Source organism: Haliotis cracherodii, unplaced genomic scaffold (assembly GCF_022045235.1).
Source record: "Haliotis cracherodii isolate W230 unplaced genomic scaffold, xgHalCrac1.p SCAF_2, whole genome shotgun sequence".
NCBI lineage: Eukaryota > Metazoa > Mollusca > Gastropoda > Lepetellida > Haliotidae > Haliotis > Haliotis cracherodii.
The window spans coordinates 6377103-6521281 of record NW_027266275.1 but is presented as its reverse complement, the minus strand read 5'-3'; the positions used below and the strand labels follow the sequence as shown (position 1 = coordinate 6521281).

The window sequence follows — 144179 nt, the reverse complement described above, 5'->3', positions numbered from 1 at the left end:
CTGCTGACTAGTATCTGGTTCATTAACTCACTCATTCTCTCCGTGACGGATCGTTGCCGTGGCTGTATCGGCATCACACAGGAGGAACTGTGAGGATACTGTGTCAACTTGTGGAAGCATGATGTATTGTGAGGCTGACATGCTTTTCATTAGGAAAAGTTGTTGATTTTTGCTTTTAATTTAGGATTATTCAGATTTCAGGTAGGTTTCATATTTTTGTTAAAAGTCAAAAAAGATTTGACGAAATTTTACTTTTTTGACTTTATCGTGTTCTTAACATGAATCATATGGTGATAGTCAATGTGTGATTGTACATTCACACTAAACTAATTTTGATTGTTTGTTGTGACCCGTGAAGATACGAAGTAGAATAGGTCTTCAGCAACCCATGCTTACCTTAAAAGTCGACAATACGCTTGTCCTAAGAAGCCCGGCTAACAGGATTGGGTTGTCAGACTTGCTGACTTGGTTGATGCATGTCATTGTATCCCAGTTGTGTGCCTCGATGCTCAAGATGTCAAGCACTGGATCGTCTGGTCCAGACTTGATTATTTACAGACCGCTGTCATATAGCTGGAATATTTCTGACTGCAGTGTTAAACAACAAACAAACAAACAGTATTTGTCTTCATTGCTACTGATTCTGGTTCGGAATCAGGGAAATAAGTGTCAGTTCCTCATGACGGTAAGGGCCTGTTAAGATGTGGATTAGTTGGCTACAATGTCTGACCTGTATGTCACCAGGCCCTGGCTGCATGAGATGTTGTTCATTGGTTTGTGTGGTCCAGATTCAACACCGGACAGATTGCAGTGTTATGGCTGTAACTGTGTGTGAAATCCGCTGACTCCTGCGCTCTGTAAACCTGTCAAGGCTCATAACAAACACATGAACACATGCGTTCACAGCAGTTTGCGTTATATCATAATTATTGATTTTCATGAACAGATTAGGTCCCTCCAATATAGTTTACATGACAAGCAGGTGTCAAGTGAAATGATGAATCTTCATTGCCACTTGGAACATGTGATGAGAATATCTTGGTGATGTGTGCTTCACACAGTTGATGGCATAGGCGTTACCTGTTTCAGATAAACTTGTGGTGCTCTAATGCATTTTTTCCATTTTTGTTGCAGTAACGTAAATGTTAATGAAGTTCAGTAACAAATATAACAGCACATTTTAGATTTTAGTCTTGTTCTGTTACACCCTCATGAAGTTTGGCATCAAGCACTAGCGCAATACACATTGCATAAATTTAACGCCGGCACCATCAGTATCCTTGAAAGGTATCAATATCCATTATAAAGTGTGTAAACTACTCTGAACATATGAAATGTTTATCATGTATTTTATTTCACCAATAAACCTACTTTAAATTATGAATGTAATACATTTGCCCTACGCCTACATCACTACTTAAACTGATGTACATAGCAACATCAATGATGTCAATATCAATCAGTTAGATCTGCATCTGTTTCATTGCAGTGTCAATGGCACTAAGTTCACAGGTAAAATCAGCTGTATTGACCGCACCTCTAGGAAGGGCCTCTGTGGAGTTGTAGGCGGCAGTCAATCATTGTCAGTGCTTGATGATCGGGAGAAGTGTGCAAACAATTCATGTCCGTGAAAATGATGAAATCATTGCCAATTTCGTGTTTGTTGATTGCTTTGGACCATGTGAATCTGCATCATGCGATAAAGCGGAGAGTTATTGATACAACCTGCTCGTCGGTGAAAGAAATAGACAACCTGTGTTCATTTTGGGTGTTGATTACAGCGAAACTGTTATTTATGACCACATCAGCGTCATCTTTCTTGATTGGAAAACTGAATTGCGATTTATTTGTCATTTTCTCTGTTTAGATCATATCCTTCCCATTCAGCTTAAAGTCATTGGCCTTCAGTTTGGTATCAGTAAGACTGTTATGCATTGTCATGTGATGGCATTGGTTGCATGGGGACAAGATTACTCAATCTTTGTGTCATGCTGCTCGGCCCTTTGTTCAGCCCTGGTGTAGCAGGACATGGGGTTCTAACTGTGTCAACTGTTGATATTGGCATCAGCTGATATTTTATTGGATTTCTATACTTTGGCCCTAAACCTTTCTCCCAGTGTACCGATGACCTTTAGATATTAGATTATGATGATGATATATTATTTAGAAACTATAGCTTTAACTTTTTGTGAAGCGAGAGGATCTGATTGTGTTTTGAAATCGAACTGATATTGAGAGAAAGAATAACATGTAGAAGGATCACTGTTTGCATGAAAGAATGAACTGACTTTACCTACATTTACCAGAAATCAGCCTGTTTGTTTGAAGTCATGGTCATGTCATGGCACAAACATTGCTGTGAAAGTGTGATCCAAAATAATAAACTTCCCATCTGTAGGTGTTAACTGGGAGTGTCACGAGCATCACAGGTGGACTTCTGGCAAAACACCCAAGGCATCAGCGCCTTAATTGATTTGACAAGTACCTCATAATGTGTGAGATGAACCATGACATATATCTGTAATATGCTACCACATCTCTGTCAGCATGGGCAACTAAGTGAAATCTAAATTCAGTTATCTTTATTAATCTACATCCCTACTTTGGGCTTAAAAGATTAAAGATTAACAAATCAGATACCTTATACTTGAAATTGATTCTGAGAGACACACATATCACCATATCTTATCTCTCTGTGTTTGTATTTTACAAACATCGCTTGGTTTAGTGTCAGTAGTCTTTCTCGGATTAAATGTCAATTGAAACTGAGTCTTTTTTTGCCTTTCTATGGCTTTTTTCTGTAAATGAACTTGAGATTTCCATTTTTAAAAATTAATATTAATACTTCATAGTATGTCAGTTGAAACTAACGATGTTGGTGTGTGTTGGTGTTGTAGATGTCACCATTAACACAAATGATGTGGTCATGCCCCATGAGCATGCATCACACATGGTAGTTGATAGCGCAATTGACATTTGCTAATAGACTTCACTGTAGGTTAACACCAGTTTTAAGAGGTCATTGGTTAGAGCAAATTGTTTTTGCACATTTAACCGATAAGATGAAAAACAGATCTAATCTCCAGGTGATCTTTTAACAAAAATAATTGTCATGAGTCACTTAAATTAAAAATTGAATTGAGAACATCAGATTTGAGACAGACGTTATTTTTTATGCTTACATTTTGAAATAGACAATTCTATAAGAAACAAATGGTGTGTATAGACACCACTGATGAAAAAAGACATCATTGTCAGAGTATAGACTTACAGTGGCATTCAAAAGGTTGATGCATTCAGACAGACACATTTAAAATCAAGTTTCCATACAGTGTGTGTAAGAGAACCGTAAAAGGTGTTGATTGCAGTGGTTGCATATAGACAGATCAGTGTCAGGTTTTCCCCGTGCCTATGCTGATGTAATGCTGCTGAATACATTTCTATTGTCAATCCCTGACTCTGTGATCTTGGAGTTATACAGTACCCAACCTCAGCTCCTTAGGGCATGGGAAGTATGCCAATTAACTTTCACTTGAATGGATTCGAATAATAAGATCCTCAATGTTGGCAAATCTCATTTGTGCCCATTTCAAACTATAGCCTTCAGCCAAAAGCTGTGTATTGCCAACTAGGAGCCTATCGGATTCATTTAGGGACGTCCATTGTCCATGCAAGATCAGATAGACAATAGAAAGGTTATTACAAGGTACTGGACAGGATGTTTCTAAGGAGGGATCCCTTCAGTTATTGGTATCTGTGGTACTGCACTATATGCACATGTTCAAGAGTACAACTTCCTGGTTTTCAATTTCATGTCAATTTCGTGTTGAAATATCATATGGATGGGATATTATCCAGCTGATTTGAGTAAGTGTTGAATATCGTGTTGTTATGTGTGTAAGATATTTCTTTCATGATTGTCATTAAGTGTGAATTTCAATTCTCTGTGTTTAAGTTGTGTAATGATTTTGAAATTTTATTGACTCAGAACGTGATGATAGATTCTACAGGTGTCAGTTATGCCACTGAAATATGATCAGATGTCATGGTGAGAAATGTATTTCTACTTATGCTGGATGTGAGAAATCAAATACCAGGGATGTCAAAGGAATGAGGAAGATGAAGTTTTCATTTGCTTTCCAATCGTTTTTCTGTCTTGAGGATTTTTAAGTTAGACTTTTATATCAAAAAGCCATTATTATTGTGTACCATGAACTTCGAACGTATAAGAATATCAAAGCTCTGTCAACTAGAAATAAGAAGAAGATATTAATCATTATTCAACCCAAAAGTGTTTGGAAGTTTTTGATCATAAATGCATTAATAAAATCTGCCACTCTTTATCACATTATGTCCAACATTTCATCGAGAATCTCTCGAGACAGTGTGTGCTATATCAACAACTGAGCGTTTGAGTGATGAAGACTTGATGTCTGGCAAGGGCAGCGTTTGAGACCAATTCTGTCGTAACTGCATGAAACGTGTCTCTCAATCATCCTATAAACTCTCCGCACAAAGTCCATGTCAACTGATATTTCAGCCCTCATTACATTCCACAGGCATTATTGTCTGTTTCGAAACGTCTTTGTTCTTCAATATTTGGTAGGCAGCCAATCGATAAGTTCCCATTGGGAACAACATTCAAACATTGAAGTATACAAAATGTAAATTTGCTTTTAAACTCGGCTCTGTGGTTATCAATTTGACAAGATAAGTAATCACATGTGCATCTTTTACATATCTGCTGAAGTGGATGACATAACTGGACATCATTTTTGCTATTGACGACTCTGAATGCTTTTGATACTGATACATTTCATGTTGATAAAATGTGTGACAGGAAATTGATCATCTTAGCGTTAAAGGTCACTGTGACCTGGCTTGTTAAGTTTAAAGGATGTCACCCTGTGCAAATTGGTCATTGGTGGCGAGAATGCTGTCAGTTTCTATTCGAGAGTTGAAAGGGGCGGATCGTCACTACATGGCTGAGATACTGCCGATGTGACGTAAAACTTTAACTCACTCACTCAAAAGGGCGGTGGGGTACCCGTGTGGTTAAAGTGTTTGCTTGTCATGCTGAAGGCCTTTGTTTGATTCCCCGCATGGGTACAATGTGTTAAGCCCATTTCTTGTGTACCCTGCCATAATATTGCTTGAATATTGCTAAAGAACTTTGTAAAATCCAACACACTCACTCGTCAAGTGATCAAAAGACATGCAAAATGGGAAAGAACGTGTTATTGTGATTGTAGCAAAACAGAATACCTTTTCCCATTTTTCAATACATGTTATTAAATCATAATTGTGTTTTGCTTTACATCTAACAATTTTCTGGTCCCACTTGTCTGGGAAATATTATCTGTCTGTGACATAACAGTTATTAGACCCCAAGGAATACTAGCTTCTAAATACCTGTCCAGTCAGTTTATATTCGCTGTGGTTTGATCGTTTTTTGTCCTATTCCCAGCAGCACAACCTTCACCACCTTTTATTTATGCTGTTTTATCATGTGTGTTGATGATGCTGATCGTCTATGAAACTGTCATATGATGGCTTTAAAGTGCCTGAATCACCATATCCACCTGAAAGCACTCTAGTGATAAACACAGAGTATCACTGACAGGGCATCAAATCCAAGCACTTTCTCTAAGAAACCAACATGTGATGGCTGTTGTATTATCTGAAACCATAATACCCTTTTGTAGTTATATCTATATGAAAGTGCTGCTGTAATAAAAATGTAATATTGTTGACAGGCACAGAAAGAACTCAATTTCTCACTCTAGGACTTCCTTTTTTGTGGAAGCCTCGGTGGCTAAGTGGGTTAGATCGCTGACTTTGTGTGCTGGCAATTAGGTGCCTCACTCTGGCAGTGTGGGTTCGAATCCCAGACTGAATAAAATCTGTACTTTACTAAGAAGGTGTTTTCCCAAATATAACATTTGTTACATTTGACCACTTTCTAAATGACATTGTGTGTTCATAGCCCTTGGCCATAATGGAAGCCGTGCCAATTTACACTTGTCAGAGGGGTACTCAAAGTACGTGATCTAGACTATCAGTTGTCGGACTTTCATTTTGTGGAAGCCTCAGTGGTTGGATGGGTTTGATCGCTGACTTTGTGTGCAGGCGATTAGGTGCCTCACTCTGGCAGTGTGGGTTCTAATCCTGAACAAGACTTAACCCCCCAAAAGAATGAGAATCTGTACTGTACTTAGAAAGTGTCATCACATATATAACATTTTTTACATTTGACCACTTTCTAAATGGCATTGTGTGTTCATAACATACGCATATTTGTTTCTTTCACCATCAACTGGTAAATGTCTAATTATAAGAACTATATCACTTCACGTTTAGCTAACAATCTGTGATATAACTAAAATCTGATTGCATATCATCATGCCTAGTGTTTGCCTGAATCATTGGTCATCCTTAAGTCACTGTTCACTGCAGCTGAAATGGGGTTTAAAGTAACTTTCAAGATTATTGCACCTATCTTGGGATGTGTGTAGCTCTAGTTCTTGTCCAGACTTATACCTGATTTATAGAGCTGACCCACTGTGAAGCCATGCCCTTCTTAAACATGTATACTCGACACAGATGCATCTTGCTGACATCTAGCCGATCAATAATTGTTTTATTCCCTTACCGCTGAGCCCCAGGTAGGGTATCAACAAGTACAATCTTTGGCCTCTTTTTGATGAGGAGAGCCCAGGGGGTTGAACCATTGACCTTTCGCTCTCCAGGTAGATGCTGTGTCTACTAGACCAGGGCAGTGGTCTGTTTTACCTGATCCAGACTTGATTCATTACCGGACACAGGGGTAAAGCTGTACTATTTCTGACTGCAGGGTTAAAAAATATCCACTAAATCGCTCACTTGTAGTGTTCTTTCCTTGCCACCAGAGATGCAATGTCAAGTCTTTCAATGATTTTAATATTAAGCCATTTACATTCTGGTAAAGTCATATTCAATACCTAACCATCATATACGTTAGGTCTCATGTCTATTATGTTATTTTGAGAACTGTAACTCATTCTTATTCAAGCTCAACGACCGAGCTTGTTCCATGTGTGAGTCTTGTAGGTGGCTAGAGAAAGTCTCTGAATTCATTCCTTGACAGCCACTCGGGTTATGAGTGAATGACCAATTTTGCTCATATATTTCAGTGTCTTCTCCATGTCTATTTCAAGGGTTCTGTGCATGGTGCTTATTTAAATATCATCAGTGAGGTTCCCCTCAGTGCCAATAACATGTAAATTGCAGTATTGCATGTCAGATAGTAGACGTGGGAGATAAGGACTCCCGTTGTAGGTGCATCATCGATTCATTGAAAAAAGCTCAGCAAGATGCTGAAACGGACAAGATCAAGATCTTGGTAAATGTACAGAGGCTAATGTAATAACGGCAGCCCATTGTGGTACCCAGCATTCCATGGGAGCTCTTCATTGAGAGATTTGCAAGTCTTAGGACTATGTCACTCCTGCCTAAATGGGAGCAATGAAGACCTGTCAGACTCCAGCAATATCTGTGACCTCGTCGATTTCATTTTGTGTAATTGACAAGATGACCATTTGCATTGCACTACCTCTAGACTTTGTGTTCCTGTGTGTTTTTTACAACTGATCATCTATAATAGATGGTGACACTGACATTCTTGGGATGGTAGTGAGACAATCTTGGGAGGATTCCGAAGCTGTGCAAGCAATTGTAACTTCTTGAGATCGTTTGATTAATTCCGGCAGTCCATGGTTCAAACATGCAAATCATTATTGGGATGACTTTTTACGTGGCATCCATCTTGAAAAAACCCATCAGGATCACTTCTGGTTTTTCCATGCTTCTATGAAATGGTATTCAAAACAGAACCACATGCATCCTTTACAAAGAGTTTCAAGAGCAATAAATTTAGTGATTTGAATACCATATTCAGATTTGAATTCCCTGTCGTATGCAAATTTAGATAAAAAAAATGTAGCTAAATTGCTGATGTGGCAGAAGTTTGATGTGATGAAAATTGCATGAATACTCAGATACTACAGCTCAAACGTGAGAGCATTTTCATTACCAGATTCACAATAAATGTAGGTCAGTGTGTCTTCCTGAAGTGTCACAAACTAAAAGCTGTCCTTGGAGTCTTACTTTGTCTGTGAAATATATTATACAAACTATTTGAGAGTATTCTTAGAGAGAGAATTAGTCCATTGGGCACTAAAGGAAAATGGAACCAGATACTTCAAACAGAATCCTGGTATCCCTTGATCAGTCTTGCTATAACTGCTGACATCATTACATTGAGAAAATGTCTTCATTTATACAAGATGTGAATTATGAAATCTGCATATGGACATTGTTCACTGTTCACAGTAGGATCTGAATCGTTTGGATGATGGTGGGTAGGATGCTATTTGAGACTATGGCATCACTGATGAAGGTATACCTATGACATCAATAGTACATTATGAGGATACATAGTGACAGTCTCTTCCAAGTTAATTAAATCTCAAGCTCATTTTGACATGCTGTAAACACAATGGGCCTTTTGATACATAGGTGTCAAGGGCCATGCTTTCTGTTCTTGGAGATTATTCCCTTGTCAATAGTCTTCCGTTAACAAACCTACCATAGCCAATAGATCCATGGTGTTATTGATTACAGTCATATTATGAACCTACCATAGTCAATAGATCCATGCTGTTGTCAATTTCAGTCGTATAACAGTTGTACTACAAACCTACCACAGCCAATAGATCCATGATGTTGTCGATTTCAGTCGTATTACAAACCTACCACAGCCAATAGGTCCATGATGTTGTCGATTACATTCATATTTATCAGAGGATGAGTCGTTAGTTGTAACTGCTCTGGATCTTGTCTCTCCACGGCCAATTACTGAGTCAATAAAGCGTTGATGGTACTCAGACATTATGGAAATGATGAGGCAGGCACTGTGTTGTGGATAGCCTTCATGGTGATGTAATGTTCACTTATGGGTCTCTGTATGCATGCCTTACAAGAGCTGTTGTGTGAATAAAACACTTTCCTTTCCATGTCTGGTGTAGTGATGTGATATGCTGGCTCCCCGGATTGCCTTGTGGGATTTTTGTTGATAAAAACAGAGAACAGTCAATTGATATATTTCAGTATCCAATTGATGGTTGTGGTCCAAGATGCTTTTGCCCAAGATGCTGCAGCTAATGTTCTCTTTGTCCCCAACAAACTGTGTTGTTGTGGTGGATCAGATTCAGTGTGAAACCCAGATGGTGTTGCTCATAATATCAATTGCTGGTTAAAATTAAAGATTTGATTATTTTGATGGTATTGTCACATGGCTGGATATTGCTGTGAACATTTAAACAATAAATAACATACAAGAATGTGGGATTCATAGGTTTGAATCCCACATAGACTCATTTGGATCCTTCATGTGTGTCAGGTAGCCTAGTGGTTAAAGCATTTGCTTGTCGAAGACCCGGGTTCGAATCTTGACATGGGTACAATGTGTGAAGCCCATTTTTGGTGTCTCTCCCCTCTTCTTCCCCCACACACTCATATGTGTATACTTTATCATTTCTGCAGTGGTAAAGGTTGACGAATTCCATCACATTAAAGTTGATCTATTGTTCAAGGTGGTGTGGAACTCACGCAGCTGCATCTGTGCATGCAGTAAGAAGTGTATGCTAACCATTAATCTGTGTAATGACTGTTGACACTGTGCCATTAATTATTAACACAGCAGTACATATATTACTAAGAACTGCTCTTTTAACTACCTTGAAGATAAAGTGTTTGTCATGAAAAAATGATGTGGTACAGGGAAGCACAATCTTTCATTTTTGACATTTAGTGACTTTCAAACTTCCAGATTGTGAGCACACACATTATTGTTAGTCAGAATGACATGGCCTTCAAGAAATAGAGCAATCTTTAAATTCACAGTAAATATATTTTTACACAAATTTAGAATTTGTATTCAATATTCGGAATAACCTCAAACCAATGATCATTTCATCTGACAGGTATCTGAATAGTTTTTCCCAGGGCTATGGTAAACAATTCCCTATCAGACATTTTGTTGCCAACACTGGAGACCTACAGTGGGTGTGCCTGGTAGGGCTGGGATGAGTCCAGATTTACTACCCGGGTACCCACCCCCTTATTACCCGACCTTACCCGGGTACCCACTGTAGGTCTCAAGAGATGGGTTCAAAATGTCAGATTGGGAATTGTTTGACCTTAGCCCTGGCAAAATGTATTTTAGATACACATATTAAATGATTTAGTTATGCATACACTGAAGTTGATGAAGTGTTATCTTGTTGTGACTTGTAATGTAACCATAGACTTCTAGATAATTTTTGTCATCAACAAATAATATATCACGTGACTACCCACGGGTCTGGGTAGTCCTGTGGGTATCCAGCTCTTACTCAGTACCCACCCGACCCGAGTACCAGAGTTACCTGTCCCAGCCCTAGTAGCCAGGTAGGGTTAGGTTAAAGGGGGTCGGGTACCCAGGCAGTAAATCTGCACTCGTCCCAGCACTACAGAGTACAGTTAGACGCAATGAGCCATGTCACAGAGGCAGATGGCTGCACCAGATCCTTATTTTGATCAGTATTTCCCACAAGTATGAGGTACTGGGGACAAATTTTAATATTGATTGTCGATAGGAAAAGAGCCCTCTGAAATTGAATCCTGTGGTTACAGTTTGTGACCTGAGACATAGATTGTTATGTCATCAAACACCGGTTTGTCTTGCCCAAGGGGGACTGCTTTAAGTTTTTATTGGATTTTTACCACTACCGTTGCTTTGATTTTTCTAATGACTAATACACAAAGATTACTGATAAGAAGTACTATTCTTACATGGACTGCTTTCAAATGGACCATTATAATTGTTTTGGCCAAAGGTCAAGGTCACAAGATAAAATGATTCTTCCTGATGTTCTTTGCAACTCAGAATAACTTTTTTGGAGACCAAATATTCTATCAGTCATTGCTTTGAGACATACAATGTTTATTTCTGAAAAACGCAATTTTAGCCAACTGTATTTTGTTTTGAAAACCTGAAGCAATTTGTTTCAGTATTTTTTAACCAAATTATATTTCACAAAAACAACACCTCGCTCTCCTCCTAAAGAATATCAATAATCTGAACTTTCGGTACTATACTTTTTATGATTCATTTTGTTTGTCCATTTCCGATTTAATGTCACTTCTGTTTTTGTATCAACACTATCTTTTCCAAGTAAACTTCTGTTCTTGAAAGATCATCATTGTTGGTCTTTGGCGCTCATGTACTTTAAATTATCTAGATAAGAAATGTGACTTGGAATGAAATAATGATGAATAAATAGGGAAAGGGATTAATGGGACGTTGGACAGTGCCTAATGTTTGGAATGAGTAACTTGTATTTCATGCAGGGGCTGGCCACATCGCATCCAAAGATGCTGAAACGGTGAGATGATTACAACTCTCTCTGTACTCACCTTGTATGACCTCCATCACTCTCGCTGCCCCGTACAGCAGAATCGGTATATCACAGACCAAAGTGTCTGCTCCCATGGTCCTAATGCCAAGTCTATTATATTATGTTATGAATGTGTATGGCATACTCTCATATGTGCTTAAACTGATGGATCTTATTACTATCCTGGTCAATGTGCATGTTCTCAGCTTCCTGGGGAGTATTCAAACCAAGTCAGGCACTTGTAGGTTAATTGTCATCCACCTGATCCTACTGGGTACCCAGGGGCGGTGATGTAGCCTCCTGGTTTAAGTGTTTAAGACCCGGAATATTGTTAAAAGGGCGTAAAACCATACTCACTTACTCACTCACTACCGGGTACCCATTGACTGCTGGATGAATCACTTTCCTAAGGAGACACATATGCTTCAGTGTGTAGGGCAGGACCGTGGTCCTAAGAATTCTCAGGAGTCAAGATGTTACCCATCCACCTTCTCTCCGTGACCCATGTTGCTTAACTTCACCAGATGTGGACACAGGCCAGCATGCCACCTCACTGCATCTGATGAACATTCGTGAAGACATCGCAAACTAAATTTTTATGACCCTTATATATTGACCAATGGGTGGTCACTAAGGAAATACAAATGTTGGGAAGACATGTCTTGTATTATGCTTTAAGCTGTGTTGATCTATGTCGTATTGGACTGTCAGGCAGGCATGAATTAAAAATGCTGTTCTGAGGCATACATAAACGAGAGCAGGTTACTGACATGTACTAGATTGGGTATTATCATGACAATGATCTTTATAAATTGTATGGAGTCTATTTCAAGGTGTATCAGTTTATGTTAAGCTCATCATTTAAATAATTCTTGATTTTAATTCATTAATATCTAATAGTTAAGATTTGCTTTGTAAGCACCTTAATTTGATTCCTATTTATTGCCATGTTGGTAAATGAAATTTTTGCTCAGTTGACATAAATGGTTGTTCTCCATAGACATTATAGGAATAAGAGTTCATTATGAAACCTTCTGTTATAAGTCTTGGTGCCTGTGGGTGATGTGTATTTGATAAGGCATTTTATTTCTTTTTAGTACATACATATATCTATATAGTTTTGTTTGTTGTTTAACGCTGCACTAGCTATATGACGGCGGTCTGTAAGTGTGGACCAGACAATCCAGTGATTGACATCATGATCCACGCAATTGGGATCGATGACATGCATCAACCAAATCAGCGAGCCTGACCACCCTATCCTGTTAGTCGCCTCTTACATCAAGCATAGTCACCTTTTATGGCAAGCATGGGTTGCTGAAGACCTATTCTACCCCGGATCTTCACGGGTCATACGAGGGAAAGACCCAACTAAATCCACCTGTTTGTAAAATTGACTTGTCAGACATTTCCGAAGTTGGATTCTATTGAGGGAGTCATCATTATTAAAATTTGGGTATATATTTTTAAAGCTTGTACATTTTATAAACGACCTGAAAGATGCTGACCATGGTGTTGATATCTCATATAAAAAATATACGTCTTGTGGTCGTTGTTTATTATACATTATATATTATGAGCCCCTCATGGTATATCCTCCTTTAGTCTCGTCAATTATTTCTTAAATATGTATGTACAGATGTTGGGGACTCATGTCCTAGTCACTTTGGTGCAAGGATCATAGGGCCGGCCTTGAGTTTGAATCCCCGATTTTCCCTGATTATGATCCTATACCGTGTGTTTGTTGTTTAACACCACACACAGCAATATCCCAACTGTATGAGAGCAGTACCTCACCAGTACTAAGGAACTACTGGGAGTAGTCCTAATGAGGTAAGCGTCTAAGACTCTGTGTTTTCTTGATACAGCTGAGATGCTGTTGAAATCACAACTCACTCATTCTATAAAATGTTCTTAGCTGGATCTCTACATTTCAGATGTTAACACATGTGATGGTAGGGTATGGAATGACTTTTCATGGCGGGGGAAATGGAGATATTTTTATTCGTGGCAACGCCACTCATGAAAATATCTCCTTTCCCCACGTCACTCGATGAGAGAAAGATGATATTTCACTTGACACATGAAATAGCCTCTATGACATCATCATTCCATCTAACGTTCAAATGTTCGACCAGTTTAAAGAAACTATTTCCCCCAAAACTGATTTGGATGTGCCATTTTGTAATGACAGTAATGAAACATAATGACTGATGTTAGATCACAGGGGAGGTCATTTGCACACTGTCATGACGTCAACACAAAAAGTGTACATTATCGCAGGATTAAGTATACAGATAGCGCATTTGATCATTTAGAGAAGCATCTTAGAATAAGTTATTTGGCATGATTACTCTGTGATTTTGGACAGTGATATCAGCTTATATTAAGTCATGTCTGGATTGACCATCTTAAAGTGGAATCAGTGCAAATGAGGTACTGTTGTTTAAGCAATATCTCACAACTGACAGGTAACAATTTCTAAAAGTTTATATTCACCACCATTATTTCAAAATGAAGATATCTCTCTGAAATAGAGACTGATATATTTTTAACTGCACAGTTTGTGTTTCTAAAAGATAGTTTTATGTCTTGAGGTTATAAATCTAGAACTGAGTGCATTAGGGACTATTACTGATGATATGAAGCCACAATGATTCAGCACAGAGTCTTCTGTGGAGGTTTCTGTGCCCCTGAGAACATGTTGTGGTTGATGTGGTTGGAGCAATGCTAGGGTGACCACACTGACTTGACTGAACAGTGTCCTAAGAAGGAGACACAGACCAGGTTTATGATGTTTACTCTCAAGCAGCAGTGTGACAATAAAAAATGTCAGTGAGTATTTTTTTATAGAGACTGAAAGTTCAAAGTTATATTGTCATTCAAGCTGAGGGTTTTACTGTCCCTCTGGACATTAGCTTGCTTACAGCATGCTCATGGTGTAAGAATAAGGCATTGCTCTCTCACCAGCTTCACGTGGCGTGAGCCATATGGGATTCTAAATATACCTGGTGTTTCACAACCAGCTTACTATGTGGCAACAAGGCTTGGCCCAACCTGTCACATGCTTCGAAACAGAGCATCTCAGCGAACCATGACAACGACATGGAGTGGTTCCAGTACCACCACCATGACAAGGGACATGGTTGGCCCAGTAGTTGAAGGTACACCAAGTAATTATGAGTTCTCTTCCTTAGTTGGGCCAGGATCAGCTGATAATGGTGGAGTTTAAATCCCAGACTCGGCTAATTTCAATCTTTGGTCTGTCCGCACCCTGCTTAGGCTTAAAGTATGAACCTGTACGCCATCTCTGTGGGCTTCTCCACCCTGATATGACTGAAACAGTCTTGAAAGTGGCATTAATCCACACGGTCACTCTAACCATCACATGTGACATTTTGATTGTATTGTCATTTGATAACAAGTACTCCAGTCTCATCATTTCATACTTTTACTGTTTTTTCTTTGTGAGTTTGTAGTGCAGGAGTGTAAAGTCACCAGTTAGAGGCTGCCCTTTGGGACTAAGCAGGCAGTAACTTCCACTGGGGAGGATAAAATGGCCAGGAAATGTTCTGATCATTAAACTGATGCTAGCAGTTTCGCTTTGCATTCCTGTGGGTGCTTCTTGATTGCAGAATTCAACCGGAGATATAAACCTCAATTCTTTGCTGCTGTCTACAGAAATCAAGCAAGTTGATAGCTTCTCAGCCTTGTGTCTTTGAAATGTGTTCCTGGATGTTTATTTCAAGACATTAACAACATTTTATGTCTGATGGAAGGACATACATGTCATCCATGGAAACTAGCTGTCGATGTTTACACTGTGTGGGCCGGCAAGATGTGGGACGTTTCCGTGAACCGGATCTCCAATGGGAAAAGGATGTCATAGAATATTGACAGTATGGACAACAGACTTTAGATTATCATGCTCCCACTATAAAAAAGAATCCATATTTCAATGGCTTTGAGCCAAAGATTATGATGTATTGAATTTTCGAGATGTGGCCTATTTTTGTACTTCCAAATGGGTGGCTGGGTTTACTGCATCTAGTAATGAAATTACCATGTGTAAACAATGGCGAGGATTTCCAAAGACAGGAAATTGAGCAGTGTGTCTCTGCAACACTCTTCAATATGCCAATACAGTTTTTTACATCAGGCTGTAATGAATTAATTATGTGGTTTTCATCACTGTCACCTCATTTGATTTTTAGACAATGACAGCCATTTGTCATTTCTCCTTTCCTTCAGTAACCTATGGGACGGCTTATTTCAGAATGACAAGATCAAGTTCCAGAAAATAAATCTATAAGATATAATGCCTCCTGTTTATTTGAATACAATAATCGGATAGAAATCTCATAAATAATTAATTGTGACCTTGTCTAACCTCTCACACCACCCATTAAATTGATTTGTACAGTAACAAAAGGAGATTGTGCTCAGAAAACCATGTGTTTCTTAAAGTGGACAAAACTTTGCTGAGCTGGTGATTGTATTACATATGGATTTAATGCCTTAGTCCACTCATCTGGTGAAGGGTTGGTGTCACTGGGTCTGCTAATAGTAGGCCCAACTGAAGGGAAGAGAGGGTGGTAGCTAGACTTGCACAAGTCGCTAAGACTAAAATTATTAGTTTAAATAACAATTTTTAGATTTTATGAATAATAAGAACATGTTGTCCCTATAAGAGACTGGCGTCATTACTGTCCACTTATCTCGACTTGCCTATTATGAGGTTAGAATTACTATACACCCATGCCCTATCATTCAGTACAGCCTTGCAGCAAGGCTAGGTGAAGGCATGTGGTAAACAATTACAAATCAGGTGTTCAAAATATGTGTTCACTGTTCACCCAGCAGTGAATGGGTACCCAGCAGGATGAGATGTGATTTTACCTTCTAGCGCCTCAGGCAGGCCGAAAAGGTTGTATACTGCCCAGAGAGCTGATAATGAACATTTAGAGCATGTTGATCCATTGGCTGGGATAGTATTATAGATCTGTCATGGTCTAAGTGCAGTTGAGCAGTTGAACATTGGAAAGTGCACAATACATGTTCAAATGGCTGATTGTGTGTCATATCCCAATAGTGTAGGCTGGTACTTTTGTTACCATTGACTCTTTGGTGAGGATTTGATAATTGACATGGTGCCTGTTGTAGCTGGAATACTGCTGACTTTGGTGCAAGGTATTCCCCTGCTCAAAACGTGAATCCACACTGAATGCTCACACTACACACTGATTCCTAAACTCAGACCACACTGAAGAAATATTTGGTTGACATTTAAAAATTTGTTTTTTGTTTAATGCTGCACTCAGCATGCCCAGCAATATTCCAGCTACATTGTATATGACAATGGTCTGTAAATAATCAAGTCTAGACCAAATTACCCAGTCATTGACATCTTAAGCATCAATCTACGCCATTGAGATACGATGACATGCACCAGCCATGTCATCAAGCCTGACCACGGCCTATCCATCAAGTCGCCTCTTACCACAATCATTAGCCTTGTTGGAGACCAATTCTAACCCGACTCTTTAGGGGATGCAACTTAAGTAAAACAGGAAGAAGATACAGAGCTTTATTGATAACATCTTGACTCTTTCTAACAAAATAACTTCTTACTACTTTGTCATATGAAACATGCCAGGATCAAGACATTGCCGTGTAACTTTGTTAGAAATAACCAAGCGGTTGTTATGCATAAAGTTCCATGTCCTCCTCCAGTCTGAAGCTCCTGTCATATTGTTGAGCTGATGCAGACTGAAGCATAAATCACCACACAACCATCAGAAGACCAGCCATGGGATTACGTTTGCTGTGGTAGTTTATCTGTCTCCCAATTAGTCCCATTGCCCCTGTAATCTGCCCCCTTCATTGTGTTGATGGCCGTGGAACGGAGTTGGATATTACAACAATTTGCATGCACATTGTGTTGCTATGTAATTGATGGGGGATTCAGTTGTGTTGTCATGGCTTCATGTATCATGTGTTCTCTAGATTCTCATCCTGCTATGGGGAGTGGAACCAGCTGGAAGCTGGGTACCGTTATGTCACAACGTGCATCCATCTCTAGGACAAATAGACAATGATTAGTGGAATTTCAGTATTGCCTCGACTGAACTTGATCAAAGTGTTTTCTTTCCAATTTGATGATGGCCAACTTTCCTCGTCCAGGTTGAAGTTATTTGATCTGCTTAGGGTATAGACAAGCTTATTGTAATTAGTGCAGTTGCTAACACAAAGAAGTGCAACATCCGATGGCCCACATGGGTACAATCTGTGAAACTCATTCTTGTGTTGTGAACAGTGATATTGCTGCAATATAGGGAAAAGTTGCATTGAACTTGGTCAATCTGTTTCACTTCAAGAAAGCCTGTAGTTAGACCATGGTATGTGTGATAGGCTTCATCCCGACATGACATTAAATACTCCGCACCATTGATATATCTCACATCAGTGCCTGCCTGCCTGGTTCAGGAGTAAACAGTGTAATGATCACAGCCGTATGTAAAACTGGAATCATGTCATTTACCGGAAGTGGTTATTGCAGGTATTGCAGGGTAGCTTGAGGCACAGGACTAAGTTGACAGTGGTATTCATCAAAGATGAATATATGTAGATAATGGCGGGGTCAGGTGTCACCAGATTTGGTAAGGTAAAAATGCTTCATAATGTGTTTCTGGTGGGAAAGTGTTTTGCTTTTCAGGCAGCACCCGCCACTCACACAATTTGCATAAAAAAGTAAATGTTTCTTTGTTGCCTGATGCCACACACCAGCACTCCTGCCATGAAACCAGTTGATCAGACAATCCAAGGACAGAGAGCATGAATCACACTACCAGTGACACGATAACATGTTTACTGATTTTGGTAAAACTAAGAACAACTTATTAACTTTTTAGTACTTCTGCTGCATAAAATTCACTCACTCACTCACTCCTTCCAGGTTAAGCAGACACACCATTATATGACTGGGAGTACACCCTACAGCAGCATTAATCCAAACTCAATTACTTACTCACTCACTGTTAGTTTTGCTGAAAACAACAGACAAGTTTATCTTCCATTCATCCTTCTGTCTGTCTCCCACAAAAGTTTCAGTTTCACATACGAAAGAGTTTAGAGACCGGGATCTAATTTTGGAGGACATAAGACCGATAATTGTAAAATATTCATCATTGTACATTCATGTTTTCTTCACATATTACCAATTATGTTAAACTTTCCTGGACAATTTCCATGATCAGTGACTTCTTACAAAATGATATTTAGCTGCTTATCGCGCAAATCTTTTAGGAAAATTGCACATTTATTTTAAGTAGAAATAAAACGAAGTCATGCAGTGCAGTAGAGCCTTGGACCAGCAGGAGAGAAAACCTACTAACTAATTCAAGACGAGGAAAGTGAATGATAGATGAGTGATGCAAAGCACATATCCAGATCATTCCCTCCATCGCAGACAGTATCACTTCGGCACTGTCAGTCTGTGGGAATTCCGCGGAAAAACACAAATACCAAATAGTACGGCAGTAGAGAGATGAATCGGCAGGTTTTATTGGGCATATCTTAGTGGTTAACAGTCGTTGATTCCCTACCTCAGTGGTACCGCGAAGATTGTCTGTAATATTAATGATCAAGATATTGATCAGGTGACCAGCAGACTGCACATGAAACTGGCGACATCTCATCATGAAATCAACATCTTCAAATGCCACAAATCAGCACTTTCTGCATCTCTGTCAGCCCTCATAAAAACGGTCAATTTCCAAGATACGCTTGGTTTCAATTACTTTTTTTGGTTTATTTTTTGGTTCAGGATATAGTATTGATTTTAAAAGATGACATCCTCATGACTTTTCTACTATCCTTTCAGCAATGTAGTTGATCTTTCATGTCTCTTTCATTCTATTTGTTGTGTAAAGTCATAAACTTGAATGGCATTTAAACATGTCGGGCTAAGATCGCATGGATAAGTTTACAAATATCTTTTTAATATTCAGACTTACCATTTTGATCTTACTTTCAACCAGAAATGGGGTAAAAAAGTATCAATAATATCAGGATGTTTGAATGCTTTAGGAAGCCTTTCAGTGGGATTCATTAACAGTATAAAACTGAATCAGGAGATGGCTTTGAAACCTTAGAAATGATAAATGGTGAGTTTTTAGGATTGGCCATGAATGTGAGATAACACCATTTCCGATCTGAAGAAAGGCAGCTTCATTATACAGATGAAGGCATATTATGTCTTCAGTGGACTTTTTTGGCAAGATTCCTCCAAGAACTTGAATTCCAAATGTTGAAACAATGTAAGATTGGTAAGCTGTGTTTTGTTATCAGAGCTATGAACAAGATTTGTACTCAGAAACGGCAAGGATAGGTGGTTCTGCTGCCTAATTGTATTTCACTGACACGTGAAATAGACAAGAGCAAATTTCAACTAAGTGTCTGACAATTAAATCCCCATTCAACTGTACAGTGGTTTTAAGATTCTAAGATATTAGATTAGTCTTACAGGGTCCGATGGATTCTATAGTATTACTCACAGCAGTAAAACATGCATTTGTTTAGCTGTTCAATATTAATGAACAGGGTGTACCATGAATATCTTCAAGTGTAATTTTATCAACATGTTCAAATGGTCAGGTAATGAGTATGGCAGGTAGCCTGTGCAAAGTTAAAAAACATTATACTTGAATGCAGTAACAAATGTGACATTTTGATATCATTCCAAAATTCAATCTTTGAATAATCAGTCCGTTTGCACCAGGGAAGGACTTGAAGGGCATGTTGTTATGTCATTGGTTCAAGTTCGTAGCAACTAATTTGGATTTACTACCGCAGACAGGGTGTTTCCGTAGCCCGGTAACTCCCGTAATTGGTCAGGAAAAAATAGCGAGAGGAGGTAATCTTAAAAACTAGTGGTTCGTAGTGCAGGATAGAAATATTGTTAGTCTCAGCTTTAGTGTGTAGTTGGTTCATTTGAAGTCTGATTTAACCATTGCTGCTAGACAGCTTCTGTCGTTAGGCCAAGTAAAGGCGTTGACTTTACAACTGACTTCCTGAAGTAAATACTCCGAAAGTAAAGTATTCAGGGAGGAAGCTCACAACATGGTGACTGGGATATGTTTGTGTCAGGACAACTTGTGTGTCTGTCCTTCAGTCTGTTTGTCGTAAACTTTTACAAGTCGGACATCTCTTCTGAAACCGTAAGGTCAATGAAGCTGTAACTTGGCATGAACAATGCATGAACTCTGATTAAACATGGCATTTGACTTTCAAAACTCCCATTTATCGAGTTTCACTACCATTTTCCTTTGCTCTCAGTTGAATCTGTTTCATGGGACATCCAGACTGGTTATTCTCTGGCGTTATATTTACTGCATTTGCAACTAATATGATTATGAAGATGGAGCTTTGTGTATACGATACCTGTAATGGTGACTCAAAATATGCTTTTCAAAATCTGATCTGGTTTTAAAGATGAAGCCTTGTCTGTCATGTAGAAAATGGGTTGGTTGGTTTGTTGTTTTATGCCGCACTCAGCATATTCCAGCGATATGACAGCGGTCTGTAAATAATCCAGTCTGGACCAGACAATCCAGTGATTGATATCATGAACATCGATCCACACAATTGGGATCGATGACATGCTTCAACCAAGTCAGCGAGCCTGACCACTCGATCCCAGTTAGTCGCCTCTTACGACAAGCATAGTCGCCTTTTATGGCAAGTATGGGTTGCTGATTACAGAAAAGGGTTTTATTCACCACATAGGCACAATGGGTGAAGCCCTGTTCTCCCCATTGTGATATTGCTGGAATAGCATAAACTCTAACTCACTCATGTAACTTAAGTCTGCATGAGTCACAGCACTCTGAGGGGCGGGCAAGTTGTTGTCTCCACTTTGTGGCAGTATCATTTTTATGCCATCTTGCAGAATGCACTCAGCATATGATATAATTTAACACACCTTGCTGAGTTGGGAAAGAGGGTTCCAATGTTTTTCAAAACATTATGAGAGGATTTCACACATAAATGACCTTCAATTACAACCTTGAGACCAGGGACGCTATATGACAATTCAAATTCTAGGTAAAGAAATGTTAAAATAATCATATTCAATCCATCAAGATACAATGTTAAGTTTATGCATGGAGCGTTTCAATTATGTTGGAAATGCAATTGTTACTGTAATTGTATATAAAAAAATTGGTTTGAACCAGTTCGTGTATTGTTCAAATTGAAATATAATTTTCACTTACACTTCCCATCTGGTGTCCTGTGCTAATTATCCCTTGATATTCAATTCCTTCTGTTTTTCCATGTTAAAAGTCTATAGGTCAGTTTTTAGCTGGAACTTGACATTCAGGCTTGTATCGCCTCAAGACAGACACGGCTAATTATACACGCTGCGTCCCTCCAACACCGTGGACACATGCAGTATTTATGAATATTGATGTATATAATCAATTTTTGGTTAGGTTGAAGTAAACAGTCAGCCTCACACTGTCAACATTTGCAGGAAATAATGAGAGCTCTCATTATCATGGTCGTCTTTACAGTCAGTATTTGTACTGGGAGTATGATGTCATCTCAGGATGAGGGTTGTCAGTGTTTTAACTAGTAAATAACTTGTTCTGTCACATTATATTGTTGTAAATTGTAGACTGTAAATACAGTATTTAATATAGGAATATTATCTTTTCAGTCCTTTTCATGTGTAGGTACTGTGTAGTCTCAGTGATAGAGTTACAGGTTCTCATGTTCCTATAAAGCAGTGAATAATGTGTGGATTGGCTGGTCAAAATGGTGGCCTGGCTGCATTGGTGTATCATCATACTCATGTCACATAAGGGGCGATGGGGAAGTCTAGTGGTTAAAACGTTGGCTCATAACATCAAAGACCCGGGTTTTATTCACAGTGACACATGGGTACAATGCTTGAAGCCCATTTTCCGGTATCCCCCGCCGTGGTATTGCTGGAATATTGCTAAAATCGGTGTAAAACCCTACTCTCACTCACTCATGTCACATAAACCTCGGTTCAGCCTTGGTAGTAGCTTTGCTCCTTGGCAGTATTGAATGCTAAGTACATGGATGTATAGTCTTTCTATCTTTATAATAGGCAAGTCTAGTTACGAGGACAGGGCTCAGCTCAGTAACAACTGGAGCACTACAACAGTCGTAAGTCTACGTTAAAATCGATTGATCTGTGCAACAGGGCCCAGTCTTTTATAACAGAGGAACAACCTCTTATCATTTATATAATCTTGAATAATAACTTAAATTTATAATCAATTCGTTAGAGACTTATGCAAGTCTGCCTTGGTAGCTAATTATTCCTGCATGACTCATCCATGTTGTGTATGGACATTCAGGGCAACGCCGTGAAGATCCGGGTAGAGAATGGTCTTCAGCAACCCGTGAAAGGCGAATATGCTTGTCGTAAGAGATGACTAACAAGATCGAGTTGTCAGGCTCGGTGAATTGGTTAATGCATGTAATCGTATCCCAATTACGTGGATTGATGCTCATGATGTCGATCACTGGATTGTCTGATCCAGATTTGATTATTTACAGACCGTCCTATAGCTGAAATAATGCAGAGTGCAGCGTTAAACAACAACAACAACAACATACAGGGCTAAGACAGTTGCTCAGTGTCAGTAACTGACAAGTGTACAGTGCGGATCAGATGGTTACAATGTTACACCTGGCTAACTGAGTATCATCTTACCCATCAATGTAGATCGTTGGTCATTCTATCAACCACTGGTTTGTCGGGTCGTAACTCAAGTATTTACCGGCTAATGTGATGTAGTTTAACTATTGCTTACAGCATTCACTTACTTGTCCCTCAGTGTTCAAGGTTTGCTGAATAGTCCAAATCTTTATCACTTGCATATACTTACTAACAACTTATGGTAATTAGATCTACAGTTTTTGTTTTTGAAAACTTGGTTAAGATGTGTGTGTTTTTTGTTGTGATTGATTAATTATAACCCAGAATCCCCAGTTGGTTAGAAGTTGATTTTAGCAGAATGCAAGTGTTGAACATGTAATGAGGAATTGATAACAGTACCAGCAACCGTTGAAACAGGGTAACCATTCTCACACATCTCAACAAGCTGATGCTATCATCCCACCTGTTAGTGTGCATCCAATGGATTTTCAGGCTGGTTTGCCTCTTCCATGTGATAGGTTCATGACTGATGATATTCTATTCAGCATCACTCTCCCACACACAGCTTCATAACTGATGCTATTTTTGGCAGTAACCATATATTCACATATACACAATTATTTTCATACGTTTTGCTGGTGAAGTTATCTATACTCATGTTTTAGTAATGTGGCACTAATTCAATTACAATAAAATAAATTGAGTTTTTGAGTGAAATATGTTAAATTCTGAAATCCTTTACAATTATGCCATACTTCTCATCAATTACATGATAGGTTGTACTTTCCATTTGACTGATTGCTTTCAACATATGAGTAGCTTTGGGAGGCTCTAAATGATAAACCACTTTTGAAAATGTCCTCAGATGGTCTTTAAGCAATGAAATAGTAATTATCATCACAGTTTCAAATCAAACATTTTAAAACAAAGTACATGAAATGGAAAACTTAATCATCATTTACAACTGTTGATTGAAATGGACGAAGATCACATGTGCTATTTATACCCCTTTAGTAGTTTTGGCTTTTTGATATAAAAAGCTCACAACTTGCATTGGAATTATTGTTTGATAATAGGTCCAAACGAAGCCTGAAATCCCACGGATGAATTATGCTCAGATAACATTTCAGTGCAAAGAAGACGCTGGCTATCAGAACGAAAAAATCAATACCTATTGAAGTGTAATTGACGAAAATCTGTCACTTTTGATTGTAGATCACTTAATGAGCTATAAATTTGTTTGGAGGACCTTTATGTTCTTTTTGTCATAAATGCATTGCTAATTTGCTTAAAAGGGTTTCTAGTGTATCGTGCGATATTCATGAGAGTTACAGAAAAAGTGCCCTTATTTCATTGATTTTTGACGTGAGGAAGAAAAAGTCTTAAAAGACTGCAGAAATAAGACTTTTGTCGCAAGGAGCAACACTTTTCGTTGTTAATTGAAAATGAAATCTACATAAAGATTTTGGCCATCTTTTGTGTGAGGAAGAACTTGGTGGGAAAAGTCATTGACATATCAAACAGCATCTATTCATTAAAACTGACTTGGTTAAAACAAGCAGGTCATGGTGGTTCAAGTGACCTCAGGTTCCGATTGTGAGTCAATTCAAGATCCATTACTCTCAATCTGGGCAGCGCTTTCAGAATATATTTAAACTATGAGGTTATCTTGGGAACAGGCATTATTTGGGACTGTGTATTTCAAGTACATGAGCTGAATATGATATTGAAAGTTAAAAGATGTGATTGATCGGGCTTGGGAATACAGTCTTCTTTGTAGAAATTGGATTTTTGGCCTGAAATGGAGTGATTGCACCAGACTGAAGTGTGGCTGAAATTTGATTCCCTTAGAAATGAATTTATTGACTTCCAATATAGTGATATTGTAGTTTGGGGTGTAAAGTGACATGGCTGGATTCCTGTTTTTGGTAGAGGTAACGTATAGGATGAACTGATGGTAGACTAGTGTTTAAACTTAAAGTGTCATGATTCTATTGCTATCTTTGTAAAATATTCAGGGGGCAGGGGTGGCCCAGTCAACTAAGGCGCCGCGATTCCCCGTGCAGAGTTGCGTCCCTTTGGCACACAAGAAACCTATGATTGTGGGTTCAAATCCAGGTTCGCCCCGATTATGTTTCTAGGTTTGTCAGCACCATTACCTATGCTCGTGGGTTTCACTGAAGTGGTAAACGTCTGAGACCTGCATCACTTCGGGCTTTCCTCCCACATTAAGCTGACATGCCGTGATATGACTGGAATACTCTTAAAAGTGGCGTTAAACCAAACTCACTGTAAAAGTTTCAGAAATCACCTCACATTATATATTCCCACTGTTTTTTAGAACATGGACTAATCACTCTTCAGTTTCAGTATGACTAGGAAAAAATATGTCCCTCCCTCTGTATTTCTCCCTGGCCCATCTTCCCCAATCATACACCTCACACGTGGTGTCTGTTGATACTCTTTTATGTTGTTTATTGGATTAAGATCTTCCATTTCTTTGAGACAATGGTAACCATGGGTTATCTGCCCTTTCATCATCCTCCCCCTCCGATATCGTCTCCTTCCAACTCACTTCCCACTCCGCCTCCTCTCTCCCCCTCCTCTGACAAAACCTAAGCATATTGCCACCAGCTTGAGCTCCTACACTTAACTTTGACCTTTGGCTCAAGCTAACACCTGGGGCACTTTTTAAGCCAAACACAGTAATTGTCTACCAGACTGTTTTTAGCAAAAAATGAGCAATGAAAATAGCATGGCGAGAAAATGGAATTGTAAGTGTTGCGTGTATTGTTGCAGGTGTCTTGTGCTGTGCTGAGACAGGGGACTGACACTATGCTGCATCCCCTAATCCTGGCCGTCGCCTTGGGGCCAACGCTGCAAGGCATTGTGGGTAAGTAGCTGCTCATTCATCAATTGGACGGCAAACTCAATTGGACTGATTCTGCTGATCGGAGGTAGTCTGGCGTTAGTAGGAAGGTCTGATCAGCCTCTCCAAACTCGATACATCGACAGTAGTTACTGTCTTGATTTCTGTTGGTTGAGTGCCGAACAATTTGGACAACTTCACTGTTTGTCAAAGTTTTTGGTTTCTTTCTATCGATCTTTTCACTTTAGTTTGTTGCATGAACTTTTACTTTTACTTTTAGATTGTATTGCATCCTGTGTTCCATACACTTTTAATCGTTGAAACCTCGGTGGCTGAGTGGGTTAGATCGCTGACTTTATGTGCTGGCGATTAGGTGCCTCACTCTGGCAGTGTAAGTTTGAATCCCGGACAGGACTCAAGCCAAAAAAGTTCTAGAATCTGTGCTTTACTAAGAAAGTGTTGTCACAAATATAACCTTTGTTAGACTTTTGGTGTACAAGGTGACTATCTTTCAAACTAATCAAACCTGTGTACTGTGTTCAAAATGACTAATCATTCTTCAGTTTTAGTAGGAGCAGGAAAAAATATGTTCTTTTATCAAATGCATGTCACACATCCTTTATAAAGAGTAGAGTAGCCCAGTGGTTAAAGCATTTGGTTGCCAACTGGTTTGCTTTCCAACACATACCAACTTATGAATCCTTTCAGAGATTGAATCAGGTGTCATGAAGATTTATCCCCTTAGTTAGGTCAATAATAGTATGTCTAGAGGATAAACACATGTTTCGAAAACAGATATGTTTCTAGGATATGTTTTTGTTAACCCTGTGTATTATGAAACCCTGCATTTGTCAAAGAAATTGCCATTTTATCTTGTCTGAAGATGTTTGTCATGAGAAATTAATGTTATCATTTTTTCTAGATGGTTTGAAGCAGATATGAGCCTCTGTGATCTTATTTCAATTACAGCGATTGAGAGTCGTGTGTATTTATCGTGTTTGACATGAGGTAGCTGATTTCGCATCTGTTAGGGCCGAGATACCTTATCTGACATTTTCCTTCTACTTTTACACAGAAAGAGTTAATGATGTTAAACTTTGATAAGAATCATTAAAAAGACAAAGGTTTTGAGAACGCTATCTTTTTCTTTTCGATAACACAAGAAAGATTATTTTCCATGATGTAGTTTATGATACGAATGAGAAACCCCTCAAATATCATTTAGTGACTTTTTGTGGGTAGATACAGTCCAATGCTGATATGAACAATGAAGCATATCAGAAAGCTCTGGAATAAATGTCACCTATCAATAATGATTTGTATAGGATTTTCCAATGTGAAATCAAATCTTGACAATTTTAGATACACATTTCAGGGAAGCTAGAAGGTCTAGCTGAATTAATAATGCTTTTTTGTTATACAACCATGATAATATCATGTCCCTTTGTTATAAGAAGATAATGCCAAGCAACAAGTATGACATCAATGCTCTTGCAATAAATATTCATTAGCCTAGTGCATGCATTGTCAAGTTAGCTTTGATAAATCGATGTCGAACTTGATGAAAACAAATTGAATCAACTTGATTTTAATTCCTACCTTGAGTTATCTAATTCCCATGTCATACTCAGTGAATGTCAACAGTCATTTGGAGTTCGATTTTCAGGCAGGAATATGTGATCAGAAAATATGACCAGATTAATAGATTTTACAGTCTTGTTTGTTGAGATCCTTTAGATTCAACTTGTTAATAATTTACATATAATGGCAGGCTTGAATCATGATCCCTTCGGAAAGGAGTGTTTATCTTTTCCCTTCTCGTAACAGATTTCAATCCCAGAGGCTAGATCGAAATATACATTGTATTTCTGTTGTCGATTTCATTCATCGACAGTTTTGCCATTATTTTGTATATTGGATTATGTCTATTATCAAGAGGAGTATGCTTCATTAAGTTTGTCGATTTGTGGTTTCTTGCTTGGCTGATCAACAAGTCTATTTGTAGTTGATGGCTATTGATTAGAGCATTTATGAAGAAATTTGAAAACTTGCACCTTGGATGTGTAAAGCCATGTAAATAAACTACTTATTAGCAAATTTGTTTCAAACAGTTAAAAAGTGTGTTGTGCCATTGTTTCTAGTAAAATGTTGAATCACATGGAAATTTGTTGTATAGATCATAAATTTGTTCAGGTAATGAGTGTGATCAAATATTTGATATACACAGACATCATTGTGGTAGGTCTTTTTATAATATTAACAGCATAGACCTGTGGTGTCATTATGAATCTCAAATTAATTAACAATGCTCATCCTGTGTCCAGGTCTTGATTAACCTGTTATGTAATTGCAGTGTAGGTTAATATGGTGAAACTGGCAAAAACATTGTCCCAACCCCGTGAGGGCCTCCTTCTCCAACCCGGCACATAGACTGGTTGACTCCTGACTTGCAGCTCTCCCTGTTCCCAGCTCTTGTGTGGGCAGGGTGCCAGGTTTACACAATCTGTATCAGCTTGACTGGTTGCTTACAGATGTTTGTCAACAAACATTCCTGTTGACATCAATTGTTTATTGCTTTGGGCTAACCTCTTTGCATTTCGCAGCTCTCTCTCTTCATTCACTTTTTCTGGAATGATTGTAACATAAGATGCAGTCATTTTTTTCCAGTTTATTTTAATCTCACTTCACTGGACCTGACCCTAGAAACTCCCATCGCCTACTTGACTGATGCCCTTCTCCACCCTGGGGCGTTGCAACCCCTAATTCATTTAATTACGCCACTAACCAATCTATCACTTGTGCTTCCACCCTACTCACCATGGCCATCGCTCACACCCCAACATTTATCTACTTCCTGCTAAGGGCAATATGTGACTCTTTTTTATTATAAAAAACAGCTTGATAAGCACACTGTAACTGCTTACTCCATTGTTCTTCTTGTGTTTTCCTCCCATTTCTGTTTATGCTACACTAAACAACAGGCTCAGTGCTCTCTCCTTCCATCCACAACACCTGGCCCACCACTCCAGTTGTCGGTGAACCCCTACACTCTCTCTCTCCACCCCAAACACCACCCTCACCCCTCCAGGAGTCAACCAATATGCTCTCTCCCTCCAGCCGGGGTGGTCGGGTAGCCTAGTGGTTAAAGCGTTCGCTTGTCACGCCAAAGACCCGGGTTTGATTCTCGACATTGGTACAATGTGTGAAACCAATTCTGGTGTCCCCCGCCATGATATTGCTGGAATATTGCTAAAAGCGGTGTAAAACCATACTCACTCACTCACTCACTCACTCTCCCTCAACCCCAAATACCACCCTCACCCCTCCAGTAGTCAACCCCTACAGTCTCTCCCTCCACCCCAAACACCTGCTTCACCCCTCTAGTAGTCAACCCTACACTCTCTCCCTGCAGCCCAAACACCTGCCTCACCCCTCCAGTAGTCAACCCCTACGCTCTCTCCCTCCATCCCAGACACCTGCCCCACCCCTCCAGTAGTCAACTCTCCACTCTCTCCCTCCATCCCAAACACCTGCCTAACCCCTCCAGTAGTCAACCCTACACTCTCTCCCTCCACCCCAATCACCTCCCATTTCTGTTTATGCTATACTAAACAACAGGCTCAGTGCTCTCTCCTTCCATCCACAACACCTGGCCCACCACTCAAGTTGTCGGTCAAACCCTACACTCTCTCTCTCCACACAACACTCTCTCCCTCCACACTACACTCTCTCCCTCCACACAACGCGCTCTCCCTCCACACTACCCTCTCTCCCTCCACACTACACTCTCTCCTCCCACACTACACTCCCTCCACACTACACTCTCTCCCTCCACACTACACTCTCTCCCTCCACACAACACTCTCTCCTCCCACACTACACTCTCTCCCTCCACACTACACTCTCTCCCTCCACACTACACTCTCTCCCTCCACACTACACTCCTCTCCACACTACACTCTCTCCCTCCACACTACACTCCCTCCCTCCACACAACACTCCCTCCACACAACACTCTCTCCCTCCACACTACACTCCCTCCACACTACACTCTCTCCCTCCACACAACACTCCCTCCACACAACACTCTCTCCTCCCACACTACACTCCCTCCACACTACACTCTCTCCCTCCACACTACACTCTCTCCCTCCACACTACACTCTCTCCCTCCACACAACACTCTCTCCACACTACACTCTCTCCCTCCACACTACACTCTCTCCCTCCACACTACACTCTCTCCCTCCACACTACACTCTCTCCCTCCACACAACACTCTCTCCACACTACACTCTCTCCCTCCACACAACACTCTCTCCCTCCACACTACACTCTCTCCCTCCACACTACACTCTCTCCCTCCACACTACACTCTCTCCCTCCACACAACACTCTCTCCCTCCACACTACCCTCTCTCCCTCCACACTACCCTCTCTCCCTCCACACTACACTCTCTCCCTCCACACTACACTCTCTCCCTCCACACTACCCTCTCTCCCTCCACACTACACTCTCTCCCTCCACACTACTCTCTCCCTCCACACTACACTCTCTCCCTCCACACTACACTCTCTCCCTCCACACTACACTCTCTCCCTCCACACTACCCTCTCTCCCTCCACACTACCCTCTCTCCCTCCACACTACACTCTCTCCCTCCACACTACCCTCTCTCCCTCCACACTACACTCTCTCCCTCCACACTACACTCTCTCCCTCCACACTACCCTCTCTCCCTCCACACTACACTCTCTCCCTCCACACTACACTCTCTCCCTCCACACTACACTCTCTCCCTCCACACTACCCTCTCTCCCTCCACACTACCCCTCTCTCCCTCCACACTACACTCTCTCCCTCCACACTACACTCTCTCCCTCCACACTACACTCTCTCCCTCCACACTACACTCTCTCCCTCCACACTACACTCTCTCCCTCCACACTACACTCTCTCCCTCCACACTACACTCTCTCCCTCCACACTACCCTCTCTCCCTCCACACTACCCTCTCTCCCTCCACACTACACTCTCTCCCTCCACACTACACTCTCTCCCTCCACACTACCCTCTCTCCCTCCACACTACACTCTCTCCCTCCACACTACACTCTCTCCCTCCACACTACACTCTCTCCCTCCACACTACACTCTCCCTCCACACTACCCTCTCTCCCTCCACACTACCCTCTCTCCCTCCACACTACACTCTCTCCCTCCACACTACCCTCTCTCCCTCCACACTACACTCTCTCCCTCCACACTACACTCTCTCCCTCCACACTACCCTCTCTCCCTCCACACTACACTCTCTCCCTCCACACTACACTCTCTCCCTCCAAACTACACTCCCTCCCTCCACACTACACCCTCTCCCTCCACACTACACCCTCTCCCTCCACACAACACTCTCTCCCTTCACACTACACTCTCTCCCTCCACACTACCCTCTCTCCCTCCACACAACACTCTCTCCCTCCACACTACACTCTCTCCCTCCACACAACACTCTCTCCCTCCACACTACCCTCTCTCCCTTCACACTACACTCTCTCCCTCCACACTACCCTCTCTCCCTCCACACAACACTCTCTCCCTCCACACTACACTCTCTCCCTCCATACTACACTCTCTCCACACAACACTCTCTCCCTCCACACTACACTCTCTCCACACAACTCTCTCCCTCCACACTACTCTCTCTCCACACTACACTCTCTCCCTCCACACAACACTCTCTCCACACTACACTCTCTCCCTCCACACTACACTCTCTCCACACTACACTCTCTCCCTCCACACTACTCTCTCTCCACACTACACTCTCTCCCTCCACACAACACTCTCTCCCTCCACACTACACTCTCTCCCTCCACACTACACTCTCTCCCTCCACACTACACTCTCTCCACACTACACTCTCTCCCTCCACACTACTCTCTCTCCACACTACACTCTCTCCCTCCACACAACACTCTCTCCCTCCACACTACACTCTCTCCCTCCACACTACACTCTCTCCCTCCACACTACACTCTCTCCACACAACACTCTTTCCCTCCACACTACACTCTCTCCCTCCACACTACACTCTCTCCACACAACACTCTCTCCCTCCACACTACACTCCCTCCGCACTACACTCTCTCCACACAACACTCTCTCCCTCCACACTACACTCTCTCCACACAACACTCTCTCCCTCCACACTACACTCTCTCCCTCCACACTACACTCTCTCCCTCCACACTACACTCTCTCCACACAACACTCTCTCCCTCCACACTACACTCCCTCCACACAACACTCTCTCCCTCCACACTACACTCTCTCCCTCCACACTACACTCTCTCCCTCCACACTACACTCTCTCCCTCCACACTACCCTCTCTCCTCCACACTACCCTCTCTCCCTCCACACAACACTCTCTCCCTCCACACTACACTCTCTCCACACAACACTCTCTCCCTCCACACTACACTCCCTCCACACAACACTCTCTCCCTCCGCACTACACTCCCCTCCACACTACACTCTCTCCACACAACACTCTCTCCCTCCACACTACACTCTCTCCCTCCACACTACCCTCTCTCCCTCCACACAACACTCTCTCCCTCCACACTACACTCTCTCCACACAACACTCTCTCCCTCCGCACTACACTCCCTCCACACTACACTCTCTCCACACAACACTCTCTCCCTCCACACTACACTCTCTCCCTCCACACCACCCTCTCTCCCTCCACACTACCCTCTCTCCCTCCACACTACACTCTCTCCCTCCACACTACACTCTCTCCACACAACACTCTCTCCCTCCACACAACACTCTCTCCCTCCACACTACACTCTCTCCCTCCACACTACACTCTCTCCCTCCACACTACACTCCCTCCACACTACCACTCTCTCCCTCCACACTACCCTCTCTCCCTCCACACAACACTCTCTCCCTCCACACTACACTCTCTCCCTCCACACTACACTCTCTCCCTCCACACTACACTCTCCTCCCTCCACACTACACTCTCTCCCTCCACACTACACCCTCCACACTACACTCTCTCCCTCCACACTACACTCTCTCCCTCCACACTACACTCTCTCCCTCCACACTACACTCTCTCCCTCCACACTACCCTCTCTCCCTCCACACTACACTCTCTCCCTCCACACAACGCTCTCTCCCTCCACACTACACTCTCTCCACACTACACTCTCTCCCTCCACACTACCCTCTCTCCCTCCACACTACACTCTCTCCCTCCACACTACACTCTCTCCCTCCACACTACACTCTCTCCCTCCACACTACACTCTCTCCCTCCACACTACACTCTCTCCCTCCACACTACACTCTCTCCCTCCACACACACTCTCTCCCTCCACACTACCCTCTCTCCCTCCACACAACACTCTCTCCCTCCACACTACCCTCTCTCCCTCCACACTACACTCTCTCCCCCACACTACACTCTCTCCCTCCACACTACACTCTCTCCCTCCACACTACACTCTCTCCCTCCCACACTCACCCACTCTCTCCCTCCACACTACACTCTCTCCCTCCACACTACCCTCTCTCCCTCCACACACCCTCTCCCCTCCACACTACACTCTCTCCCTCCACACTACACTCTCTCCCCTCCACACTACCTCTCTCCCTCCACACAACACTCCTCTCCCTCCACACTACACTCTCTCCCTCCACACTACCCTCTCTCCTCCCTCCACACTACACTCTCTACCCTCTCTCACCTCCACACTACACTCTCTCCCTCCACACTACACTCTCTCCCTCCACACTACACTCCCTCTCCCTCCACACTACACTCTCTCCCTCCACACTACACTCTCTCCCTCCACACTACACTCTCTCCCTCCACACTACACTCCTCCCACACTACACTCTCTCCTCCACACTACACTCTCTCCCTCCACACTACACTCTCTCCCTCACACTACACTCTCTCCCTCCACACTCTACACTCCTCCACACTACACTCTCCCTCCACACTACCCTCTCTCCCTCCACACTACCCTCTCTCCCTCCACACTACACTCTCTCCCTCCACACTACACCTCTCTCCCTCCACACTACACTCTCTCCACACAACACTCTCTCCCTCCACACTACACTCTCTCCCTCCACACTACCCTCTCTCCCTCCACACTACCCTCTCTCCCTCCACACAACACTCTCTCCCTCCACACTACACTCTCTCCACACAACACTCTCTCCCTCCACACTACACTCCCTCCACACTACACTCTCTCCACACAACACTCTCTCCCTCCACACTACACTCTCTCCCTCCACACTACACTCTCTCCCTCCACACTACCCTCTCTCCCTCCACACTACACTCTCTCCCTCCACACTACACTCTCTCCCTCCACACAACACTCTCTCCCTCCACACTACACTCTCTCCACACTACACTCTCTCCCTCCACACTACACTCTCCCTCCACACAACGCTCTCTCCCTCCACACTACACTCTCTCCCTCCACACTACACTCTCTCCCTCCACACTACACTCTCTCCCTCCACACTACACTCTCTCCACACTACACTCTCTCCCTCCACACTACACTCTCTCCCTCCACACAACGCTCTCTCCCTCCACACTACACTCTCTCCCTCCACACTACACTCTCTCCCTCCACACTACACTCTCTCCCTCCACACTACACTCTCTCCCTCCACACAACACTCTCTCCCTCCACACTACACTCTCTCCCTCCACACAACACTCTCTCCCTCCACACTACACTCTCTCCCTCCACACAACACTCTCTCCCTCCACACTACACTCCCTCCACACTACACTCTCTCCCTCCACACTACACTCTCTCCCTCCACACAACGCTCTCTCCCTCCACACTACACTCTCTCCCTCCACACAACACTCTCTCCCTCCACACTACACTCCCTCCACACAACACTCTCTCCCTCCACACTACACTCTCTCCCTCCACACTACACTCTCTCCACACAACACTCTCTCCCTCCACACTACGCTCTCTCCCTCCACACTACACTCTCTCCCTCCACACTACACTCTCTCCCTCCACACTACACTCTCTCCCTCCACACAACGCTCTCTCCTCCACACTACACTCTCTCCCTCCACACTACACTCTCTCCCTCCACACTACACTCTCTCCACACTACACTCTCTCCCTCCACACTACACTCTCTCCCTCCACACAACGCTCTCTCCCTCCACACTACACTCTCTCCACACTACACTCTCTCCCTCCACACTACTCTCTCTCCACACTACACTCTCTCCCTCCACACAACACTCTCTCCACACTACACTCTCTCCCTCCACACTACACTCTCTCCACACTACACTCTCTCCCTCCACACTACTCTCTCTCCACACTACACTCTCTCCCTCCACACAACACTCTCTCCCTCCACACTACACTCTCTCCCTCCACACTACACTCTCTCCCTCCACACTACACTCTCTCCACACTACACTCTCTCCCTCCACACTACACTCCCTCCGCACTACACTCTCTCCACACAACACTCTCTCCCTCCACACTACACTCTCTCCACACAACACTCTCTCCCTCCACACTACACTCCCTCCACACTACACTCTCTCCCTCCACACTACACTCTCTCCCTCCACACTACACTCTCTCCGTCCACACTACACTCTCTCCACACAACACTCTCTCCCTCCACACTACACTCCCTCCACACAACACTCTCTCCCTCCACACTACACTCTCTCCCTCCACACTACACTCTCTCCCTCCACACTACACTCTCTCCCTCCACACTACCCTCTCTCCCTCCACACTACCCTCTCTCCCTCCACACAACACTCTCTCCCTCCACACTACACTCTCTCCACACAACACTCTCTCCCTCCACACTACACTCCCCACACAACACTCTCTCCCTCCGCACTACACTCCCTCCACACTACACTCTCTCCACACAACACTCTCTCCCTCCACACTACACTCTCTCCCTCCACACTACCCTCTCTCCCTCCACACAACACTCTCTCCCTCCACACTACACTCTCTCCACACAACACTCTCTCCCTCCGCACTACACTCCCTCCACACTACACTCTCTCCACACAACACTCTCTCCCTCCACACTACACTCTCTCCCTCCACACTACCCTCTCTCCCTCCACACTACCCTCTCTCCCTCCACACTACACTCTCTCCCTCCACACTACACTCTCTCCCTCCACACTACACTCTCTCCACACAACACTCTCTCCCTCCACACTACACTCTCTCCCTCCACACTACACTCTCTCCCTCCACACTACACTCTCTCCCTCCACACTACACTCCCTCCACACTACACTCTCTCCCTCCACACTACCCTCTCTCCCTCCACACTACACTCTCTCCCTCCACACTACACTCTCTCCCTCCACACTACACTCTCTCCCTCCACACTACACTCTCTCCCTCCACACTACACTCCCTCCACACTACACTCTCTCCCTCCACACTACACTCTCTCCCTCCACACTACACTCTCTCCCTCCACACTACACTCTCTCCCTCCACACAACGCTCTCTCCTCCACACTACACTCCCTCCACACTACACTCTCTCCACACAACACTCTCTCCCTCCACACTACACTCTCTCCCTCCACACTACCCTCTCTCCCTCCACACTACCCTCTCTCCCTCCACACTACACTCTCTCCCTCCACACTACACTCTCTCCCTCCACACTACACTCTCTCCACACAACACTCTCTCCCTCCACACTACACTCTCTCCCTCCACACTACACTCTCTCCCTCCACACTACACTCTCTCCCTCCACACTACACTCCCTCCACACTACACTCTCTCCTCCACACTACCCTCTCTCCCTCCACACTACCCTCTCTCCCTCCACACTACACTCTCTCCCTCCACACTACACTCTCTCCCTCCACACTACACTCTCTCCCTCCACACTACACTCCCTCCACACTACACTCTCCCCTCCACACTACACTCTCTCCCTCCACACTACACTCTCTCCCTCCACACTACACTCTCTCCTCCACACTACCCTCTCTCCCTCCACACTACACTCTCTCCCTCCACACAACGCTCTCTCCCTCCACACTACACTCTCTCCACACTACACTCTCTCCCTCCACACTACCCTCTCTCCCTCCACACTACACTCTCTCCCTCCACACTACACTCTCTCCCTCCACACTACACCTCCCTCCACACTACACTCTCTCCCTCCACACTACCCTCTCCCCTCCACACTACACTCTCTCCCTCACACTACACTCTCTCCTCCACACTACACTCTCTCCACACAACACTCTCTCCCTCCACACTACACTCTCTCCCTCCACACTACCCTCTCTCCCTCCACACAACACTCTCTCCTCCACACTACCCTCTCTCCTCCACACTACCCTCTCTCCCTCCACACTACACTCTCTCCCTCCACACTACACTCTCTCCCTCCACACTACCCTCTCTCCCTCCACACTACACTCTCTCCCTCCACACAACGCTCTCTCCCTCCACACTACCCTCTCTCCCTCCACACAACACTCTCTCCCTCCACACTACACTCTCTCCCTCCACACTACACTCTCTCCCTCCACACTACACTCTCTCCCTCCACACTACACTCTCTCCCTCCACACTACACTCTCTCCCTCCACACTACCCTCTCTCCCTCCACACTACACTCTCTCCCTCCACACAACACTCTCTCCCTCCGCACTACACTCCCTCCACACTACACTCTCTCCACACAACACTCTCTCCCTCCACACTACACTCTCTCCCTCCACACTACACTCTCTCCCTCCACACTACCCTCTCTCCCTCCACACAACCCTCTCTCCCTCCACACTACACTCTCTCCCTCCACACTACCCTCTCTCCCTCCACACTACCCTCTCTCCCTCCACACAACACTCTCTCCCTCCACACTACACTCTCTCCCTCCACACTACCCTCTCTCCCTCCACACTACACTCTCTCCCTCCACACAACGCTCTCTCCCTCCACACTACACTCTCTCCACACTACACTCTCTCCCTCCACACTACACTCTCTCCCTCCACACTACACTCTCTCCCTCCACACTACCCTCTCTCCCTCCACACTACACTCTCTCCCTCCACACTACACTCTCTCCCTCCACACTACACTCTCTCCCTCCACACTACACTCTCTCCCTCCACACTACACTCTCTCCCTCCACACTACACTCTCTCCCTCCACACTACACTCTCTCCACACAACACTCTCTCCCTCCACACTACACTATCTCCCTCCACACTACCCTCTCTCCCTCCACACTACCCTCTCTCCCTCCACACAACACTCTCTCCCTCCACACTACACTCTCTCCCTCCACACTACACTCTCTCCACACAACACTCTCTCCCTCCACACTACACTCTCTCCCCCCACACTACCCTCTCTCCCTCCACACTACCCTCTCTCCCTCCACACAACACTCTCTCCCTCCACACTACACTCTCTCCACACAACACTCTCTCCCTCCACACTACACTCCCTCCACACTACACTCTCTCCACACAACACTCTCTCCCTCCACACTACACTCTCTCCCTCCACACTACACTCTCTCCCTCCACACTACCCTCTCTCCCTCCACACTACACTCTCTCCCTCCACACTACACTCTCTCCCTCCACACAACACTCTCTCCCTCCACACTACACTCTCTCCACACTACACTCTCTCCCTCCACACTACACTCTCTCCCTCCACACAACGCTCTCTCCCTCCACAGTACACTCTCTCCCTCCACACTACACTCTCTCCCTCCACACTACACTCTCTCCCTCCACACTACACTCTCTCCACACTACACTCTCTCCCTCCACACTACACTCTCTCCCTCCACACAACGCTCTCTCCCTCCACACTACACTCTCTCCCTCCACACTACACTCTCTCCCTCCACACTACACTCTCTCCCTCCACACTACACTCTCTCCCTCCACACAACACTCTCTCCCTCCACACTACACTCTCTCCCTCCACACAACACTCTCTCCCTCCACACTACACTCTCTCCCTCCACACAACACTCTCTCCCTCCACACTACACTCCCTCCACACTACACTCTCTCCCTCCACACTACACTCTCTCCCTCCACACAACGCTCTCTCCCTCCACACTACACTCTCTCCCTCCACACAACACTCTCTCCCTCCACACTACACTCCCTCCACACAACACTCTCTCCCTCCACACTACACTCTCCCTCCACACTACACTCTCTCCACACAACACTCTCTCCCTCCACACTACGCTCTCTCCCTCCACACTACACTCTCTCCCTCCACACTACACTCTCTCCCTCCACACTACACTCTCTCCCTCCACACAACGCTCTCTCCCTCCACACTACACTCTCTCCCTCCACACAACGCTCTCTCCCTCCACACTACACTCTCTCCCTCCACACTACACTCTCTCCCTCCACACTACACTCTCTCCACACTACACTCTCTCCCTCCACACTACACTCTCTCCCTCCACACAACGCTCTCTCCCTCCACACTACACTCTCTCCCTCCACACTACACTCTCTCCCTCCACACTACACTCTCTCCCTCCACACTACACTCTCTCCCTCCACACAACACTCTCTCCCTCCACACTACACTCCCTCCACACTACACTCTCTCCCTCCACACTACACTCTCTCCCTCCACACAACGCTCTCTCCCTCCACACTACACTCTCTCCCTCCACACAACACTCTCTCCCTCCACACTACACTCTCTCCCTCCACACAACACTCTCTCCCTCCACACTACACTCCCTCCACACTACACTCTCTCCCTCCACACTACACTCTCTCCCTCCACACAACGCTCTTTCCCTCCACACTACACTCTCCCCCTCCACACAACACTCTCTCCCTCCACACTACACTCTCTCCCTCCACACTACACCCTCTCCCTCCACACTACACTCTCTCCCTCCACACAACACTCTCTCCCTCCACACTACACTCTCTCCCTCCACACTACACTCTCTCCACACAACACTCTCTCCCTCCACACTACACTCTCTCCCTCCACACTACACTCTCTCCCTCCACACTACACTCTCTCCCTCCACACTACACTCTCTCCACACTACACTCTCTCCCTCCACACTACGCTCTCTCCACACAACACTCTCTCCCTCCACACTACACTCTCTCCACACTACACTCTCTCCCTCCACACTACGCTCTCTCCACACAACACTCTCTCCCTCCACACTACGCTCTCTCCACACTACACTCTCTCCCTCCACACTACACTCTCTCCACACTACACTCTCTCCCTCCGCACTACACTCTCTCCACACAACACTCTCTCCCTCCACACTACACTCTCTCCCTCCACACTACACTCTCTCCCTCCACACTACACTCTCTCCCTCCACACTACACTCTCTCCACACTACACTCTCTCCCTCCGCACTACACTCTCTCCACACAACACTCTCTCCCTCCACTTTACACTCTCTCCCTCCACACTACACTCTCTCCCTCCACACTACCCTCTCTCCCTCCACACTACACTCTCTCCCTCCACACAACACTCTCTCCCTCCACACTACACTCTCTCCCTCCACACAACACTCTCTCCCTCCACACTACACTCTCTCCCTCCACACTACACTCTCTCCCTCCACACTACACTCTCTCCACACTACACTCTCTCCCTCCACACTACACTCTCTCCCTCCACACTACATTCTCTCCCTCCACACTACACTCTCTCCCTCCACACTACACTCTCTCCCTCCACACTACACTCTCTCTCTCCACACAACACTCTCTCCCTCCACACAACACTCTCTCCCTCCACACTACACTCTCTCCCTCCACACTACACTCTCTCCACACTACACTCTCTCCCTCCACACTACACTCTCTCCCTCCACACTACACTCTCTCCCTCCACACTACACTCTCTCCCTCCACACTACACTCTCTCCCTCCACACTACACGGGTCATCTCCCAAACCCCTCCAAAGCACTCATCACATCTTCCACACCAACACCAGTCCTACTGCCCTAAGTTAGTCAAGCAAACATGACCATCTTGTCAGCCCTACAAACATCAACGCACCACTTCAGACAGCAGAACTCCCCAGCCTATTGTGATATAATTGTGCAACGTTTTTTACTGGTAGAGATGACAGTGGAAGTCATTAAAGTATTTGATGTCTTCCGATGTAGCCAACGATAGACAGCGCAGATAATTCTCCCTGGTCTTCTTCGAATATCAGATCATGTGGTTAATTAGCTCAAGCCAGACCAGACTTCACTAATGATTCTACTGTACAAGTGGTGTCTTGTTTTTTTTAAAGGAAAAAAATACCTGGTACATCTATCAGTCAATAGGTCATATGGAAGATGAAGAGGACAAAGATGATCTTGTTTCAGTTATGATTACAACTTTCTTTCTTGTTTTTTGAGTATAGACCGTAAGTTCTGATTAAGAACATCTATTGTAGGGTTTATTGAAGAATCAGTCGTTGGGATCTTTCTTCATAATGCTGGAAGTTAATTGAGTTGAATCGTTTCACTTTGTAACCGTATCAGCATATGTAAGGGAGGCATTGCTCTTGTTTGTGTTACACACCCAAAAAAACCCAACTTGATTACAGTCTTTTGACAAGTGATTTTATTTAGTGATTTGCAAAACTTCCACATGTGAGAGTTCTGTTGCTGTAGCCTTCCAGAGACGTATGTAGATAATGTGTTCTAGTACAACATCTGAACATTTGAATATTGGATATAAACGTAATTGGTTTTGTTGTATTTTTTGGATGTGTCTGTTTAGTCTGAGGCCATATTCAAGATATGATGGAAAAATAGAACATGTGGAACCTCAGCATAACATATTGTGTTGTTAGCAGGGGCATTGAGAGTATTGTAATTATAGGAGATTTGTTGTAGTGTTAGTAGTAGTAGGGGTAGTGATGGTAGGAGACTAGTTGTTGTGTTAGTAGCAGTGGTAGTGATGGTAGGAGAGTAGCTGTTTTGTTAGTAGTTGCAGTAGTAGTGATGGTAGGAGAGTAGCTGTTTTGTTAGTTGCAGTAGTAGTGATGGTAGGAGAGTAGCTGTTTTGTTAGTAGTTGCAGGGGTAGTGATGGTAGGAGAGTAGCTATTGTGTTAGTAGTAGCAGTGGCAGTGATAGTAGGAGAGTAGCTGTTGTGTTAGTAGTTGCAGGGGTAGTGATGGTAGGAGAGTAGCTATTGTGTTAGTAGTAGCAGTGGTAGTGATAGTAGGAGAGTAGCTGTTGTTAGTAGTTGCTGTGGTAGTGATGGTAGGAGAGTAGCTGTTGTGTTAGTAGTAGCAGTGGTAGTGATGGTAGGAGAGTAGCTGTTGTGTTAGTAGTAGCAGTGGTAGTGATGGTAGGAGAGTAGCTGTTTTGTTAGTAGTTGCAGTAGTAGTGATGGTAGGAGAGTAGCTGTTGTGTTAGTAGTTGCAGGGGTAGTTATGGTAGGAGAGTAGCTGTTGTGTTAGTAGTGTCAGGGGTAGTGGTGGTAGGAGAGTAGCTGTTTTGTTAGTAGTTGCAGTAGTAGTGATGGTAGGAGAGTAGCTGTTGTGTTAGTAGTTGCAGGGGTAGTGATGGTAGGAGAGTAGCTGTTGTGTTAGTAGTTGCAGGGGTAGTGATGGTAGGAGAGTAGCTGTTGTGTTAGTAGTTGCAGGGGTAGTGATGGTAGGAGAGTAGCTGTTTTGTTAGTAGTTGCAGGGGTAGTGATGGTAGGAGAGTAGCTGTTTTGTTAGTAGTTGCAGGGGTAGTGATGGTAGGAGAGTAGCTATTGTGTTAGTAGTTGCTGTGGTAGTGATGGTAGGAGAGTAGCTGTTGTGTTAGTAGTAGCAGGGGTAGTGATGGTAGGAGAGTAGCTGTTTTGTTAGTAGTTGCAGGGGTAGTGATGGTAGGAGAGTAGCTGTTTTGTTAGTAGTAGCAGGGGTAGTGATGGTAGGAGAGTAGCTGTTGTGTTAGTAGTTGCAGTAGTAGTGATGGTAGGAGAGTAGCTGTTGTGTTAGTAGTTGCAGGGGTAGTGATGGTAGGAGAGTAGCTATTGTGTTAGTAGTTGCTGTGGTAGTGATGGTAGGAGAGTAGCTGTTGTGTTAGTAGTTGCAGGGGTAGTGATTGTAGGAGAGTAGTTGTTGTGTTAGTAGTTGCAAGGGTAGTGATGGTAGGAGAGTAGCTGTTGTGTTAGTAGTAGCAGTGGTAGTGATGGTAGGAGAGTAGCTGTTTTGTTAGTAGTAGCAGGGGTAGTGATGGTAGGAGAGTAGCTGTTGTGTTAGTAGTAGCAGGGGTAGTGATGGTAGGAGAGTAGCTGTTTTGTTAGTAGTTGCAGGGGTAGTGATGGTAGGAGAGTAGCTGTTGTGTTAGTAGTAGCAGTGGTAGTGATGGTAGGAGAGTAGCTGTTTTGTTAGTAGTAGCAGGGGTAGTGATGGTAGGAGAGTAGCTGTTGTGTTAGTAGTAGCAGGGGTAGTGATGGTAGGAGAGTAGCTGTTTTGTTAGTAGTTGCAGGGGTAGTGATGGTAGGAGAGTAGCTGTTTTGTTAGTAGTAGCAGGGGTAGTGATGGTAGGAGAGTAGCTGTTGTGTTAGTAGTTGCAGTAGTAGTGATGGTAGGAGAGTAGCTGTTGTGTTAGTAGTTGCAGTAGTAGTGATGGTAGGAGAGTAGCTGTAGTGTTATTAGTTGCTGTGGTAGTGATGGTAGGAGAGTAGCTGTTGTGTTAATACTTTTTTGGGGTTATGTTTCTAGGTTTGTCAGTACCATACCTGTGCTCGTGGGTTTCACCGAAGTGGTAAACGTCTGAGACCTGCATCAATTTGGGCTTTCCTCCCACATTAAGCTGACACGCCGCGATATGTGATAATGTTCCAACAACCAATGTATTGTAGTTTATGCTTATTGATTGAGTTATTAGAATTAAAAATTGACTTCAATATTGCTTTCCATTTGTGGAGGTATAATCGAAAAGATGATGTGCTCACATTGCATAAATCCGCCACTCATTAGCTATAACACTACATCATCAGTCCCATCATTCAGTGCAATAAGGGGTGGTCGGGTAGCCTAGTGGTTAAAGCGTTCGCTCGTCATGCCAAAGACCTGAGTTCTATTCCCAACATGGGTACTATATGTGAAGCCCATTCAGGAAACAGTAGTACACTAGTGGATATTGTCTTTGTTTTAGGTTTATGGATCCATGAAAACCATTATAATAGCTTTGTTATATAAATATATGCTATGGAATATATCACTAGCAATTAATTATTATAGAACATCAGGTTTATTTCTTGAGGAAAGATGCTGAAGACAAGATGAGAACGACAAACTATCTCCACAAGTTGATGTGAACCTTATCCATCTTTCATCATATGACCCTTTGGAATCAACTTTGTTACAGTATATGAACATTCTTTGAAAAGAAATCTCTTGAGAAGCAATCATTATCAATGACAACTTATTCAGTCTTCCTTTTCGAAAAAATGTTAACTTTAAAGACAATTATTTGTTAATTTGGCTTTGACAAAACCTTAAATTTAAGTTTCAAAGGATATATTATTTGCACAGCGCCATCTGAGGTGTGGGCTAGGTGTGTCTATTACAAGATGTGAAATGTAGTCATTTAATAACGCAATCGACCTGATCACCACATGTTCGACATGGATGACTGCCCTAGACTACTGCTAGAGGTGTTAGATACTGTGAAATAAATGAGGTGCATCTTGAAGCTGGATGGGCTGTTACTGTTTAAATATTTGATGAAGCGTCCAACCTCACTGACAGACATATGTTAGGTACAATAGCTATTAAAGTTGGATGTGGGATTGCAGGCTGAAATCAACAACATGTGGCGTATGTACTGGAAGGAATTGCATATAAAACACGTTGATTTCACATGTCATCAAATAGTTGGGTTGTAGCCAGATATATGAATATTTGATAGGGTTATAGATGAGGATCTAGTACCTTGTACTAACTTTTGCAGCAATTCATTTAACACTTTTCCTTCCTGAACTGAACCTTTTCATGATCAGTTTGGTCATCATTTTGGGATATTTGGGTTTTTTTGTGGGGGGGAGAGTCATCTTTTGGTTATGATCTCTGTGTATCATCTTGGGGTTATCTTTGTGATATCATTTTTGTGTTATCTTCTTTGGGTCATCTTTTTGGCTTATCATCTCTGGTTATCTTTGGGTTGTAATCCATGGGTTATCATTTTGGGGTTACCTCAATATTATCAGGTGCAGTGGGTTAGCGAAGTGGTTAAGGCATTGACTCATCACGCCAAAGCCCCGGGTTCGCTTGCCCACAATGCACAATGTGCGAAGCCCATTTCTCATGTCCCCCACCGTGACATTGCTTAAAGTGGTGTAAAACCATACTCACTCTCTCACTCACTATATTATCATCTTTGAGTTTGCTCTTTAGGTTTTTTTCTGTAGATTATCTTCTTTGTGTTATAATATCTGGGTTATCATTTTTGAGTTTTCTTCTTCAAGTTATCTTTGGGTTATCCTAATTGGGTTATCCTCATTGGGTTATCATCTTTGGGTTATCCTCATTGGGTTATCATCTCTGGGTTACCCTCATTGGGTTATCATCTCTGGGTTATCCTCATTGGGTTATCATCTTTGGGTTACCCTCATTGGGTTATCATCTCTGGGTTACCCTCATTGGGTTATCATCTCTGGGTTACCCACATTGGGTTATCATCTCTGGGTTATCCTCATTGGGTTATCATCTCTGGGTTACCCTCATTGGGTTATCATCTCTGGGTTATCCTCATTGGGTTATCCTCGTTGGGTTATCATCTCTGGGTAATCCTCGTGGGGTTATCTTCTTTGGGTTATCCTCATTGGGTTATCATCTCTGGGTTATCCTCATTGGGTTATCCTCATTGGGTAATCCTCATTGGGTTATCCTCATTGGGTTATCATCTCTGGGTTATCCCCATTGGGTTATCATCTCTGGGTTATCCTCATTGGGTTATCATCTTTTGGTTATCCTCACTGGGTTATCATCTCTTGGTTATCCTCATTGGGTTACATCTATGGGTTATCCTCATTGGGTTATCATCTTTGGGTCATCCACATGGGGTTATCATCTCTTGGTTATCCTCATTGGGTTACATCTCTTGGTTATCCTCATTGGGTTATCATCTCTGGGTTATCCTCATTGGGTTATCATCTCTGGGTTATCCTCATTGGGTTATCATCTTTTGGTTATCCTCATTGGGTTATCATGTCTTGGTTATCCTCATTGGGTTACATCTTTGGGTTATCCTCATTGGGTTAACATCTTTGGGTTATCCACATTGGGTTATCATCTTTTGGTTATCCTCATTGGGTTATCATGTCTTGGTTATCCTCATTGGGTTATCATCTCTTGGTTATCCTCGTTGGGTTATCCACATTGGGATATCATCTCTTGGTTATCCTTTTTGGGTTATCATCTCTGGGTTATCCTCATTGTGTTATTTTCTTTGGGTTTTAATTTTGTGAGCTATTTTCTTTGGTGTAAACTTTTGTCATGAAACTTCATACACTCTTCATCTTCAAACAAGGTCATGTTTGTCACATGGAAATTGTCACATGCTTCAAGACTTTTGGTTAAGTCATTTTAAGCATTTCAGTTGTACAAGATTACTTCATGGACCAAGTAAGTACTTGGCAAGTGTAATAATGATTGATTGATTGTTCACTGGTTGATTGGTGGATATTGTGAGGCATGACTGAAAGAAAAAATGCAAAACAATTGAAATGCCATAAGACAATATTCCCGTTTGTGATAATCCAGGTGTTCGTTCTACAGAGTTATGTTTTGTGGTTTTCATCTGTCAACTTTACAAGTATTCTTGTCTTTTCCCTCTTACACATGTATTATTAAGCCCAGGCTTAAAAAACTGACAAGAATATAGTTTGTGCAACAAAAAGTAGACTTGCCACCTGACTGATGCAGCTGACTTTCATGATAGACTGACTGGCCTGTTTCATGGATAGGTGAGGCTTGTGAAATATTAATAGCCTGTGTTATCTAAACTGAAGGGAAATGGAAAACAGGATGATGATGATGATGATGATGATGATGATGATGATGATGATCAAAATGTGATTATGATAGATATTGTGATTGTGATGATGATTGAGGTTGTGATGGTGGTGGTATAAGTGAGGTCAGGTGAAATGGGGTTTAACACAGCATCCAAGACTATTGCACTGCCCTTAGTGCCAGGGGCCAGGCAGGGTAACAACAAGTGCCATCTTTTAACATCTTTTGGTATGATGCGGCCCGGGACCTTCTACTCTCCAGGCGGACACTCTTCCACTAGACCATGGAGGCGGTCTGGTGGCATAAGTGTCTATGTGTAAGAAGGCCATTCTTCAGTTAAATACTCACAATTTGTGTCTCTAAAATAAATTGGACTGAAAAAATGTCACGAAACAGATTACATAGCTCTGGAATAGGGTCTGTTTGATTGGCAATTTAGGTTTTTACTTCACATGTTCTTTAGGTCCTTTGTATGAGGTGGTATTTTTGAGCAAACACTCGATTGGAAAGTAAAGAAATAGGTTTGGTAGATACCTAGAGTAATTAGGGTTTCAACTTTAGTCGCATGCGATGCTTGCCGTTTTGTTGTACCAGTAGTCATTCAATGGTAATGGTTTCCAGCCTAGTAGCAAGAGATAATGGTTCTTCAAAGTACAAGACATGTTGCTAACACAAGGACTAGTCGACTCATTTTAAACTATGGCATGGTGTCTCATTGAGCTCAGTGACATCAGTCCAGACAAGCAGCCACACAGCCCGTGTTCAATTCCCCAGATGGGTACAATGTGTGAAGCTCATTTCTAGTGTCCCCGACTGTGATATTGCTGAAATATTGCTAAAACCATACTCACTCACTTCTCCCTGAACTAGTTTCATTTGTTGCAGTCCATGTTTGTTATAGCAAGTGTGGATTAATGTGGATTAATGTTGACTGTGAAAGTAAACAGTATGTTAAAAAATAGCAACAAAGCCCTTTCCATAATCGTAAATAATCGCTGCTAAAAGCAGAGCTTATTGTACGATTCCAACTGTATCATATGCATGTGTTATGAATCACTATACACAGAAAAACACAGAAGATATGGCACAAGTCAAAATAGGGAATTACATCAGACATCAGTTTTGTCAAAGTAATGTTTCCACTTCATACTTGAATCGCAGTCAGTTCCCATTATTTCAACCTGGTTATTTCGGGATAATGACTGTCTCAAAGTAATCCTTTCGTATCATGCAGACTGAAATAACACTGGAAATAAGGTTCAAGTGAAAAAGATGGAATTGCATTAGACATACTTTTTTTGCTGATTCGGCAACATGGTCTGTTGAGGAAGACAAGATATTGTGATAGGTACTTTTAATTTGTACCAAGACTTTTCTGCGAATTAATATTGATGATTGGGACTTCTGGCCATAATGGTAGCATTAGAGAGAGGCAATCAATACAGTAAGAAGCTAGGTAGTAGTGGAGAAAGCATTAGGTGTGAACAAATAATGATTTATGTATGTTACAATCAATTCTACAATTCAGGTCATGGGAAGTAAACTACACTTGTTTGTTCATTGAATTAATTATGACCTTTTTGTCTGGAAAGTAGCTGAATAAACACTTAAGTTTGTTTCTTTCGGTCAATATGAAAATGAGGACATGTTAGATTATGTAACAAGGGTTGATTGAATGACTGAGCCAGCCACACAAAGACATGGCTGCATAACTGCTCACACAAGTTGAGTTTGAAAAGAACACCAACTCAGCCAGGGAAAACAGTCTGACATCTTTTAGCTAGTCATGTCACAGAAAATTAGTTCACCTGTGGAACAGTTTCTCTGGAACCTGACTACCTCATCTCCCCAAGGCAAGGGAGTTAACTGACTATAAAAGTTCAGTTTCCACACTTGGCGAACTAGGATGGTATTATGGAGTTATGTTTTGGCTGGACTAACGGGTCTATGTATAGTCCAATCAAAATTGCGTAACAAACTAGACATTTTGGTCGTAAACAACATGAAATTCTATGTGAAAATTTCAGTTAACTGCAGGATTTGCAAAGCATGTGTGCCATTAACTGGGCATCAACAGATATTTTGGAGATATTTTTATGTTTTCTTAATCAAAGTGCTCAAGTGGTATGATGCACTTTGCGAAGTAAGACTCGATATTGATCTTGATTACCATTCAGATCATCTTGAATGGGCGTTTGATGCAAATGCAAGTGACATGAGAGATGGAATCTGATTGGTCAGTAGGAGGGACATAGAAGAGACATCACTTGTAATAGCCACTGATGGTGCTACGGTCAAGCCCAGAAAGTCCAGCCTAGTTCGGCAAGGGTGGAAACTGGACTTTTATAGTCAGTTAACGCCCTTGCCTCGGGAAGATGGAAGATATGTTACTTGTACATCCTAAACAAGATCCAGCACATTATGCTTAATATCCAACACTCATGCTTTGTGAATGTTTTAATCCACAGTCCCAATATTTCGGCTATGTAAGGGCTGTCTGTACGTAATCAGGTCTTGGCAAGAATCTTGGGCAGAACAGAGCCTTGTTCCACAACACAGTAACACCAAACATTAGGACAGATTTATAGTTGACAGGTATGGTGGCCAATGCAATTCCCTATTTTGACCTGTACCAAGTGTTCCCATGTTTTTCAGTTGGACAAATGACTTGCCTTTGCATGTGTTTGTGATGGTGCCACTGATGGGACAGGATATGCTCACCATTTCACTAAAACTTTGTATCATCATTACTTGATAGTGATTCATAAACACATGCTCATGATATTGTCGGAGTCATACACTCAGCTCTGCTTTTAGCAGATGTTTCTTAAGGATAGATAAAGGGTTTTGTCACTTTTATTTAGGTTAGTTGTACTGTTAAGATCGCTTTTTGGAACAGGATCCAGGTGACTAGCTGTAAGAGTTGACTGACTAGAGGACAAGTTTGTTACAATGTGTGACATGGCTAATAGTGTAGTTGTACCTTGACATTTATGTGTGCTCATACTATCAACCACTGGTTTGAAACTACTCGACTCTGTCATATCACATAATTATTGCTCAAACTGTCATTGGATATCATTTACTCACTCACCCTATACAACTCTTATCTATTTGTTTCCCATTTCTGCTATTCATCAAACTCCTCACAGTGATAGCTCATTCGCAGAGCTCTCTATACTATCGCTGCCACCAGCAAAAACTCCCCACTGTCATATGTGGTCACAGTCATGCTTGGAGTTGAACTCGCATCAGACGGACCAGCATGCTTACAAACAAGCGATGACAGCCGAGTACTCTTATCCAAACAAAAAATTTTCATCTGTTTGAATTTCTATTTCATTTCAACTATCATGTAATTGGTATAGTAAGAATGTAAGTGGGAATTTGGGTGATTTTCCGTTCGTCTGCAGTCTTGAACAAATCTGATCAAACAAACAAAAAGTTAAATTCATCTGGGAAATATGGTCAGTCGTAACCCTTTTAAAAAATAACTGTATTGGCATTCCAAAAGACAAAAATAAAAAGTATATATGTTACTTTGGGTTTTAGGGGGCAAATTTCAAGATTCTTGTAACAGCGATGTTACCGGGAGTGTAACGAAGATGTCACGCGCTGGGAAGGAGCTTGGCTATTCATAAGCATTATAGAATAAATGATAATGGTGAAAAAGTTTTTGCAATGAAAATAAGCAACATATTATTCAAAAATATTGACCCTTTTTGTATCTAAAATAGATAAATCACAAAATGAAGTTACGAAAACAGAATTAAAAAAAGAAAATTATCTATAATTATATTAATTTTTTTTGACACTTTGCTTGCATGTTTGTATTACAGGTTAAACAAGGACATTGCAGTTACTCTATCAGCTGATGAAATCAACATCGTACTCACATTACTCCAAGTCATTCACATTAGTGATGTTAAATATTCTGATTGCACAAAAGCCAGGAAATGGTAATGTCCTCTTCATTTAAGAATGCAATGCAGGGGTGAGGTACATTAATGACTAAAATGGGCCATGTTTCGTGTGCTCTCTGTTTGAGTGTGAACCCCACGGGAAGTATAATCCATCATGTTCAGTGTACTCACTCATGAGTGACTGGTATGCAGTAGGGTTACTTGATAGACCAATTCAGATTTGCATTAACCATTTGGGTCACAACCTTTAGGTGTTTTGTTGGGTGATTAGTCTAAGATTTAGTCAACTTAGTCCTTTCAGGAAATATTTATTATTTCCTTGAGGATATAATGAGACATTATTGATGCATTGTCAAATATTGATACCTGGTTTTCGAAAACATGTATTCTTTTCTTGTTGGCATAAAAGGGGTTACTTTACTTTGGTGTTGTAATTGTGCAGGTAAGCACATTAGGGATATCAATGGTGGGCATTATTGTACTGAATGGAGTAAGAATTTCATATACGTGGAATGTAAAGTGTTGTCGATATTGTGTGGATTATTCTTGTGCAGGAGAACATGGACATAGGATGTGATTTCGTCAGCAGTGGAAACTACTGACAGTGTAGGAAGCTGACAAGAGATCCAACATGTCGGATGTTTCTTCATTGTTATATTCTGAAAAGGGTGTGCTTCTGTTTCTTGTTCCATTCCATTCATGGTGAAGTGTTTGAAAGCGTGCTATTTTAATTACATGTTCTGTTGTATACAGTCGACTCCAAGGAACACCTGAGTTGAATGCAGTCTGATATTGCAGAGTCTTGTAGTAGAACACAGATGGGAAATATGTGCAGTTTCGTTCTGTTGTTGCATTTGTTATGACTTGTCAGTTTCATTCTGTGTCAAAGCATTCAATTTGAGTCACTGGGCCTACAGTATTTCAGCAGTATTTGGTGAAAAAAGGTTGTAATTGTTCTGTTGCTATTGATCAGCCACAACAGCGGCATTGTACCACAGTGTTTTTCTGTAGAACTCAACTGTGGTTGTATGCTTCAAGGATCAAGTTAGTGTAAGCTATTCATAAGGTGTCAGAACTATTCAGTTTTTATGACTGTAATAACAGTGTTGGACTAAGCATAGCATGTTCACTATGGCTTAGAGGTTTGTTTACTTGTACTATCGTTTGGATTGGTGAGGGAAGCTGATTATAATTTTGACCATCATTTGGATATTTGCTGCTAATTTTGATTGTGTAACAGCTGGGAAAACTCTTTGTATGAGACAGCGGTGAATGGTGTTGGAAACAGATTAAAATGAAATTGACAACTCTCATTAAAACATGTGTAGCTGTACCCATGTTTATTTCAATAAACAATGCGAACCGAGCACATGACATAGACTGCACCAAACCTGGAGCGAACCCTTGTAAGTATTTACTCATGATTAAACACATCTATGACTAGAATAAAGGATAGCTGACTTTACTGAGAACCTGTTGACTGCATTGGTTTCAGCCACATGTGACTTGGAATGATTATTTGCATATTGTATCCTAGTGGTTAAAGCGTTTGTTCATCTTGCCGAAGATCCGGGTTTGATTCCCCACATGGGTACAATGTATGAAGCCCATTTCTGGTGTCCCCCGCCGTATTATTGTTGGAAAATTGCTAAAAGCGGCGTAAAACAATACTCAGTCACTTACATATTGCTATATGAGAGTGAACCGTGTACAATTCTTGGTAGGAAGAGAGAACATCAAGATGGTAGCTTGTGGTATACAATTTTGTACTTAATACAAGAAGCACTATGTGCCAGGTCAGCACATTGGGGTAGTGGTTGTCATGTTGTGGTTGGGAGTATCTAGCGTAACCCTAGGTAGGTAAACCGTGAGATCATCTCTGGACCAAGGCTTATAAAGCCATGGTTGTTACCTGACATGGATGTAAAGACATTAATATAAAGGGCATGTAATTAATGAGAAGTGACATGGGTGCACAGTTGGTTCCCCAAAGTTGACCTTCTGAGGGCCGTAGGAACATGGCAGCTACACTGCAGGGGAAAGTGTTCACTTGGTCTTTGGATCTCAGTGTGACAAGCACTAGGTTGTTGTGAAAAAGCAAATTGGTCGAAAAATGAAAAAGGGAAATGATGAATTAAGAATAATTTTATTATAATGATTTATTATTATTTATGTATTATTTCAGCACCACATATCTTATTTCAGAAAACATCCCACAATTTAATCCCTTAAAACAACACTACAAACACAGCATATCAGATTAAAGGTATTTCTCTGAAACCCAAGGGTCTACTTTATCTGAATAAACCAGGTGCACAGCTCATTCAGGTTGGCTGAAAGTAAATGTACAATACAATGGTGATGAGGATTAATAATGAGATTGGCATCTTAAAGTAATGGCAATTAAGTGATTCGAGACACAACATGCCATGGCTACAGGGTAATTAGCCTTTGGAATTAAATGTTCATTCAGACAATGGTTGTTCTGAATCGGTTGCTTTGACAACTCTGGTAAATAAGATAAACACTTCTTCACATGGGGACCTGACCATTGTTTCCTTGTTTTTACAGATACGTTGGCCCAAATGTTTGCTAAAGTAAATATAGTATGTCTAAATAAAAAATCAGTATTGGAAAGCTGCTTAAGTTCTGTTTGCATGGTGTTTCAACTTTTAAGAGCAGTTTTAAACTTAAACTCAACATGCCTCTTGCTTCTTGGTAAATTGACAGAGAAAATCCATAAGAAAAGGAAAGAGTCTCATCTGATTATGGAAATAAACCCCTTGAAAAAATATTAACATCAACTTAAGTTTTGTTTTTGTTTCACAGATAATGTTGTTGTTATCGTAAGAAAGCCTTTTCTGTCAATAACACTACTTTTTCACTTGATGTTTATTTACTCAATTTGTTCACAACAAATATTCACACCAGTTTTATTTTTCACTACTTATTGTTTTTGTAATAAAGAATTTACTGGTAATAATACTACTTTTTCCATTTATGTTTTTTTACTATTTAGCTTCATTGAAGTTTTGAAAAGGTCACTAAGTTCTCATATTGCCCAGGAATTACGCCATATCCTTGTTCACATCTAATTAAGGCGCCACACAGTGTCTTATCCTAACATTCAGGAAGTAATGACGTGGAGTGTCCAGATTAAGACATTACCATGTGTATACGCCCCCACACAATGCATGTCAACCATTGGTCAATCTGTCCAGTTGGTGTGGCCAGCATAAGGTAACCATTGTGTTTGTGAGTGGAGGAAGCCTGGGCTTCCTTCACATGTTGATGAAATTTGTGTATATAAACAGCACTTCGGAGACTGCAATATTGTGATAATATCCAGTAGCTGTTCATGATGGTGTCTGGGGCTCGATTTATGATGATCACTGTCATGTGTGTGCTGTCTATCAATGGTTGGTGTAATCGTGTTTATTTGATTAGAATTAATTATATATGTGTATGTTTAATTGACTACACTTTTATTGCTTTCATACTGTACAAGCACATGTTGACATTCTTCCCGAGTTTGTTTCTTGGTTTGTCAGCACCATACTCGTTCTCGTGGGTGTCACCTGAAGTGATAAACATCTAAGACCTGCATCACTTGAGGCATTCCTCCCACATCAAGATGAATCACTGTGATATTGGAATTGTTGTCAAAGTGGTGTTAAACTAACTTCACTCACTGTAACTTTGGATGATTTTCATTTAATATCCACGTACAGAATGGTGTGTTGGCATTGTAGAAATGTCAGGCAGGGGTAGCGACGGTTTGGGGCATCAACCTGAATGGGGATTGAAGAGAGGGGACACCAAGAATGGAAAAAACCAGCGACTACTACTTGGGTAATCCTCCATATATTGGACAAACAGCTTACTACAGTAAACTACGTTTATAATGAACACGTTTGTACCGAACTGATGGATATAACAAACTGTTTAGGGGTCACGTCGATTTGTTATACATTGGGTGTATGTGTGCATATAACAAACTATGGTTATAACGAACTAAAATTAGAGGTCCCTTTTAGTTCATTATAACCATAGTTTACTGTACTTGTTAGTATTGTCACCATGTTGTTGTTGTTGTTGCAGATGCCTGTGGAAGGGTACCAGGCAAACCCACGACTCCGGCCCCTCTCCCAGACACCACTACTGAAGCCTTTTCACATCGGAAGCCATGCACTGACAGTGAAAAGTACAAAAAGGGGTGCCTCCAAAATGGGGAATGTTTTGCTATATATTTAGGAGGAAACAGAACATTATCTTGCAAGTAAGTGAAAAACAGTGTACAGATTTTGCTGCTTGGGAAAAAAGTTACAAATAATGAAAATAAAATTGTTATGGTATATAGAATCCCCGAAGTAACAATGGTTAGACATTTAAAGTGTGGAACATTAACTAGGCCATATCGACTGTGTGACGTTAAATGGCAACTATCTGCTGTAAGTTGTCTGTAAGACTGTGATGCTCTCACTATTGACCACTGGTTCCCCTGCTCCAGACCAATATAACCAGTTGGCTGAATGACATGTCCATTGTATTCCTGACAGTTGTGTATAAGCCCAAACACTGATACACACATTGAAATTGGGAAGCAAGGTAACCATTTGCAATCCCAGGGTAGAATAGGCTGGAACTCTGCTTTTTATTATGAGCTAATATTGGAATATTGCTTAAAGTGATGTAAAATAATACTCACTCATTCACTGTTACTTTGGTAACTGGTGTAAAGACAATATTTACATTTAAAGGAGGATATTGTTGAAATTCATTACCCGCAGAGCATATGGTCAGGAACGTTTCCGTGCTCCCTATCAATGTTCCCTTTTTGGATGGCTGCTAATTGGCTGTCCTGCATCTCATCTACTCCTGCATCTCACCTACTCCCAGTAAATGATCTGTATCTTCTAATTGCTTTTCAGATGTCCTGAGATGTTCACAGGTCAGAGATGTGAAGAGCTGTCACCTGATATCTTTGAAAGAAGTAAAAACCTTTTCTGGCTACTTATCTGTTATGCATGTTGTACCTTTTTCGCACACACAATCTGGAGACATGGACCTGCCCTGACCTAGCCCTGCTGTAGCAGGACCCAGGACTGTTGCATGTATCTCCCGATGACAGAAATGGCAAGATGAGATTCCATGATACAACAAAAATCATGATACTGAAACTCAAACTCAGGACATTTGTAAAGTTCCAGAGACCAAACACATCTGTCATGTGGTTCATTCTGTTGAATTTTCTAGAATCGGGTAACCCTGAGATAAATACATAGTATGAATCACTAAATATCTGGATCTTAGGAGATTCAACTCTTCATTGAGTTTCATTGATTTATACATTTTTGTGTATATTTTGTATTGAGGGAAGAACAAAACTACAGCATTCCTTACACACATTACAGCATGCTGTGGGGGTACAATCCCCGGCCACATCACACCAAGAGATGTTAACACATGGTACTTGTTGTTACTCTGCCTGACACATGGCATTAAGGGGATAAAACAAGGACTGGTCGGCTCGGGGTCAGTATACTGACACACACACACACACACACACTGTACGTCACTATATAAGTGCAACAATCTTGAACACTATGCTAAACCCCATATCACATGTTCACAATGTACATATATGATGGTCTATTGCAGTCCGGGAGGAGGAGAAGGTTGTGACAGCCAGCATAGCAGCCGGTGTGTCGGTACTCATCATTTCATTGACCATGGGGATTATATATGCTGTCGTCAAAGTCAAACGGAGACGGAATCACCAAGAGACGAGGCTGAATGGGGTTCCAAAAAATGGAAACCTTTTGAGGCCAATAAATGAGGTAAATATATTTTTAAAATATGTCAGAAGAACTGCTACCAAGGTTTGTGTGAAAGCTGAATATTTGGTCTAGTATTTACACTTTCAGTAATACTCATTACTTCTCACAGGGGGATTGTTTCAAGCAAGTATTTCTTGTATCTGTATTTATTTTGTATGTGAGATGCAGTTAAATTGTCCTCTTGGGTTCATTTCTTCATAACACCACCTCCATTGTCTCGTGTTTGAGCATCTGTCCAGAGAGCAGAAGGTCAGGGGTTCAATTCCCGGCCGCTTCATACCAAAAGACGTTAAAAGATGGTACCTACTGTTAACCTGCCTGGGGCTTGGCATTAAGGGGCTAAAACAAGGACTGGTCGACTCGGAGTCAGTATTCTGTGTCTGAGTGGGGTATTGATGTTAAACTGTAGCATGGCATCTCAGAGGGCTAGCAGTATAAAATCATCATTAGTCCAAACTAGTACCACGTGCATGCATGCATGTTGCTATGTAAGTGTAATAATCTTGAATGATACATTAAACCCCATTTCACCTCACCTCTTTTCTTCATACTGATAGCTCTATGGTCACTTGTGAATTATTTTGGCATGTTCATTTTAAATGTTTCATATTTCAAAAGTATTTTAGGTGATGCCTGCATATCAGATACAATTTACTATACACCTAATTGTATGCAGAAAGTTCGGAAAAGTGGCTATATGTGAAAAGTCAAAAAGTGTAAAATTGTCTTTAAATAATTTTTTAAATTTCATACTTGATTTTGTCTTATGTTTCAGATTGATAGCCCTGATGAAGGAGATGAGTCAATAATAGAAGATGAGAAAAAACAAACACTTTTATACAATAACCACCTTTTAAATGACATACACAACTGCAACAGAGAAACAAAAGTATGATCCAGACAACCAGGGGTGGCCATCTTGTTTTTGTTATGTGACCTTGACCCTAGCATTTATCATGTGACCCCATGTGAAGCACACATCAAGAATACTTCATCGTTCATATCATTATCAGTGTTGGTACCAATACAGTGGGCCATGTACAACCAGCATTTATGAGTGCCATAGATTAACAGCTGAAGTATATATGATATAACGTACGGATGTTCATTTCGAAGAACACTGTGTGACAATCGTTTAAAACCACAAGGGAGAAAATGACAAGTTTGTATGAATGATGGATCATCCTTATGCAATTTATATACTGTGCAACACCAGGAAATCAGACAATCCTTGGATTCAGATTGGGGAGGTGTTGATATGGATCAGCTGCATCAGCATCAATACAGACAACAGTGGACATCTTCCTGGAACATGGATTTACTTGTTTGTGAACCAGATTGAAATCTACATGTGGTGATGCTTGTTTCCTTTGGTTGTGAAATGGGCATGAGCAAGTCACAACAATGATGGTAGGACATCAACAGCTAATTTCTAGGTTTTCTAACCTACAAGTACAAGCTTAGAAACAGACGTGTTTGCAGATTCACGGAGACCCTTCTTGTTTTTTGGCTAGTCAGTGATTTTGTTCAGTTTGAAACCAAGAAGATGGCACCCCTGTTGCACTTCTGACTTTAGTCACAAAACTGACTTGAGGGATTGTGTTTCTGAAGGCAATAGGACAAATGAAATAAATTGCCAATGGGGACTGCCCTTTCATGGAAAAACAGATTCTGTGATCTACAGTTGGTGAACTGATTCTCCCAACTGACAAGTGGCCATTACTGTATGTATATGACCTTTAATGATCTGTGTGACCTTTGTCACACATGACATGTGACATGGTGACCTTTGACACAGTGTGACCTTGATCTGTGACACAGTCCAAAAACATATCATGGCTGATAACCTCTTACTATCACGAAATGCCTTGTTTTTGAAACAAGTGGTGCTTTATGGACTTTCATATTTCATATTTATTGGTTTAATCTACTGAATGTATGTCTAAATTATTTTTAAGAGCAAACTAGGCAGATAACATGTAGTGTTATGTATCGAGAAATGATATTGAAGTATTTAGACAAATCTTCATGTTTTCTTGCATTTGAAGGCCATGAAATAACACTGAGTTCTTTTTCCAAGAAGTAAGTTCTTGTAGATTAACATTGTTTTAATGATATATTCTACATTTTCCCTAAATTCTTAGAAAGAGAGTTGTATGCAATGAATTAATATGGCCAACTTATTTCCTTTTGGTGGGTTCCAGATTTTGAAAGTCAAATATTTGGTCGGTAGGTAAACAAGATATTGTACAAGATTTTATATTTGGATCAGTAGGCAATAAACATGAGAAATCATAGGCTGGTTAGGGGTCCTTTTAAGTACTATTAATCTAAAATCTTAAGCAGTCATTCATTTTGGTTTTTATTGATAAATCAGTCTTTACAAGTGGCTGTTTAAAACCTTGTCATTCTGATTATATTTTGTTCTGAATTTTAAATTTTTAAGATTGGCAGACCCGTAAACCTAGCCAAAATATGTTAGGCCTAGGCTTCAACTTGTGATCAACACAGTTTCTATTGAGTACACGTTTAGGCCAGACCAGTGTTATACCTTGTTTTACAGCTCATTAAACAGACACAGGATCCAAGACAAAGTGGGACAGTGTTAACCAGAGGGTACAAGAAAAGCTATAAATATGACAGTGAAAAGAATTGTCAAGAAAGTCTGTATTAAAAATATACTAAGGTTGTTTAAGCATATAAGCATACTTTCAATCAAATACTGATTTAATGAGCTATGTTACAAGTAATCATGTGTTTGCACTACTTTAGCACAACTTCTTTATATAAGTAACACTGTCCTGTGACATTTTAGAATCTTCTACTACAATTGTACTACTTAGCCCGAAATATTGGATACATTTCTCTTCTGTTAAGAAACAAACTTAGTCTGGCCTGAACTAAGATGTACAAACGTGCACATTTACCTTGCGAACCAAAGCTATGTGTCATTTTGCAGGTGATAGTTATACAATAGTGCCATCCTGACACAGAACCAGACCATGGTTGTCATAGGGAGATCTTAATAACACCTTGAATTATGCAAGTTGCTTGATGTAGATATCATATCTGTCAACATGTGAATGTGAGATTTTATCAAGGGGAAGTCATTTTATAAAGTTTTTAGCATATTAATCATTTTATTAGAATTGTCCATTGTTTGATGCATATGTACTCATATTGTTTGCATAGCAGTTACAGCTTGTGAGATTGTGTTTACTTTTCATCAATTGACCAAACTTGTTAATCAAGAATATCCTTCTATACAGATATGTAAGCATGAACCAGATATTTCTTTATATCATTATTGTGTGTGTTTCAACCTAGATATGTTACTATTATTTAGCAAGTTATTCGACATGTAATATATAGCAAATGCAAAAAAATCATTCATTAGTGGAGCATTAGGTATTGGGGTATTATGTTTGGTAAGGAAATGTATAATACAAATTGAAAATCTGATTAAGCTAGTTTGGAAAATAAAGCAACCAAAAAAGTTTCCATAATCGTACGAAATCCTTATGATTATGGAAAGTTTTTTAGAGCCCATTGTACGATTCCGACTTTATCACAATCGCTATCAAATAGTGATGATTCCCATGGCAAAAAGTTGAGCGCATCCTGCCCCACTGGTGGCTCCCATCTCAAACACATACAAAGGCAAGTCAATCATTCACCTAAAAAGACAGAAAAGATATGGTACAAGTCAAAATAGGGAATTGTATCAGTTTTGTCAAAGTTATGTTTCCACTTCATACTTGAGTCAGTTTCTATTATTTCAACCTTGTTATTTCGGGATAATTATTGTCTCAAAGTAATCCTTTTTTAATCATGCAGACTACACATAATATCCCATGCTTCGAAATATCATTCCTCTTATGCCTTGAGTGTGTGCAAACCATTGAAGAAATCCTTTATAATTCAACTGTTCAGGTCAAACGTGATATTTGTCATAAAATTTTATGTAATTTGACTTGTCCGAAAGGCAAAAAAGTTTACTTTGTTATTTGGTTTGTCTTTAATTTCAGACTTAAAAACATATAGCAGTATTCATTTGCCTTTTGGATACTGTAAGTCATGAAATTAATGAGTCACCAAATTAATGCGAGTGTTGATCCCTTGCCTAAGATGTCTCATGAAATTTATGTGGGTAGCCTACCTTTGAACTATTCAGCAATAACACCAAGACTGTAGAATGAGAATTCCTTGACAGAGTCTGGGGTGATAGCAGTTTGATTGAATAATATCATCACGTGCTTAACTTCAACTGCTTGACATTTGATCTGACTTCCAAGAAATCAAAAGCAGGACATTTCAAGAAAGGCTTCCTCAAATGAGATAGGTCTGGTTGATGACGGAGATTGTACAGGTGTCAAGTAATGTTACATGAGTTAGCGCAATCCTTTGAAGGTAATGAGGAGTGTTATGTATTCACCACGACTGCTGTGACGGTACTGGACATGTAACAACTGTTATATTTGGGGTAACACTTTCTTAGTAAAGTACAGATTCTAGTACTTTTTTGGGTCGAGTCACATGCAGGATTCAAACCCACACTGCCAGAGTGAGGCACCTAATCACCAGCACAAAAGTCAGTGATCTTACCTACTCAGCCACCGAGGCTTCCACTATTACTCGTTGGTGAGCAGTTCTTGTAATTATTAGATTTTTGGACAGGTTAACAAGAACAAGGCTGCCGTCATACACCGTCATGGCAACTGTCATAACCGGTTGATAGACTAGCGTAAAGAAACTGACCACACTTGCAGAGGAACTTGGTGAAGAGCTAGCGCTTTGTTGAGTATGTTATTGCTTCCGGCCATGTGCAGTGAACCTGACATGACAGTATACACCAACATGTCCAGACAAAAATGCATCCCTTTATTAATGCGAGTGAGGGACACTCACATTTTTTTCATTAATTTCATGCTGGCTTTAATTTCATGATTTACGGTATCTTTCTTTTTGACACAACATGAAGAAACACAAGGCTAAATCTTATTGTTAGGAGGACATTTTGTTTCAAAGGTACATTTATCTAAACAATGTTATACAGACAGGTCTATTTCAGTGCGGTAGGCGACTATATTTAGTGACTAGTCTTTTGTATCATTTGGATCGCAGACTTTTATTGTCCATCCTTGAAGTTTGAGGAAGAATAGTGAGTCATTTGGAGTAACCCTTCTATATATCCACTGATATTGCAACCAACAAGCAAACAGTATTCCTTCAGTCCCAGCATACTTATAGCTTTGTTATTTGACCATTTAGTAATGTTCGATGCAGCATGCTGCTGTCAAACCAGCACAGTTGCAAGTAGGCCTTGGGTGGTGAGGAAGGTGCGTGGTTCACACAGAAAGCCTGGGTTTGATTCCCAACATGTGTGAAGCATTTCTTGGTATTCCTGATGCAATATGTCTGGATTATTGCAAAACGCAGCCCAAATGTATCCTCTCACTTCTCACAGGCCTGACAGAGCTGCACATGACCAACTGGCAAATGGGGAATTTAGTGAAAGTTCAGAGACATCTGTGGTCCTTTCAATATGGTGAAGCATTGTCAGTAACAGAAAATCACTAAAGTAGATATAAGGTGAGATCTGATTGTTTCAGAGAATCACCCTGAGCATCATGTTTCATTAATATTTCACCTGTCAAATGAAATGTTATTGTATAATGAGGATTTTGAAAAATAATTTTCTGTAAGCCATATACTAGAGCAAGACATTAAAATTTAGTAATATAATTGTTTGTCACGTTGACAGTAATAATCAATCTCCTAATGTTTCCTCACATATTCTAGGTTAGTCTGCAGATCATGATCAAAATGAATAACACAGATTATCCATTATAAATGATAAAACAGGAGAGTTCCTGTAATCTTTGGGTGCATTTGTCTTAAAAGGAATTGTCTAGTAGTCTTTTGAGATGCATGCAGTACATACTTGAGTCAGAAGCTACACTGCCCTTCTCTAAGGACTGGTTATGATGTCAGCAAACCTTGTGTTTTCTTACAGCAGGAAATTATTACTTGAAGATGTCAATACTTTCACAGATGGTTTCATCATTTTGGTTTGAGAACGTAGCAGGTTTCCACGGAATCCAATCAAGAATTTCATGTTGCAGTTTGTTTTTAGCATTTTGTGAATTATTCATTAGGGTCATCAAAGCAGCCAATTATGAAAGTTTGCCTCACGTGAGAAAAGGACTTGCATGTTATAACTGTTGACAATTGTTGAAAGTACTGTTAAGTTTTGAAAATGACAGTTTTGTTAGTCCATGGGTTGCTCATATAAGATATTATTACACTATATTGTGTGTCACTCTGTTACATACTCATGTGTATTGTAAGGACTTGGTTTAATAAAATTGCAGCTTAACTGTTATTCAAATTTGAGGTAACATATATATTTAAATAAGGTAATATAAAAATCAGTGAATCTCTAACAGATATCAGATTAAGCAGATATTGCAAATGTTTAGTGTTGATTCAGCTATTGTGATATTACTCAGATATTTGTTTTTTGATAATTTTGCTAATAGTGCTTGAAGTGTTAACACGATATTCTGCATATTTTCATTGCATCAATTCCTTACAATAATCATTTCATTAGCACATATGGTTTTCATATCAATATTAGGGCAGATTAATGTGTATTTTCCATTTATGTATGATTATATTCCTGATTTTAATTGCCATGCTAATCCATATTAATTTTATTTATTGTTTTGTTTGAATAGGGGGTAATTATAAGTACTGGATATTGACATTTCAGACTCCAGGATATGTAATCTGATCAAATTCCTAGAGTTTGTGTGTAGTAAGTAACTTTTTGTTCAAATCCTAAATGTTTGTCATTGCTCAAAAGGAAAAAAAACCATGCAAACTTTGTGCTGAATGGAAAATGGTCACATGCAGTTACAGTTTGAAACAGGCGTGATAGGATACCCCTTGTTAGGTTAATTTGTGCAATGGATTTGCATATTCATTTGCTTTGCTGACAAATGATAGGCTTGATATATTGTTTTATTTTAGCAATAACCCCCTCAATAAACCATAGCATATCATTCAGTTTTTGAATCCAAAGTTTTCTTTGAGAATGCCACAAAAATTGCTGTTTCCATGTTCAATATTTTTTAGCTTAAGTTTGCCAAAATGTGAGCTTAGAAGAATTATTTTGTTGAAAAGAAATCTGACTTTCAGATTGATAACTTTACATGTGCATGTGTAGTTAAGAGACATAGCTGAATGAATACTTGTTTTTGATAGCTTACGGAACATGAGTACTATTCACATGCATACATGTTAAAGAATCTGCATTGTTAGATTGACATGTATGCTAGCAGGCATGTCTCATATCTTGATTTGGGGTTTAAGCTGCGCGTAGTACATTTTTGAAATGCAGTGAAAGAATTGTTGAATTTGTACATAAAATGATTTACATGTAAAAAAATAATAAATTTTTCAATGTACTTGCTTGTTTGTCACCTATTTTTTCACAAAGGAACAAACCATGGAGAGGAGTCATCAAGAACACTTCGAGGAATTAATGAAAAAATGCAAAGGCCATGTAACGTTATATACACTGAAGTGGGTATAAGTAGTACAGTGGTCAAACATGCTATTATTAATGTTTCTGAGTTGTGTCCCCAAATTGTGTCATTATTGTGTATTTGAATCCCAGATTAGCCCCAGTTATTATCTTTGGTCGTCATCATTCTGTTACTTGTTGGCTTCTCAGTAATGATGCTGGAAACTAACTGACTATGAACTGTACCTCTGGGTTTTGTCACGTATAAGGGTCACACTCTGCAGTAGAACCAGTCTAATTATACCCCCAACAAAATGTCGGGGGTATATAGTTATACCAAGGTTCCGTCCGTCCGAAAACTTTGTCCGCGCGATTTCTCTTAAACTATTCTGTGGATTCATCTCAAACTTAGTACATATAATCTGTGTCATATGGAGGGGTGCAGTCAAAAGAAAAAAAATGTTTTTATGTAATTTCCATTTTTTTATGAATTTTTCAAACCCTAACCCTATCCTTGCTATTTAATTTGAAACTACTGACACACTAGGCGGGTCGGGGGTATTAGTGAGCCATGCTCACTTTTTTTTCTTGTTCAGTATTGTTTTATAACCCAAAGAGCTCGATAAATGTAATTCTGTTTTAAAGGGGAACTAGGTTCAAGCCAACTGACTGTTGCAAATCCTGAACATTAGTTAGCACTACCCTGGTAGTTATATATACAACTTTTACATGATTATGATCAATAGTAAAGTTCAAAATTTAAGCAAAGCAGTTTTTAATAGAGTTTATGTTTAAAGTTTACAATAAAATTTGACTCCTTATGTTTATGACAGCATGTTACGTTAAACAGCGTTAAACCCCATCAAGACCCTCCTATCACAACCAGCCCAAAACCGAAAGTCTGCTCCATATAGTGTCAGCACACATCTCTCACATAAACACTTTACAAGTTGTTCTTTGGGGTATTTAGTCATGCTACCATGTAGGAGATATATTGTGTTCCTGTTGATGTGAAGTTGAAGTTGATTGTTTGATGGCTCCTCCCTGCGGACAAAGAAGTTGTCCGTTTTGAAGAAGTGACCACCCAGGAGAGTAAATTGCCTGACCCTTATTACAAGGGACAATGAAACGTTCTTGAACGGTTGACCACCCTGTGGACAATAATAACTAAGAGACTGGGTGGACAATACAAACTATGCTACCCAAAAGTAGTTGATAGTTTAAGGGTCACCCACTTCATGACAGATTAACTATAGTAATATGAAGTGAGGTGAGGTGAGGAGAAATGGGGTTAAACGTCACGTCCAACCAAGATTATTACACTTGTATAGCGGCCTGCATTCAGGTGTGTGTGTGTGTGTGTGTGTGTGTGTCTGTCTGTCTGTCTGTCTGTCCAACCAAGATTATTGCACTTGAATAGTGGCCTGCATTCAGGTGTGTGTGTGTGTGTGTGTGTGTGTGTGTGTTTGTGTTTGTGTCTGTCCAACCAAGATTCTTGCACTTGTATAGCGGCCTGCATTCAGGTGTGTGTGTGTGTGTGTGTGTGTGTGTGTGTCTGTCCAACCAAGATTCTTGCACTTGTATAGCGACCTGCATTCAGGTGTGTGTGTGTGTGTGTGTGTCTGTCCAACCAAGATTCTTGCACTTGTATAGCAGCCTGCATTCAGGTGTGTGTGTGTGTGTGTGTGTCTGTCTGTGTGTCTGTCTGCTTGTACTAGTAACCCACTCAGACACAGTATACTGACTCTGAGCTGAACCCTTAATGTCCAGCACCAGACAGGGTAACAACAACTGCCACCCCTTAACATCTTATAGTATTATGCGACCGGGATCGAACCTGGACATTCTGCTCTCCGGGAGGATGCTCTATAGTAATATGAAATGAAAGAATCGGGTGGTCCTTAATTTCTTTTGTGTAGTATTAAACTGTGACCCGGTTTCTGAGTCAGTGCATCATTGGTAATATCCTCACTTCCTGAGTTTATTCAGCATTGAAAAAGTCTGACATTGTCATTATCCCACAGCAGTGTTCTCCCAACATATACATGAATTCTTTTCCCATTTGTTTTAATGCTTCCTGAAAACCTCTGTACTCTTTTGTTGACACATCCTCCCAAATGCTACTTTACATCCTGGATAGCTATTCATGCTGTATTGTGGCAGACATGGCCGTTTGCGTACAAATGAGCAAAGTCAAATCTTTTGGTCCAGTATCAGATGAGGTAGGATAAGGGCCCTTTGTGGCCAACAAGCATTGAGCATAGCTTTCAGAAATTGTCTTAAAAAAATCATCTTCTGTCACAGACTCATACTTTTTCATTTGAAGTTCGAAAATAAACTTTTTGAGACTTTTTGTACTTATATATTTTATTGTGTCAGAAGAACAAAACTTGCAAGTGTAAGGAAGAAAAAAAACTGTGTTCTTTATGGACATGTCTTATAAATTTCTTACCAATATTTCAAAGGTTTCCATAACTTCAAAATTTACATTGAAAATGGTCTGAAAAGTACCCTTATCCAACCTTGTCCTTTAACTAGGATAAACTAGGATATGACACATTATGTCCAAATCATATGACCACAGAGAAAAATATGACTGACAGGCTAAGTGTTCAAACGAAATTGATCCCAATGCCTCCCTAATAAACATATCGAAACCGCTTTGAGCAAGTGAGCAATTGTGTACTTTACTGTTTCCCTGATCATGGCAAAACATAGCTCAGCTGTTGCAAGGACCTATGTATTTAGGACTTCCAGGCAATGTTATAATGAATCAACTTATTATTTCATAGGGGCTACTCAAATAGTATTCACTAGAAACATTTTTCATATTGGTAGGTAAAACTGCCTCTTATCTGATAAATTCACAACCACAAGCAGAAAGACAACCCCCACCCCCCTCCCCCCCCCCCCCCCCCCCCCCCCCCTGTATGATACTGAAGTTATAGATAATAAAGTACTGCATTGCTACATTATTTGAATATACTAATGTTATTTTCTTCCATCACTGTTTCATTTTATATGAGAACGCAAATGCAGTTTAAAGAATAATTTTCACAAACTTGAACACAGCCACTGGATAATAATGGAAGGGAGGTAATTCTTGTTTTCTTAAATGTTGCGAGTGAAGCGTCCGAAATGATTCTCATACCACACCACCAGGTCAACAACTTTTGTTGCAAAAGTACTCCAGTTGAGACAGTTCTCAACAATTTCCTGTGTATAAATAGAAAGAATGCGGTATCCTGAATATTATCATATGTTATATAGAAATAATATTTGTGAGTATCTACATAAATAAATATTGCATTTAATCTGTATTAGAAGTATTGTTCTTTTTTTAAAAATCAGAAATTAAATTGTGATACATCTAATAAGTTGTAAATATATAATTGTACGTTTTCACTGTCAGCCAATCACGAGCTTTAACGTCATCAAAATAGTTATCGTCTGCAGTTCATGGTTTTTTTTATCCCAGACAGATGCAAAATATTGTTCCATTATACAACTTTAACTACGTAAACAAACAAAAACTATAAATGAGTGTAAGGATGTCCCCATGGACATTCATTCATACATATATATATATATCGATTGGGTATTCCAAACAGAAAATTACGAAAGAATCCGAAGTGACGGCGATACACAAAAAAAACATCAAACGACATGTGTCCCGTTACTTCATTCACAGTACGGTATGTAATGCTGCGTATGAAACCATTCTTATTTTGACATGACGAAAAAAGAAGCATTGCTTCTCTGAAAAAAATACGTTGTTATACCGAATGTTTAGAAGCAGATATGGGGTGGTGGAATAGCCTTATGGTTAAAGTGTTCGCTCGTCGCTGTCAAAACCCGGGTTCGATTTCCCACATGGGTTAAATGTGTGAAGCCCATTTCGGATGTCTCCCCTCGTGATATTGCTGGAATATGGCTAAAAGCACTGCAGATATGATGAACCTAAGTACCAAAAAACCTACCATTTCTTGTGAGAATAATCAAAACAATATTTGAAACGATGCACATCGATATAAATCAGCAGGTGACTGATATCGCGGTGTACCCGTCAATCGTTTTTGTAATATTGTACATTCAAATATAAGTCATCGTAAATACTTCACAGGTCTGTATGCTAGAATCTCTGTATAGTCTGTTCCTGCATGTTGGGGGAACGTTGTGTATAAAATAACAACCCATGGATTATTGACATTGACGATGTGTGAAAGTTGACTTTCAAATGTATATGTTTAAATGTACACCAAAAACGAAAATTCTGCGAAACAAAATGACCACATACCACTAAATATCACATTTTTATTTACATTGAAATACTCGTATTGGTTATGGATATATTCTGAGTGAGTGAGTGAGTATGGTTTTACGCCGCTTTTAGCAATATTCCAGCAATATCACGGCGGGGGACACCACAAATGGGCTTCACACATTGTACCCAGGATATATTCTGAAATCATTTTAAAATGTAAATGTGAAAGTAACTCTCTGGTCAAGTACCAGTCTGAGTGGGTTATCACTTCGAGGACTATAAATAAAACTGGGTCTATGGGATGTGAGTATCTATGGGGTCTAAGTATCAGATTGATAAATGAATGCAATTCGAATGACTAAAAACCATAAACATGTCATAATCGTATGAATTTTCTGAACATTAGTTTTTTGAAGCGGTTGTAAAATCCATATATGGTAGTAAAGTAGCTTCTGTGGAGGTGAGTGGAGAGTGTGTTAGCCCCGCAGTCATCATTGTTCCAGCTCTATCACATCAGAACCTGACAAACCAGTGAATGAAAACGTGATCAACGATCCACGCTAAGTCACATAGCCTTGGAACCCTATTCCATTTAGTACCACCAGCTACAGCTCAGATGTTGGGGACATTTTCGAACCAATATCTGAGTCAGCAATACTCAACACTTATATGGCTATGATATGCTGTGAAATAGACAACAATTACTCCTTAACCTTGTAATGGACACAGTAAAAGCTGAACTTAGAATTCTTTTAAATGTAAAATTTAAGTGAATAAAAAGAAAGCTTATGGGTCCATCTTAAATCTAACATTAGTTCACCTTAAAAGGGTAAGAAAAAGATAATTCAACTTTACTTTGTAGTTTACATTGGATGTACCAAGGGCCTGAGCAGAAAGTTCATACTTTACTTTTCTGTGTGACCGCCTCCGTGGTCTAGTGGTAGAGCGTCCGCCAGGGTTCGATCCGCGGCCGGGTCATACCAAAAGACGTTAAAAGATGGTACCTGTTACTCTGTCGGAGCGGCGGGTAGCCTAGTGGTTAAAACGTTCGCTCGTCATCCCGAAGACCCTGGTTCGATCACCGACATGGATACAATGTGTGAAGCCCCTGGTGTCCCCCGCAGTGATATTGCTGGAATATTGCTAAAAGTTGCGTAAACCCTACTCATTCATTGTTACTCTGTCTTGTGCTCGGCATTAAGGGTCTAATCCAGTAATCTTGGACGAGACGTTAAACCCAGTTTTACCTCACCTCACTTTTTCTATGTTACTAAGGTGAATGAGTGCGGAACAGAACACCACTTCACGACAAAGCCACAGATGACAAATGGAAGTACGGGATGCAGGTAAGCTTTTGCTGTGGCCTAGTTTCAGTTTCTAGACTACGATATATTATTTTGGGAAAATATATCTTCCAATCGAAGTTTCATAAAATCCATGCACACTGGCGGTCCATTTAAGGGGGTTATAGAAATGTCATCATAATTGCTGTTGTTTTCGAAGATACTCATGTAATTCGTCCATGATTCTTTTCTTAACACGTGTATAACGGTGTCATAGGAGTCATAGTTTTCAATCAATGATTGTGACTTAACAGTTAATCGGCGCCTCTGTTCTTTACTACTTTCAATATGATGCAGCCAACCTCCCATTACAGAGACCACCATAGGTTTTTCAGGACAGAATCCGTCACCAGTGCCTCAAGTTCGTCACAAGAGCCAACTTCCCCAGTGAAGTCCTGGGTTAGAATTGATCTAGAGCAACCCATACTTGTCGTAAGAGGCGACTAACGCATCGTATCCTAATTGCGTGGATCGATGCCCATAATATCAAACACTGGGTTGCCTGTTCCAGACTCGATTATTTACAGACGCCGCCATATAGCTGCAATAGTCCGGCGTTAAACAACACAGAAACAAATCGATTTCTCCATAAATATATACCTTCTATATGTCATTCCTTGTGTCCCCAGTCGAGTAAAAGTATACATTTAACAAAATATTCCTTTTATTACTCTAAGTTCGAGCTCAAAGGTGTTTAGATACTAAGGTACAATTGCTGGATTAATATTTTAGAGAACTTATATAAATACATAGGTCATCTGACATTTACTGACAATGTGTGTCGTTATTTACATACGATATAACCGAGCGAGATATTTACAACAGTTTATGTCAAAGAAGACATATTAAGAGTAAAAGATTATTGGTTTTCGATTATAGTACTTTAGTCAGATATAAACACCAGCTTTATGGTCTCACTCCGCTGCGGCCATAGTTCACAAAACACGAATGATACTAACGACATATCCAAACATTTAAGAAGCATCTACCAATTTGTTGCGTGCCTAATAAATGCATCTTTCGTTGTGACTGCAGAGGTTGTGCTGAAAAATGTAATGTGTGTTATCTCGTTGATGTGCATTATTGGAATTTAGTCTTTTACAAATCAGTCCAACACAGACTACCCCCCACCCCCCCCCCCCACACACACACTGTGTACTGACTGATCATGTTACCAACCACTGTCGATTCGATAGAAATACAGGTCACTTAGATATAGACCGAATAGTGCTGAATGCAGTGAAATAACACGCGATCACTCATATTTTCCGACTGATCTTTCGAGGTAACTCTTTGAAGTTTAGGGACTTTCAGTCGGTGGAAATGAGAAGAATTTGACCCTCTTAAAATAGGTTAGTCCACTTTGAATACGTTAAAAAATGTTAGAGTTGAGACTGTTGGCCCCGAACTCCTTTGTCAAAACGGAAAAAAACACATTGTTCCATCTCTGCACTCGAGTGTGTCACCTTTATCACATTAACAAATATTTTCAATGTTTGTATATCTGGTAGTAAATGAAGTTCGAATAATCAAATTTAGAATTGTATGCTGTAATGATTCAGAAACAGTAACCAGATTGTATGATATTGTTTTCCTAGCCAGGAGAGTACGGTGCATAGTATAACCATTAATCTCATCTGTGTAAAATTGGAAACATAACTGCAGAATTGTGTCAGTATTTACCCACATTTTGACGGCGTTCACGCAACATGTGTGGAGCATAGCGTTGTGGTAGAAGGGTAATCACATAGCTATGTGCAATGAACACGTGTTGGTCTTTAGCCTGTATAGGAATGACCTAAGGCGGACTCTATAAAATGACGACTTTGCTGAAAAGTTTAGTTAGTCATCACATTTGGCTTGAGGACAATGTTCTATACAAAACAGCCACAGAAAAGCTCCAGAAACCATTGTAAAGCAGGGTCCTTTTTCTCATTTTATTTTTGTCATGAATCACGTGTGATTTTTCTGTACTACTTCACAATCACGATGCAAACGCCCAAGGTGTAAAGGGTACTGCAGAAAGTGCACTGAGTCGGTCGGACGGTTCTGAGCATTTCCTGAAAGCTTGACCTTGGAAGTAGGGGAAACATAATATTATTTGTTTCAGGTTCTTGCAGAAGACAGACCCAACGACGTCATACCTCAAATCAAATATTATATTAATTTATTACTAATATACTTATTTTCGTAATGATGGTACATCCACGTGGACATATATACATATTAAATATGAATTCATGTGCGCACGACGAAACACTGAAACAATGTTGTTGCAAGTGTCAGTCACGAGAACAGTCATGTCGACAGAAATAGAATAAGTATTGTCTTTGCAAAAATGCTAAATAATACTGCGGAAACGCGCAACGTTTTTCGTATAACACGTGACTTGTTTTCGTAAACAAACATGTGGAAAGCTTAGTTAAGTTTTACTATATTTGCTATACCGTTTACCAATAATATGTTTTTCATATAAACTGTTAAAATTACATATAAGAGAGAAAAAATACATGAAAGTGTGAACACGAGACATTCAAAATTCAACTACAATCTAAAATGCACCAAGGAATTCACATTTGAAAAAAACTAAGTCGACAATGTTTTATGCACAATATTGTTCATTAGACGCATGAAAATTGGTACAGTTGTGAATATGGCGTTTATCCCTTGCGGAATTCTAATGTATTTAAGGTGGATCTACACTAGGTTTCTTTTTCTTGAACAAGAAAACGAATTTGCGATGGAATGTTTCATAAGGCAGGAAAACGATATTCCTGTTCCAAATGTTCGATAGTATTTTTAAGCCTTACTGAATCTAAAATAAACCCCAAAAGCAATAATTGTGGCAATAAAAGGGACTTGCGTGACAAGCAAGCATAAGGAAAGTTAGTTGGCTTTTCCCGTTTCTTGGGGATGCCCTTGTCATCAGTTCTTTTATGATGGGCGTTTCACATTGCTTGGGTTTACATAGAGACACTTAACCACGACTAGACATACAGCCTCTAAATAAATCAAATAACACCTGTTCTATTAGCAGTATGCTCGCTTGGTAGCAGTTATGTCATTTAGTTCAGAGCTTGATTTGTAGTGTACCCCTGGTCCAAATCAGAACAAGAGCTATTGTTTAATGATGTGAGCAGATTCATTTGTCATTTGTTATCTTGTGTCTCTTCACCCATGTACCAGCGGGGACGCTGTCCCCCAGCGATGTTGGCTATAACTGTAGACGTTGTGACCCACATCTCCACATTCCTACCCGACTACCATCATAAAGCCGCATATTCCAACACGACAACCATTCGCCAAGCAAGTTTAACGAGAATATATCATATACAGCGTCTTATTTTGTCCTGAGAGTAATCAGTGCTAATCAGGATACGAGTATTGTTAGATGTTTCTAGTTAGACGGACCCCCGCCGTAGGTAACAGGAGAGGATGGAGATAAATGGGGGTCGCCAAATACTTATTTTTGTCCCTTTTCAGATTCGAGATAATTATTTCGGAGATCCGATAATCCCACAAGATTGTAAGCAGTATTTTCTCTATCACATCGTTACCTTTCGGTCCGTGGTCAGCGTGCATATAGTGGTATTGTATGGGTATTAGATATAAACTGACGGACGAAAGAAAGTATACACCCACGATTGATGGTGGCTAAAAATGAAACAAACCGGAAATGGTTATTCGATGGGGATGTATTTGGTATGGGTATCAATGTTGTGTTTTGGACCTAAAGTTTCCATTTTTTTCGGCGACTATATTCAGCCTTGTAACGTTTTGATACATTTTGTAATTTGGGATCAAATCTAATTTTCAAGAGTATACTTTCTTTAGCCCGACAGCTTATTTGAGTTTCCTTCCCTTTCTTTACACCAGGATGAAACAGAATGTGTTTCACTCCGTTATTTTGTCATTTTCAAAACTGTTCGTGAGCGTATGGCGTGAACGCTATAGTCAGTAACATCATGGTCATGTTCATACAGACGGTGATCTGTAACTATCTCTTTTCAGAGGGAGTGAGTGTAATTAACGCCCCTTTGATCAGTATTACAGTTATGTGTGAGATTTATACGGAAGGAAGACCCGAAGTGAGACAGGTCCACGAGCACGGGAAACATAATCGGGGCGAATCTGGAATTCGAACTCACAATTGCTGGCTTCAGTTTCGCCTAAGGGACGCAAAATTGCACAATGAGTTCTCGGCTTAGACAAGTTGTCCACCCGTGTTCCATCAGAACATCCAACCACCCATCGAAAGAGTGGTTAAATGTCACCCCCATCGAGATTGTCATGATAACTCATCATATGACTGTAGCAAGTATACTTATTTCCAACCTATAACAAATATTCTCCCTTCTTGAATCCTGAATGTTTGGACAATGAACTTTATGTAATGCCTGAAACGGATAGGGTATACGGAGTATTTGGTTTGTTTGTTTATTGCTTAACGCCGCACTCAGCAATGTTCCAGCTATATGACGGCGGTCTGTAAATAATGGAGTTTGGACCAGACAATCCAGTAAATGACATCATGAGCATCGATCTACGATATGCTTCTACCGAATCAACGAACGTGACCACCCGATCCCGATAGTCGCCTTTTACGGCAAGCATGGGTTGCTGAAGACATGTTCTACCCCGGATCTTCTCGGGGCGAGTACTTGATTTTCCTGTGAGAGGGTAGGCTGTGAATGGCGACCTCCTTGGACAGATTTATACTGGAGAACAGACTGTTAAAAATTTCTCAAATTGAATCGACCCCACTTTACGGATTTCTCGATTTGCTTAAAAATTAGCAAAATGGTGTTCGGAATTAACTATAGACGAGCCTTATTGAAATATCCGAACGAGTAAATACTGCAGAGGCGGGCTACCTCTACACGGTCGAAGCTTTAGTTTTCATTTTCGAGCTGACAAACGCGTTGATGCATAGGTGTACGTTGATATAAGGTTAAGCTCCCCGGTACTTAGCGCTCAGCCAAAGGTGAATATATTTGCAAGAATTCAATTAGATCTATGGTAGCTCTTACAAAGAAGGATCTTGCCATGAACTGTTTCTCCCTTGGGCAGTATGGGCAGGGGAAGTTCACGGTGCCTCATGCATGTCGGTTTGTGACAATGTTTGACCTTGTCATATGTGTATCATCCTATCTCGACGGCGTGGTTCATGGATGGTTGCTCTTGCAATTTATGCTCATTAATTTACTGGCCGTAATAGTGCCGTGTATTAATGCCGACTGTGGCACAAAACGACATTCGCTCACTCGCTCATGAACCCCTTAAAACTCGATAACGGTATGGGAATTATTTCAATCATTTAAATATATATATGGAATGCGTGTCGAATACACATTCTATCTCTGGAAAAAATAGCTGCACCTTGAATAATTTCACATAACAAAGAATCGTATTCCCTCTATACTATTCGTAGAGCATATATTGATAAACCAAATCGAGATAGGGATATTTATTTCCCAGAAGGGGAGGACCACGAAAAGTCAGGGCAAGTTCATGAACATGTGTGTATGTTTAGTAGGCTAGACGTTGATTTATAGGAAAGCAAAATGGGTTTGGAGTAGAACTATACAAACTGACATTTGTCACCGACCGCCGGGGGAAATAATACGACAATGTCCAATAATGACTGTTGAATCGTCTGAATGATAAAATAGCCGGATGATACGTTCTATGCATATGAGCGGCAACAGTAAACCAAGTTAGTGTCACACATCGCGGAGTGTGCCAGTGTGTGAGTGACGGTGGGTGGGACGGACTGGCGTGTCCGTCACGAATACCCCGGCCTGTCAAGCGGAACCTCCCCCCCCACGTGGTGCATCAGACATCCAGAGTACAGGCGACTGCAACCCCCTCGGCGTTACGCCCGCGTGAGCAGTGTCACTATTGGAGATGTGAGACGGCATATTAACCATATGAGATAGAATTTCCAAACGAGTATAGTCTCTAGTTTCAAGCCCGTGCCACGCGTACAGACCACATTCTCCTGTAACGAAGGGGTGTACCAAGGGGACCCTCGCGCCAAACACTCCCAGCGTTCGACCGCTGAGCAAACCTCGGGGGTGGATAGACAAACAGGGCTGGCAGACAGACAGACAAGTGCAAAGGAAGAGTTCAGATTGACAGACGAATGCACCCCTAGGGATGAATACTTTAATGTCAGTTCGACGCTTCCTCTGTTTCCTGGGCGTTCTTGTGGTTACGGTGAGTACTTTACACATTGTTTGATTGAAAGGAGGGGAAAACACTTATTCAGCTTTTTGGGGAAGCTGCTGAAAGCAGAAACGAGCAAATATTGCAAGTTAGGAGACTATGTACGCCTTTGAGTTTTATTGTTTGCGTTCCGTATTATTTTATAATATACATCTGTTCAATGTTCAAGTCTGGATACATGTTCAGTTATATATATATCTATATCTTTATGTAATTGGTGAACAGTGTCATTTACACATATATTAGCTTCAATTATCTCCTTCATGGAATAACAACAGCAAAGATTGGAATACGAACAGAAAGACCGACACCCAATTTACTGTCAGGTTATCTATCGTAAGAGTGAGGTGAGTTCGTTCATTAACTACGTTATTATCGACGGTTTAGTCCAAAGCGTATATCATGATTACCAAGTAATTTATAATATCATTATTGTGCAGGTTAATTTGAATCTTGAAAGCACATGTCAGTCCTGATGATTTCTTGATCCTACCAATACTTGAGACATGCCCTATACAACAAACCTCATGATTATGCTTAACATACAAGCACGCATTGTTACATTATAGTGCACATCTTAAACATGTCTGTCATTACAGAAAGTATTGCATTCAACTGGGGAATGACACTGTTCAGACGAACTCGTTTGCACTGAAAGATAGCCGCGGCATTGTGTTGTATACATATGTTGTATAGGTAACATGGACATCAAGTCTGGGTTTGTGATTAATTAATAGTCCTACATACAATATACGTTCCATTGAGTTAACATCGTTGAGGGGTACCATGCATCCCACATGATAAAAAGACTGGTTGTTTCTAGACGCATAAATCCAAAATGAACACGAAAAAAAAAAGAGAAATATTGGATTAGAAAAAAGAAACATGTTATGTTTTGGCTGTCGTTTTAAAGGGAGCATTTGGAGCAGTTTTTATGCAAAGTATGTGTTTGTTTTGCATGTTTCTCACAGATATGCAGTCAACCGCTTGGTATGTAGGAGTAAATGTGCGTAGAAGAGTTAACAATCTAAACACTTGTTTATGTGCCAGGTCAATATCCTAGGATATGGCGAAGATCTTACGATATGCCAAGGGTCAGATGAGAGAGGGTAGTTTGTTTACACAGATGAATACAGATGTTGACAACTATTTGTTTAAGTGGTTCGACTGACCAGATACAACTGTCACTTTGATCATGGGCAGGTTCCACTTTAAATACTAGACTTGCAGATTTTGCAGAGACTGCGAATATCATTATGTCGGTCAAAGGGTTAGCCCATTAAACGTTCTGGTCAGTTACCATGTGTGGGAATATCAAAGGCCCATTACCATTCTGCAGAATATGAGCCATAACAGTACATATGGCATGCTGCTCTATTCATTGCACGTCTGGACAGGGTCATTTCGAGTGTGCACTTCAGTTTATACCATCCTCTGACATGAGGTATTATTAACTGTTTGAATTGGATGCTGATGAAGTATGTTGGATATGCAGGACCCTCCTGTCGCCTAGTAAAGCAGCTCCGACCCGTGAAGATCCGGGGTAGAATAGGTCTCCTGCAACCCATGCTTGCCGTAAAAAGCTACTAGGCTTGTCGTAAGAGGCGACTAACGGGATACGCTGGTCAGGCTCGCTCACTTGGTTGATGCATGTCATCGTATCGCATCTGTGTGGATCGATGCTCATGATGTCAGTCACTGAATTGTCTGGTCCAACTCGATTATTTACAGACCGCCGTCATATAGCTTGAACATTGCTGAGTGCGGCGTAAACAACAAACAAACAATCAAACCAAAACCGCATCAAGTATGATTCTTGCCCTCCCTGCGCTATTCGGTTTTATCAAAGTGATCACGCCTACATTATGCTTCATACTGGCCCTCCTTACCACATCATGACGATGCGGTGAGATGGAGTTGAACGTCGCGTTTAAGAGTATTGCCGGTTTTATGGTGCTAGCCCACTAAGATACCATTCCGCAGTCTAACATGGTTACCCAACTCAGACAGAAGATACTGATTTCAGCCCGACCAATTATTGCTTTATCCGATGTATGCCGAACACAATCAGGGTAACAAGTGTCATTTTAAACGTCATTTGGTATGACGCGGCCGAATCGAACCGGGCAGACGCTCTACCACTAGACCACGGAGGCGGTCACCACATTTTTGTCACTAGCCGCGATATTCTTCTAGGTTACTATGTTTTACTGTAAGAGTATGGAACAGCTAGGATGTGCTGCCCAACGGGTACCACCGGTAGAGAAGGATACCATCACCTTTTCGCGAACACCTGTATCATCACTAACTAGTTATTCCTAACACGTGCTTAAGATATAGTCGGAATATTACAGATTTCTAATAATTGTTGAAAAGTTTTTGTTGGTTTCATTAATATATGCAATGATCAGAAATAGGCTATGTTTCGGTACCTGTAGCTCTGAGAAACCTATGATTAGAGAGCGTTTCGCCTCCTTGTATATAAGACATTGCAGTGGCCACAGTCATTAGTTTTCAGTACCAGACACTAAAAGTCTGGAAGTTGATCGGACTTTAAAGAACGCGGTAATGCGTTGCATGTGTAAAGTCTCTTATCGTGACAGCTTAACTCAGTGGTCATTACACAAGTATAGGTTGGGCGTAATTTACATGTGCTTTTTACCGTTGAAAATTAAATCACGTCTCAAAACGTGAGACTGTCGACCTAGTAAACTAACCCCAACCTATTTTTTCTTCGGCAAGGCAAAGTTTGTTTTGAAGATCGAAAAATACGAGACAGACTGACAGCTGTAAGCCTTTACCGCCCTGGTGAAAATAGTATTGTTTTCAAGTGTACACACAAACTTGAAGGACCCTTCCTGTCGCGTGTGGGCATGTACAACAACGTTTGTACATGTGGCATGCAGAATACGGAACGAGAGGATGAGAGAGTGAATGTTGAAGCACGCTGCAGTCAGACGTTTTACAGCTGTATCAAGACGACCTGTACTTAATCGAGTCTGGACAAGAAGAACCTTTGGTTGATACAATGAACAACAACTGTACGCGCCGTCGGGATACGATGACACATTGTGTCGACCTGGCCTTAATACGTCGGTTGTTACTGAAAACATGGAGTACTGCGGATATTTATTGTGTAAAGATTGATTTACCCACTTCATCGCCTTTTGGAGTACAATGTATAGCTATATAGCTAAGATAGTTACGCTATAAATCGCAAAGAACAATGTAGAACAAAGCGTGGTATATTTCACGATAAAACATTGTTCTAACATGACGTCATTTATGGAGATTCGAACATGCGTTCGCAACTTGATGACGTCGTATATTGGACGACGTTATTTTTGTGAGGGACGTTTCCCCATAGATAAAGCTAGACAAAGCAGATCGATCGCACCCAACATTTGGAGTGATATGACAATAGGTATTGGGAGGAAAGATGCAGATAATCAACGTGAAAATTGTGAGAATACCAAACTTAACCTCCCTGTACATAAATTACATGGAGTTGTCCGACATTGCCGAGATCGGATTATATTCGGGGAATCATCATTATTTAAATACGGGTAAATGTTTTTAAAGCTTGTGTAATGTATTGACATCCTTGAAGAGACTGTATAAAATGTTGATATCTCATCTAAGAAATAAACTACTCGTGGTCTTTGTATATTTCTTAAATATATATGTTTGCAGTAAGAACCGACATACATCTGTATTAGGACACAGTGTGTCATCTTACTCCAAAAAGCAGTGACGTGGTTAGTCAATCTTTACACTGTTGAACATTGGGTTGTCTGCTCTAGGTCGCCGTGATACAGCCGAAATATTGCTGACTTTGGTGTTTACTCATTCACCCACACACAAGCCGGCTTCTTTACACTCATGCGCCAGTATGTAAATGTTCATACAGTGTAGCGAGGCCTCCAATTCAACTGATAACAATCCATGTAGCTCTCTCGTACTCAAACAAGTTCCCGATTATCCTGAATCTGTATACACTTAATATGTATAATTCGACGTTCGTCGTAGCGTCATGGTCCTTATGTAGAAATGGGTTCCCATACTTGGCCTATTTCGATTAAGCAGGATCTCGTCTCTCGTACAGCGGCCTTTCTAATCATGTCACTGGGATACTTGTCGTTCTAGAATGCCATAAACATTCCATTACGGCTTCTTATGTGTTTGACAATGAAAAAACGTTATGAGCGATATAAACAATGTCTGTTCCTCACATTAGACCCGTGCATAACGTAATCATATCTTTTGTCTTCAGGTCAAGGCCAAAGAGGAGTCGGAAGGAACACGTGAGTATTTGACTGTTCACAGATTTGGTTAAGTACGAGATGTTTTCAGGTTCAGGGACATCCTACAATGTAGGGGCCAGTCTGAGGATCAGTTAATCCTGGTGCTGCTCATCCTGTGTGACGATGCGCGCCAAAACAGTGTGGAGCACAATAGTTTATTTGTCTCTGACTTGTTTATTGTTCATTCACAGAGCCGTAACTTGTTGCCCCTTAGGGATGCTAGACATCTGTGATCGTGGGTTCGAATCCCTGTTTTTCCGCCGTGGTCTTTTGATCCCTGTTCGTCAGCTCCCGAATTGCACCAAAGTTGTAAAGACCTACGTCACTTAGACCCTTCCTCAAGCAGACACATGGCGATACACCTGTATAGATGAAATACTGTTAAAATCGGTGTTCACCCAAACTCATTCATTCATTCATGTAGCGACAGCGGAATGCTTTCATATTACCTTCTAAGACGTTTCATTCACAGCTTCGTATTCCTCACACGCCTCTGTGTCCACATGAACGGAATTTTAGAGGTGAAGGACAACAGTTTGCTATGGCCAATCTTCAGGTGTTACAGTCTGCAAGAATCGTTTAGAATAGTTAAGTCAGCGTTACGGCGTACATGCGTGCAGCGTCATGCATCTAACAAACTGTTAAAAAGAAACCATTTCTGCATCGTTGCACGCTTTAAGCACAGACAGTATCACTTAATCTCATCTGAATAACAGTTATAACTCTGAAAAGAACGACGTCTATTACTAATACTAGCATGTCATATGTCAAGCGTCACCAGATTTAGCTTGTCCATAAATCACAGGTAGAAAAACGGCTGTTAAGCGTAATGGGAACAGACTTTAATACATTACAAATAAAATGCCGTGAGTGTAAGCACCCATTACATGTGCCTGATTACCTACATGTTCGCTTGGGTGCACTCGAACAGATTATGCTATCCTATCATGAAAATCAACATAAAATGTGTGCATTTAATTCATATAATACCTTTTTTACCCTCATCAAAGGAAACTAGTCCTACATGTAGTACCGAAACTGTTGCAGGTGCATCTAATGATAATTTTATAATTTGAAGTTTACACGATATACGGCTTTTCCATTGGACGAGAGGTCAGTCACATGGCCGCGAAATTGACATTCATAAGTGTTCTTGAAATGACGTAAACACCGACGGACTACTTCCACATTCTTGGGGGAACCCCTGGGAATTCCCCAGCACGAATAAATACAGAAGCGTTGTTTTTCATCATTTAGAACCTTTTGTCTTGAACTTAGCGTTTGAGCATTCATTGGGATAAGTCAGAGAGCTTGATTGCATGTCGGTTCAAGGATATCATTGCTACTATCTATCTTACAGAACAAAACGAAGAAAAGCACATTCAAACTACCGTGGTATCGACTCGATCCGTGTCTAGACTTCAGTGACAGTCTACAGCAATATACGAATGTACCTTAGTATGTATTTGAGACTTCTCTATAATCACCTTTCAGTAATCGGTCGATTGATCAGTGATAACTAACACTTAAAATAGCCACAGGTTCATTAAGGACTTCGGAAATCTCTCCCGTCACGCTTATCGTGTCGGCCGTTTTGATTTATTGGATTTAATGTAAATGTATTACGACGCGCTGTCATTGTGACTGACTTAATGAGGTAGTTCTTAACAGAGGTTTCTCATCTAGTGAGGATATTATTTGTGAGTACATTTGTTGTACAGAAACTACAAAAGTTGTCCTTGTTGAGCATGTTGAGCATTCAAAAGTTCATGTCACCTCGCGTTTTGAGGAACTATTTTATTCCGCGATACAGCTGGTTATTGTATGGCTGTCAGTGTAAACATGAAGTCACACATACTAAATATAATTGTGTATAGAACAAGGTCTATCTCTTCTGAGGTAAAATTAGTGACATAAAAAAATTAAGAATTTCGCTTTGTGTGAGTTCATTGTAGTATGCAGTTCATACAGTTTTGCCCTCACTCTATGAAGGTTCATACTCCAATGAACTCACACAAAGTGAAAGTAAATTCTTAATTAAACACAATTGCAGTATACTATAATAATTGCATTACATTATCTGCACCCAATCTATACAATGCCCATATAGTGTTAGTACCATACGCATGTGTATATAACTGCGGTGTATCTATATATTATGGTGGACCCATAAAGATCCGGGGTAGAATAGGTCTTCAGCAACCCATGCTTGCCGTAAAAGGCGACTGTGCTTGTCGTAAGAGGCGACTAACGGGGTCGGGTGGTCAGGCTCGGTGACTTGGTTGATGCATGTTATCGTATCCCAATTGCGTGGGTCGATGCTCATGATGTTAATCACTGGATTGTCTGGTCCAGACTCGATATTGTACAGACCACCGTCATAGAGCTGGAATATTGCTCAGTGCAGCGTTAAAAAAACAAACGAACAAACAACATATATTATGGTGACTTTCATCATTTTGACAATACATAATTAGATAAAGAATTCAAGATATGCCTCAGCGTATGTTTATCAGAAATAGGTTCCTCACTATCGCTCAAAAGGCCATCATCCAACACAACATTAATTGCATGGCTATCAACAAAAACAATATTTCTTCGTTATCTTGTCGCCATTGTTGGTCCTTACTAAGTCTTTTTTCTATCTCAGTAAGTGCCAGTCAAAGAAGCCTAAGGCAAACCTTTACACTAATACAGTGAGTGCGTGAGTGAGTTTGGTTTTACGCCGCTTTTAGCAATATTCCAGCAATATCACGGCGGGGGACACCAGAAATTGGCTTCACACATTGTACCCATGTCGGGAATCGAACCCGGGTCTTCGGCGTGACGAGCGAACGCTTTAACCACAAGGCTACCCGACCGCCCCTACACTAATACAGATTCAACTGAAGCAGTATTTCACGTCTTGCTTTCTCGAATCCGTTTGTGTTAGTACGTCCCCATGAGGATTCCCGAACAGAATAGGTCAACGGAATCTCGTGGTAACCGGAATGGGGATCAGTTGACCACAAAGGTTACCAAGTGCAGAGAGTATTTTGAAATATTTTCCCACCTGAAAATACAAACTTTCAACTGACCTTGCTGACTACCTGTAATCGTTTCCCATCGACATGGATATACGGTTGTGTTGTACCACAATAGCATTCAAGCGCACTGGCTTAGTTCAAAGATACTAACCACTACGTTATTATTGAATCACTCTACCTCACTCGTGACTATTATCTGCAATATACCGTAATTCGCTTTTACTTCATTTAAAAAAAATGTTGGTTGCTTTCTTTGTCCGTAATAAACTGTACATATTAGACTGAATAATATATTCGTTTTATAGTTATCCAGAAAAATATATCCCCACTGTTTAGATTTTTATCAAGTATTCAAGGCGTAACCCCCATTTATGTCATTGCAAAAACAACAGAAACATGTTTTATTCTTTCCAGTAGTTTATGGTAGTCGGAAATGTTGTGGGTATGTCCTAAAAAGCAATGATTTATTTATTTATTTCGGCATTCCAAAGGGCGCTGAATTTGTGGTAAATCTCTTAAACCTGCTCATATATTTCCCACAAACTATAAAACCCCTAAAACAGCAGCATTAGAAAACAGTACAAATGCAAGTTAACGCTGAACAAACATCTCATGAACACGAGATGCATTTGAACCTTGCATGTTTCTCATTCAGTTGGCGCGCTCACATCGTGGCTTGACACATTTACCAGTTGCATGAATGTCGTTACACATCTATACATACCGCGACTTACTCACAGTGGTGATGGTAGCTTGAGATGAACGTATTAGATGCAGTTTGAATTCATCCTTTTTCAATTAGCAACTCATATCATGTTGTCAAATACAGTATAGTATTATACACATTGATCACAGAAGTAATTGTATAAATATACTTGAAAACGGCATGGACCTGCTGATGTTTGCGACCAAATCGTTGCGACCTTCTTCTCAGACATCAGACCATCTGAATTCTTCATGCAGTGTTTTGACCTCAGTCACGAACGATTTTTAGCACCGATGCCTCACAGTGAAGGAAAAACATTAACAAAGACGATTTAAAACAATATTAATATATAACTGTAACATTATCATGTGATCTTACCGGGTACCCACCCACTGCTGGGAGATGTGAGGCATATTTTGAACAAAGTCGTTTAGGGGACGCCACATATTCTACTTTCTAATGATATTCATAGCATTTATATCTACAATGTACACATCATGCACCATATGGTGCAATAATGTTATATTTTATTTAAACATTTAACCAAAGGCGCTTGCCTGTAAACTTCAAACATATTAGTTCTGTTAGCGGTAATTAAAAACGCGTGATTACGCCAATGAGGTAAACTAATTCTCCATCACTTCTATTTCGGTATATTTTTGGAAGAGCGCTGTGTTCCGTGACTTATTTAAAAAAAAATATATTAGTGATATCTAATAAGGAAATTAAACCTTTGATTCTTTTGCCTCGTTGATGTTACACCGAGTGTTATGTCTTTATGTCAACCGACATATTATATGGCCAATCATACAAACGTAATACTGTCACTCGTTCAAAGTCTTTAAGCTTCTCGATACTTGTCAAATTTGAATGTTTTATTGTTATCTAGGCCTCTGGTCCATAATATCTGTACAGTATGAGTGTGTGAAATTTAGTGAACATATACATGCCCTTTAGAAAATTGATATTTTCAAACAAAGCTTTCGCAACAACAAAAAACAAAACAAAATGTTTTTTGATGCAAAGAAATAAAAGTCCGCATTTTCCCTTTGCATTAAACAATTTGTGTGTAAAGGCCATCAGATCCCATGAACACTAATAAGTATGAAGTTCTCGTCTTGTATTGATATTCTCTCCTTGAACAAATAAATAACTCCGAATGGTAACTTTATCTCTGTTTTGTGTAATATGTCACATACAAATGTGCATGAACGCATGCTATTACAGCAAGGATGGACAGTTGTATGTGGTCATGGACTGCAGATCACGAGTATTTTCCAAACTCTTTTATATTGTTGTAATTATATTTCCTAAATATTCCTATCCATATTGATATGAAATGCTTCATAAGCAACATATGTTTTACATTTGAACATGATTAGATTTGTTTCGACGGCAAAGTATGTTAAGATTCAAACACTTTCCCTCACTCAGTAGCATGCAGTAATCGTGATGTCCCCGTCTTGTGTGGACATGTTCTTCACAACGAGCGTGACGAATGTGTCCTGCGTTGCACTGAAGTTCAACTTTGTAAGACTTATTCCCGGAAGTAAATGCGTTGCGTGATCTTTATAAGACGGGGAGAAACATTATTTTGGTAGACTATTTCTATGACTATTTTATTAGCCAGCTGTCCGCTAAGGATTCAGTTTTATTTAACGACTGATAACTTCACACTGGGCCTGACAATAAGTGTCATCTTGTAGCATTTGGTTTGCTATATCAAACCACACTTCGTATTCTTCACTGTTGAGATAAAATACTGAAAACAAACACGAGTATATGAATTTGCTTGAGATAATATATACCATATGCTTCGTTCAGGTCCAGGCTTTTATGTGGGCACGGGTGGCCCAGTCGTCTATGGCGCCGCGATTCGCTGTGCAGAGTTGCGTCCCTTGGGCATGCCAGAAACCTATGATTGTGGGTTCGATTCCCGGTTCGCCCGATTATGTTTCTAGGTTTGTCAGCACCATACCCGTGCACGTGGGTTTCCTTGAAGTGGTAAACGTCTGAGGCCTGCATCACTTCGGGCTTTCCTCCCACATTAAGCTGACACGCCATGATATAACTGGAATACTGTTAAAAGCGGCGTTAAACCAAACTCACTCACTCCAGGCTTTTGAATGTCGTGCTGGTTGTGTTTATGTGTCACGGTACCCTCTGATGGATCTATGAACATGGCTTTGCCGGTTAGGAAGCCAATAAGCTATAATTACAATTACACAGCAACTTTGTGAAACCCTAGTTATTAACGTCTTGCACACTTCCTGTAATCAAAGCTGGAGTATGTTTTACTTGTGATTAAATACCCCCTCTGTCACATGTATTCAAGAAAGAAAAATAACAACCATTTATCAGAAAGTTAAGAAACCACGTTTTTCTGTCAAGCTTGCATATCTGCTGCATTTACACAGACCTGCTCGACAGTTGGGTAACGTTCCCAACAGTAGTAAGCGATAGTGCCGGTAGCACAGCTGGAGGAAGGGGGGAGGGGTAGGAAGGGGGACTTCCGACATGATTTCTGTCTAGCCTTGGCAAACTGTTGAGGTACATGGGTGACACGCCTGGCAGAGTGCCGGTGGCCCGGATACATCGAAAAGTTACAAACTTGTAAAGGAAATGTGACAGTTTTGAGTTCACGGCCTAGTTTGACAGTATCTCTGACACGATTTACGGTTTAAAAACACACCCCTTCGAATAATACGAGCCGAAAAAAACTTTTGGGCGTAAAAGGGTTAACATAAACTACAATGATGAATTCAACTGTTTACAAATACAGGTAGTTATTAGTTACAGCATTTTCTGTTTATGGTTTTCAAGGTGGTGGGAAGTGTTAGCGTTTACAGGTAATAACCAACATTGGATTCAAATGTACCAGTCATCAGTCAACGTTAATCCGCTGTAGGGCAATAGATAGCTTAACTGTGGACATCTGACCTATATTATGTGGCGAATGCGGTGAAGTTACTGTCAAAATGATGCCGCTTGTCTGGCTCCCTATGTGCGTGGATGTATATTGTCTGATATATATTACTGATCACAGCAGTGGCGTCGTAAGACATTTACAATAAACTGAAAAGTATACATTCATGTTTGTTTGATGGTGGTGAAAATGAGACAAACAATAAATGATTATTTCGATGATGATGTCTTTGATGCGGGTATCATAGGCGATTTTACACGCTTCACATCAATGAGTATCTCACAACAGGCGACTGTTTTCAGCCCAGTAACGTTAGTGTTCTTAATGTTAGTGGGGTTTAGTTTTGAGGTTAGAGTGATTGCATTTAAGATTGCGTACCTTTGCTATTCCTGGTTGACTTTGTCGTCATGTGTCAAAGGTATTCTAAGCTAATTCCCTGCTCGTTATCCACTCAGCTGTTATATTGACAGTATCTTTGTATTGCATAAGTTGGAACGCCTTATCATCTGTCTCACTGAATACCTACCACGGCGTTATTCATATCACCCCCTAAACCCCACCATCCGAGATCTGAACACCAAACAAAGTCAAAATAAGCAAACAGCCTTTGTGTCAAGCCTGTGAAACTCAGTAACATAATATGACGCCATAGTCACAATCTGCGTCCCGACCACTTTCGTCAAGAATCATCGCAAGGTGGCCGAAGAGATCTCATGAATCATGAAATACCTAATTCTATATTCACATAGTATATGTATTCAAATACGATTTACATTCTAACTGCAGTGTCATGGAAACTATTCACCACCAAATTGATAGCTCCTTAAGTTAAGCTCAATACAAACAAACTTTCACAGAGTTCCTGATTTTGCTTGGTAACCGCCGGTCTCACGTTGTCGTCTTTAGGTCATCGTCTGAATGCAAATGTTATCATAACCTAATGAAAGTCTTCCTCTGAGAATACCTGCACTTCTACGAAGTACAGCGTATAGAAACCTTCCCCAGCGTAGTGAATGACCACCCTGAAAAACTTATTCAGAACAATTTGTCCGCTTGGGTGGACCCGAACAGCATGGGTTTGTCTGGTCAGAGTGACAAGGAAGACGCCCAAACGGGGCATACCATTTACATCGTTTGTAGTGTATTGATTCGTTCTGAATTCTGTCAGCTTGTTACATTATCAACACACCTAGGTGTATAGACTCACAGATGGGTGGAAAATGATGTTTGTGTGGGAAAGGTTTTCTACTCGCTTAGACAGCAAAACGAACCGTGTGGGTTTTATGAGGCTGATCAGCTGCTGAGGGTTTTACGAAACCTTCTTTCACGATGGTTATCGGAGCATCGCGACATATCAATTCATATGACAAGCCTATGTAACGATATCGGCGAGGTATATGCACGTTTCATTACTGTGTAATCAGAGTATGATTAATGTTGTCGACCTCCAATTTGGTGTGAGTGTTTGCGTTACATGACCTTGCTGAGAACTTCAGTTCTTTTATTTGCGTTTATGCAAAATAGGCAAAATAATATCACCGCTGCCTTTTAATATGGCAAGCTGTCTCCTCCTTACCGAACTGTCGCCTATACTTGTGGCTTGAAATATTGTCTGGGTAACAGGACCCCTTCTCACGTTAGTCTTAGGAAACTAGCTATAAATGTGCATGTATATATTTGACGTCGGTTTCATATATACTGAGGCTACTCAAAAGATGTTAAAGGGGACTTTCATATGACTATAGTTAAAAATGTCATGACATGACAGATTAACTATAGCCACATGAAAAAATCGATTGTTTTCAACTTCTGCAATGAGTACTATTTGTGTCAAGCAGTCAAAGTCTGGAAAGGGGCATGGTGAATGAGTAGTGGTTAGATGTCCGCCACGCCGAAAGCCCAGGTTTGATTCCCAACATGGGTTTAATGTGTGAAGTCAATTTCAAATATCTTTCGCCCATATATTGCTCAAGTATTGATGGACAGTGGCGTAGAACCTCATTCCCTCTCTCCTTCTAAACCTTGGGGAATTCACCATGTATATCAACTATTCAATGCCACACAAGCGTTTCTACTCATGAACTAAAACAAAATATCGCAAGTAAATTGATCTGAGTGAATCCATGACATCAGCTTGAGTATGATGGATGCTTATGCATGCTATTATAAGCTTTGCAAATGGATATATGTGTATGTATTTCTTTCTGTTTTCAGGTCTGCCCTTCAAGCCACCATGCCCCGTCCAGAGAATGGAGATTACTTTCCCTCATGTCATAGACATTCAGGACAAACACGTTAGATCGGAAATCCCTGGTAACACGGCGTATAAGAGTGGTGTGCCTTTATCATCAGATCTACCCGAGGCCTTTTTCTTGGAGGTTTCATGGCGAAGGCAAAAGATTCAACTGGCTCTGTATCAATCGCAGATCTCACCGCCGAATTCCTTCTCAGAATGGGACGATGGTAACGAGACATTTGTTGAAGTCATCGACGACAAGTGTTTCTATCATGGTTATGTCAAAGGTCAAAGGTCGTCATACACAGCTGTTTCCACATGCAGTGGCGTGGTAAGTTAAATTGCCGCTTTTGAAATTCAAATGGCTCATTTTCTTTGTCATATATAAAGGTTAGCATAAGGACCTGACACGGACAGCAGGATGAGATAATGTGACGTAATAGTGTGATTTCTTTATATAGTTTCATTTTGAATATGTACATTCCAAAACGATTACATCAGACTACGAAGGTTATGTGTGAGTAGGTTGAATGAATTTCAGTGGAGGGGATAGCCTCACAACTAGTCACAAGGGTAACAATCAGCTTTTAACATTCAGATATGTTGACAGTTAAATTGAAGATGTTTGTCTCTGGGCCTTATTCGTTTTTAGTTGCCCCATCGGTGGACCCGTTACAAACACACGCAAAGGCTAGTCGGGCCAGGTTCACCTGAAAAAACCAGGGGAACAGATGCGAATTGATTCGGACAAAAATTTGTCAATGATGCCTCAAACTTTAAAATGTCCTCCACGTTTCTGCCATAAACCGTTTTAGGAAGGCATTGTATGGATGTAACCTGGATCAAACGACTTTCAAGCAAGAGTCGTATGACGGTCTTGAAATCTTCAGAGCAAAATATATGTCCAATCGTACCTGGAAAGTTGTGAAATGTAGATACCAAAGGGAATTTGCCATTTGACCATTATTGAACGATAGCAGATCAGCGATTTACCCGAAGATTAAGTTGAATTCCTTGGCCAAATTACCGTTTGTTGAATTTGCCAATCCGAGCAGAATATTCGACTCGTATGCCCAAAGAGACAGATCAGCAAGGAGGGGAGCACATATGGTGCCCATGGGGATGCCTACTTCTTGTCTATATGTCACGTAAATGTGGAAGCCCATAATTTCACATATTGTTTTCTGAGTAAACTTCAGATGACATTTGCTTTCATATCTGAAAAAGTGTCCTGAACCTTTGACGATAGAGATGTAACGTAAATATATATATGGTCACATTTTGTGATGACCACACCATGGATAAGGGAATGAGGTTTTCCTTTTAAGTTTGCCCTGTGTCATAGTGGTGTACAAAGTTGAAAAATCAAAATGCCTTGACAGAATTGAACTTGGTTCGTGTTTGAGATTGCAGAAATATCAAGCATCCTTTGAATCTTTGAGAATGATATAAAAAACATCCGTATAGTCACTTCTCATAGTCTTCTTTTAAGTTTTGAGGGAACGGACACGTTCATGCAAAATCGATTCAAATGAATGCGTGTTATGTTGGTAATGGGTAAAGAGTCTTGCTTTGACGTTCCCTATCTCTGAAATGTACAGCAATATGCCCATGCATTAGGATTCATGTTGATATATCTTAAATAACTCCAAACTGTGTTATATCAACTTTCATCGGTGAGATAACTGAAATTGTTTAAAAGTGGATATCCTATATTTACCAGTAATTAATAGCAATTTAGAATTCCGTACGAGGAGTTTCACACATAGATGTAGATGTAGACGACTCTTGTATGTCAACAGACTTTAGACTTTTTCATGTAATCATCATTTACCTTTCATAAATGAACCTTCGTTAAAAACTATCCCTTAAATATGGTTTGCGTACAAGTGTTTCAGTATGAACGTACATTTGCAAGGACAATACTCTCCCGCGGCCGTTTACCTAGTCCCGTGACATTGTGTGTTGCTGATTGCTGATTGTCCGAAACGTAAATTTTACCAAATGCTGAAACAGCAAACGAGATGCAGAACCAGACTCAAGCTTGTGTTTATGTACACTCTATAACACGGGAACCAGCCCAATGAAGTCTCACCTCAGCCTAACCTTTCAAAAGAGACAATTCGAAATTCTCAAGTACATGTTTAATGAGGGGTATTTTTGTAATAAGTTAATCTCATGTCTCCGTTTGGCACATTATTCGTATGGATAATCTTTTTAACATTACATGTAGGACGGGCACGCTTGGTTTACGTTCAGTGAATATGGAACGTCGTGACAAATTAATGTAGGTTTTCAGTTAATGGCGATCATGAAAAGGTCCATCTTAATTGGAGAGTTAGCACATTATTAGGTTTCACCGCCCTTTACGCCACATGTTTCGTCGGATAATCGAGAATGGTTATTCCCTGTTGTTGATGTTCTATATTTATAAGCAACAAGCTAAACGATGGATAAAGGATAACTTAGGCCAAACCGAAGTAAACTAAATATTAGCCAAACAATAGGTTTGGGGCCATTTTAATGCATTTCATGAGATCTAAATAAATCTTCAGCTTCATTTTAAAAAAATAAACACCTGCCTTTGTTCTTTAAAAAATGGTTACTTTAAAGACAGTGGTAACTGTAATTGTATTTTTATAACAGATTATTATATGATATCCATCCTCAACTGCTAACACGCAAAAGGAATATGAGTCACTGTAGCTTAGGGAAATCTATTTCGAGGGTCTTCAGCAGGACACTGAATGCACCCACCTTCAGTGGTATCTGCTTTGAGCGTGAAGGCAGTTCTGAAGGTGTGGGACTGAGTCCTTCCTCACAACCAGCAGATGGTGTTCACTCAGATCTCAAGTTCCAGATGGGGTTGTAGGGGTCATCACGACCTTTGAGGTACCCATGTACCATACTATTCCGAACCTTAAGCATTACCATTATCCAGTATAAGCATTATGAGCATATAAAGAAGCAACCCTACTTTTTCCTTGAGGATCTAATGTATATAGTGTTTAACTGGGTTGGGGATGAACCATATTGACTCTCAAGAGTTGCTTAGAAGGTTGTGTTCTTTACAGACATTTACTGGAATGTCTTGTTATTTTTCTTCCCCAATACATATGTACAGCAGTTTATAGGAGACATAAATATTGAGTTGCGAGTTGTGAAAACGCAATAAAAGCTTCAAGCCACATTGGTCTGTCTTCCTCTGTCGTTTGTTACTCGGAGATTGAACAATCGGTAAAGCCATATAGCCTCTTCACGAATCGTATTTATTGTGCATTTGGGTTATCAATTAACTGATATGAACAGTTACATTTGCCTTTCAGTACATGTTCTTTCCATGTGCATGTTAATGAGGTTACTAAAGCTATGTGTTTTCGAGATCCTGTTTTTGTTTCTGAACGCTGCTGTATTTACATTACAAGAATCCTCTACAGCGACATTTCACAGACATGTTTGACTTGTAACCGATATGAACATGTATCTGCCATGTGTTGTTCTCACACCATGTAAGTCAAGTACATATAGGGCAGGTCTGTTCGCTAAAGAGACGTCTGGCTTTCGTTCATCACCACACAACCCCCGCCACCCGAATCCGCCTCCAACATATACACACACACCCAAAAATTCTATGCGATCGAAGGAAAAGGATTCACGCTCCAATGCATAGATCAACTGAAATGACAAACTGTCCAATGTAAACGCATTTGCAGTTTATGATTAGTTTCTACATAATCAGCTATTCAGTAATCATGTCGGACCGTCTCGACCCAAATCTCTTCAGAATTGGTCCGCATAATAAAATATTTGACTGACAATTACACCGCAACCTTTTAGAAATCCGCGCCATCAATCCACCACCATCTTAGAAATACGTTAAAGGCAGGCGTTATCTGCAGCCAGCAAGCTGTCATACTACCACAGGCCTCACCCGCTTCACCCCAATACCCACCGTTACAATTTGACACCCCGGCTTCAGTTTGTTTGACATAACGATAATGCGTAATCTTTTGACGTCAAATAACGTCTTGTTGCTTTTTTATCCGTTTACAATTTTGGTGATACGCCGCCTTGAGGTCGTGAATATTTTCTTACATTGTTCATTTGTCGCTATCATAAAAACAGTCGTTGAAGTCCTTGCTATGGGTGGGAGCCACTTTGTTAGAAGACGAGAACGGATTGGATGTCAGGAGATCCGGTTGGCTATTTGAAACCTTCATATTTCAGTTTTTTGGAGTTAGGAATGAATTGTTAAAAACATGCGGTACTCCTTTAAAACGGTTCTTTGATAATATCGTAATATACATGACCACGATCCATTTTGCTTGTTCTGATCTAGAACGTTTTACACAACTGCAAATGCGTTTTGCAGATAATGTTCTTGGTTTTTATACAGTGGTTGACAATTTGCCTTTTGGCATTTGAGGTGGATATGATAAAATGTTGGACCACAAATGTATAATCTGTCATCGCTTTTATCAGTTAGACTTCACATTCACCACTGCTACCAGATATGTACATGCATGCACATGCACCAGATGCTGCACACGATGAGACAAAGTTGTTTCAATCAGTGAGTGAGTGAGTTTGGTTTTACGCCGCTTTTAGCAATATTCCAGCAATATCACGGCGGGGGACACCAGAAATGGGTTTCACACATTGTACCCATGTCGGGAATCGAACCCGGGTCTTCGGCGTGACGAGCGAACGCTTTAACCACTAGGCTACCCGACCGCCCCTGTTTCAATCAGGACAGTGACAAATTGACAAGTTGTTCATGTGACTCCCTGCCTCCATATATTTCTGCACATAAATGTAAGGGTTGTACTGTGTTAGCAAGGGACAACTTGAAGTGATACTGCCTACTCTCGAAAAGAATATTTGGATATTTGGTAAGACGATATGAATAATTTGCCAAGATGTTTTGTATTCAGTTCTGTGACCCACAGTACACACAGATGCTTAAAAATATGCTTTTGCAACAACAAAATCTCCTGATAGGTCAATTTAGATAGAATCATCAAAGGAGACGAGAGTCGAGCTGATTGGAAGTCGCTCTGATTCACGTCATTGATACTCACTTTTGTTTCTCTTTAAATGCACATTTAGGATGCTTATATCAGTCTAACAGACTCACAGACGCTGGCTCAGTTTGTAACAGGTCACTAATTGCAGATATCTCGGACAATGTACACCAGATCATGGACCATAGCCCCCTTCACACGTCTGCGCTTGTACACTTATACATGAGACTAACATGTATTCACAACGTCTTGTCAAATAATTTAAGAAAGAACTCTTCCGCTGGGTTCTTTTGACAATTTCGTTATTACGGTTTGTTGCAGTGTTAAATATTGTCTCGTCACCATAAGATGTCTTTACATTTCATTACAAATGTTGTGACCTATCATGTTTATATCCTTTTTGGCGAGTTTACTGGTGTCCTGTAAAGAACGTCCACGGGTTTTGTCAAAGACTAACCTTAGGGCACGTGAGCATAATGTTCTTCACTACGTCGGTTAAACCGACGACAGGCACCTTTTATCACTGATAAATGTTTTATACACAGAAAAACATGTTTTATAAATAATTATTTGTGCAACGATCTGAGCGTTTAGCGGTAATCATTGAAATGTGTCAAAATGTGAGACGGAAGCGTGTTGGTATTGTTATCAAAAACTGAATGAAGCCGCTAATCTTCAAACCGGAATTAAAGCGTACTTGCGGTGATATATTTCCCTTTAAGTTGATAATCGTTTCCGTGTGTGGGATATCAACATGAAATAGAAACAAAGAAAAGGTTACGATGAATGCAAACTTATTCATATTACCATTACTTATTTCGTTTTGTCCTCGCTTTCCTCCGTGGTCAAGTTGATAGTGGATAGCGTCCGTCAGGAGAGCGGACGGTCCGGAGTTCGATCCCCCGCCGCCTCTTTTATAAATACGTTAAAAGATTGAACTGTTTGTTTCCCGCCTTGGCACTCGGCTTTAAGAGGATTAAACAAGCACTGGTCGCCTTGGAGTCCGCAAACTGAGTGAGCTATTCATGTTAAACTGCGATATGGTATCTCGGTGGGCCGGCATTAGTCACACCCACACCCACACCCACACACATACACACACACACACACACACACACACACACACACACACACACACACACACACACACACACACACACACACACACACACACACACACACACACACACACACACACACACACACACACACCACTCAGTAATCTTGAACGCGCCGTTTAAACCCGTTTTGCCTCACCTCACTTGTGTGTTGAATGGTAGTATCATGTCAATACGACCACCTTTTCACAACAAACTATCTTATTCCTGCAGGCTGGTTACATACAGACGGACGAGGAGATCCTGTTTATCGAACCAGCAGCAAACCCTCAGAGTGACTCCTCCATGCAGGCTCACGTGGTTTACACGTGTGAAGATAGGGAGCCGGCCAGTGGTACTCACCAATGGGCACCTAAAGGTAAGTGAGATTCTTGGAACAACGTAATAAAAGGTTTGTTGCCATTTTTGTGAAATATTACAAAAATTCGAATATGCGTTTTCAAAGTGTGTAGTACTTCCTTATGAGTGTCGTTTATGGTTGAGTCACAGTGTAAAAGCGTCTCTAAGCGCCACGCAGGTCTTAGATGACCATGACCGATGCCCAATTGGTATAGCTATTTGAATTGAGGACACATAGATCCCCCAAAATCTGATTCGACATAACATATAGGTCCCGGTCATGATACAAAGCTGAGAGGGGATTATCAACTGTAAATGTACCCCATGGTACACTGAACCTAATCTTGCGAATCATCTTGGCTTTAGAGCCTCACCGAGGATAACGAGATCAGGATGTGGCGTTGTAAGATGCTTCTTTTGTAGGATACCTTAATGTAGACCGGCGTAGTGGTGGCTCTTCTTGTGTAGTTAGATGAAGTTCCAAGTTAATTACCATAATGAGAACCTTCGGTGTATCTATAATACAGGTCGTATGTAAAGCCTGGTGTCAGACACTGACGGATTGTACACCACGGTGTTATCAAAGGACCCTCAAGGTTGTTCATAAGTGGTTCACTTCCAATAACACTATCACCCATACGATGTTTAGCCAATACTCAAATTTCCTTGAAGTAGACGAGATAGATATGTTTTGAAAACAAGTGTTAAAGATATACTTTTTTGGGTGATGTGTCTAATTATGTGGAGGTACGCCTGATTAGGAAGGACAGTCTCGATCACAACAAATATCCATCTCAACGGAATGTATATTGTTTTCAGTTTTCGAAATCTTTAGTTTGACGTTGACTGTAAATGTGTTAATTATATACCCAGTAATGGAAAGATGTGGTATTTTACCTTGTAAACACGGTTGGGTTTCGTTATTCAGATGGGGGGCGGTCGGGTAGCCTAGCGGTTGAAGCGTTCGCTCGTCACGCCGAAGACCCGGGTTCGATTCCCGACATGGGTACAATGTGTGAAGCCCATTTCTGGTGTCCCCCGCCGTGATATTGCGTGATATTGAATATAAAGCGACGTTAAACCATACTCAGTCAGTCAGTCAGTTATTCAGATGGGAGGCCTTTCAGGCAGTACTTTGGTACTAATGAATGATATGGAAACTCGCGGACAACTGATTGACAGTGTCTCTGTACGACACACTACATGTTGTTATGAAACACTTAATGAAACGCAAATATTGATTTATTAAAATATATTAATGAAAAGGATAAACATGACATGTGACTCGTTTTTTTATTTCGCTAACATTTATATTGCGAAAAAAAACTTTCCATAATCATACATGTAATGCAAATGTTCTGTTGCCAGTTATGATAAGTTCTATCCGAAGGAAATGCAATAATTTATACACGTACTCTATTTTAAAGACTAATGTATTTGCAGCCCCTGTCATTAACCGATAAGGATAACAGTTTCAGTTATCCTGAAGAATTTACGCATGATCATTAACAAACTGATTTAATGTGTATTAGTCTGAAGTCGGGGGCACGGGTGGCCCAGTCGTCTAAGGCGCTGCTATTCGCTGTGCAGAGTTGCATCCCTTGTGCACGCCAGAAACCTATGGTTGTGGGTTCGAATCCCGGTTTACCCCGATTATATTTCTAGGTTTGTCAGCACCATACCCGTGCTCGTGGGTTTCACCGAAGTGGTAAACGTCTGACACCTGCATCACTTCGGGCTTTCCTCCCACATTAAGCCGACACGTCGTGATATAACTGGAATACTGTTAAAAGCGGTGTTAAACGCAACTCACGCACTAGTCTGAAGTCGGACACAATCAAGTTAACATGTTGATAATATTATTATGTGTGAATCTCCAATTTCCTCGATTCATGTTCGAGGAGATCTAGAAAAAAAACCCGAAATAACGTTTGTACATATAAATGTCAATTAGATTGACTTTATTCGTGGTTCTGATCGGACTGACGAAGATAAACAAAGGTATTTTATAATCAGCATGGTATATACCGGCAACCTGTACCCAATACGTATGCGATAGCTCTGATGTGTCTAGATATATGAATACAAAAGATATATGACAAACAGAAAATGTGTTTCAGATTCTGATGACGGTCAGATGGACGCCCACTGGAGGAAGAGAAGAGCGGCGAGGCGGAGGCCGAAGTACCTGGAAGTCTTTATGGCAGTGGCGCCATCTACCGTCCAAGTCGTAGGAAGGACGAAGGTCAAGGCCTATATCATGACTTTAATGAATATAGTGAGTTGCTTTATTCATTCTCTTTTGGAGCCAGACAGTGCGTTCCCTTTGGTTCTGGAACGTGGTTATAGGTACAATATTTTGTTGACAATATACATTTGTACATCCATAAGGACATATATTTAATATTCATATATACAGGGATCTACGTTTTTAACATCGTCCCAAGACAGTTCACTGTTGATTTGTGAAACATACATGTGCGGGGTTATACTTTGTCTTATGTAATTGAATTAAATGATTCCCTTTAAGATGTGTTAATTCAAAATGACATCTTGAGTACAATACATGTACAACGTAAGACATAAGAAAATGTAAACTAAAAAATGAAAACACTACAGTTGAAAATAATATTTCACACCATGGTTAAGATTCTAAACTGACCAATAATGATCAAATTATAATATCTGAACATTGACAAATTGTCTGCTATTTACAATTAAGCATGTCCTCTTTCACTTGCAGGTAAACTCAATCTATCAACATTCCAGTCTCGATGTGGATATACGCGTGTCTCTAGTTAGGTTGAACTTACTCAATGACAGAACAGTAAGTGATGGATGATCCATGTTTTTATCATTATCCTTGATATTTTCTTCGAACTATTTCTTCCTGATGACAACTTCATAATCATTCTAATATCATCGTCGTGTCTAAAAAAGTCGGCACCAACTAAATGAAAGTGGCAAAACACTTGCCTTTACAGTAAGAAATCTCTACGAAAAGCAGACTCTATTGTGCGATTCAATGTCCTGTTTTTTGCAGTTCGCGAACATAAAAGTCGTTCATAACAGCCCAGTTGTCTGAGGCGCCACAATTCGCCTTGGGTCCCTCAAGAAACATATGACTGTGGGTTCGAATCCCGATTCGTCCCGATTGTTTCTAGGTTTGTCAGCACCATACCCGTGCTCGTGGGTTTCACTCACTCACACAACAGCTTGAGGTACACTTTACATGACATGATTTGGTTGACCGCAACGACAGAGTGAATGAGGTATCACTCCGCGTGTGTATTTAACTACTTCCATGCCGGGGACACCAAGAATGGTGAATTGAATAGGTTTCGGTTTGATAAGCGAGTGGCCTTTAATGTATTGTGCTGCACCTCTGCCTTCATTTGTAAACAGTTGAAGCCAAACTGAGAATGTTACTTTGGCATCATCCACTTTCGGCGTAGTTAAGTATTTATGGCACTTGACGCCAACTCTGGACGTGCAGGTACACCATACAACGTTACATTGATAATGCTGACGTTAAGTGAAACGTCATTCACTCACACACATGACTATAATGAAGTACTGGTCAATGTACCAAAGTATTAGTTTACTGCAGAACTGACTGTACCAGTCTCGCAATGTGTAACGTAAGATAATAGAAAATGTGACTAATCAAATTACAGATATAACATGATCAATTGGCAAGAATACCACTGCATGGGCGGATTTGGCCCTGCACACGTTATGCAGCTACACGCCTTCAAGCTATGTTTGGTAAAACTCTGGACATGTCCTAGGCTGTTGACACTTTGTGTTTTTATGTCCGAGTTTGGCTTAGGTTACTTGTCTCGTCATTGCACTGTAATTGAGTGTAATGCCAGTCACATGTGGTTTGTCGACACTACTCAGCACATAACGCAAAAACATTCTTATCCAAGATTTTATGTACATACTTGTGTACTTCACTGTTAATTTGCAGTTCACTGCAAGTGTGCTAACACAGTGTTAAGGAGTCATATTGTGTAACGCTATAAGAAAATTAACAGATTCGTCTTAGGTCAAGATACATACATTTATGTGTTATTTAGTAGTGTATAAGTTGAAGCGTATATAGTTTATCCTGTAACGGCCCCAATGTATTCAAATATGTTTGTTCAATTAGCCCGAGACAATCACGCCAGCCAAAAACAAGAGTTATTTTCTAATAATTGTACCATCGGGCAAATTTGGTTTGTTATTTTGTTCAAAATAATATAAAGAAACACTTATAAGTTTCGATACATATGTTATGCCCAAACCATTTGGACAAGATACAAAGAGATAAGAAATAATGATGATGATAATTCGAGCCACAATTGGTTTGCTATGCTTTCTATTACCCGTTTTTAGCAGTGAATTCTTCATTCAGACTTATGCTGAAACTACATGTATAAAAAGATTTATGTGTCAGTGACTCGAAATTGAATTAGACTTGTTGACCTGCTGTAACAGACACACTTGTAAGTGTAAGTCATCATATCACGACTAGACGCTATCTCGCTAATTAGGTCTTTAAGCTATCATTTGTCACATAACGAGATAGCCTTTCCAACTACAGTTGTCCGTCTTAACGTGTAACGCCAATCATGGTAACTATATATATATACCATGGTAATTTGCCTATCTCACTATATGATTAGTCTCATCATTATGTATTTCCATCTTTGGCAAGGCAAATTAAAGTTATGGAAATCAACTATTACTGACACGCTTTCAAGCATGGAGTAAATTGCACCGCGATATTTTGAATAGAATGACCCTTTTCGGTCCTTTTACCAGATAACAAGGTAGCTTTTTAGGCATGTGTACAACATATTCAATTTAGCTTTAAATTAGTTTGCACAAAACCTGCACTGGCATATATTTGTGCGTAGCCTCGTCTAGTGAACCTTATCGCCTCGAATAAAAAGTAAGGCTCAGTCATATAGCATAACGCAGCAGTGCAATTGATTATTTATGGAAAATATCTATCAGCTTTATATTTTTTACGGGCCCTATACACTCTAATCCTACCATTCTGTATGCATGTAGACACTTGTATGGATTTTGTATTATACATCTATGGGTCATATTCCTTAAAACGTATGCGCTAGGACGTCTAGATCTATGAATATTCATCGTGTGTGTTTTTGGTATGTATGTGTGTGTGATTGTGTGCCTCTCTTGAGTGTGTGTCTGTGTGTGTGTGCGCCTCTTTCTGTGAGTGTGTGTTTTGAGTGTGGTTTGTAGGTTTGTGTCTGTGTTAGTGTTAGTGTTAGTGTGTGTGTTAGTGTTAGTGTTAGTGTGTGTGTGTGTGTGTGTGTACCTCTTCTAGCCCAAGTCAAAGCGCGTAATATAGTGAAACCCCCTTAATCTGAATGATGACTGTGAAATACTGTAAACTACGGTTATAACGAACACGCTTATAACGAACTGACGGATATAGCGAACTTACTTTTTTGGTTCCGACTATGTGCTGTAGTTATGCTGTATATATGCTTATAACGAACTACATGTACGGTTATAACGAACTAAAATTTAGTGGTCTCTTTGAGTTCGTTATAACCGTAGTTTACTATAGGTCGGATTAATAACTTTCCGGCTAAACAAGTCATGAGTACTTTGTAATGTTGTGTATTACAAATGGATATTAACTGGTTATTAACTGCAACTATTCATTTTCCCCCAGGCCGATAGAGTGACAGTTACACGGAATGCTTATCAAACGGTCCGGAATTTCTGTGAGTGGGCAATGTACCTGCATAAACCTTCAGATCCTCAGACCCACGACATTGCAGTCTTACTGACCAGAGAAGACATCGGCCCAGCAGGTAGGTACAGATGTTGGCCGAGAGCTGGTGACGCGAGGTGTTGGCCGAAAATTTTATAGATCTTGGAAATATGTGTAACGTTTAAAGAACCCTCAGCAATTAATATGAATATTTACCGTTGGGTGTATTATTTAATGTACAATGTACCAGCTGCCTCCCTAACATGTCGTGTAAAACATATATAAGAACATTTTAAAATGGATATGAAATTATCATCTAGGTTCATGAATATGACTGAGAATATTAAACCATATAAAATGTGGAGAAACGGATGCAGTTTGTCAGTTTGATTTAAGAAGATTTCAGGAGGAGTTTTTGTTATATGTTAACACGGGCATAATTATCTATGCAATTGACAGACACTTGGACATGTGTAAAAACATCCTTTTGGGTCACCTACTTCCAATACAAACAGCTTCCACTGATTATAGTTTACTTTTCACGTGAGTATGTCCGACCAGTGCAAGGATAGAACGAAAGACTAGTTGTCAGTCATCTGAACATTACATTTCCGATCTTAATTTCCTGACATAATTTCAAAGTTTGCCTGGGACCAAAAAGGACCAGAGTCATACTTCGTATTTGCAGATAAAAATATATGCTTTCTCTGTCATTTACGTATCTCGTCCTTTACTCATGTACTCAGAGTTAGCTGACTACAATCAAATGCAGTTCAGCAACTGATTTACTGGCACTGGGTCAAAGAAATTAAAAACTCCTAACTTAAGCCTAACTCTATTAGCATATTTGACACATCTGTATTTTGCGGTATTCAAAAAGGACATAATGGGATATTGCATACTTGGTGATAATCCAACCAAGACTTTGACGAGATGGCTACACGTCTGAGGCTTTATTCTTGAAATATTTATTAAACGATGATGATCCTTCTGTCCTTATTATAACAGCGGGTTTCAGCTTTCTCGGATAACAAAGGAACGAATCTCAGGTGAAACGAGTTTTCAGCAGGAGGTATGGTTGTCCAAACTGCATTATGTAAAATTAATTGCAACGTCATGGGGGTTCATGTAAATTCTGTGTCTGATGTTATTGTTGAACAACCTGTAAGAATATAACATGACATTCCTTTGGATTACGCAAAGGGGCTTATATATGGAAAAATATTCACTCTTTATTTAAATGTTTTGGGAGCAGTTAAATCAACGTGCGGACTAAATTGCCGGGCAAAAGAACATCTTCCATGTTAGATGGTGGCTAAGATGAAACCGACAAGACGTGGTAATACGATGGTGATGTATTTGACACAGCTATCACAGTTAAGTTTTGGATTTAAGTTTGCAGTTTTAAGTCGACTGTTTTAAGCCTAGTGTATTTCTTAATAAGATGTTCATGTTGGGGTCAAATCCAATTTTCAAGTGTATATTTTCTTTTGCGTCGTAGTTTGTAAAAGTAAATAACGTCCATCAAAGAATCTCTTAAATTAAGATTAGTACATAACAAAGATAAAGTTCTCCACATGACGATGACTCGCATCTAACCGACTTAGTCAGCAATGTCAGTACGAATGTACTTTTGACGCTAAAGTATTTGTGATTAATTTACCAATTTGTCGTCCACTGAAGGTTATAAATCCTGTCAAGGCCTTTTGAAATCTTATCCAGGGCACTTACTTAGACAACCCGAGGCCACCTTTGCCATACCTACATCAGCGATTTGCTCTGAGGCAGAATCTTTCATGGTGCGAATGCACTGAGCAATGAAATAAGGGGATAATTTGGAATTAAATATTTCAGGACCACTGGTCGTTTCACATCAGCCCGATATGTCGTACAGGGGAAAGGGTATCACATGGACATATTTTGACGTTCCCTGCTTGACTTCACCTGAATTCTCCTGCCCTTGTTTGTAAAGGAATAATGTATGATTACCAATTAGCGTCTTTGTCTAAGAAGGGTATTTTCGTTACTGCAATGTTTTCTGATGTACTTGTGTGCTTGATGCCTTTTTGGTAAGCTATAGGCGTTTGTTGTGAAATACACCTATATGATTGTGGACATTGTGGACTTTTGGTATTGTTAAAAGATAGATGTGCCCGTGCCACATTGTGAACACATTGTTGATCATTTTCTCACCATGATATCAAACAAAATATAAAGTAGGATCACATTCCGTCAGTCTAGGTACAGAAAAAGTAAGGTAATCATAAACAGCACGTGAGACATACTTTTATCACACAGAATACTGAAAGAGCATCACTATTCCGAACGCTGTATCATTGGCATCCCGGTGGGTCACTAGATGGACCGTCATCATAAATACCGACACAGCAGGTGCCCGCCTCGGATGACACATAGTGGTATAATCATAGGCGACAGAGTCGGTTATAGTGTCGCAGCATTCAGATGACTAACATTCAGATGGTGTATCATTTGTGATGTTTGAGATGATCTGGCATCCGTAGGTTACATGTTGCGAGACAAAGATGCGGCATGAAACTGTTCCGTGTTACGGTAGGGAACACCATGCTCATTTATAGTGTACTGCTGGTTTAGCCGAATGCGTGAAGTCATGATTGACTCTCTTAACATCATCGTGTTGTAATTAATATTTTTCTTACACAAAAATATAGCATTGATTTTTACCTGAAAAGTTAATTGTCAGATGAAACACATCATGAATTCGTGTTCTGCTGATGTCCCCAAAAGGTATTAACCCTCCTGACAGTTTTCTCAGCTGACAGAATAACAAAAGCTAGAATTTATCTAAACACGGACTTTTCTCCTCCACACTTCCACATTGAGGTACACGAACGTGTCTCTAGATCCTGAGCCGTGTGTCTTGATCATCAGGCACGTACGTGTGACTGCGTCTTATATCATACGTTTCGGTAAGCATGGGGACCAGTAGGTACACATGATCATTGTATGATCGTAAAGTAGCTTAGTAGTTCTTAAAAGGGGTTGTTATCCTCATTTGAAATCATAATGATGACACGGAAGCCACTTACAAGAACAAACCCGTCACTTGCAAGAACACACATTATTGACTCACTGATGTAAGTTGGCTTATTACAGCAAAACATAGTTATTTCAAACGTCTATATACACAAACGGAACTGTTGACGTATTAAAGATAAAATCTTGTGAGGTGTCAAGTAAGAAAGCAGAAACGTTGTTATGCCTAAACCAGTTTGTAGATTTGTTTTGCCCAGATCAGCAATATTTTATCTGTTCGGTTTGTGTGTGTGAAATGTATATGATTTTACGCCGCTTTTAGCATTATTGGCAGCTTATGTAATGTCGGAGAACACCGCGAATGTCAGGCGTCCATTGTCCCCATATTGGGTCTTTGGCTTGTTAGGTTTGTGTGCATCCTTGGTGGTTCTGAGGAAGGGTAGGTAACCAGTATCTCATTCATTTCATTAGAGCCAGGTGGTCAGATGGTCACAATTGATGCTGAATGTGATGGTATTTAGAGACATCCTGGGACTAATGACGGAGATCGGTGTTACCAGTGTCGATCTCCAATTTGGTTTCTCTGGTCCATACTTGATTACATAATGGCCCAGTTGTCTAAGCCGGTGTAATTCAGAGTTGCGGTCCCAGGCTGTACCAGGATCTGATCCTTGGGTTGTCAGGATCAAGGGGGTCGTTGAACGAACCAAAGCGATAAAGGTTTAATACCTGCATCCACTGGGCTTATACGCACACTCAATTACAGACAGTCGCAATGCAGTTGTACTGTTGCCGACACCATTCACTGTCTGACTCAATGTGTGCATTTGTGAATGTACACCGCATCAGTGGATAGTAGGGACACAGTTAATAATTTCTCTCCGGGCATTTATATCATTCTCTTACATATACATATCTCTTTACTGTTAATCTAACATATATCATGTACAGGTTTAGTTTGTAAGTAAATTTTATTTCCCTTCTGCCACGCATTTTGTGTGTCAATATGACTTTTTCTGATGGAGCATTATTATACCACTGAAGTGTCCGGATGTAAAAACTTTGATATCGAATTACATTTAAGAAATATTTTTCGAGTATTTTTTCTGTAAGCTTGAGATGTAAAATAGCTTCTCCTCTTGTTAATTTCCTTTTAAATGGATGGTAACTTGTCGGAAGACCCAGATGAGACCCAGCCAAATATGTACATTGCACGCGCAGACCTTTCTGTCTCAGAGGTAATTAATGCAATACTTTTATCATCAGGTGGAAATCTTGTGTCAGGTTATTCTGACCTGCCCGTTTGTTTAGTTGTTTGTTTAACGCTGCACTCAGAAATGTTCCTGCTAGATGACGACGGCCTGTACGTAATCGAGTCTTTATCAGGCATTCATGTAATCGATATTGTGAGCGATGATTCACTCATCAGGGTACGATGACACGCTATCAACCAAGTTACCGAGCCTGACCACCCGATCCATTTGGTCTTCTCTGACGACCAGCACAGGTTGCTGGGTACCTATTCTAAATCGGAATCCCCATGAGGGCACGTGTTTGATTGCCTGTCATGTATATTGATTTCAAATGTTGAAAAGGTATCTGTGAAATCTGTGTTTACAATGAAGTACTTTTGCATATGAGGTCACATGTGTTCATAACTTCACTGAAGAAATTCGAATTCTAATGTTTTTAAATTAATAATGGCTGCAATAAATTAAAACATACTGCTTTGAAGTTTCCTCATACCACTAAATACTGTATACTATCTGATGTGCAAACGTTAACACGTTTATTTGGAATTATGCGGTATGTATTAATAATTGTAAATGATTATACCCCCTTGAAGATTTGGGTTAGAATTGGGTCTTCAGCAACCCATGCTTGTCGTAAGTGAGTGAGTATGGTTTTACGCCGCTTTTAGCAATATTCCAGCAATATCACGGCAGGGGAACACCAGAAATGGGCTTCACACATTGTACCCATGTCGGGAATCGAACCCGGGTCTTCAGCGTGACGAGCGAACGCTTTAACCACCAGGCTACCCGACCGCCCCTGCTTGTCGTAAGAGGCGACGAACGGGATTGATGGTAGACTCGCTGACTTGGCTGTAGCATGTCACCGTATCCTAATAGCGTAGATCTATGCTCATATTACAAATCACTGGAATGTCGGTTAAAAAACAAAACAAATAATACTTAATTAATGTTGCAATAAAGCCAAGGAAAACAAGCAGTAACCTGGCCGAACAAGTAGTTTGTTACATAACATCATAGAATCATCAGTAATCTGTTAGATTTCTCGGTTCACCTTTCCCAAAATATTAACCAAATGTATTGCAGAATGTTACTTGGCAATTAACACTGAAAACCCGTTGCATCATATCCAAGTGTTAAATACCACTAAAGAATTATATGACCGATACAAAAAAAAGTCAGCTTATGTGTCACCGATATCGAGGTTTGTTTAGAGTCTACCAAATGTAAGTATAGTTGCTGCCATTTACACGTTATGTTTATACGTACATTACGTTCATCATGCATCGTCAAAACAAGTAGATTTCAGACCTAGTTGTGCATGGTTTCACATGTACTGGTTCACATCGACAATGGTATCTCCAGCCACAACATATTGAGGTGCGCTCTGCGTACATGCATGAAATAATGACGGACAGATGCTAATGTTTGGTTTTGTAGAGGAAGGAAAACACTCTTAAATAAACTTCTCATCCTTTGACGTGCCTATGTTCTTAGAGCTTGAGTTGCGTACTCTTAATGTAAGTAACAAGAGTGTAAGCTGCAGGTAAACTCCAAACTGAACTGACAGATATGTAACTGTTCAGGAACACGCAGTCGACTCACTTGTTCATTTTTGTAGCTTGATGTAATCATTTTACTGGCCTTTGACTCGAAATCACCCATCTCTATATTGGTTCAGATTCAAAAGCTAGGCATTAACATCTTCCACGTGTTAAACTTCAGTAGCTCAGCATAAGCATCTCCTGCGTGTTCAGCATCTCTCACGTGTTCAGCTTAAATAGCTCAGCATATGCATCTTCCACGTGTTCAGCTTAAATAGCTCAGCATATGCATCTTGCACGTGTTCAGCTTTAATAGCTCATCATAAACATCTCCCGCGGGTTCAGCTTCAATAGCTCAGCATAAACATCTCAAGGGTTCTATCGCAAAAGATCAGCGTAATAAGCTCACTTTTCAGACCCAATCCAACGTTTTTATTTCCTGACAAATTAATTTTTATTATTTATTCAATAATACAACCCTTGGATTAAATAGTTTAGTGTTTCTTTTATTTTCATCTTTAGATAAAAGTTATAGATCATTCTATTGGGACATATGTTTCGGTGTGTAATCGATCTATGTAGTTGATCATGAAGAACATCTGGGTTTACACGAACCAGAAGTCAGAATTCCAAAATAAGAGGTTCCACCGTAAGATAACCGTGACGGTTTTTTTCACGGATGCTTACAAAAATTTTGTGGGCCCTCTGTATTATCTGCTCATGTTTTATACATGATATTCATAGTTATTTAATCAGGTTTAGATCAAGGAATGTCTGTAAATATAATCAATATGCTTATTGCTAAAACCGGTATGGCGTTATCTCAATGACGATGATGTTTTACTCCTGTTTCAGGTTACGCTCCTATTACCGGCCTGTGTAATCCAATACGAAGTTGTGCTGCTATAAAGGATGAAGGATTTACCTCGGCATTTATTATAGCTCATGAGATGGCACACGTGTGAGTAGAGATATTTACGATTCATGCATGAGCTACTTCTTGATAAAATATTTCATCAGTATTCAGAATTTCTATACTCCTTTAAGTGAAGATATGACTGTTTATTGTGGAATTTGAAGCTTGCGACGTTTAGGTATTTTCATAATAGGATATCATGTTTTATCGATGAATGGCTAAACACACTTTATATACATTTTGTATGTTATCTGATGATTTTAAGTTAAATTCGTTATGATTTAGACACTGAAATACCAAACTATAAACCATATATTACCATGTACTTATGATCTAAGACTAACATGTTTCGATGTGAAATGACTTCATTGCAACTACTTCTAGATTCGGTTTATTCCACGATGGCCATGGCAACCGTTGCCATGGGCGCGAGTACCGAACAGCCATAATGGCGACTCTTGTGGAGTCCAAGCTGAACCACTATTGGTGGTCAATCTGCAGCCAAGAGAGGATGAAGTCGGTGGTTAAGTAAGCATTAAGACAAGTCACAACTGACCAAGTGACAGTGGATATTACTACACCAATCACCACAGCTCAGCATTGTTTTGAGTTAAAATAATTAACTTACGTTGATTATGTATGTGTCAGTATATTATTTTGACGCTCATTTCAAAATTGAGATTATTTGCGTTTCATTTATTGGTAAAATGACGGGAATAACAATATACATATATGATCAACAATAAAACTAATCTGTACTAGAAGATCCCAAAGAATGTGTCATAAGGACTTCAAAACACTCGTATGTATTTAAGATCAGCAGTAGCAAGTCAACTATCTACAACATCCGTTTGTAAATGAACAGATGAACGGTACATGCTTGGAGACACCTATTTTCACTAACGTAAATCAATCTGGCATGGTTATAAGAGAATTCATTAATCTACCCCTGCCTAACTAGATGCTGATGATGCTATCTACTTATGCTTTTTCTGTCAGCTCTCTTTACTGCCTAAATGATGATCCCTATGAACTGGGAGGTCTGCCAGAAATACCTGCAACAATAGGAAAGAACTGGTCGCTAAATGAACAGTGCATACTGGAGTTCGGAGAACAGTTTTCAATTTGTCGAGCTGTAAGTAAAACACTTGGCGTTCATCGGAGTGAGTTATAACACTTCTTGTGACCCTTGTTATACTTCTAAGATCATGTCCCTCTGTGAATGACCCCTGTTGTGTGTCTGATTGTGCGACAATAACATGAACCTTTACCATTTGGACTTGTTTGTCAGTCTCTGTCCCAAAGAACGCTTGCCTTCAGTGTTGATGTTGCGCCCATATCGCGATAACGTTAAGGTCATGTACAAACTTGCAAAGTCTCAGCCTTTTATTAAGTGTAATTGGTGCTTGTCAAGTTCAATTTGATTATCAACCCAAACTTTGGAAGCAAAAAAAGTGTTTGCTCTCGACATCCAATCGACGAAGTCGAACCATCTGTATGATTTGCCAATCTGTAATAACGGTCACTGAAATGAATAAGGTAAACTCTAACGATTCTGAACGTCTTTTTCTCTAACATACTGAGCATGTGCATATTGTCTTTGCAATATGGGTCACCTTGGACTGCATAAGAGAGCATTGTTTGTGGCTTCTCCGGTACTAGTCAATATTCTGGTAAACAAAGCTTTGCCTCTTTGATACTACTTATCGGAGGCAAAATATTAACGCGAGGTGGTTGATCAATCTCTGTCTTCATCATTTTAGCCAGGTACGCAAATCATACAGTATTGAGCTTCAACCAAGAGATCCTGCATGGAATATCTTTGTGTATGTTGAAAGGAAAAATATTTAATTTGTTCCTTACGTTGACCTGAAAATGTAAGGCGACAATACGTTAACATGTACGTTAAAATTCATAATTATTCATTGTTTAGATTAAGAATATGAATATCAAATTAAATACATGAGTCATCACCTCATGCGAATGCGGATGTCGCACAACAGCGCGTCTACCATTACGCTATGTATAAATGAAATGTCTTTGCCTTTCTGGTTGCGAAGTGATGAAGACTGAGAGTTGATTGGTTCTGAACAGGGTGTTAACTATTCCCTAACTATGCAGTGCAGCCTGATGTTTGGAGAGCAGTTCTACTGAAGGTGTGGCAGATTTTAAGTGTGTATTTGCTGTGACTAACACTCTGTTGTATTTCTGTACTCTCAGTATTTCTCAATGTCTGTCTTCTTTTCTTCTTCAGGAATATAATTCGGTATGTTCTTTACCAGTTCTCCCTTGTCACCGAGTTGCTCACGTTTTGAATGAGGTGCAAGTGTTCCATTCACTGTTTCTGCTTTATCCCTGCATGACTATTGAAACAAGAAAAATATACACCCTTACATTGTAAATGCAAAGCAAGGTTAAGAATCGACGCTATGACTAAACTGGATTTTCCTTTCATATTATGAATGTATTTAATGTGTAAAGCTTTTTCTCTTTTCTTATCTTATCCCTTTTCTGCTCCCTCTTGCAATGTTGCATGGCGCCCTTCCTCAACATTGTTAAACATTCTAATTGTGCAGAGATTGTATTACAAACATCCTCAATAAACAATCCCCCATGTGTTTGTTTTGTTGTTTGTTATAAAAAAACGTTTGCATCGTTTATTTACACCCAGTGTTTGTATCTTAAAATTGAAGATAATGTTTCTAAATCTGCATTTTATTGATGCCTTTATTGAAATTAGGTAAATTGTTTCTTTATTGTGATTACCCTTTTCTTTCTTTTTGTTGACTTGTGCTTGTTATATGTCCGTATGTCGAGGATATGGCACTTGCCTTATCCCTGGTGGGTTTTCTGCAGTTTTACTCTGACTCTTGCAACATGCTTTGGTGTGGCGACTATCGCCGGCCCCATCTGTGCCGGACAAAGAGGGGACCACCACTTCCGGGAACGCCCTGCGGCAGGGAAAAGGTACATCCTGGTTATGTAATGTGTGAGTGTGTGATTGTTGTTTTGTGTAACATTCAGCAATGTTTTGTTGCAAAACCATTGACTGATTGTTTCCATAATGAGCTATGTCGTCGTGGCGTGGCTAGCTCTTTATCATAACCATGATGTGCTTGGGACCTATTACGGGTCGATAATGTCGAATGTTTGACTTCTGTTGACCCCAAGGTTCAACGGCCTTGTTGGTATTCCAGTGAAAGTAGATCCACAGCACCTTTTGCTGGTCGTCAGAGATGACGTATTGTTCGTGTTGTCAGACCTGGTAGTTGATGGATTTCTTGTTATTATACCCTGACGGTGTAGTTTCTCGTAACATCAATCACTGGATTGTTTAGACCAAAATTATTTATTTACAGTCCGACGTTAGAAAAGCTGGAATATTGCTAAAGTCGGTGTTAAACAACAAACAAGGATCAACAAAATATGATCAACGAATGCCATTAATATTTAAAGAACCTAGAATATATATTACTATATGTTCCAATGTGCCTAAATATTCTTTTGCAAATGAATATATATTTCATTATACGCCTAGGCTGCATAGTGTACATCATATCCTTGCAACCAGTGCATATATTGGTGATACAAACATACCTGCTATGACTACAGCAATGTTTGAGCGGTCGGTGTGAGTACGTGGGCAACCAGTCTCCAGTGCACGGTCGGTGGGGATACTGGTCTTCCTGGACACCGTGTTCATCGGAGTGTGGAGTGGGACTCCGGTACCGTAGTCGGACATGTGACAACCCAAGGTGAGGTCATCATTACCGATGTGGTAATATAGAGATTATGTTAGATGTGCTTTTCTTAATTGGGTTCATGGATGGCCAAGTTTTCCAAAGCAACACAACTCGCTTACCAGAGTTGCGCCTGAAAATTTATCAGTACCACTAGTAGGTTGTCACCAAAATGATTAACGTCCAAGACCTGCATCACTTCCGGTTTTCCTCTCACGCCGACAATCAGTGATAAAACGACGTTTGACAAACACGCTTACTTACTTACTTACTTACGTAGTTTGAGTTACATCCATACTTTGAAAAATCGTCATCTTCCTGACGACCTAAAACGAAATTTTCTCTGATTATATCTATGCCCTGCCCGACGTATCATGCAGAGGGTGGGGGTGGGGCTGTTCGTGCAAGTTTTTTTTCATCCAAACTGGGTACATGAATTAACCAGGGGATGAAGTGGTACCTTTTCCTATTGTGGCTGGTCCGAGGGATTGTCATCTTCTGATTGCTCTTGCTGTACATGCAGCAATACTATTGTCGAAGTGTGTTGTCAGTTATGTACATGTAGAAATGTATTGTTGCAGTCCTAAATATGGCGGCAGGGACTGTGAAGGCGGAAAGGACGAAATGGGGACATGCTTAAATGAGGTACAGTCCCGTGTCCTCCCGGCTGAGCAAGAGCAAATTATAAGTCTTAAACAATAACCTCCCATAACCATGACTTGGCTTAGCGCAGTGATCAATGTGCCATACAGGTTATCACTTGGAGTGGCACATAGCAATACAACGTAGTATGCTTTGTAAATACTGTTTCCATAGTAACCTGGTATAACAAATTTTGTACACACAAACACACACACACACACACACACACACACATTTCACATTTAAGTGACTACGCCCTGCATCTATGTTGTCAAGATGACAGGCTGTGACATAACTTCATATCTGTACAAGGCAGCGTTACACACAACTGGTCCACACACATTCAAGTATCAACGTGGTTGCGTTCAAATTTTTATGAGATAGTTTATGTTGCCTTTTGTGACATTTTCGGACTGCGGTTGGTGGAACGTTACAGGGAAGATTTGGATATTAGCATAATGTAATAAATGTGACATATAACACAGGACCTCCGGCTATGCTAGATATTAACTCAAGAGACACGTGGAGAGGAAACACTAAAATCATACTTGATATCAAATATAAATCCCAATAGTCAGCGCAAGATTTGCTATAACCATAAAAAAATTGAACAACAGTCACACATTGAATCTATAACAACGGTCCCCTGGAGTAATACTTGAGTTGACTGGTGTTTGGATAGCGTTGTCATAATTCCAATAAAACTATTAATTTATTGATCATAAACAACAATGGTCTGCAAACAGTGTTCTTTCCAGGTGGAGAAAGGGGCATACTAATAAGACTTCAGACTATGTTCTTGGGTGCTGTAACTGCACTCCTTGAGATAACTGGTGATGTTGTGTTGACAGAAATGTGCCACCTACACTGACATCCGAGCTGGAGAGTGTGAGGTGTGGGCGGAGATGAACGTGAGGCCTGGGAGACACACCTGGAAGCCCTTCCCAGCCCAGAACAGTACGTCGTTGTGACGAAGACCGACCACTGCCCAGTGCCGCTCTGTCTTCTGATTTGGGTTGCATCCATCAAACATAGGAACCATAATCATTATACAATCGCACAAGGTTTCGCTTTTCGCTAAAATGCAAATAACAATTTAGCTAGTTGGGAAACATAGTTAATTACTACCCGATTATTGCAGAGCCGTTATTAGAGATAATTCTGTAATAAACGAGATGTTTTAATCACTGGGATTTGATCTAAACTTCAGCCGTCAGCATTCATATTTTTTTGAACATTTGGCGTGTATTTATGGAACTAATACTCAACGTAGTAACTATAATAACGAAATCTGTAGATTGTTATTAACCATTCCACGACCACTACTCAAATGCACAATCGACAAAAATGAATTATATATATACCATGTGGATTTCTTGTAATACTTCATGTGTACATATGTTGTCGAGGGTATCGGTTTTTCTGAAAGTAAATAATACAATGTTTGTTTGAAGGTAACGGACGGCAATGCTAAATATGTTGGTATATTTAATCATATCTAGGATTGGGGAATTTGATTCCTAGGTCCCCTTGGCACGAAGCGACCTTGGGCTCTGCGACTGTAAGTTTGTGTTAAAGTGTGGGCGTTACACTAATCGGAGCTCTAAGATTGCTTTGCGCATGTGCACCCTGGCAGGAACATTAATGAAGTTATTATTCTCAACACTGCACATGGTAATTTCTAATCCTCGGCATTTCTATTCTCGCCGAAAGGTGTGTTGGAATGACCACGTGAATATCTTTATAATTATTCTAAAAGGGAAAGGGGTGACTTGATTTACTTGAAACCCCATATACTCTACTAACACAATTTTTTGTTGTTTGTTGTTTAACGCCGCACTCAGCAATATTCCAGCTATATGACGGTGGTATCTTGAATAATCGAGTCAAGACCAGAGAATCCAGTGATTGATATCATGGCATCGATCCACGTAACTGGGATACAATGACCAAGTCAGCGAGGCTGACCACCCGATCCCGTTAGTCTCCTCTTACGACAAGCATGGGTTGCTGAAGACCAATTCTAAACCGGATCTCCACGGGTCTTTGCTAACACGTGTATTACATGTGTAGGCATGGACATGAGTGTAGGGAAATGGACATATAGTGTGCATCGAACTTTTAACAGTTGAACGTCAGCCGAAACGAGTAGTTGAAAAATGATGTGTAGGGCGTCTTTTCTATCATGGTACTTCTCAGGTGTGCCAAGGCATTTGCAGTTAAACTGAGAAAGCAAGCAATCCATAAGAGATTCTGACTTGAATCAGACTCGGACACACGATATCAAGTATGCTAAATATAAATCAGTACCGAGTGTTAAAGGTGTGTCTGTGACCGGTTAACAACAGGAAAGGGTTTAAATGATTGGAGTGAAATGTTTCGTACCCTTATTTGACGTTAGTGTATATGTGTTCTGCTTTCAGAGGCGGACTGGTGTAGACAAACGTGTAAATCGGACAGATCTGGAGAGGCCGTCACCATCGACATCAACACCGAGGATGGCACGCCATGTACATACGACAACGACTTCAGTATCTGCGTACTGGGTGAATGTTTTGTGAGTATCAACTTTGCATTTGCTAGTGAATGGAGGTGACCATGCGTGTCACAGTTGTGTGAGATCAATGTGTCACCATGACCTTGAGAATATATTCAGTCAAATACATCAATATGTATACAATACCGGGGGAAACAATTTACTTAAGACGTCAACTTAACCTTTCAGACTGTCTGTTGTGAAAACGTCAATGGTAATCGTCAACACATCTTTAAATAATTTATTAATGGCATCAATTATTGGTAAAAATCAAGCAGCGGCGTTGCCGAACGTATCGACCTGTAGCAGATTCTAGATCTGTCCTGTCATCTCCATGGCAAAAGGGAGCGGGAGGGGTTGATATGATATAACATGTGAAATCGGTCATGAAAGTGGGTAAACGTCGCTTGACTGACTAAACGTTTAGCGCTGGTCCAACCAGTGGATTTTGATAAATAGTGAAATTGTCAGACTGAGTGGGATAGTATTGTGAGGCATTATTCCCACAACATCATGGCGGATGACATCATAAATGGTTTTACAAATGTGGGGAACCAAAGCAGGTCCTTCAGCGTGGCGAGTGAACGCTGTAACCACTATGCTACCCCGCCACTCTATAAGTGTCAAAAGAAATAAGGAAGGTCACCACAAAATGTTTTTGCTTAACTTCGGGGAATTGATATTTACAAATTCATTACCATGTGTTTCACGTATAGTACATCTGTATGTAAATCTTTGTTATTTGCGTTCTAACACAGGACGTTGGGTGTGACGGTGTGATGAACTCAACAAAGAAGAGTGATAACTGCGGTGTCTGTGGTGGAGATAACTCATTCTGTAAAACTGTTACAGGAGAGTTCATCAGAAAGCCCACTAAAGGTAACACAATACTACTTTGGACTCAGCTATGAGAACTTGCATGTAAAACTTGTGAAGAAATCAAACATAAAGTTACCCAAGGAAAACAGAAAAACGACACTCTTGCAGAAAGAGCACAATGTTTTATGGTACGTTGGCACTTACTGTTCTGATCTTTAAGACTTATTTCAAACATGTATTGACTTTCAGAAGATGAATATGAACAGGTTGTGTTCCTTCCACATGGAGCCCGGAATGTTGAGATCACCAAAACGGAAGAATCGCCGCATTTTCTGGGTAATTACTCAATCTATGTGTAAACTGATTACACAAACCTCCTTGATGTTTGTGTGTTTGTTGTTTAATGCCGCCCACAGCAATATTCCAGCTATATGATTGCGGTCTGTAAATAATCGAGTCATGACCAGACAATCACGAGCATCGATCCACGCAATTGGGATCATGACATGCATCAACCACGTCAGCGAGCCTGACCACCCGATCCCGTTAGTCGCCTCTTACAAGCATAGTCACCTTTCACAGCACGCATGGGTTGCTGAAGACCTATTCTACCCCGGATCTCTACGGGTAACAAATCTGCTTGAACGCGTGCAATACCGGAAGTGAACATTTATCCAGAGTATAAAGCGGTTTACATTCAGTAAACCCACGTTTGTTTTTTACTCATATATACCTTATCCAATATTTCAGTATATACGTATCCAAAATTTCCCAAAATGTCAATTACGATACATCCTCCATTAAATAAGACGTTACACACTCTTCTTCGTAAACCGATTGCCTGAAGTACTCATTATGTCAGACGCGATGACACATATGAAATCTGATTGGTCCAGATCCGTCGGAAAAATGTGAGGCTAACCAATGTCATCTTTTCGTGTAAAAAATATCCTTGTATTTTTGCAGCTATGAAGGATCCACAACGAGGCGACTATTACATGAACGGCAACGGGAAGCAGGAAGACTCGAAGCAGCTCGTGGCGGAGGGGACGCTCTTCACATACGCAAGGGGTCAAACATACGAAAGTCTGGTTTCCAGAGGGCCTTTGAAGAAAAACTTGGAGATTATGGTCAGTTGGTTGCCATGTTTTCAAAAATAGGAGATTCGTCATACAGTTGGATAATTCTATTGGTTTCGTCTGGCGTTTCATGTGTCGGGGTTGACTGAGGTAGGCCATCTTTGGGATGTAGTAGGAAGAAGTAGTATGTTCATGCTGCATATTCACAATATTTGTCTTTCAATTAGTTTTGTGTTCCATCGATTCAGGCTAAAGGATATGTTATTTCTTCAGCGTTTCTGGATAAGCAAAGTGCTGTTGGGATTGAGCAACAAGTTGTAACTTTAAAGTTTGTATTTGAAGATGTCATTGAAGATGGGCTTAGGTGTTTACTTGTCATGGTTAATTATCGTTTTAGAAGTGTCACTAATGATTTAAAATCCAGTATAGTTCCAAGGAGACTTGAATTGATGTACCTGTTCTGATGTTTTGGAATATTGAACTTTAAAAGTTCAGAAATAATTCGCACATCAAGAAGAGGTCCAGTGTATGGCGTTTGTCAGAAAGATGGTAACCAATTCATCATAAGGGTAGCTGTCCTATTTTGATGAGATATTTAAGTTATGATAGGGAGGCTAGCGTCACCACGTTTTTCTCAAGTTGACCCCTTAATATCTGGAAAACATTCTTTACATGTTATATATAGTAGTCACTCTAGATTCTCTCTTGGCTGCACATTGTCTGGCTATCGCTTCGTTCTCTCGACAGAGGCTTCAAATCTGTACTCGGCCATACGTCGTATTATAATCCATCTTGCTAGCGCTATGTATCTATCATGAGGCCTATGAGGTGTAGATAATGTCTACGGGTTGTACCTGTCTCTTAAAAGCTACCATTTCTTCAGCTTACTTTTATATATAACTGCAAATATACTCCAGCTGCTGCTAACACTCTAGTCTCTATCAGGTGCTGGCACTTCTTGCTACCGGTAGTTCTTTCCTACATGGGTATCTTTAATCAATGGTTGCATTTGTACTTACTTCCGTTCTGTGGCTATGGTATCTGTAAAGTCTTTCTTTCTCTCCAGTCTCTGCAATGCTTAACAATATCAGCGAAACTTTGCTTTGCGCAGTTAGCTAGCATTACCTAGAGCAGTAGAATACATGCATGTCTGTAAAGATATTAAAATATTTCCTATATGTTTTCATCCTTATAATGAGGACTAGTTTTTCATCTAGTAAAGAAAATGTTTTCTTGTTTCTCATCTTCTTTTATCAACATATCGGGCTGGTCGGTATCTTTAATATATAGTATAGTATATAGTACAACGTATGTGTAGCAGGGCGTGGAGTCATCCAACAGATGACATCCTTACCTTGTCAGCTTGCTCAAATGGGTTAATCCCTTTTGCCATGTGAACAAGGCGTCCACCCTCGGATCAGAAGGTCCATGATTCGAATCTGGATCCCGTCACAGGCTCGGAAATTGTTTGGCTGCAACATATGTACTACCCGAAACTGCAAACGCGAATGACGCAATTTTTCTTTAATATTTATTTAACATGAGACTTTAACCAAAAAATTGGTTTGAAAACACAATTTAAACATATAGTTTTTTGGTGTGGGATGATGAGAAACAAGAATATGTTATATGCCATACATAAGTAAACCCAATGACTAAATGATACATTATTATGTTTATTAACGTTCAGGTTAACAGCTGAAGCTTAATGACTGATGATTACTTGAAAATCAAAACCGTAAATCCAATGTTGATCTTCTAGACTAATGTCATTGCTCTTGTTGTTGCTATTAGTTTAAGTATTATCTCGTAGAGAACCCCCATTACTGATGTCGACGTGTGTCCTTCATTGACCGATTAGCTCAGTAATGAACCAGTATGATTGCAGCTATTTCCAGCAGGCCACCTTGCACCTGCCTCCATCAGCTACACCTACACAGTTAACAAAGACGATCACACTTTGGAGAAAACTAAGTATAAGTGGAAATTTACGAAATGGTCGGATTGTTCTGTTACCTGTGGCACAGGTAATATATTTGTATATTATGATATATCGTGTAGACGAGTATTTCTTGTGTATAAGAATTAAAAGGGTGAAATATCCTACCCAAATGATTTAATGTAATTATTTAATGTTATCCTATTGGTTCCAGGCGTAGAGTTATGTTACAATATAATGAACTACTATACCCGTGAAGATCTGGGATAGATTTGGTCTTCAGCAACCCATGCTTGTCGAAAGAGGCGAAGAACGGGATCGGGTGGTCAGCCTCACTGACTCGGGTGATGCATGTCATCGTTTCCCAATTGCGTAGATCGTCGATCATTATGTTAATCACTGGATTGTCTGGTCCAGACTCAGTTATTTACAGACCGCCGCCATATATTGTTAAGTGCGGCGTTAAACAAGAACAAATAACCTACTAGGGAGAATATGTTTTCCTAATGTGTGACAAGTTCAGCGATAGAAGGTAACAGTTTTAGTTCACTCGTCCTTTTAATGATAACATATAGCAAAACCCTTTATAAAGGGCACACTTCTAATAGTCCTTATGATACCTTAACTATTGGACAATTTGACAAGGATCATAGGACTAGTGCCAATTTCTAATGCTGAAGCTACAACCTAATAAAAAACTATATTTCACTTCAATAGAGATTTAACTGTACAGTTTCTAAGGGAGACAACCATGCCATATTCCCCATATGTTAGAATGTTTGGAACAGTTCGGTCAGTGTTTTTAATGACAAATTGAAGAGAAGAATTTGAAAAGAATTACGATGATATTACCATTATCGTTATGGAATTTTACCCCAAACTCGTCCGTGTGGGTTTCCCCACGCCTTGATATACTGGTAACTTGAATATTGTTCAAAGCGGCTTAAACACCAAACCAATCACTGACTACGGTCATTTAAGACATTTCATATGGCGATCTGTGGTGTTGTCTCACTTAATTTGTCTGTGTTAAAAAGTGCTTTAATAATACTCAAAATAAGTTAAAGAACATGTGATGGTTGGTTATGACAGATTAACGATAGTGATACATATTTTGTTTGGTTGTTTGTTTATTGGTTAACGCCGCACACAGCAATATTCCAGCTATATGACGGTGGTCTATAAATAATCCGAATCTAGACCAGACAATCCAGTGATGGACGTCATGGGCATCGATCCGAGAATTTGGGATACGATGACACGCATCAACAGTCAGCGAGCTTGACCACCCGATCCCGTTAGTCGCCTCTTACTGCAAGCATGGGTTGCTGAAGATCTATTCTTCCCCGGATCTTATTAATCGGGTGTTCATTCAAATTATTTTGTGTAGTATATAGCATGTGTCGATGACTGCAGGAGTTCAGACCATCATGCACGGGTGCTTCGACAAAAACACTGACGAGAAACTGAATGACGAGATGTGCAGCTTTCTGGACCTACCGCGACAAGACCAGGCCACATGCCACAGAGAGTCTTGTGACCAGATACGGTAACTTCCCCATCTAAAAGACGCGATGGTTCATGTACTGTTTGTCTGATGTCATTGGATTCGCACATTCTTATCGTAGTTGGTCTATACCTTGCAGAGTGAAACATGACGCGTGTTGTCCCATAAAGTATTGCTAAATATGATATGCCGAATACGTACATTAGTCGTCAAAATATTCTGAGTCTTTCATTCTTCGAATTCTTTATACTATTTCGTACCTTTGCATGTAATCTTTCTAAACACATCATAAAAACAAACACTGTATAAAATATACTAAGTGATCACGTTTATACAAACATTTATTTTATACATTTTCTGTCAAACAGATTATTCATTACCTGAAAGGCGGTGATTCACATCACTACATGTAATCTATTTTTACATGTAGATACCGCAGTTTGTTGAGACAGTAGACAGCTGGAATTCAAGGTTTTTGATGAAAAGAAATTAACAACTTAAAAAACCCTTAAAAATAAAATGAATTCAGTATCAATAGTGTCACACGTCAGGTACATTTGGGCGATGTTCAGCAACTTCTCGGAGTGCACCACGACGTGCGGAAACAGTGGCTACAAGACTCAGATGTACGGCTGTGAGAGGAACTACCCAAATGCTTCAACTGAATACGTCCCCCATCACTTTTGCGAGAAGGTGGCGCCACCTAACGAGACAGTGGAGTGTAACCGATTCCCCTGCATTCTAAACTGGAGTTTCGGGGAGTGGAGTGAAGTACGATGTTACTGTATATAGTTACTAACCTTACGGTACTTACTAACAGACACCAGCTCGTTTTGTGTGATCCAGAATCAACGATCTGGATTCGAGCAGCTTTCTTCCAAGTGCTTTGAAATACAAATTATATGGTACCGAATGTCCTAACACAGCCCTCTTAGCTGGTGAAGTTAGCAAATCGTATGCTGGTTTTAAGTGTCTCTATGCACGTTTCTACGTGATTTTGAAGTGCAATGTACTTGACTTGTTTCCCACCGTAGTGTTCCAAGACGTGTGGGATGGGCATGCAGCAACGAGAGGTGTGGTGCGGAGACCTCTACGACTGGAGCGAGGACGATGTCTGTGATGAGGATATACCGACTGCAGAGAAGATATGTAGCAAAGGCCCCTGCTGTGAGTCGGGAAGAAGTTAGATAGACAGCAGGATTAGTTATATGTTGAATATTAGTTTTGGTAAGTTAGTTCGCCAGTACGAATCTGAAACACGAACTCACCACCAGCGGATCCTGATGCAGTCGATGCGAGGAAATAGTTCAAATGGCGTAAAGCGATTCCTGCACTGCGAAATGCGCCTTTTACACAAGCGGGCCATATTTTGGATAAGTATTGAAAATGGACACAGCTACGACAGATGACTTGTAGTGACATAAATGATAAATCCCACAGTTACTTTTCTGAAGAACAACATGTACAAAGTCGAAATGTAAATGAATATAACTGGACCACCGCTGGACCTCTTCACAAACTATTGGCAGCATTAATGAGAACAATAGGCTTGTAACGTTAAGAACAGTATCTAGTTCCGTTGAGACAACGAGCACTTTTTTTCACGAATGATGTGTGGAGAGTTTCGTTGTCATGTAGCTCACAACATATATCCACGTATCCTCATACCTCTTTTTACTGTCACGGTTGTCTCCTAAATGAAGAAATGATATAATTCACTTATCTATTGCGAAGCATCCTTTTTTCTTTTGATCACCAAAGTAATTCCTTCTTCCTTTCAGTTCCTAAGCTGCCACCGTCATGCAAGAAGGACAAATACTCATTCTGCAAGTACGCATCAGTGAAGAAATGCCGGTTTGCTGGCTTCAGGAATATGTGCTGCATGTCCTGCTTCAAGGGCTCGGGGGCCGCGTACAGACGCCTCACCCGTATGGCGAGACAGAAGAGAAAGCTTAGGATTAAACGGAGATTAATGGCTAAACGACGTGAAAATTATATCGTAAAAAATAACTAGAAATATACGTATCCGTGTAATGAAAATAATATATTTGAGTTACATGTATGTATGTATGTTCAAAGATAGCTGTGATTTGGCTTATTAATATCCGATATGATTCCCATCAGTGCAATTGATGAAGATTTATGCTCAAATATGCTACGTCATATTGTGGAGTTCTACATGCTGATACCTGGTGCTAGTTTACAGTAGCTATGCATTTTAAACATGCAGCTACACACATCCAGATGCAACGTCCCACTAACACTTGGAATACTAATGCAATCCTGGTTATCTTAGTTCTTAGCTGATGTAATGTTATTTTATTTGACAATTCAATTAATCTTTTCCCAGTCTTTGGTGTCTAAAAACTAATGTTTTACCAAAAAGAGTGCCAAAGATATAATAACCCCATCCCAATGGTGCTAGTGTAATGACATATATAAACAGTTGATACGACTGAATATAGCCTTCTCAACAATTTAATGTTACACATTATGAATGACCATCAATTGTGGAATGATTTTTAGATTGTATCGAACTCCAGATTCAGATTATGTGGGTGATTATTACACCGCCAAGGGATTAGAATACGTAGGGAATTGTTTTCTGCATTTCATTAGTGCAAGCGTTTTGCTTTGAAATTCAGACGTTATTATTATGAATGCATAAAAACGTTTACGGTGCCTGATATCCCCTCAGTGATTGTTTATACCATTGTGCCACTGTACTCTAAACAATTATTAGCCTATACTGGTGCTCAAATGTAGTCCTATATTGTATTAATGTACAGGCTTGTACATTGTACCGGTTATGAGATTTACACGGTGCTGCAGTTATCTTGTTACTATTTAATACATGTATGTTCGGTGACTACTGAACCCACGAACCGAAATGTAGTATTATTATACATTTTTGTATGAATACGTTTTTATTTGGAGACTGGTGAGATCATCTCTCGTCTACGAATGAATTACAGTGAAATGTCATTTACTACACGCTGACGTGGATAGAGACAGTGTTCAAACTGTTCTCAAACATATTGGTCAAAATGGTTTGGATTGTCACACTTTTTATGTTGTTTCTGATAATGTTGAGTGTTTGTGTACATAGTTTTCTGCATGTTTTTGCATCGTTATGTGATATTGTCATACTTCAGTTTCCCATTTTGCACACCAATGACACTAACGCGCGTTAATAAGTGCTCCTGTAATGTGTCAACACATGTACTCAATATATAATGTTCGTTTCTTAACTAGGGTTAAGTGTCCTTATGAGTCTCTATATTCGAAACACGTGTACAATGTACATATATGCACGTCTTGTATATAACATAGGCCTTCGTGTAAAAGTTGATTACACATCTGAGACAAGGTCCCACTTAAAGGGAACGACATCATAATATTTGATCATATTTACATAAGCTATTAATTACCGCTGATATTGGTGGAGACGGCGGAAACGTGTCGGTAGACTTGTAGCCTGATACTGTCACACCATTAATGAATACGGGCAACAGCTCATTAGTCTCTCGTTAAACCTCGCACGTCTAAAATAAGGTTTACAATTTTCTCATTTTGTGTCATATTTAGATCAAACCCTGATATAATGTCTCGTTTTCAGATAGTTCTTTTACGTACCATTTATTAAATTGTTTTGAGGAATAATGTCTTTTGTTATTTTTTGATTGAACCTTCTTGCATTGAGCAGTATTTCAGTTATTAAAAAAAACTCCAGATTATTATCCGTCTCGAATATCTGCCAAAACAAATTCCACAGGCCGTAAAAGGCAAAATACTGATGAAAATAATAATAATTGATCACTGAAAATCACAGATTTGACCAGGTGTTCACGATGGTACGCTTGTCATGCTCTACCACGAGCACCCGCCACTGTACACAGTTTGTAGTAAAAATACGGTTGTTTTTTCTGGCCTAACGCCGAACCCTGAAATACACCTGCCATACGACGGTGGGCTTTCAACAGTCGAGTCTGGACCATACAATCTTGTGATAAGTATCATGACAATAATTCACTTCGCAGAGGCACGACGCTGCACTGTCAGCCGAGTCTCTAAGCCTGACCTCCCGAACCCTTAAAGTAAATGCCAGTGGGTAAGGCGGTGTAAAAATCCTTGTGATGAAAATTGCATGGGATAGTATCGCGCAACATGTAAAGTGTCATATTAAGGAACTTCCTTTTAATGTCCACAACAACATGTGGAATGACTTGACTAGGCCTTTGGTGGTGTAACATTGATTGAAATGCTTAGCTGAAAGCAAAATGTGTCTTTCTAAGAAGTTTGAATAAATTATGTAGATGTCGCGGCGTGCCATTTGCTGTTATTGATTATTACAGGAAGTAATTACATCAAGCTAGCTTATATCATTTGTGACGCGAAGACAAGACACCATTCAAATGTATTTGAAGATTTTATTCACAAAAAGGTAGCATGTGAAAATGTAATCATTGATTCGTTTTAGCCATTTACAATTCACGTGATATTTAATATTGTTATTAACCAGATAGCATAATATGCATTGTATATAGAAAATCAGCCTTAGAAGCCTTATTCATAAACCAAACCAGAATTTAACGTACGAATCAGCAAATGATGATAGGAAGGTGGAAATAGCAAGTTGTCTCTAGGAACATACGAACGTTTGGCTAGAACCGTGTTTAAGGATTCCGCATCATGAAGTTCGACATACAAAACTTAACATGTTATATATAAGGTGAATTCGAATCGGCAAATGATAGGAAGGCAGAAAAAACGAGTTGTCCCCAGTGAAAAATGAACGTGTGGCTAGCACGGCGTTTAAGGATCCCGCATCTAGAAGTTCGACATGCAAAACTGAACATGTTAAATCTCTCGACAATTGTGATGTGATGGGATAACGGCCATTAATCAAATGTTGCTAATGTCAATTCTTGACCAAAATAGCTATTCATCAGAGACATTGAAGCTATTCGTACACCTCGTTTTCATTTTGCGTCAAAGAAATAAATATCGTGATCACCTTTTAAAGTTTACTAAGACACGGAAGTGAGCATGTCGATACGTGACGGTGGTTGTTCAAAACACCATGAATCACAAACATTTACCTGTGACCACACACAGGTAATTTATTTAAAAAAAGATTTAAACAGTTGGTCTCAATCGTTTCATATATGTCACTGTTGCTCTCCGATGTGTTGAAACACATACTTTTAGTCAAATACTGACACAAATAATTACATTTCGGTCTATCGTGACCATCCATACGTAGCTCTATAAAAGTTATATATGTGACAAAAAATGTATGATAGGTTTAATAAATGAATGTGGCTTCTCACGACGTGTGACGCTACCACACGTCAAGAAAGTTTCATATGGGGGAAACCCAAAACATTATTAACCACTATAATTGTGTAATATATATATATATGTCCGTCCGTCCGTCTGTGCATGTTAGCAAACAGTTCTTAAGCCACATTTCAATATGGTATGACAGAACCGCAAATGAATCGCATGTTTCACACTGTACATTCAAAATTAGTAGCAGCGTATTCCTCCTCCTCGTCAATAACACACTGGGTACTGACCCTTGACCTTTTCGTGTCCTCTTTCTGTCGGAGCACCTGGTACAGCTGTGTAAATTCGTCCCCCTCCGGTAACAGCAGATACTGCGCCTTGTACAGCCAGGAGAACGACGACGTGAACATCAGGACCACGCAAATCCAGGCGAGGAAAAACGACCATCCGTAGGAATGAATCTTGTTTTCTAATATAAGTTCCTTGTGCGGGAATTTCAAACCAGGTAATAATTCTCCCTTCCACTGTAAGTTAGTTTTACCGTTGAAGAGAGCAATTGAGGTGATGAGAATGATTGCTATAAGGCAAAAACAGAAATATTGCCTTGAATACCTTTGAATCAAGATATCTACATGTACATAGATAGGAAACTTTGTAAGGCGGTTTTAACACTATTGATTATAGTAGTTGAAGATATTAAAAATTAAATAACGTCATAATTCCACAGCAAGAACATAAAAAGTGTTCGTTTCAGCAACATTTATTATCATCAAAATACCCCCAGCTATTCCTATTGTGTAATGCAGCATTTGTAAAAAGAATTCAATTATTCCTCGATATGTCCAAAACAAACTGCTAATTAACTCAGATTACAGTAGGACTTGGGTGAGAAAAACGGCGACGATGGATCAGAATACACGTGGGACTGGCCATGAAATAGTCCTGAGATGGTGGCCTGGGTTTCTTGTTTAAGTGAGTGAGTGAGTGGGGTTTTACGCCGCTTGTAGCAATATTCCAGCAATATCACGGCGGGAGACACCACAAATGGGCTTCACACATTGTACCCATGTCGGGAATCGAACCCGGGTCTTCGGCGTGACAAGTGAATGCTTTAGCCACTAGGCTACCCGACCGCCCCTTCTTGTTTAAGACAGAATACTGTTTTAGTCAGCACTTCAAAGCATAATTCTTTTTCTCGGAACAAATAAGTCAAACATACTTTTTTCACCTACATTTACAACTCAGACCATCCACCATGTTAAGTAAACGGTCTATTTTGGGGGGTAAAACCTGAGGAAAATTAATTTTTTCTCAGCACCTTATATAACTTTTTCTTTTAAAATGAAATTCCCCGAACCCACCTCCTGGACAATTACGTCCATGATGATTCAACTAAGACATTTCTCTTTTTGCCTTACGGCTCTTAGCTTGCGGGATATACTGTATGTAGGAATTACAGCGGGAACACAGGTTGAAACAATCTGTACCTTTATTCGACGTATATAAGTCTGCAGTGAAACCAACGGACAGAATATAACTTTACATTTACATACCGACCATATTCATCACACAACAGCTGTAACATCAACACATATACCAACCTGCTATCAGGGCCAACCCGGAAGCGATGGTCATGTACCTGTGACTTTTGGACAACGACCCGAGACTGCCCGCTGCCAAACTGGTGGCAAGACACAGGATGGACATGACTGCTGTACAAAAGGCCGCTACCTCAACCTCTGAAGAAATGAAGCAAGCACCATCCTCAGAATTCTACCAGTATGAACTCATCACAGTAAAGCCTCGGAAACTCGGTCTTCTACTTATATTTAGCTAAAGTCGATGTAACGTTTTCGGATTTCATTGAGGTGAGGTGAAATGGTATTTAACGTCGCGTCCAAGATTATTGCACTTATATAGCGACTGTATGTACGTGTGTGTGTTTGTGTGGCTGCTTGTACTAGTCCAGACTGATGTCAATTTATAGTGCTAGCTCACTGAGATACCATGCCGCAGTTTAACATGAATACCCTACTCAGACACAGTATACTGACTCCGTGCCGACCAGTCCTTGTTTTAGCCCCTTAATGCCGAGCGCCAGACAGGGTAACAACAAGTACCATCTTTTAACGTCTTTTGGTATGACGCAGCCGGGGATCGAACCCCGGACCTTCCGCTCTCCGGGCGGACGCTCTACCACTAGACCACGGAGGCGGTCTGGATTTCAGTGAAGTATAGGAAGGCCAAGTATAGGTCAACACTCCATCAAGTATTTTATTGTGCGATAATGCAGATGAAATAATATTCCACATTTGTTATGACTGCATTTACATGAAACCGTATGGACCAGATTAGGAAAATGGTTACATGACAATGTTGGATAGCAAATTATCTTTACTTTGCAACATATACTCTTAGGGTTCACAGAAATAAAACGAAGAAAAATGATCATTAACCCTACAAAATATGAAACATACTTATGTAAAGCAAAAGTTGCAAATAAAAAGAATATTGTTTGAAGCAATATAATAACAATGTTGTAAGTTTTGTAAAATAATGGAAGTATTTTATTAAGAATTGACTTTCACTTTGTGTGAGTTCATTGGAGTATGAACCTTCAATGTTTGGCCCTCACTCTGTAAAGGCTCATACTCCAATGAACTCAAACAAAGTGAAAGTCAGTTCTTGTAATGTTTTTATCTCACCATTTTAACCTCGAGGAATGTAGCGCTAGATATGTATACGTGTGACTTCATGTTTACACTGACAGTAATAAAACAACCAGCTGTATCGCGGAATAAAACAGTTCCCCCAAAAGAGAGGTGACATAAGTGTATTTATGCTCAGATTGCTTTGCAGGAATATCTGTTGTTTGTTTACAAGGAATGTATTCAAATAATATCTTCATTAGATGAGAAAGGTCTGTTAAGAACTACCTCAGTTTGTCAATCACAATGACAGCGCGTCGTAATACATTTACATGAAGTACAAACCGGAAAAATGGCCGACATGATAAAAGAATGATTTCCGAAGTTGTTAGTGAACCTGTGGCGGTTGGATGTGTTAGTCATCATTGATCAGCTAGCCGATCATTGAAAGGTTATTATAAAGATGTGTCAAATGGATACTAAGGTAAATTCATATATTGCTGTAAACTGCATAATGTCAGTCTAGAAACGGATCTAGTCGAGACTATGATTGTTGATGTGCGCTTTTCTACGTTTTGTTCACTAGGATGGGTCGAAGCGAAGATAAAACTCTCTGACTTTTCTCAGCGTATGCTAGAATTCTGTGTGTAAGATTAAAGGTTCCAAATGATCAGAAACAACGCATTTATATGTATGTTCAAGGGAATTAACTAGGGGTTGTGTTTAGGGTGTTTAAGGAAGGGAAGTTTCATTGCTCCGACAACACCACAAAAGGTCCAACCAATATCAATAAGACGCAAATGAAAAAAAAACCCCAATACATTCTGATGTATAATATTTACTTACTAAGTGCGTCCGGGATACGTATACTAGAGTCTGTTGGGACGGGTTGGCTCGACATAAACAACACGCACTTCTCTGGTCGGATTCTTTTAATCTTCAACTGGTCGCGTATACCATCTGAAAAATGGAACATGTATCTCATAGTATATGCAAAGTGTAAGGGGATACTTGTCCAGGATGTGTCAGGGTACAAGTCATGTGATACAGATTGTAGATTGAAGAAAGGAGTCTGGTGACAGCATCATTATAAGGGCGATTCTTGGACTTGAACTGAGTACCATCATATCCGGAGAGGGCGGTTTTGGAAAAGTGAACCATCCATTTCCTCTTTCATTAAACGTTTTTTCTTCATTTTCTTTCTTTTCATTGATTTTCAGTTATCCATTCATATACTTTCGCCACAAGTTTGCCGTTTACGCCCAATGGAATATGTTTCGGGAAATAATCGAGACTGGCTTTGACGTGGAAACTTCACATGATATCATATACACAGGCTAAGTAGGTTTTCGACTTAAAATATAATATACGATATTTTTTTATACAGGTACAACATCAGTAATAAGCAGGTTTTGTGATAATAGCTATAGATGCGTATGGGGAAACATAGAAAAGCTTCGCAGTATTCAAGTTGTGAGAACCGACAGTGCGGAGTCCCGGTTTGATCCCTAGAAACATAAGCTGATGGTATGTGGCTATGTCTGGATCTAATGGTCAGACTCAGTGACTTGGCTGACTACGTGTCATCGTATCCCCAACGTCGTGGATCGTTGCTCATCATATCAATCACTGGATTCTCTGATCCTGATACGATTATTTACCAGTCCGCCGTCATATAGCTGGAATATTACGTTGTGTGGCGTTAAAAAACAAAAAGGGAAATAAATATGAAACAGATTCAGCTGGGCGTAAAAGGGAAAATAATGATGACGACCACATTTAAACATTTAGATACGGGTCAAGATAAAAATCATCAACCAAGTAACTGCACATGAATAGGTAATTGCAGAACCTATAGCTGTATACCGATTATACAATCAGGAATGTTTTTGTCCACAATCGGGAACTAGAAATAACCAGATGCGCTTTGTTTGAAGCATTGTCCTAAGGTTATATGAGTAGCAGTTTTTGCACACCTTACATTTGAAAACAACGGAAACGGTTTCTGCATTTCGCAAGATATTACTTCACAGCAGCAGCAGATGTACGGTGCCAAGTATATACCACCGTGAGGTGCATGACCTGTGGCAATTGTATGTTGGAAATGTATTTTTTATGTGTGAACTGCAACGGAGGAGGGGAGGTGAGGTGAAATTGGGTTTAACGTCGCGTCCAAGATTGTTGCACTTATATAGCGACGTGCATGTGTGTGTGTTTGTGTGTGTGTGTGTGTGTGTGTGTGTGTGTGGCTGCTTGTACTAGCCCGGACTGATGCCGATTTATAATGCTAGCTCACTGAGATATCATGCCTCAGTTTAACATGAATACCCCGCTCAGACACAGTATACTGACTCCGAGCCGACCAGTCCTTGTTTTAGCCTTTTAATGCCGAGCGCCAGACGGGGGGTCCCAACGGGGGAGGGTTTAAGGTGGTATTAAGCAGCTCGCTTGATGCAGTTGTGTTGATGTTTACACATAACAATATACAATGGACAAACATTTAAATAAACTTTAAAATGCAAAGTTTAAATGAAGAAACTGTCTAGGTTCAGGCAATACGTATGTGGGTGAGTGAGTATTGTCTCACGCCGCCTTTGGAGCAATAGCGATAAGAAAGGACAAGCTAATTAACTGCGAATGAAAGCCGCTGTGTGTTGAAATTGACCTGTTTAGCCTTTATTGAAACGTTTGCTTGTGAATGTTTGCATTTGCAATCTGAATGCTATTACACTGTTACGTAAAAGTAAACAATATTTGATTTCCCAGAGAATTCACTCATGACGGAAGAACACGGACAATCGTGATATGTGTCATTTTAAGCTTTAGAAGATATCATTCCACTTTGTTATTGTTGATAAAGTGGTTACAAACTAAAAGAATCAATTTTAGGATCTGACACAACGAAACAGAAAAACCAACCACCACAACCACCAATAACAACACCGTCATCATAATATGCACTAGGGATCACCAGTGGCCCAGTCGTCTAAGGCGCCGCGATTCGCTGTGCAGAGTTGCGTCCCTTGGGCACGCCAGAAACCTATGATTGTGGGTTCGAATTCTGGTTTGCCCCGATTATGTTTCTAGGTTTGTCAGCACCATACCAGTGCTTGTGGGTTTCACCGAAGTGGTAAACGTCTGAGACCTGCATCACTTCGGACTTTCCTCCCACATTAAGCTGACACGCCGCGATATAACTGGAATACTGTTAAAAGCGGCGTTAAACCCAACTCACTCACTCACTAATATGCTCTATCACCACCGTCACCAAAATATCCCCTCCCCCATCATCCCCATACCACCACCATCATCATCAACACAACCACTATCAGCACCACGACTACTATGACCACCCCCACCCCAACCACAACTACCCAACACACCCACCACTAATCTCCCTAACTATCAATCGATTTCTTGTTCTACCGCCTCCCATCCAGAGAATCCATGTCTTGTTGCCATAATGCATATACATCACTATAGCAGTTTACAACAGGCACAACTGATTCGACTATCACTTTCTGGTGGTATGATGAACAACGCCCGTGCTGTTTTGCCTACTAGTTTAAAGTTGTCGATCAATGATGTATTGAGTTTGTGACAAAACCGAGACCAAAACACTTAGCCATTAGACATATCGATATGTGAGAGTGTGTCGTAGCGTAGAGAGGTTACAGTGCATCCAGCTTTAGAAAAAAGGAGCAAGGGCCGTATCATACACAGTCTTGTGGTTTATACGTTATTTCATGGACTCCTAAGAGGGATGACAACCGAGAAGATTCGGCCGGGTTAGAATTTGTCTTCAGCAACCCATGCTTGTCGTAAGAGTCGACCATATTTCTCGTTGGGACAACTAACGGGATCGGTTGGTCAGGATCGCTGATTGCATGTCAGCGTATCCCGATAGATGATATCAATCACTGGATTGTATGGTCCGGACTCAAATATTTACAGACCGCCGTCATAGAGCTGAAATAATGCTGAGTGTGGCGTAAACCAACAAACACACACTATTAAGAGATAAGGCCTCTTCTGACTACTGTGATCATGAGATCGTATTGAGTTATATTTCAGAACCTTGTCGCCTAGGTACGTGAATGCTATACTCCCAGGGGAGCTGAAAATGTATTTCAATTAACACTTCATCACTTTATCTGGATAATTGTTTCACTCGCTTTGACCATGAAGTCGCCCATTGTATTGCAGCTAACCCTTAGGCTATCTAAAAGACCAGTATCAGTGTAAGGTACACCTCCCCCTGGTCATCTTACAACGACCTCAGACAAAGAAAGATCCAAATCGTCTTGTCATAGTGGTACTTTAGGTACATGCTGTATAGAATACTGCTAGAAAGTGTGAAACTTGCTGTCATTCAATCCACACGTCCGTTGCGGTTCAATAAACAACGCTGACAATATGGATTGAATTATCGGTACAAAACCTAACCATGTTGGCATGAATAATTTCCACTGATTATTTGTTACCTGGGAAAACAAACAACAATAACAACACGGTCGTTATTGCAAATTTAATATTTAATTCGAAACTAGGTGACGATCGATGCGAATACAAATGATTGTTCACTTCAAAGTATGTGATACGAAAGCGTAGGCTTTAATGTTTAACATCAGAGTGACAGAAATAGAAACGTAGCAGGTAGATGGTTTGATGGAAACATCTCGTGGGTTGTGTGTGTATGTGTGTGTGTGTGTGCGATGTGTTTGTGTGCGCGCGCGCGTGCGGTGTGTGTGTGTGCGTGCGTGCGTGCGTGCGGTGTGTGTGTGCGTTTGTGTTCGTGTACTGGAGGAGGCGTTCGTTGATAGATACACATTATACATGTAGCCAATGTTTCCTTTGTATGATTGATCATTTGTACATTTGATAAGTCGAGACTGGTATTATATTGTATTGTATTGTATTGCATTCTTGTATATTGAAGGAAAAATAGTATCAATATGCATAGGACCACCATGCAGGCTTATATAAGTCAATATACCCGTTATAATATATGTTATCATATGCGTTTTGACGACATGTTTTCCACACGACTGTGTGACGAGGGGTAAGTTCAAAATTCAAATAGTCAAATGTCACTTTATGTCCACCGATATTCCAGCAGCTCAGGCCTTTTGTGTCTACATTTCACAACTTCTGGGGTATAATTGAGCATGCTCTTTCTACAAAATTTCAAAGAGCGTCAGGAGAGCTTCAGAAACGTCTAATGGTATTCATGTGACCATTTCCAAAGTTGACCCATCAATGACTGAAATTATTTCCGATGCAATTCCCTATTTTTACTTTCCTTTCCATGTGTTTGTTGCTGGTGTGGGTCAGGATGCGCTCATCCTCTTACGATCACCCCGTATTATCCCTATTATTTTGGTTGTTTTTCATAAACACATGCTCATGATATGGTCAAATCGTACAGTGGGCAATGGAAAGAGATTTCTTATGAATCTGAAAGGGTTTTGTTGCTTTTATTTGCAAAAAGGTTCAGGACAATTAATCCACAATTCCACGCACAAGAAGAAAGGATAATTATTGTTTAAATAAAACTAAACTTCAATCATAATAACATACGTTCGACACTAACGTTACAATATTTTGCAGTCATATCACGCCAAGCCAGCGAAATGTTTGGGAAAACTAAGTAATGTCGCCCGTTCACAAGTGCTACACTGGGGAAATCACCGAATAAACTTTTATATAAATACGAAACAAAAGAACAGAAGAAACATGCAGTTTATCAGTGAATGGGTAAATGGGTGAGTTGGACTTTATTTTACTCATCATTGTGTGTCAGCTTACAATGGAAGGAATTAAAAAAAGTGATGTAAACTGCTAGCGTAAGATAGTATACACCCATGTTTGATGATGGCAAAAAATGAAATAAACAGGAAATGTTTTTTGATGGGATGTATTTGTATCATAGTTGAGTTTTGGACCTTAGTTTTGCAGTGTTTCGGCGACTGTTTTCAGCCAAGTGACGTTTTAAAAAACGTTTGTAACTTTTTGGTAAAATCCGATTTTGAAGTGTATACTCTTTTTGCACGGGGATGTAGGTCGTAGACACTTCTACTTCCACGTATGGTGGCTCCAGCGATCATGGGAATGATGCTAACAGACCGTGTAGACACAGTAGAAATACCGTGTAGAAACAGTAGAAATATCGTGTAGAAACAGTAGAAATACCGTGTAGAAACAGTAGAAATGAATCTTAAATTGAAACCTCCGATCAGCGGACACTGGGATATTAGGGACGCAACTCAGCACAGTGGTATCGTATACTACGGAACGTGATATAAATATATATAAAATAGAAGAAAACAGTAGTTTAGTTAGTACCTACCAGTCAGATTGTCGCAGTCGCGGAACAAATTCCCGTATTGAGAGAAGAGAAAAACTTGGACTACGTCTTTAACGTGACCCTTGCTGTCAACGCTGCCGTTGTCAAAGACCCTGACGTACATGGGCGAGTGGTAATGTTCGGCAACGTGGTTGGTCAGTGACGTGTTCTTCTCCGGCTTGGACATCATTGTCGTGATTACTTTGTATGGGGATGTGCCATCGGGAATGTTGACGTCAACACCTTCCAGGGGTTTCATATAGTTGGTGATATTGTCAAGGTTGAAGCCTCGATACTGCCAGTAGTCTGTCGTAACGGCAACGATCAACAACACGACGATGTTACCGGAGAGGATGAGGGTGGAGTAGTTGCAGATTGTAACCATCGTCGGTGAGCAACAAGTCGGCATTAGGAAAACGGAAGTTTTACGCCATGTGGACGAGGAACATACTACAGCTCCAGACTCGAACATCCATTATGAAGCATCACTGGTTCAACGGCTTTGTCGATGTTTTCTCCCACAATCAGTTCTTTGGTAAGAAACCAGAGATTCTCAAAGCAACTTGCACAATGGGGCATTTTATATCTCCAGTTCAATCAACCTTCCAAATGTTCACTTAATTCTTCTTAAAAATCTGAATTACTCCCCGTTATTCAATATATAGGTATATATATTCATTAAAACAATGAACATTTAGATGTCGCTTTGTTCTCTAAAACATCTTGTATTCAATCTTGGATCCAACGATCACAATGTTCACTGACACGTATGGCACTGATGGTAAAGTTGACACTCGTCAACCTCGAACTAAATACACTTCCATTCCTTAAATCGACATTCTCTTTTCATGTCCCTGAATCCGACACACATGGCAGTGCCAACGTTCAGACATGAGGGAGTGTCCCGTGCGACTGTTGTCAGGTGATGAGTGATCTCTGTGTACATCACGTCTGATGCCAAATAGCGGCCCTTGTGGCCATTTGGAATTGGGTTTAGAAACTCAATCAAACTAAGCTATAAAGTTTCCTGCCTATAAACCTATCAATAATTTAGCCTGTTCGTTCCAGTCCACCTGCGACCGCCTCTTTATCAGGTGCAACGCAATGACAATTGACAAGCAGACGTTAAACGCCGCCATCTTGAAATCGATGCAAATTTGAATAACGATTGTTGTGGTTTGTGGGAAAGATCCGTATCCCTTAAGAATACAAAAAACACATGTTCTCTCGTGAGATATAAGAATTAAAGCCACCAGTAGCTTCGCGAATACGAACTCCATTTACTCAAGGTGTTGTTTAAAACTATGACGATTGGACCTGGACCAATTTGCAGTCACAGTCGATGTTTGTGTTTGTCTGCTAACTCAAATGTTTAGATGCATATCAAACATGCCCTTAATGATCCCCAACGACGCAGTATGTCACCTTCACATATGACACAGATTCACCACCTATCCCTGGCCATAAGCTCCAGCCGGTAGGGCATGACGCCCTTTTAAGACAATATAGTTCTGACATGATCCTATCTCGAACACATATTATATTCAATAAACCCACGGAATTTCACTGTTAATGTTTCTCAATGTTCTAGATACACAATGGGTGAATTGATTTTCATGTAATGTTTTGCAAAATAGAATATATTTGTACATAACGGACTTGCAGGGTTACATGTGAAGGTTTCAGGTTATGGCTCTTGAGGTCGTATGCTCAACCTGCCCATGAAGATCCGGGTTAGAGTTTGTTGTCAGCAACCCATGCTTGTCATAGGAGGTGACTATTCTTGTAAGACTTTCGGGATCGTGTGGTCAGGCTCGCTGACTTGGTTGATGCATGTCATCGTATCTCTACATTGCTCATGGTGTCATCCACTGGATTGTCTGGTTCAGACTCGATTCTTTTCAGACCGCCGTCATATAGTTGTAATATTTGTGTCGTAAACTAAAACAACAAGAAAAACAACAAAATTGCCTGTGTAGAGTTGTGCTTTTTAAAATCGCAACATACACTGCATATTTCTGTACTTTTCTTTCGAAAACATCTCTTGCCATCACCTCTACTCTGTGGGTAGCCTAGTGGTTAAAGCGTTCGCACGTCACGCCGAAGACGCGGGTTCGGAATCCCGACATGGGTACAATATTAATGTGTGAAGCCCATTTTTAGTGTCCCCCGACGTGATATTGCTGGAACATTGCTAAAAGCGGCGCAAAACTATACTCACTCACTCACAGTTTTATGTACTGACAAGCCGTCTAAGGATTCTAATTTGGGTGCGGGAGAAACTGACAGAGATTACACAGAGAATCATAGTTGGCAAGGCAGCAAAACGAGGTGAGATGAAATGTGTTCACGATTACTGCATATGTGTGAGTGCGTGCGTGGCTGGCAGTACACGCCCGCATTGATGCCAGTTTTTTAGTGCTATCCTACTGAGATACTGTGCCACAGTTAAACATGAATATCCTCTCAGGCTCAGTATACTGACTCCGAGCTGACCGTACCAGTCCTTGTTATATCCCCTAGTGCCAAGCATCATGGTAACAACAGGTACCTACCTTTAACGTCTTTTGGTATGATGCGGCCGGGGATCGAGCCCCGGACCTTCCGCTCTCCGGGCGCTCTGTCCACTCACCACTTGCATGACACAGGATAGGCTTTCACGCTACTTTTAGCAATAACTCAGAGGTTTCCCAACATGAGACACAACGACTAGGTTTCACACAATTTACCCATGTGGGAATCGAACCCGGTCCTTTTAGCCAGGTGAGGAAATTATATGTAGCTACCTGAGAGGGAAGGATTCTCACTGACAAATTCAATTAGATACCTTAAAATTAACAATTGAAACGTTATCATACAGAACCTTGCGTGTGACTACATCGATAGCCGTCCTATCGATCCGTGAAACAATGGTTGCTGACAACTATTAAAACTATATACGTTCGATATCGGAACTCCAGCTCATGTTTGGGCCCTCACGGGTCCACCGCACACCTGCATTTGGTCAAACATGATGATATCAAAATCAGAAACATACAGTTAAGTAAGACCCGTGACGATCGGGACAGCAAAGGTCAGCAACCCATGCTGGTCGAAAGAAGCGACTAACGGGATCGAAAGGCCAGGCTCCCTGACTTGGTTGATGCATGTCATCGTATACCAATTGCGTGGATCGATGCGCATCAGGTCTATCACTGGATTGTCTGGTCCAGACCCGATTATTTACAGACCGCCGTCATAAAGCTTGAATATTTCGGCGTTAGGCAAACAAACAATTAGGTAAAACATTCACTCTGACACAAAAATGAGCAGTCACATGTCGCGGCTCCAAACACATATTCCGACACTCTTCATGGTTGTTGCAGCCATAGACAGAGAAGAAGAATGAAATAGGTCAAGTTCAGCCAAGTCGAAGTTCGGGATGGAGAGATACTTATTCTGAATTTGTAGTAGTTTTGCGAGTTATTTCAAAACTGCTGGTACATAGTTTTGCACTTTTCGTCATTACACTTCTACAACCTGTCACCCCTACAGTGGGAGGTGCCATGTTGATTGAAAAGAAAATTTACTTAGTTGCGTCCAAGCTGTGCAGTATATGAAATATACTGAATTTTCTAACTGTGTATGGAGGGTTATTTGATTACATCGTCTTATATTTTCTAACCATGATTTAAACCAGTTAACAATTTATAGAATTAAAATTGAAATTTAGTAATATTTCTTACAGTTTTCACTACCTCTGCTCCCTTTTTGGATTGTTCTAAGACAGCGGACCTCTTACGGGATCGGCTGGTCAGGCTCGCTGACTTGGTTGATGCATGTTATTGATCCAAATTGTGTAGATCGATGCTCATGATATCAATCACTGGATTGTCTGGTCCAGACTCGATTATTTACATACCACCGTCATAAAGCTGGAATATTGCTGAGTGCGGCAATAAACAACCAACCAACCAACCCAAAAGAGGACCGTTTGAAGAGCGTTCTTGTTGTCAGGGCACTCGGTTCAAATTGAAACAAGATAATTGAGCTACCTCCAAATTCAAAACACAGTAGGTGTTTCTGATCATTGAGACCACTGAGGATGTATATGGGACCCAAAATCACATAAATATTTTTGTTGATGTTATTTCCACCAATTCAAACTAAAATCTCTTTTTCGCAAAACAGTTTGATAAGTAACACTCAAGGCTTAGCAACCTAATAGTTAAGAGTCGTGTCGTTTGACGAAATCTGATGATATAGATGCGGTTGTTAATGACGAAAATGTTGAAACCACTTGGTTTTGTCTGTAAGAGGCCGACCGGTCCATCTGATGACTTGGAGGGTCTACAAACACGTGTTGATCTGCGTAAGAGGCGACTAACGGGATCGGGTGGTCAGGCTCGCTGACTTGGTTGGTGCATGTCATCGTATCCCACTTGCGTACGTCGATGCTCATGATTTCAATCACTGGATTGTCTGGTCCAGAGTCGATTATACAGACCGCCGTCATATTGTTTTGATATTGCTATATGCGGCGTTAAAAAACAAACAAACAAACAAAAAGTGTTGTCCTGACAAACTGCAGGACATAGTTTGAAGCAGACATAAAATACCACTAAACATCACTGTACCCTTAACGGTACGTGTTGGCATTAAATTCGATTGTATTTTTGTAAAAAGCATGCCAGCTGTTACAACATAACTCATATGAAATTTTAAAACATGAAACTGTTTCAAATATGCAATTGTATGATTCCAACGATATTCATAAGTTCATGACGAAGCATTTATGAGTTTGAGCGATTTATTGATTTCCTGTAAAACTCATTTGCCATTAGACCTTACACAATTATCTCGTCCCTACAAAATAGCGACCAAAGCATATTTCTCAAAACTATCAAACGAATATGCTAACTTCACTATCAGTTTGATTTTGAAAGAAAGATGTTTGAATGCACAATGCGAAACACAAAGCGCCCATTAGATACATCTAAATATGCTGATGAGAAACAAAAGATGATGAGATCAGTCAGTGAATGGGATGGGATGGCAGCGGAAAGACGTAGAGATACTGCGTCCGGTAGAGAAGCCTCTCTACTCGTTAGTGCGTGCATGACTGTTGTTTTACGCCGTACCCATCTTAGTTTAACTACATCTATACGTGTAAATACTTGTGTTCGAACCAGGCAAACCAATGGTTGATAGCATGAACACCTATGATCACACAAAGCCACACATTGTAAATACACGATTATTATTTTAGTGGACAAATAGCACAAGCTGCATGTATAAAACGGTAGTAATGCCAGAGTTGTTTTCTGTTTGGGTCTACGGATGTTTGGGACCGTCTCCGTGGTCTAGTGGTAGAGCGTCCGCCCGGAGAGCGGAAGGTCCGGGGTTCGTTCCCCGGCCGCGTCATACCAAAAGACGTTAAAAGATGGTACTTGTTGTTACCCTGTCTGGCGCTCGACATTTAGGGGCCAAAATAAGGACTGGTCGGCCCGGAGTCAGTATACTGTGTCTGAGTGGGGTATTCATGTTAAATTGCGGCATGGTATCTAAGTGGGCTAGCACAATAAATCGGCATCAGTCCGGACTAGTACAAGCAGCCACACACACACGTGCACGCACGTACGTATATAAGTGCAATAATCTTGGACGCGACGTTACTCCCCATTTCACCTCAACTTACGGGTTTTTGGTCCAAATATTTAGGTCAGTAGCTCGTAACGTTTTCCACAGCTTTTTTTTTTATAGCATTTTATACAGCATTGTGTTGATAGCGACAGTAAACGACAATAAACAGTGTGTGAGATTTTTTCACATTTCGAATTTTTTGGGAGTCTGCGGATTCACATAACAAGCTTTGAAGAAAGGTCTGTTCCAAGTACCCTGACTTTGCTGGATCATTCCACGTACCTTTGTGTGCCTTTTTACCTTTTAGTACGAAATGTTTTGTTTGTTTGTTGTTTAACCAACATTCCAGCAGTATGACGGAGGTCTATAAATAATTGAGCCTGGACCAGGCAATCAGTGATTGACTTCGTGAGCATCGATCCACGCAATTGGGATACGATGTCATGCATCAAACAAGTCTGACCACCCGATCCCGTTAGTCGCCTCTTTCGACAAGCATAGTCGCCTTTTACGTCAAGCATAGTCGCCTTTTACGTCAAGCATAGTCGCCTTTTACGTCAAGTAGGGTTGCTGAGCCGGGATCTTCACGGGTCTGTACGACATGTGTTTATAATTACATGGGTCACATCTAACTATTTCGGACACATACAACAGTTGATGGTGATATTCACGTGAAGAAAAACGTTTCTATTCACGTTCGCATTAGTGTAGGTTATGATTTATAATTTATTTCAAGTGATAATCTCAGTTCGTATTGTGCAGGTGTTGTGATATGCTATGCAGAGTTGTGTCCCTTAGCCTGCCAGACCGCAAGCTCCTGGCAAGCGCGTGTCACCTTCGTTTCACTCTCGGTAACAACTGCCACCATTCGTGACCAACTCGTGTTATTCCGGGACAAGCTGAATAGCGACTCGTGCCCCTTTCATGGCCATTTTTGCGACCGGGTTCCGTCTTAGCGCAAACGGGAATACCTAAAACAATTGTCAACTCGTTGTGTAATGGTTCACATATATTTCCCCATATATTATATATATTTCAGATGCAATTTAAAGCACATCTGGACATGCGGAATTATACAGTATGATTGAACACATTTAACTGTGTCTTGGGAATATTTTTAGATGCAAACCATATGTAAAATCAAAAAAATATTTCTGAGGGATTCTTTGATGAACAACTTGAAATCATACGCGCATTCTGATTGGTTTGTCGTATTTTCGCGCATAACATTCATCGATAGGAGGACGAGTCTTGTGGGTTACAGAGTGGTGACGAATGCGCTGCCACAAATGTTGGTGCGGCCTTAACAAGAATCTTGAACTTTTCCCTGTAACCCCAAATATAGTGATGTTCATACTTTTATGTCTTTGAGAATGCCAATAAGTATTTTTTTAAAAGGTTTACGACTGACCATACTTCCCAGATGAATTTACCTTTTTGTTTGTTTGATCGGATTGGTTCGAGATTGCAGACGAACAGAACATCAACCAACTTCTCCCTTACATTCTTACTATACCAATTGGGGCGGTCGGGTAGCCTAGTGGTTAAAGCGTTCGCTCGTCACGCTGAAGACCCAGGTTCGATTCCCGACATGGGTACAATGTGCGAAGCCCATTTCTGGTGTCCCCCGCCGTGATATTGCTGGAATATTGCTAAAAGCGGCGTTAAACCATACTCACTCACTCACACTACTATACCAATTACATGATAGTTGTAATGAAACAGAAATACAAACTGACAAACAAAGAAGATAATTTAGTAGGGGTAAGAGTATTCGGCGTCACGGCAGTCATCACTTGTTTGCAAACATAACGGTTAGTCGGAGTTCAACTCCAAGCATGGTTGTGGCACCCTATCCCAGTGGGGAGCTTTGACTGGTGGCAGCGATATCGATAGTATAGAGCTCCGCGAACGGGATATCGCTGTGAGGAGCTTGGCCAGACTGATGAGGGTGAGTTCGACTACTGCATCCCCAGCTAATGATGTTTCACGGTGGTTTCTTAGCAACCCACACGCGTTAATGAGTTTCACCATAAGCGTTGAGGTCTACCATCTGCGTCACACTCCTCCCCACATCAATCTGCAAGCCGTGATATAGCGGAAATAATCAAAGTAGCATCTACCTAACTCACTTACCAATTTCCCCGTGATTCGAATTGATGTTTGTCGTAAGAGGCGACTAACGGGATCGGATGGTCATGCTTGCTGACTCGGTTGATACATAGCGACGTAGATCGATGCTCGTGATGTCGATCATTGGAGTGTTTGGTTCAGAATGAAGCGGGAATAACGCGGAGTTAACAACAAACAAACAAACAAGACAAACACTCACCATTATCAGTGTGTTAAGTTCGGCTCCCTCCGTTTGTTTACCTGAGACTGAACGAAAGAGTGATTGAGAGAGTATTGTTTTATGCCGCTCTCAGCAAATAGTCCAACACCACCACGGCGGGGGTGGACAGCAAAAGGCCTTCAGACAGTGTACCCATGTGGGGAATCTGTCCAGGGTCGCTTCATCCTCTCTACCCCACCGTCCTTTGAATTAACGAATGAAGACGTTTATGTTATCTTTGAAAACAGCAATACACTGAATACTTTCAAAGACAAAATCGTTTTGGAAATAATTATACTTTTATTGTCAATGAATTGGATTAACAGTACAGGTGTATTAAACAACAAGAATAACACAGCTTTAACAACATTATGGCCAATAAACAAATAACATGCGATTCAAAATATTGGCATTAAAAAGTAATATTATTATTATGATTTTATGACAAGCAGTAATAAATTGGATGGATTCCAGATACATATATATTAATTGAATGTTTTAACACAATAGTATTGCTTGAAAAAATATTGCAAAATTATTGTAAAATGTGTTTTGATAAAAACTAAATGGATAAATGGAATATAATCATCAGTTTACAGTAGATGGAATTAAAAATGTTATAGACAGGTTGTCATATATAATTGTCATCAAAATGGAACACGCGCAAACACAAACAGAATACGTTGTGACACAAGATACCGTAAATGTGCAAACAAATGTCTTTGAATCGAACAACAATTGTAGGTGAAGTACGTGTTAGTTAGGACGTTGGTTCATGTTTCACAATAGGCAAATTGATTTTGAACTGGCGAGGTAATACTAAAAGTAACAAAATAAATTTTCTAGACTCTTCCATGAAACCTATTACGTTGCTTCACTGTCAAAATGTATAGATCTATTCCCGATCTATTTTCACCACATGACATGTTTACCCTTCGTTTAACGATCTGCGTATAATAGAAAAGATATTTGGGAACTTCTTGTTTCAACATTGGGAAGCATTTGAGTGGAATGATTATCAGACTATGTCAGATATATAAGTATAGTTTTTAATTATATAACAGTGACACCAGTTAATCTGGACTGTATTGATTTTACGAGTTAGTGGTCGTAAAGTCCCTCTAAATACATCAGTACGTTTCCGGCTTTCATAAGTCGTCCAGAAAATGTGGTATAAGGACTAAACGTTTACTCTAGATGTACAAGATTCCATGTACAACGCAGGGGGACACTATTTACAATTATTATGTGTAT

General features: G+C 40.6%; 3 protein-coding genes across 7 annotated transcripts in view; 2 read left to right on the top strand and 1 right to left on the bottom strand.

The window, feature by feature from the left end:
* Nucleotides 1-64340, top strand: part of LOC139469621 (pro-neuregulin-2, membrane-bound isoform-like) — a 263969-nt gene extending 199629 nt beyond the window's left edge. For 3 of the 4 annotated variants that reach the window (XM_071251845.1, XM_071251843.1, XM_071251846.1), the window contains 5 exons: nt 25972-26065; nt 55169-55346; nt 55999-56060; nt 56729-56907; nt 57683-64340. In XM_071251845.1, coding sequence (XP_071107946.1) covers nt 26008-26065; nt 55169-55346; nt 55999-56060; nt 56729-56907; nt 57683-57802 — 597 coding nt within the window. In that variant the 5' untranslated portion in view covers nt 25972-26007 and the 3' untranslated portion in view covers nt 57803-64340. Of the gene's footprint in view, nt 1-25971; nt 26066-54347; nt 54487-55168; nt 55347-55998; nt 56061-56728; nt 56908-57682 lie in introns of those variants that run through there. The other variant, XM_071251842.1, reaches the window with a different exon arrangement.
* An 11471-nt stretch (nt 64341-75811) lies between these two features.
* On the top strand, nt 75812-124339 carry LOC139469609 (A disintegrin and metalloproteinase with thrombospondin motifs 3-like). 2 transcript variants are annotated; one of them, XM_071251822.1, is made up of 24 exons: nt 75812-76264; nt 80547-80577; nt 89450-89802; nt 95827-95971; nt 98073-98230; nt 98696-98779; nt 101654-101795; nt 108363-108468; nt 108808-108951; nt 109423-109558; nt 110678-110689; nt 111280-111390; nt 112036-112178; nt 112745-112808; nt 113657-113762; nt 115229-115362; nt 116100-116220; nt 116410-116496; nt 117127-117290; nt 119128-119266; nt 120595-120727; nt 121237-121456; nt 121720-121852; nt 122467-124339. In XM_071251822.1, exons 1-24 carry the CDS (start codon nt 76205-76207, stop codon nt 122697-122699), a joined length of 3159 nt encoding a protein of 1052 aa, XP_071107923.1. In that variant the 5' UTR covers nt 75812-76204; the 3' UTR covers nt 122700-124339. The 2 variants fall into 2 exon arrangements, with proteins under 2 accessions (XP_071107923.1, XP_071107924.1); XM_071251823.1 differs by lacking the exon at nt 110678-110689.
* Nucleotides 124340-126116: 1777 nt separating this feature from the next.
* Nucleotides 126117-135865, bottom strand: LOC139468950 (uncharacterized). Its single transcript, XM_071251097.1, has 4 exons — nt 134975-135865; nt 129472-129585; nt 127579-127716; nt 126117-126554 (listed from the first exon to the last, which is right to left on the bottom strand). The coding sequence occupies exons 1-4, from the start codon at nt 135441-135443 to the stop codon at nt 126199-126201; spliced, it is 1077 nt and encodes a 358-aa protein (XP_071107198.1). The 5' UTR covers nt 135444-135865; the 3' UTR covers nt 126117-126198.
* Nucleotides 135866-144179: the final 8314 nt, after the last annotated feature.

Bases quoted from the DNA above. Each gene is read 5' to 3' on its own strand.
- LOC139469609 (XM_071251822.1), top strand. From the start codon at position 76,205: ATGAATACTTTAATGTCAGTTCGACGCTTCCTCTGTTTCCTGGGCGTT. The intron at 121,457-121,719 runs GTACGATGTTAC...TTCCCACCGTAG, and splicing joins GTTTCGGGGAGTGGAGTGAA to TGTTCCAAGACGTGTGGGAT. The intron at 121,853-122,466 runs GTGAGTCGGGAA...TCTTCCTTTCAG, and splicing joins ATGTAGCAAAGGCCCCTGCT to TTCCTAAGCTGCCACCGTCA.
- LOC139468950 (XM_071251097.1), bottom strand. From the start codon at position 135,443: ATGTTCGAGTCTGGAGCTGTAGTATGTTCCTCGTCCACATGGCGTAAA. The intron at 127,717-129,471 runs GTAAGTAAATAT...TCATTTCTTCAG, and splicing joins ACGTATCCCGGACGCACTTA to AGGTTGAGGTAGCGGCCTTT. The intron at 126,555-127,578 runs GTTGGTATATGT...TTTGCCTTATAG, and splicing joins CGGGTTGGCCCTGATAGCAG to CAATCATTCTCATCACCTCA.